General features: G+C 43.0%; 2 protein-coding genes across 4 annotated transcripts; one reads left to right on the top strand and one right to left on the bottom strand.

Annotated features, from left to right (window-relative positions):
* The first annotated feature begins 2,506 nt into the window (after window positions 1-2,506).
* On the top strand, window positions 2,507-11,686 carry ppp4r2b (protein phosphatase 4, regulatory subunit 2b). Its single transcript, XM_030728578.1, has 9 exons — window positions 2,507-2,689; window positions 3,336-3,417; window positions 4,985-5,155; window positions 6,353-6,446; window positions 6,543-6,580; window positions 6,697-6,771; window positions 6,870-7,007; window positions 7,112-7,416; window positions 10,202-11,686. Exons 1-9 carry the CDS (start codon window positions 2,656-2,658, stop codon window positions 10,561-10,563), a joined length of 1,299 nt encoding a protein of 432 aa, XP_030584438.1. The 5' UTR covers window positions 2,507-2,655; the 3' UTR covers window positions 10,564-11,686.
* A 21,936-nt stretch (window positions 11,687-33,622) lies between these two features.
* Window positions 33,623-129,563, bottom strand: pdzrn3b (PDZ domain containing RING finger 3b). Of its 3 annotated transcripts, XM_030730064.1 has the most exons (10): window positions 128,724-129,563; window positions 122,545-122,631; window positions 120,558-120,665; window positions 41,745-41,998; window positions 38,624-38,708; window positions 37,084-37,182; window positions 36,930-36,992; window positions 36,686-36,787; window positions 36,381-36,497; window positions 33,623-35,999 (listed from the first exon to the last, which is right to left on the bottom strand). In XM_030730064.1, the coding sequence occupies exons 1-10, from the start codon at window positions 129,435-129,437 to the stop codon at window positions 34,485-34,487; spliced, it is 3,144 nt and encodes a 1,047-aa protein (XP_030585924.1). In that variant the 5' UTR covers window positions 129,438-129,563; the 3' UTR covers window positions 33,623-34,484. The 3 variants fall into 3 exon arrangements, with proteins under 3 accessions (XP_030585924.1, XP_030585925.1, XP_030585926.1); XM_030730065.1 differs by lacking the exon at window positions 122,545-122,631; XM_030730066.1 differs by lacking the exons at window positions 120,558-120,665; window positions 122,545-122,631; window positions 128,724-129,563 and adding an exon at window positions 54,070-54,363.
* Window positions 129,564-139,680: the final 10,117 nt, after the last annotated feature.

The following is a 139,680-nucleotide window of genomic DNA, read 5'->3' as shown; positions in this document are numbered from 1 at the left end:
GAGCTGAATGTGAATGCGAAGCTGTCGATTTACTGATCAATCTATATCCCAATCTATATCAGGAGGGGCTCAGAGTAGAGCTGCTACTCCTTCATATTGAAAGGAGCCAGTAGAGGTGGTTCAGGCATCTGACTAGGATGCCTCCTGGGTGCCTCTTGGTTGAGGTGTTCTGGGCATGTCCTACCAGGAGAAGGCCCCAGGGTAGACCCAGGACATGCTTCAGAGATTGTATCTCTTGGATGGCCAGGGAACACCTTGGTTACTGGGGTTGGTACAAGTAACAATTGTTTAAATTTTGGTGGCAAGCCGATCAAAGGTCAAAGTCACCAAAAACACTTTAAGAATCACTGACAAAAAGTTTTAAACCACAGTTAATGAAACCACAATTGATATAACCTTGTGGAAATATTCCTTAGGGTGCCGAGAACATATTTTCTTGATGTTATATATATATATATATATATATATATATATATATATATATATATATATATATATATATATATATATATACAGAGGTGGGAAGTAACGAAGTACAAATACTTCGTTACTGTACTTAAGTAGATTTTTTAGGTATCTGTACTTTACTTGAGTATTTATTTTTCTGAGTACTTTTTACTTTTACTCCCTACATTTTTACACAAGTATCAGTACTTTCTACTTCTTACATTTTCAAAACAGACTCGTTACTTTTTAACACGTCAGGGAGAAGTTTGCGTTTCCGGTCAGTGCGCCGTCAGTCATCAAGCGATCTGAGCCTAAACGGAGGAATATTTACATATACTGTAAGAGACAATCGTACTGGCGTATCCTCCATCATCGGGGCTTATCGGGTACAAAGGGATTAAATACACAAACCCATATAATTAATGTCTCATTTATAGCGCTATAATCAGGGGTCACAGCGGGCCGGACCGAATCCGTAAGTTATGCTCGCAGGACATAAACAGCTTAGCTAGCGCTACTGAAGAGGAGCGAGCATGAAGGGAGTAACGTGTGGCAGGTAAATGCAACGTTTTTAAATGCTCAACAAATATCAGCAAACACACAAAGTGTGTGCAGTTTGTCACACAGTGTGTCTGCTAGCTAAAAGAAGAGCTGCTGCATTTCAGGGAGAGCAAAGAGAGAGAAGTTCACTCAGAGATGGAGAAAGAGGACAGGAGAGGAAGAAGAGAGGCTAGAATTAAAGGTAAGGACTGGAAAATAAACTGAAGTATGCTGACTTTGTGTAATTCAAAGATTGGATGAAAATACTGCAGTTTAGTACGTAATAAACAGGTTATCTAGTTGTACTGTATTTACAGTAAAGCTCTGTGTTGGTGCACTTTGTGTTCATGGTCAGAGTTACAGGTTACATCAGTGCAGCAGAGATGAGTTTGAATCAAAGCTGCTGATGCTGAGATTCATTCACTGAATCCAACATTTCTACAGCCTGTATGCTGTCAGTGTAGGGGATGGAGATCAGCTCAGAGAGCTGTGAAATACTGGGTTACATCTTTGTGAGTTCAGTTCATCCACACAGAGCAGTAAACCTCAGAGCAGCAGCAGCAGCAGCAGGTCAGCTGATCACAGCCTGCACACCAACATCATTTACTGCAGCTCACAATAGAAAGCTGTGATTCTTCTCCCCATGCAGAGCCACTACAGCTGATCTTAGGGTTCCTCCACCTTCTGAATCCCACTGTAACCCCTGAGTATCCTCATGTTGGTGTTTAGGTGGAGACACAGTCACCCTCTACTATGGAGGACACAGAGAATAGAGCTGTGTTTAAATTCCCTTTAACAGTTTGTGATTCAAGCTGAGTACATTCATTAGAATTAAAATTTAGATTGGAATAACGTTTGTGTTCTCATGTATTATTTTATATTATTACAATAATATATAATAAGGTTCAGTTAGCTTTACACAAAAATAGCAGGTAGAAACGTCCTCCAAAGAGCTACTTTTACTTTCTTACTTTGAGTAAATTTCAGAGCCTGTACTTTTTTACTTTTACTTAAGTAAAGAAGTTGAACCAGTACTTCGACTTTTACCAAAGTATTTTTTAACACAAGTACTTGTACTTCTACTTAAGTACAGAATGTTAGTACTTTTGCCACCTCTGTATATATATATATATATATATATATATATATATATATATATATATATATATATATATATATATATATATATATATATATATATATATATGGCACACAGACATTTTGGGGTGGGGGGAGGCATGCACGCTATGGAGGGCCCTGCTAGTTCCACATTTGTGTTGCACAGCTGACAACTGTCAACATGAATCTAAAACTTGTTCTGATGAATTAATTTAAAGGATGAATTTGTTTAATTTTGACTTAATTGTGTTTAAAGACAGTATCGTGTTGAAGGACTGCATTCTGTGTGTGTGCGTGCGTGTGTGTGTGTGTGTGTGTGTGTGTGTGTGTGTGTGAGAGAGAGAGAGAGAGAGAGTGAGTGTGAATCTGCACCCATTCAGCAGTGCATCGGCTCTCCCCCTCCGTGGCTCCCCGAGAGCGCACAGGCAGTGACCTCACGGCGCCATATTAAAATGCTTCCTCCTCTTCCCCTGCCTGTGAGGTTGTAGCTTAGCAGCCGCAGCTAGCCGCCAGTCTGCTTTTTACATACTGACAGAGGGCAACGACGTGATGGAAATTGATTCGCTTCAAGAGGCTCTCAGAGGTTATTCCCAGTTTATTTCTGTTGTTCTTCCGTTGGCGTTGACCACATGATATTTGTGTCCGGCCCAAATTACTCTTTTATAACAAATGAACGAATTGTATCTTACACGCTAATGGCGCTACCTGGCTGATGCTCGATGCTAGCGTTAGCTACGGCTAAGATTATAAGCGTTTTTACGGAAATGGTTTAGTCAGGAAAGAACGACGAGAAAATATGATACATTCCTTTGTCTTTACTTCCAAGTCCTTATGTATTTGCCCTGAATATTTGATAATAGTCTCAGGGATATGGATTAAGTATATGCCGACTTTCACCGGCTTTTTGTAGAGTTATTTGCCGGCTGTGCTCTTCTGGCTAACTTAACATGCTAACCAGTGCGCTAAACTTAGGCTAGTTGTGACTAGCCAGCGTATTAGCAACATTGATTATGTAAATAGATAACTTTAACGAGACCTGGTGACTCGTCAGAGATCTGCTACCAGTTCTTTGTTGGTTAGAGTAGATTATCATTGCATGTAAGTAAAACATACAGGTTTATTGACAGTTATTAAAACTGTTGGGAGAGCTGAGTTAAATCAAAGCCTGTTCGCCTTTACTATACGATCACGTTTGTTTGGACACTCAGTGGTTTGTTTCATCTTAACAGATTTCGATAAGAAAGCAAAGAAGGAGCCATCTCCTCTTCTGGAGCAGTTTCTGTGCCATATCGCCAAGACTGGAGATACCATGTAGGTGAAAACTGCAGACCAGTTAATTTCTCTCTCTCTCTCTCTCTCTCTCTCACACTCTCTCTCTCTCTCTCTCACTCACACACACCCACACACACACACACACACACACACACACGCATGTAATCATTTTTAATGGGCTCTGTATTATTACATTTTATGGATGTGTTGGACTTGAGATAGCAGTGTAAAGGTTTGGGTGGCTCAATACTGTCTTGACTATATTGAATACTATTAGTTTGCTTTCATATTAATTAACTTATATTAAAGTGTTTTAAAAATACCTGGCTATGCTACCACTCAGCCTTGTTCACAGAAAACATTTGCATAATGGGAGAATTTAAAATAATTTGACATCTTACTGCACTATGCTGCAATATGTGCAGTTACTCCTCCACAAGGTATAAGATAAAAAAAAAAAGACTACATAGACACGTGGTGCTGGGTGGTGAAAAGAACAAATATTAAGATGACAAGAAAAGTTTAAGGTACTGATGAAGATGATGTATATTGTGCAATCACCAGTATTTTGGGGATAAACAGTGAGGAGTTTGTGGGGGGTCAGCAGCGACATCTCTACCAGAAATACCAGACAACAGCCCGTGAAGAAACAGTGGCAAATGATGAGGTGAATACAGGAAGGACCATTAGCTTTCTTTTTGTAATTGTTGTAAGAGCTTTTTTAAAAGGAGTGATTAGTTGTCTGGAACTTTCTGCAGGGATTTGAAGCAGCTAGTCAGTGTGTGTGTGTTTTTGCCGTTTTGGTGGTTGGAGTATCCAGTTGAGGATGTTTGGGGGAATCTAACTTTAAACATTTAGTTAGTGCAATACTGATTTGACTCAGCAGATAAACACGAGCCACAGCGATTGGGTTAGTGCCGTCTTGTTCGCCCATAGGTCGAGAAGGCCCATCCATCAAGTTTTATTACAAACAAACACGCTTTCATTCAGTGAGGGGGTGACATGTTTTTCAACCATGACAAAGGAGGAGAAAATTACTTGTTCACAGGTAACCAATAAAGAAAATCATAGAATGTATTATGTGAAAAATGTTGTATATGTGATCATATTAACCACTGAAGGGATTTTTATTCCATCACAATGTGTCTAAAATGATTTGTGGTATGATGTCAGTTGGTCTTGTTGATTAATCCCCATAAAGTACAAAAGAGTTGTAAGTTTTAAACAGTAAAAATATAGCGGAAGGGACAATGTAAATTTCCCACATATAGTATAGGTCTGTTAACTTTAACAACATTGCTGGTTTATGTGCAGTTAGTGATGAAACTGCTGTAGGAAAAAAAAAAATCAATTCCTTCATTATGTGTGACATTTAAGTTGCTTATTTACAACCTCTTGTCAAGAATAATGACAAAACAGCATTTAGATAAAGTCTAATTTGTATGAGACTTAACATACGAGCTTTACTATATTGCACTAATGTGTCAGAGTACTATGCGTTTGTCTGACTTCTAATATTTAGTTTCTGTTTTTTTGTTTTGTTTTTTTAATTCTCAAGATGTCTTCTGTCAGGTGTGTTAAGCTCTGTTCTCTGTATTTCTTTTAGGGTTCAGTGGTCTCAATTTAAGAACTACTTTCTGTTTAAATTGGAGAAAGTGATGGATGACTTCAGGGCCTCAGCACCTGAGCAAAGAGGTCCTGCAAATCCCAATGTGGAGTCAGTTCCTTTTGAAGATATGAAGGAGAGAATTCTGAAGATTGTGAAGGGATACAACGGGTGGGTACTAAGCTGAAGTGGTACATATCTTAGTGAGAGTGGCAGTAGTGGTATTAATGGAGAAGCCAGGCAAAGTCACCCTATGTGTTATATCTGCACATACACTATATTGCCAAAAGTATGTGCTCATCTGCTTTCACATGCTTGAGAACTGGAGTGACATCCCTTACACCACTGCATCCAACGCTTTGCATTGTGCTTGGTGATCTAAGGCTTGGATGCAGCTACTTGGCCATGGAAACCCATTCCATGAAGCTCTCTACACACTGTTCTTTAGCTAATCTGAAGGCCTAATGAAATTTGGAGGTCTGTGGCGACTGACTCTCAAAGTTGTCAACCTTGGTGCACTATGCACCTCAGCATCCACTGACTCTGCTCTGTGATTTTTACGTGGCCTACCACTTCGTGGCTGAGTTTCTGTCATTCCCAATTACTCCCACTTTGTTAAATTACCACTAATAGTTGACTGTGGAATATTTAGTATTGAGGAAATTTCACGACTGGACTTGTTGCACAGGTGGCATCCTATCACAGTACCATGCTGGAACTCCCTGAGCTCCTGAGAGCGACCCATTCTTTCACAAATGTTTGCAGAAGCAGTCTGCATGCCTGGGTGCTTGGTGTTATACACCTGTGGCCATGGAAGTGATTGGAACACCTAAATTCAGTGATTTGGATGAGAGTGAATACTTCTGGCAATATAGTATAGATGACCTTTTTTTTTTTTTTTCTTCATACTTTTTGTATTTATATTGATTATTTCAGGTTGTTTTTATTTGTGGAAAAGTAAATGGTAATAAGTAGCAGTCTATGTCTGAAACTTACTTTCAGATTTGGGACATGACCTACCCCCCCGACCTGTCAACACCATTCAGGCCACATTAGATGAGTTCTAGATTAAAAACCATGATACACGGTAAAACTAATTTGAGATTACATTAGCAGAGTATAAAAATGGTTTAAAACTCAATTCAACTGGAGTTACACCAATAAGTCTATTTCTCTTCGTCTCATTACTAAATGGGAGACTACTAGAGCTTAGAACAGTGTTTCTTAATGTTTAATTCTTAAGATCCTTTCCTGTTCATTTTGCAGCTCGGCTTTTACCGTAACTTTCTGCTCATGAACCAGATAAAAAGGCAAAGACCTTCTGAATGTCGCTGTATGTTGAATCTGTTGCTCTGCTTCCACTTGTAGAATCCCATTTACGATCCAGCGCTTGTGTGAGCTACTTACAGAACCCAAGAGGAACTACACAGGAACAGATAAGTTTCTTCGGGGGGTGGAGAAGGCAAGTCTTGAACAGCATAGTTGTTTTTATACTCTTCAGCTTTTTCAGCTGATAATTTCTGTGATTAATTTGGAAATTTTTATTTTTCCCCTCTAGAATGTAATGGTGGTAAGCTGTGTCCATCCAACCTCAGAGTAAGTGATGCATTTGAGCTTAAGAGTTAAATATAAAGCATATCCACATTTCGCTGTACATGTGTAGGTTTTGTGATGCATGAAGATCTTTTTTTTTTTCTTTCATGCTTTTGCAGGAAAAATGGATGCAGTGCTGTCAATAGAATGAATGGAGTGATGCCTCCTGGGAATGCATCTGCTTTTACAGAGAGGTTGTGTTGAGGACAGATGTCATTATAGGCCTAATTAAAAAAAATATATATATAAAATGTATTAAATTCTTTATTGTTTTGGTTGGCTTTTTTGATAGGAAAGTGAATGGTCCAGGAACTCCGCGACCACTGAACAGACCGAAGGTTTCTCTGGCCCACTCACTAACAGCCAATGGTCTGCCAGACAGCACAGACAAAGACATCAACACAGACCCAGAAGAAGACAAAGATTCCAGGTATGTCTGAATTCCTAACACACCAGGAAATCTGTTCTCCCTGTTGAGCACAATCAGAGCTGCTGGACTTAGACGTGCATCTCCTTTTCTTGTTTTGTTGTTAGCGAGGTTTCGGCATCGGGGGGTTCTCCAGGGAGCTCGGTAAAGAACAAACACCCAGACACTGAAGAGGACATGGAAGCTGACCAGCAAGAGGTGAAGAGACTTAAGTTCAGCAGAGATGAGGAGGAAGAAGATGACGACGAGGAGGATGAAGAGGAGGAGCATGAAGTGGACACGTTGAGGCCTTCGCATACCACCTGCCACTCAAAAGAAGCAGAAGCCATGGTCCAAGAAGAGGAAGACGAGAAGGTCACATACAGCAAGGAGGAGGAAACCTCCAACAGTGCTGCTGCTACTGAAGACCAAGGTAGTGTTCTTCAGTGCTGTTTGCTCCTTGGTTGTTGACTTTAAGGCGATACATTTAGAATTGCTGAAGGAAGCAGTTTGAGGCTATAAAGTCATTAAAAAAAAAAAGCTAACTTTACACACATGTAGGTCATGGAAAATACAAATGATTATGCAAATGTGCTGGCTGTAGTGACTGCAAAGGTTTCTGCCACACTAAACCAAATCCAGTCTGCAGAAGATCGTGGAGTTTCATGAGATAACGGTTCAACAGCTCAGATCCTTTCTGATTGTTTTCCTAGTTCAAAAACATGCTTTAAAACTTTCCCACACGGACGAACTGGAGCAGTGTGAGTTTGTTTGCTTTGCTCCCAAAACAACTGCAGGCAGTCATGGTATCGTTCAACCGTGTGGCAGTGACAATTTGTCACCAGTTAGGTTGAAAAGTTGTTTATATGTAAAAAAGTCCCAAATTCACTTTCTTTTGTTGTTGGTGTAAAACAATAGTTCTCAAACTTTTTCCATCATGCCCTACTTGGCCAGATGAAATTTTTTTAACATACCTCTTAAGGTTTCTTTGTTCAACCGTGCGAATTAATCCGATGTTCGTTTGTTCTGCATGACTTTTCTCCTAGGTTGTTCGCGCCCCATCTGTCATGACTCTGCGGTTTGATAAACCCTGGTGTAAAATGACATACATGCTCTGACTTTGGTGTTTCATGTTGTAGCTTAACATCAGAGCTGACCGTAGACTTTCATTTGTTTTTTTTTTTTTTTTTTTTTTTTAGCATATTTAAGTGAATTTTTCTCTAAATAACAGATCTGATAATGACACATTTTCCATTAGCTTATTTCATTCTTTTCTCCCTCCTTTTGGCACACTGCCATGCTTAATACAAAATGACTTGGATGTGTCTTCAGGCAGTGCAGTGGTGGTGGGGTTAACGGTCTAACTGACAAAAACACTGGCAAAAGATGCAAACAACTGGACCCCTTTCTTTGATCTGAGTTAGGGAACAACTTGTTGCTTTGTTTTGGTTCAGATTTTCATGGTTACTTTTCACAAAGACAAAGATTTTGGTGTCTCACTTAGAATTTGGCTCATTTAGTTTATAGGCTGCAATGTGCTTGTTCTAACCAGCTATTTGTGTAAAATATGACTGCATGCCAAAGTTCAGTGTGACTTCCTCTGTCAAAGTAGGCACAAGTTCAGCTGCCACTGTTGTTTTCACTCTGCTGTTGTGGGAAATGGTCATGAAGAAATCGACTAGTCACTGATCTGTTTGTGACAACTTGCCCATCCAAGCTAGTTAACATTTATTAACAGCAAATTACTGCTTGTCTCTGTATTAACTGACGCTCTTTTTAAGTTAAATGAATGTAACACATTCATTGTGGGGGAAAAAATGTCGTATTGCTGTTGCTAAACATGCTCTCAGACAGAATAATCAGAGCAGACAGTTTGCTTCAGAAAGTCTGTTCTGTGGGAACAGAACTGTGGCTGAGTGCAAAAAAATAGCTCTCAGGTTTAAGCTGCAATTACCCCTGATTGCTTTTATAGAGATGGGTGCAGTGGCTTTCCACTATCACATTTATCCATAAGTATACGCAGAATATCTCAATCATTCATTAATTTAAAGAGCTTCTCTTGAGTCAGGGTCAAATAACAGTATAATTAACAAGAAGGGCTCAATTTTAAATGATGACAAAGTTCATACCTAAAATGGTTTAAAAAAATGAAGCATAGCGACGCACCTCTGTGTGGCATTTTCCAGATTGTGCTTCACACTGTAAACCAACACAATCAGTGAAATTGGCAAACAGCTTAAAAATATGTTTACATATACAACCATCACCTCTCAGCAGCTCTCATTTAACCTGCAGCTGCCTTTTGAAAGTCATCTTTACAACTAATCTGACATAAGTTAAAAATTGGATGCTTTCACTTCTTTGTTCTTCTGAATTTTGTTTTCTTGCAAACAAAATAAAAAGAGGAAATTGTAATTTTTACTTAGACAAGTGACTTATGCTTGGAAAAGTGTGAGGGACATTTATTTGTCCAAAGGAGAAAGGTGTCAAGAAGTTAATGTCAAGACCTGCTATTACATTATAAAGGTGTGCAAAGGCTTTTCTGGCCAGTATTCAACATCATGACTGAGAAACAGGAACAGATTGTAACTTCACTATATACAGTATATCACAAGTCTAGAGAGTCCAAAAAAACCCCTGCAACTCTACTAGTTGGCGAAGGCATACAACGGCAACGCAATAATTGTACTTGACCCACATGCCTAATATGATATCCTTTGATGCACAGTCTGTGCTACCAGAGGTCAGTCATGATTTGGGCAGCTGGCAGTTGAGCTGTGAACGATGCTGAGCAGTGGTGGATTTGGTAAGGATATGAGGTTATGTCTGCTGATGCCCGATGAAGCTGTCGGCACCTCGTGGCAAACAATGTGGTGACTGTGGTTCTCGCATTAAGTGGTTATTGATCAGAGTGGCCTACAAATAAATCTGTATGTGTGCTTGTAGTGCAAGACCTGAACAAATACTCATTTACTCTAAAGCACACCAAACAAATGCACATGCATTTCAAGAGTTTTACTGATAGGAAAGGAAACATTACAAATGTAATGAGTTTCTTAAAACAGAATATGCAGAAGCATTACTGGAGGTGGGATTGACTTCTCAAGAAATGCACATTTTCTTTCTATAAATAACTTTTGTATGGTATTTCCCAGTGTAATGTTGGCATTGTGTAGAGCTGTGAAACACAAATCCCTCCCTTTCACTTTTCTCTACAGAACCAACTAGCAGCACAGCGGCCGATGCATGTAGTACAGGCTCGGACCAGGAGGCGGAGCAGGCCGAGAGGGAGGTGCCGTGCGGTTCTGAGGAGGAGGGCAGCGACATGGATCAGACAGAGCAGCAGGCACCCACAGGTGTCCTGGAAAGCCCCGAAACCAGCAGGGACAGTGAGGAGTGCAACAGTGACCCAGTCAGCAGCAGCAGTAGCAGCTGTAGCTTAGAGGAGAGAGCAGAAGCGGCCAGAGAAGATGTAGCTCTCACTCCCTCCAGCAGTACAACTGAACCTCCTACAGAGGGCGATATGGGAAGTGCCATCTTAAACACTGGGACCACCGAGGAGCCTATGGAGCAGGACTAGACTGAGAACCTCCCCCTCCGTTTGCAGCCATGTGTGACCATAAACCAGCTTGTCCTTGACTCCAGCTGACTGTCACTGGGAATGAGGACAACTGCACCTCAAACACAAGAACGCCTCGTTACGCTTTTGGACACTCCTCCAAAATGGCTACCTGGCACTGATGTGGGCATCCAAAAAAAAATTCTTTTTTTTTTTTCTTTTTAACTGGAATATTTTATTGATCTTCCTCTCTTCTGTTTTTACGTTTGTTTTTAGGTTTCCCTTAAAAGGGGTTGGTTTCAGCAGCTGTCTATTTGTTTATGTCTCTCTCACTGGGGTTGTTTGAGCTCTGTGGTGGTCTGGTCGTTAATGCCACTCACTCCAGCCATTTCAACATTATTACAGGATTGGTAGTCTTTAACTGTAGTGTAGCACACTGCCAGGGTCAGAACAGAACAGAGCTGTATCAGACCTTCATTATTTAAGAATTTCAAATGTAAGCTAAAACCAGCATATCTGTTCCTGACCTCAGTTTCGGCACCCAGCTGACCACCGTGTGTTCCACCAGGTTGTTTAAAGTTCACCTCTCCATCCCCATGAGATGGGGGATTGTTTTTCCCTTATCCTATTATAACACCCCCACCCTCCCCCCAACAAAGACAATACACTACCAATCCTACTGAACAGTACTATGATGGTCTACCTTGTAGAGGCGAACTTTGTAAAATTACATATTTCGGATGCATAAAACCAACATAATTTATATGATCATTTAAATTCAATGAGTTATTTTGACGTATGTTTGTTTTCGTTTCGTTTTGTCTGCCAGTTGTAGTTTCCAAAAACCAGCTGTAAGTACAAAGATGAGATGCTTTCTTTGTATTGTGATGTCACCATGTTGTTTCACCAACCAATATCCAGATCAGTTTTCTGGTTCCAGTTCAACACTTGTTTCTGCAGCTGTAATTTTTGATATTTAGAATTTTAAATTTCTGTAAAGTAGATTTTTTTGTAGATTGTAATACGGTATGTGTTCACTGCCTTTGTGAAACCATATATAATTGTATAATTTCTGTGTATACTCTGAATGCTTTTGCTTTCAATGCAGTATTCAGAAACAGCAATAAATGTTAACATTTTTATGCGTGGTGGTTTTGCTCACTTAACACAGCACCGTGTTTAACCATTCATGTGCATTATGTTGTGAAAGATAAGCAGATATTTGATGGCTTTAGTTAATTTAGGTTTGAGTCCTTTCCAGGGTGCGGTTGTGTGTGCATTCTCACTTGTGAATGACATTAGAAACACAAGCAGTAACCAGCCAATCCAGCCCATTGAATGGCCTGTAGAGTGTAAATTCTGGACTTTACACTGTCCATATATTTATTCTATCTGAGGTACCAGTTTGAGTGTCAGTTTTACAGCCCTTTTAGTTATGTTTTATTACCTATGGCCTCCCTTGCCACAAAGTGTTGTGGGGAAGGTGGTTAAGCCAATCCTGGTATATTTCTACTTACTTTTCTGAAGCCATCTTAAGCTGTTCATCTGTTTTAAGTGGGTGGTTCATTATATGTGAACTTTTTCAGAATGTATTTGCATTTCTTTACACCAAACAGAAAAAAAAATAAAGAGTTTCTATTCATAATATGTGGGTACAATTCCCTTGAGATCAGTCTGGGCTGTATGTGGTCCATGAACTAAAATAAAATAACGCCAGGTCAAAAGTTATTTCCAAAATAGAACTCCACAAAATTAGTTCCACATCAGAAACTACTGTAGGCCCAGGCCTCCAGAGGAAGTTACTAAGGTAACTATGGTTCTATGAATTCATGGATGACTGCTAGTGGCAGTAAACAATGTGGATATGTCTCTTCATGCTTCACCCAAGTACAGAGGTTATGTAAACAAAATCACGTGCGTAATGTGTAAGCTACCTGGGCGTGCAGGCTGTAAGAACCACCTGGTAGTCTATATCCAGTCTCTTTGATCCCAGGGGGTCCCCCTTGAGTTCATTGGAGGGCTGGTGGCAGTGGCGGATCTAAGATTTTTCTGAGTAAGCCATCAAGGGGCCCACAGTATTCATAGAGGGGCCAAGTATTTGTGGTAGATGTGGTGATATACGGACCAATAAAAATTAAAGCCATTACATTAAAGTTATGGTAAATCTTATCACCATGAGGTGTAAGAATTCAGTGAACTTGTACCATTTCACTAAATAACCATATCAGACATTTCATACATTACACTGTGTTGAGCTTCCGAAGCGCAGGGGTTTCGAAACCTGGTTCAAAACACCTACATCACGTGACCGTGGCTAAGCGAGGCTTCGGTGCGTTTCACTCATGCTGTTTCCTGGCGCTGGGATTCATTTGTTTTTTCTTCTCTTTTTTTTTTTTTTTTTAAATTTAATGAACCTGTCATTTTTTTGTGAGCTGGTCTTTGTAATTGCTGAATTATTGTTATTATTATTATTTACCAACGCTTCTATTTAATACAAGCAGTACGGCCCTGGACCTCTGAAACCCGTCCATAACGCTTATGTTTGTAGCCCCTCCTGATGAAAAAGAACCAGCTCCTGTCATTCACTTCAAAGAGCCAGCTCTTAGAGACAAAACAGTCGCGCCCGACCATCACTGCCTGCACCCCTGGCCATGCAAGCGCTGCTGTGCTCAGTCCCGTCGCCGGATCTGTCTTAAGGGGGACTTATGAAATCCAACAAGGGGGGCACCACTATTAGTAGCTTGATTAGTGATCTGGCTTGGGTGGGCGGGCCAGGGCGGGCCCAAGCGTATCAGTGGGTGGGCACAGCCCCCTAGGGCCCGCCCATAGCGACGGGTGTGGCTGTGCTTAATTGGGTTAAAAAAAAAAAAAAGTGTTTGCTGAAGCACTGTTCACTGCAGCTCGCCGTCTTTAACATTCTCCTTGTTTCTCCAAAACATGTGTTGATCATAATTATTGATACTCAGGTATAATCAGGAGCTTTGTTTGGACTTGTGCAGGGCGCGTCTGTGTTGTTGTTTCATCGAGCAGCATTACCAAGACGTGGCAGTAACCAAATTGTCCAGCAGGTGTCACTGTGCAGATGGGTTTCAGATTGTTTCGAAGCTTCGATACAATTCCGGCACGAATGCTTCGAACGCTTCACTGTTTCACAAAGCCTCGTTTTGCCCATCACTAGTAAAAAGGGATTTATCAGTTATCATTTCCAGCAAACTCCTCAAAATCTAGACTGGCATCAGTTGTCAGTTAAAAAACTTTCTCCGCGAGAGCCTTCTTTTTCTTCTGTAAGCTTTATTCACGCTGAGCATTCCTATATGGCTCATTAGCGCTACTGGTGTTTCGGCATGGAATTGCATCCACCTATAATTTGATCCTCGCTCTCGGACAAAGGACGGATGAGTGACAGGACAGGGGCACTTCAGGGGGCCAATCAGATTTCAGATGGGACCAATGCCCCTGTGGCCCCACCCCTAGACCCGCCCTTGGCTGGTGGTGGCATACATTCAGGAAGATGCGTGTCTGTGACACGCAGGATCATGCAATGCACTGATGAACCAAACTGTTTTGCGTACTCTTTGATGGGCCCCCAGTTGTGCATGGGCCCCTGGGCATTTGTCCAGTATGCCCATTGGATAATCCGGCCTTGTTGTAGTTGGTGAAACTATTTTACCTCCCCTTCTTTGTCTGGTACTGGCTTGCTCATCAGCTACATTGACTGGTGTGGGTATGAGTTGGCTGGAGATTCCACTTGCATTCTGTAACTGTTACAGTTTTTGTGGGGGTTACACAGATACAATAGCTGTTTAGCCATATAAGCTAGCACTAAGCCAGGTTAGTCTGGCTGGTTAGCTAACTGTGACTGGTTGAAATAGTAGGTTTGCTGATTGCTTTGTGGTTTTCTTACAGCTTCCCTGGACTTTTTCAGGTATTACAATTCAGCTGTGAAACAACTGTGTTCCAGGTATTACACACTGATACAATTCAGTCTGAACACTGGTTGCACATGCAGTAACATGATGTCAGAATCATGAAAAACACAGGTGTCAAATGGAAGGGCTACTCTTTTACTCTACTGCCTTATAGAAGCTCTGGTTCCCACAAGGAGGAGGAGAGGCACAAGGATAAGCCATAGGTGGATTGTGGTAGCCCGAGGTGTAAGAGGGCAAAGAAGTAGGCTCCATCTCACCAGGAGTCGGAACCCATAACCCTCTGGAGTCGATGGACATGCCAGCACGTCCAAATTACATCACCGATTTAAGATGATAGCAGCAGGACTCTGCCTCACTGAGTGTCCTTTTCAATTTTTGTCGAAACTGCTGAGCAACAGGTGAAAGTTGTGGGAGTGACGGGGCAAAACAGTGATATTGACTGCAAATTTGAGAGATTTGTGACTGTGTTTAGAGGGTATAGTTAATGTGTAATGTGTAGTCATGGACAAGGCAGATGCCAGCTAAAAAGCCACCAAAGGCATACTTGAATGTAAATGCTGTCTCCAGGTGTACAACAGGGGGAGGGACACACCTGGAAGTGTCAAGTCTGCGATGTGCTCCTCTGTCTTGTGGTGGGCAGGAACAGTTTTTTAGAGTGGCACAAATAATTTGTGTGGCGTCTTATTGTGACACTTGATTGTTTCTGTAAAAATGCCTGAGGCATTGACTGCATTTAAATGTAAATAATTGTATATAACTAAATATAACTAAATTTGTACCTAGGTTTTTGGAATTTACAATTTATATTTGTATTTTAAGTTATAAAAATTGTTCATTAAACATGTTTGTGGTTTTTCAGAGCAAAAAACTTTTTTGACTGGGATTTTTATTTTTGAGATTTTTAGGTTCATTGTGTTAATACAGTATATCAAAATGAAAAAAGAAATATAAAGGTAAAATCAAAAGTAGTCAAAAACACCCAATTATACCGTAGACCCCAGAGGGTTAAGGGCTGAGATAGCACGGCTGAAAGAACTTTGTGGAGGTTCTGCTTCCCCCACCCAGCCTTCAGGAGTCTGCTTGAGATTTGGGTGATGATGGTGAAGATGCTGTGTCTGTGAGGGTGTCAGACTCTCAGTTTCTGACCAGCGGTGATGAGTTTTGCTGGGTGAAGACCCCATCCCCTATCCTGTCACATCAGGAGGCTGCGCTAGCGAGTGTAGAGGCCAAGGATGGCTCAGAGGCTTCTCTCAGGAGCTCTGGAAGCACTGCGGGCAGTCCTGTGTGCGGCCCTGGCTAAGATTGGTCTGGACAACGCACCAACGGCCAACCCATTCTTTCAGTGGGCCCCTATAAACGCACCTTATGAGGTTACTGCCTTTTTGGAAGATTTGAAACACTGCTGGGCAGATCCTAAGGGCTTCTCCCATCATGTCAGGGATACCAGGACTTTAGCCTCCGTGTGCAGTGTGGAACCGCATGGTCTGGCGCACATGCCACTGCCCGCTGCCCCAGACCACAGTGCAGGGTCATAGATAGCCTTCTCTCATGAACCTACAAGAAATTGTGCTCATATGGTCCATATTGGTAACTCCCTGTCTGTGCTCCTCCTCGCCCAGTCTCAGATGTGGCACCCTGAGTGTGAGCTGACAGAGTTAGGTGAATAATACAGCACTTTATTCCTTTGGGCTGAAGAGGACGGCTTCAGATGGCTCTCTTGTTGCAAAACTACTGCTGCAAACTATCGGTCTGGGCATTCAACCGGTGCTTTGCGTGCCTCCATCTTCTTGCTGTTGGGTTTTAAAAAATGGCACGGTTGATTCTGGTGAAGGAGTCGCTCTCATGACTCCGCTAGTGACGAGACTCCCTGGCCAACCAGTGGCATGCTGTTCTTCCGCGTCACATTTTTGGATCACCTGGGATCGCTTGGAACCCCAGGTACTAATGGAAACACCTTCAAACCGCACAGTCGAGTCAAGCCACGCTGAGTAGATACTAATGGAAACGTGGCTTTAATGTGGCCTCGGGGCCAACTCTACCTTCAGCTGTTCTGCCAGTGTAAGATTTTCCTGGTGACACTGCTGGTACAAGTCATCCACATTGTTCACTGCTACTGGCAGTCAGGAGGGAATGAAACAGAGTGGAAGTAACAAAGCTAACTATGATTCTGTGAATTACTGGATGACTGCCAGTCATGCTGGTCACTGGGAACATTTGAGTGTGAAAAGATTCCTAGAGACTGTATATAGGTGGTGCCTATAGAGTGAACGTACTGGTAGCCTACATGATACGACCGTGGCTTTATTTACATAAGATCTCGACCTGTGCCGAGCACGAGGAGACATATCCACTTTGGTTTCTGCCACTGGCAGTCATCCAGGAAGTCACATAACCATAGTTAGCTTCCTAACATCTGTTTGACACCTCTGGAGGCAGGCCTGGATTTACAGTAGTTTCTGATTTGGAACCAATTTTGTGGAGTTCTGTTTTGGAAATAACTTTTGACCCCAGGTTGTTACCAGCCACACAAACTCCTGCTGTGTCCTAAATCTGTACCACACACAATGGCATATCATATCGTTTTAAGCATTACTGTAAAAATAGTAATGTACAGACTAATTCTGTAAATCCATCAGAACAAAAAAATAACTTCAAAATCGTTATTCACTCTTTATTGTGAGACAACTGTGTTCCAAGTATTGCATACTGTCTGATGCAATTCAGTCTTAACATTGGTTGCACATGCAATAACACGATATGTCAGAGTCGTGAAAAACACAGGTGGAGCTAATAACTTTAATAGTGCTTCTAATCCTTTTATGAGCGGAGGTAAAATGTGCCATGTAGTCTGCATGACAACAGTCTGTAATGAAATGCAGCTGTTCTCCGTTTCTCCAGCAGTTTGTTAGGTTTAATCCTCTGTGATATGTGTAATGTTCGACTTTGATGTCAAGCTTTGATGCTATCATTTACAGATGGTGTACAAAGTGCAGCTTGCAGTTAAATTAGGTTTCCTCATAGGCATTTAAAAGAATCATTTTTCTGTTCACACCTGTCCAGGGTGCACCCTGCCCCTTGCCCTGTGATAGCTGAGAATACCCCACCCGGGGGCCCTGACTTGGTTAAGCAAAAAGTAAAAGGAATTTTTCTGTTCATATTTTTGTTTTGGGAGTATATGAGACTTGTTGCTTCATATAACTGTAAGCTGTGAAACCCTGATGGGCACTGAACTGTTATAATAGTGCTCCCTCCTAGTGTTATATAAAAGAGAGGAGAAAAAAAACATGATGTGTTTGAGATATTTAGGCCATGATTTCTGTAAAAGCTCACCAGCTGTTGTGGCCCTGAGGCTACAATGAAAATACAAAGAGGAGCAAACCTTTGACTTTTAAATAAAGATGACTTTTCGTCTCACTTTGTTCAGCAACCCCATCAGAGATGCTTCTGTCTTTATGTTCGCATTATCATCTCTCACTACTGTCTTTACCCAGGCTCTCTGAGGAAATAAAGAGCAGACGGCATTAATCTGTGAAGCTCTCTTTAAATGGGGGGCTTTGAAGACTCGTCGCCAGGGAGACAAATGCCAGGTCAGGGGGGATATTAAAAGCAGCTTTGACACCAGATGATTTTTAATCTGACCCTAGCTTCATGTGTTCTCCACAGAAGAGGACGGCTGTTTTCACAGGCTTTCAAGAAACCTCGCGGTTGCTTGACTCGTCACACTTTGGTCACTTGTGGTTTTCATAATTACCCTTTACTGTATATGTTATTATCATAGACCGGCTATAATTGATGGATGTGAGTTAAATCATCAATATCAGCATTTTGGAGGCCGCCATGTTGAGTTTTTTTGGACCTAAAAGTGACCAGTTGTGGATGAGAGGTTGGCAATGCTAACTAGCTTGATTAGCAAATTGCATCCATATATCTGATAATTAATGTCAAATAGCAGACTAATAAAATGCTGGAATTTTACTCACCCGAAATTTGAGCACAAACATCGATGGGCTGCACCTGACAGCATGTCTTAATCAGAAAATATGATTGAAAATGCACCAACATCATAAACTCTTTATACCATATGCTATCATTCTTTATAGTACAATAATATCAATACAATACAAACTACTTTATGAAGTCCTGTGAAAAACTAAGTACACTCTTACTGCTTCTATAAGAATTAAGAGTGCAATCAGATTCAGTATTTTCTGACACCCCAAATTAAGAGTAGACAGATGGCCACCAAACAGCCATGCTGGAGATGTGATCAGATGGAACCAAACCATACACATATTTTGTTTTTGGTCATGTAAGAAAATGTTAGGAAAATGTATGAGTTATAATAATCATGCTTATCTGAATTGCATTAGTTATGAACAGAGAGACTCCTACATGAAAAGGAGGAAAACGTTGTATGACCTCTCTAAACCTTATGTGTGAAGACAAACGTTAACCACGTCACTCTCTGACCTTTATCTGACTTTCATATTTGTGTACCTTGTTATTGAGAATTGACAAAAGGTGTTAAGAGTATGTCTGATTTTCATCCTCTTCCTTTGTCTGGTTTCATTATTTGTCTGCATGCACCAAGGCAGAGTGTTTCAGTTGCTTCCTCTTTCTCTTACACTCTTCCTGTACCATGTGCTTTCTGTGTGTATAAATATGGAACTTAGTCATTCGGGAGAGCGCTTACGATTGCCCAGGCAAACTGTAACCGTCTCTCTTCTTGCAAGAATAAACCCTTTTTACCGGACTGATCGTGTGGTCTTGGTTTTTGATAAATTTTAGAATTTATCCAACAGAAAATAATAACCTTCTGGGATGACATTCACTCAGCTGTTGTTGAAATAGTTGGTTATGCAATTCCACAATCATAGAATACTAAGTATTCTAGAGTCAAATGTGAGGCCATCTGTGTGACAGCTAAAGCCTGGCTCAAACTGGGTCATGCACCAGGACAATGTTCTAAAGGACAGCAGCAAATCTACAACAGAATATTTTGGGGGGGGGCATCAAGGTGTTGGTCCGTCCTCAACCAGACTGAAATGCTATGGTGAAACATTAAGAGCTGTGTGTAAATGAATGCCCACAAACCTCAATGAAACAAAGCAACATTGTAAAGAAGAGTGGACAACGATGCGAGAAACTTATAAAGTCGTACAGAAACTATTGTTACATTTCTGCTGCTAAAGGCGTCGGATAATAATAGTAGTAAAAATAGTAGTATTCAACTGCTGTAACAAAGGATTTTTCCCAAATATGGGATAAAGTATTTTGTATCACATTACTTGGTGATTGCTGTCATTACAATTTCTTTTAAATGCACAAGCCTGCTGTGAAATGAGGAGAGTTGAGAAAAAAAAAAAAGCTGCCTCTAGCCTTCCCTGGAAAATCCAATAAAATGAAATCAAAAGAAAACACTTTGCAGATTATAAAAATATATTTTTGAAATCCTTCACATTCTATAAATTGTCTCATTGCTGGCAGACATGTTGTTAGTAAGTAATTATAAGAGTTTATGTAGAGCTTGGAGTGATAGGTGTAGTGAATAAAGTGAAGCCTTTGATTAAATTCCTCAGTAAAATAACTATGAAATTAAAATCCAGCCCACTTCACACCCCACTGGGGATAGGGGGTGTCTTTGAAAGTTTTTGCCAAATAATATTCATTCTCCTGAGTCATCATGCTAAGTGGATGGACTTCAATGTTACAGTCAATGACATTGACAAGATTAAAAGAACTATAATAAAAAAAGTCTTAAGAAAGTCATTATAACATGCTCTATTAAGTGAAGTGCATCAGTTGGGAGATTTGAGCATGTAAGTGGCTCAACAGGATTGAAAGTTCATGGATGGAGCAGCAGCAGCAGCATCACCATCAGCCACGTCCTCTCTGACCAGCGAGGCACCGGCACACGCAATCTCTGAGTCATCCAATAGAGGGTACTGTTTAGTTTCTGAGGCAGACCAAACAGGCGTATCTCCTCCTCTGAAATCAGAATGCAGACAAGGTTGTCCTTCTCTCCCTGTTCCTGCTGCTGCTGCTGCTCATAGTGACATATTCAGTATGCCTCCTTATGCACTGCCTTGAATCATCACGACCCCTTTCAGTTCCACCCGGCGCTGTCCGCACAATGAACCCTCGCTAGTCTAATTTTCTTTCTTTGGGTGCTCAGTCTGGGAGTGCTTGTGAATGAAGACGACATAAATGTCTTTTTCTTCACTGTCTAACTGCCAGACAAAATGTTCGCTGCTACTGCTACTGATACGTTTATCACGCCACAAGCATCCGATCAACTCCCATGTGTCTCATTTCTCACGGGGGGAAAAAATATTCTATTTGAATGATCTAGAATAAGCTTCTTATATCTGGTAGCTTGTTTGATATCTTGTCTTATTTTCTAAAGGAAATAAACAAGGTGAGAAACTGAGTTTGTCTACACAGCCCAATGGGTTTGTTAGTGTCTCCACTGGAGAATTTCTGGTCTGGAGGTTGGTGTCAATGTCAAGTTGCATTATTTGGAGCACAGCAGGGTTTAACATTCTGAACTCCTCTGTCAAAACGGTATACACCAGCAGTGGGTGGGACTCTGTTCAGTGTGCTGGCAGACTAGACAAGTCACTGGGGGGAAAAAACATAAATTTTCTCCGTACTTCAAGAACATGAAGCGTATCTAAAAACGGAGGCCGCAGTTTGGCTCAACCGCAGGAGGCCTCCAGACAGACTTCACAAGAACCGCTTAGCAAAGTGGGGACAGTGAGAAATACTATGTAATGTTCTGAATTGGTGCGCGGAAAAAGGTAGAGATTGATGTCCAGGCTCCAGTGGGTTTTGCGGAGTGGATTTTTTTTAATGCAGCTCGTTGTGGAGGCGGCACACTCTGCGGGCACCGACCTCAGGTGGCTGCTGTTTGAATTTCCACTTTGCTGTCAGAATGGCATCATCACAAAGAGACAGTATACGGGTTAATGCTTTGATCTAGCCAGTCTATTTGTGTCAGTGCCTTTCAGCATCATCTTTCTGATCGGCTTCAAGTCCTGTCAAGTACGCCAAGGCAGGAAATTGTAAGACGTTACACATTATGTGAAGTGGTGACATTTATGGCTGGTAATAAAATGCTGGCTATAAGCCTGGCCGGGGAAAATCAGGTCAGTGTTTAAAAGAAGAAAAAAGGAGATTGTGTATTTGACTCGTACTGAAGCACTTAACCTTATGCTTCTAAGCCGCGCATCTTAGTGCCACAGACACGACAATATTGGAAAATTAGGAAATGAGAAACCAAGGAAAGCAGTCTCACTGGCGTTTTATGTCATGCTTGTAACAGCCAGAAGGCCTGTGCCTGATGACCTGAGCTGTCTTGGATAGTAGTTGGTACACATGCCAATGAGGCACTGCAGAGCCAGGTCATGTGGGGGGTATTATTGGCAAGATTTCAGTCATTTCAGAAACAAAATGGAAACCGATTTGTTGCATAAAACTTAGGCGAGGTGTGTGGCTAAAGGGGGGTCCTGGGGTGGCACAGCCCCATACTGTAACCCCATAAAAACATACAAACAAAAAAATATTGTGTGGATATATGATTTTCCCCATGACTCTGTGCCACCTCATTTAAAATTCCTCATGTCCACCTGCCCACATCCAGTTCTTTACCTTAAAAAAACCACCGTAGGTCATCCAACATAATCGAATACTCGTTTTCTTAAAGTTTTCAGTGTTTCTTGATAGCCTTCCTGCACATTTACGACACTCCAGTGACATACACTAACCGACTCACTGCCTGCTTCCCTGAGCCACTCAGCCTAATGGCACTGAAGGGTCTTGTTTATAACAGTCCCGTGCTTTTAGAGGCCATTTCCAGAGATGCGACCTGCTCTTTGCGCCGGGTTGTAAAAAGTGTGAATGGGAGACTAATAAAGGTGCAATTACAGAGGTTGTGTGTGCATGCGGTGATACTGTCGCTGAGTGGGGCCATGCGTGTGCATCCTTGTGGTCGAGGAGGCAGGCTGCCTGGATGCTTTATGATGAGGACAATGGACTGTTTGGCCACAGTTAAAGAGTATCTGTGTGAGGTACCTGTCCATGCAACAAAAAAAACCAAACATATATTAATTCTTCTAATGCTAAGAACATAAATAAGAAACAAACTGAGTGTGCTCTACATTTCAACTCTGCAAAATAAATACAATCAGCATTTGTCTGTCTGAAACCTTCAAAAACAGCTGAATAACATGAGCTCTTCTGTTATGGCCACTTAAGCTTTATTGATTTGACTTTCAGCTGGAAGAACATAAAGTTGAAATGTAGCTTGTGAGAACACGCCATGGTTGGCTGAAAACTGCTGCTGTGGGAGGCCAGAAAAACAATCCTGTGCCACAAGTACAGTTCTTTCAACACAACAATAGCTCTCTTGTCACATTTAGAGCAGCTTGTATTCTAAATCAATAGGCAGGACAGAGGAGTTACTCACAGAGCCCGCCTGAAAGGTCTAGAGACTGGCATTCAAATGTGCACAGGACTTGAATTACTGGCGGAGAGTCGTGGCACATACGTTATATGATAGACATTATGAACACACAAGGTGGCGGGTGTAAATATAAAAAGACACATTTAAATAAAAAGAAAAAAGCCTTTCTAAATATGTGAACTTCAGGTTTACCTCATGCTCTCAGGGGAGATTAATAAAAGCTAACAGCCGATATAAGTCCCACCAATCTATGCACACACATAACAAGTTTAGTAGCGACGCAGTTTATCTCTCATGCGCGCACACGCGGTGCTTATATTTCTGTCTTTTTAGCTTGTGTCCTGTTTGAGATCATGCTTACAGTTGAAAGCGGCGTCTCGTCTTTCAATGAGGGCTCATGAAACGCTGAAATTCAGCTTAATTACTACCATAATTTCATTTAGTACACTCGCACTGCTAGTTTAGCTCGTGCAGAATCAAAGCTAAATGCTAGCATGGTTCCTCAATGAACAAAAACAACAAAAGCGGGATACTCAAGACTACATTTTCGTTTGGAAAGGCCAGGTTACTGTATCTAAATGATGTGTGTGGAATCCTTCGAAGGGCACTTTGTGACCTAAGTTGATGAAACAATATTTTATTTGACATCGCAGAGCTAAAATTTTAAAGGCTAACAGCTTCCACAGACCGCAACCAACACTGCAGTACTGGGCGTCTTGCATCTCGTTCTTCACTTTTTAGTACAATAGACAGTAAAGCGTTTAGCTTTGATTACACCGACCCCCAGCTGTTGGAGAATGGTTTGTACAGTGATACAGAAACACCACTTAAACCTTCTCCACCTCCAACCTGCCCCAAAGTACTCCAACCAATAGTAATATTGTAGCAATTAGCTTAGTGAGCTTAATGATTCAGATTATATTTGCTAGTTTTCATTTCAGGGACAATGTGAGGTTTTGTGAAGTTTTTTTTTTTTCTTTTAGCTTTTGGATATCATTTTGGGGGTGGGGGTGGGGGGGCAATTTGAGCATGTCTGAATATTACGGCTCTTCAGAACAGCCGTTTAAATTTGGTCCCTTGACAGAAATGTCAAGGGATCATTAAAAGAAGTTTTTTGACACTTTATAAATGCCTTTATTCCCCCTTTTTTGCCTTGGGGTTAGATGAAATGATCAAAATCACTTTCAAGCCTCGGTGTCAAGTATCAAATTGGATGGAGGAGGAATTTAGCTCAGCTTAGCATACAGACTTAAAGGCTCAGCTAGGTCAAGTCTGCCCAAAGTTCAAAAACACCTCGAAATCTCACAAATCCATATGTTGTACCATCTTTTATTAACCCTGTGTGCAGAGGTAAGAATTTTGTGACATTTTCTTGTCATCCAGCGCTAATCGGTTGTTCAGCACCACCTAGCTGTAGCTTGGAATGGCTGGAAACCAAATGGGCATTCCCAAAAATGTAAAGATTTCTTGTGAAAATATAACTGAACTAACTCGGGAAGCTTTATCAGTCACAAAAAGTTGATTGCACATCCAAAATGGAGAAAATATGCTGTGGGGGGAACATGAACACTGAAGTTATACCCACTTGTCCTGCATGCCACATCAACAAGAAGCATTGTTTTGACAGATTTGAGACATTCAAATGCACAGTTCACGGGATCTTTAACAGGTGACCTTTGGGTCCTTGCTTGTAGCAGTAGTTGATAAACTGTCTTTCCTTTATTCTGAACCAATTTTTTTTTTGGTAAATATTATGAACTAATACTTTGAAAAAATCAAAAGAGGGCTGGTTTTGAAGAAAGCTGGACCTGGTGATTAATGAGCCGAGTTGCATTTGTTATGCATCGATAATGATAGTGGGTGAAAAAAAAAAAAGAAAAGGAAAAACCATAAATAGAGATTCTCTAAAAAAAAAATATGATTCCAGCAGTGACCAAAAGCTCTGATTCCTTCCAAAACCAACAGTCCAAAAGTCAAAACCTCACTGGCTGCTCAAGGGTGAGATGAGTCCTTTGGATCCAGTGGGAAATATGGTGGACAGCTCGTCTTTCCCTCTCCTTCTCTCCATCCTTGCTCTGTTGCCGCTATCCTGCTGACCAAAGCCTATAATTTGGAATGTGTATAATGGATAAATTAGCTGTCAACCAATAAAGGAGGTTCCTGCGATCTGACCCAGGAAACTGTGCAGCAATAATAGTTTGGCGGCTGTGGGAGGACGGGCTGCAGTGAGTTACAGCTCTGCCGAGCAATAAACAAAACACAAGAATAGGGCCTTTGAAGCTAACAAGAGAGATCAAAAACATACTCAGAGACATTTAACGTGTCTATAGTATTCGAAGAGTTGGCCCACATTTTGTATTCATCCAGTGGAAAGAAGTTGAAAGCCTGCTAGATGGAAAAAAAAAAAAAGATACATTTCACATTATAAAGCTCTCATGTTGGCCCAAATCTGCAGTAGTGTTTAAATCTAATTTGTTCTTTTTTTTTTTTTTTTTTTTTTTGAATGAAGAAATTATGTCTCTGGGTTCATTTGCAACCCCTGATATTAGATGTCTGCCAGGCATCTGTCTGATTAAAGTGAAGCTTAGGTGGCTCTGGCTTTAGCTCGCAGGAAACTTACTGCCTTATTGCCTGTCCTGACCTTTTAGCAAAAGTGCAAAGACAGAAGCAGGAGCTGAATCAAACCACTCTGAAGGTTTCTTAGAGTTAATTAGGAAACCTTCAGTTTTGTCTTTTTCTGTTTCTCTGTGAGATTCTTGCGATCCATATCTTGCTTTTTAGTGTTTTTGATTCAAATCCAGTGTTTTGCTAAGTGATCAGATTCATGCAGATTATTGCCTTGCATTCTCTTCAGCATCTTTGATTGTGCTTAGTGAGGAGTAAGAGTGTTCTCATGCCAAGGATGTAAAATACTGCTGCTGGTGCCTCCCAATTTATGCGTCGTGTGTACTATTTACATCTCATCTGTGATGGCCTGAGTATAAGCAGCAGCAAGCCGGATCTGTCACTCCTATGGACACTTGTTGAGGCCTTTTTGGTAACGGATTAGGTGAGTGTAGTTTTTCCACATACAGGCTTACTGCTATGAAGAGGCATTTTTTAAAACCCAAACCACAAGGTTTTCCTAAACTTAACAAAGTACATTTGGGTCTATAATTTGTTGAACAAAGGCACTTTTTAAAAAACTTTTGGCTCACAGAGGATCTTAAACTAAACTAACATAATTTATATTCAAAGACTGTTTTTAATACTTTAATAGAGTCAATTAGTGCCTGAAGTCTAGAACCCATGGACATCACCAAATTCAGACGGCTGATTTGGCCTTTGAAGAATATCCCATTTGTTTGCCTTGAGAAACCTTTTGATTGTTTTTGCAGTTTGCTTTGGGTCTTTATCCATTTGCACTGTGAAGCTCTGTCTGATCATTTTGGCAGCATTTGGCTGAATCGGAGCAGAGAGTGTAGCCCTGTACGCGTCCCAATTCATCCTGCTGCTATCATCAGCAAACACTAAAGACCCGGTTCCACTATCAGCCACACATGCCCATACCATAACACTACCTCCACCGTGTCTGGCGGATAATGTGGTGTGTTTCAGGCATTTTGGTGTTGCTGAGTTTGTCAGTTATTTTATTTTTTCAAAGAATGCAGCTTCACTTGCACTGACATTTCTCTGGGCCTCATGTTTAAAAATATAGTGAAAAGCAATACAGTGAACCCTCGTTATAACGCGCTTCACCTCTCGCGGCCTCGCTGTTTCATGGATTTTTTTAGTGCAGTTTTTTATGCTTTTTTTCTTTTTTTTTTTAAACAGGGTATGAACGCCCATCGTGTTCTGCGTCCTGATTGGCTGTCAATCAATCTCCTCCGTCCCTCGTCTCTGTCCAGCACAGAATGTGTTCGGCTTGAAAACAGGTTTTGATCTTTGGTTTCCTTCTATAGTACTGTATAATAATTGTAAAAAATATTTCGCCTATCGCGGGTTATTTTTGGAACGTAACCCCCGCGATAAACGAGGGTTCACTGTAATACAAACTCTGCAATATGACCCAAGTGCAGCTCTATTATCGGCTTAGTTTGTCATGGAATAACAAGGGAATAGGCCTCACTTATCCAATTACTTTTGAGCCTCTGAAAATGGGGAACTGTATAAAAATAGCTGTAATTCATGTTAATGCAGTACGTTTGTAAAACCCCTTGATTTAAAGCTAAAAGCCTGTGATTCAGTCACTGATTGTTTGACTTAAAATCCCCTTTGGTGGTGCACACCGGCAAAACTAGAATAATTGTCTTTGTCCAACAAATTATGGACCTAACTGTAATTTTTGGTGCCTAAACCAACCCAATGATTAAAACTGAAAGTAAAAAGCAAAAGAAACCAACATTTACGATCTGGTGTTGGCTGTAACCATTAGTTGCTGTCCACTGAGAGTGACCCAGATCAGTGACCCAACATGTCTCTTGTTTAAATGAACTGAGCAGTGAAATACATATTGTCATTCTAAATCCATGTTGTTCCCACTTTCCAGCTTAAAGGTAGATGAACTTGGTCAAAAGAAGGACTTTCAAAGTGACACTGCAAATGCTTACGTTAAAAATCCAAACACTTGGAGAAAAAAAGACGCATTTGTGACGCATCCTTTTGAATTACAAGATACTCAAAGAATTTGCTGAACAAAATCAACACTTTATTGCGGTCATTTTAATGCAGAGATATTTGAAAAAATGATAAAACAACAATTGTATTGGGAATATATGATGGACTTTGCAAATTCCTTACAAACTTCATTAATATGAAAAAAAGGCGTGTGTGGGAGTCATGGGGTGAGATGCCACACAGCGAGAAAATACTGGGTTCAAGTGGAGCGTGTGTGTGTTTTCTCTTGGTGCTTCAGTTTATCAGGTTAACTGGTGATTCTAAATTGGCCATCAGTGTGGCTGCGAGCACTCATGGATGTCTGTCTGTGTTTGCCCCGCACAATGGACTGGTGACCTCTCCAGGATGTCTAATTATGAATGAAATACATTAAAAGAACCCAGGAGATTTAAATGGCAGGAGAAAAACTTTAGAAATTTATTGCCTCTGGATAGATGCTAATATTAAACAGTATGTTCCTTTTCCACACTGGGCTCCATTTTCACATCAGCAATATTTTAGGTTTACAGTTTAAAGTTTTATTGTGAAAATCAAAGTCTCCGAGGGCATGACTCGACATCTGAGGGCTCCCTTTTTCACTGATGTTGAGACGCAAACATGTGGTTCAGCGTTTCTTTCTGTTTATCCAGCAGCTTGTTCTCTTTAATCCAGCGTGTGCAAACACAGTCTCAGCACATGCTGAACTCGCCGGAGTGACGTGGTGCCTCCGAGGATTGTCACACTGAGCAAAAATGGAAAAAGTTGGTCGTTTTAATGTAGGTCAAGAAAAAAATTAGTTTTTTTTTTTTTTTTTTTTAAATAAGATTTTTAGGAAATGGTTTCCCAAGAGTTCCACTGTGGGGTCAAAATTAATATAGAGGCAGTACCAGTCTGCTTGTAAGTATTGGCAAGCTGAAGTGGAGTGTCCAGGCTTATCGAGCAGGTAAGAACATTTTCATCTCCATGGAGAAACAGCATCAGGAAGCAGAGGAGGCGCCACCTTATCAGTTAATGGATGAGTGCACCGGAATGTCGGCCTTTTCTCCACGCTGACATTTAAACTGATGAGTCCCCCTCTCCAGCCCAAACACAGGACTGTCAAACCTGTGTGTGTGTGTGTGTAACACTTTCATCTCAAAGATAATAAACACACGGAGGTAGCAAAACAGCTATGTGATCAAATCATCTCTCAGCACACTGTGATGCTGGTGGTGGGACACCCCAGAATTGATTGCTATAGCTTTTAGCTTGCCTTGCATGCCATATTGTTATCGCCTATTAAAAGAGTGTGCACAGAGATTTGTACCCACACATAAATCACAAGGCTTGGGTTTGGTCAGGCTTAAGGAGCAATAATCAATTATACTCTACCGGACATAGAGAAAGAGGCTAAGCTTGCACCCCTAGCTGCTCTCATTATCATAATCATCCCTCATAAGTGATGCAAGGAGATAAGAGACAAATGCATGAACTATCCAGCGTAATAATACAAGCTGAATGCAGTTATGAAGGAATTTAAGTCGTCTAGTATTATTGAAGGAACACTTTTTAATCAGAGTACAGCATCAAGTCAGTTAGACTTTTGGGATATTGATCTGGTCAGTTAAGTAGCAGAGTGGGTGTTAATCAATTTCAGCTGCTTTGGTGTTAATTTAATTACCATCAGGTGCACTAGAGGGGCAACAATGAGACAACCCCCAAAACAGGAGTGGGTTTACAGGTGGAGGCTGCTGACAGTTTTCCCTCCTCATCTTTTCTGATTGTTTTCCACTAGTTTTGCATTTGGCTAGGGTCAGTGTCACTACTGGTAGCATGAGGCAATACCTGGACCCTACAGAGGTTGCACAGATAGTCTTTCAGGATGACATAACACATGCAATTGCCAGAAGCTTTGCTGTGTCTCCCAGCAGAGTCTCAAGAGCATGGAGGAGATTCCAGGAGACTTTAGGAGAGCTGGACAGGGCTGTAGAAGGTCCTTAACCCATCATTGGGACCGGTATCTGCTCCTTTGTGCAAGGAGGCACAGGATGAGCCACTGCCAGAGCTACAAAATGACCTCCAGCAGGCCACCTGTGTGAATGTCTTTGACCAAACAATCAAAATCATTTGCCATAGAATACCAGAACTGGCAGGTCCACCGCTGGTGCCCTGTGCTGTCCTGTGACAGACAGGAAAGGGTCTGGAGAAGCTGTGGAGAACATTATGCTGTCTGTAACATCATTCAGCACGAACGGTTTGGCGGTGGGTCAGTGATGCTTTGGGGAAGCATATCCATGGAGGGACACGCATTAAAAAGTCACATGTAATTTTACATGTCTAAGTAGATTCACTGCTCATACTTGGCTCTGAAGAAAATCTGAGAACAAAAGGACTTAAGATTAATCCTGCCACCTGATTTGGGTGAGTAAGCTGAGGTTTGGCCTGGAGAACATTCAGTCTGACATTCTGATTGTGATGTCCAAGTTTCTGTTAGGCTACTGTGAGCTTGAGAGGGTTTATGAAATTTTGCGTTATTTTGGGTTGTCCCAGATGAAAGATGACAACCGTCAGAAAATTAGAAGGACCATCTCCCATTGTGATTGCTGCTACAGCCCAAGTCTACAAAATAAGTGGCAGAAGCCTTGTTTATACAATGTCCTCCAGCTGCTCTAACTGTGCCAAAGAGGTCATACTTTTGAAAGAAACAGTGGGGAAAATGATTCAGCATGTGTTGTAAATCATGTAGTCTACAGTCACCAAACATCTACAGTCATGGTAAAAAAGGTCTAAGGTCAAAATAAAAATTCATCTGGTCCTCACCAAGTTTAAAATGACTTAAATACAAAGATGAACAACAAATGACATATTACATGTTTCATTAATTATTTAACGAGATTAAGCCCAAATGCAGAAGTAGCATCCGAAAAACTAACCACACCCCATTAGACAATAGCTTGGAGAACCACCTTTACCAGCAATAACTCAAAGTCGGTGTTCTCTGTATAACTTTATCAGTCTCTCACATAGTTGTGGACTAATTTTAGTCCACTCTTCTTTACAACACTGCTTTGGTTGAGGTTTGTGGGCACACACATGGCCTCACACACAGAGGAGTTTATTGTCCACTCCCCTGATGCCCAGGTGCTGTGGCTGCAGAACAGGCCCAAATCATCACTGCTCCAACACCGTGCTTGATAGTTTGTATAACGCGTTTGTGCTGATATCCTGTCTTTGGTATTTGCCAAGTGTAAATTATGGCCAAAAGTCTCCACTTCGGTCTCATCTGTCCAAAGAACGACAAGACTGGTTCGTTCAGAGTCAACTTTGCAAACCTAAGCCATGCTGAAATGTTCTTTTAGAGAGAAGAGGCTTTCCTCTGGCAACAATTCCAAACAAGCCATTCTCAAGTCTTTTTCAAATTGTACTGTCATGAACTTCAGTGTTTAACATGCACACAGGCCTGCAGAGTCTGAGATGTAGATTCTTCTCTGAGCGTTCCACGGTCTGACCTCAGGGGTGGTTTTGCTGGGGCACTCCTGGGAAAATTTGCAACTGTCTACAATGTCATCCAGTTGTGAATAATCTTTCTCGTTGTAGAATGATGGTCTTCAAATTGCTTGGAAATGGCTGTATAAACCTTCCCAGACTGATGGGTACCAACAATTGTACCAACAATTGCTCCTTTAAGATCCATTGTTTTATAGGTATGACTGTGTGTGTGTGTGTGTTTGTGTGTGCACCTGAGTGAGTGAGGTAGTAATTGCAGGTTATAGTTTTTTTATTTCTTATTTATCTTATGTGAAAGTCTGATACTGTGCACTGTGAGCTCCTGTAACCAAAATCAAATTCCTTGTATGCGTAGCATACCTTAGCCAATAAAGTTTGATTCTGATTGCTTAAATCTTTCCTCCTTGGTAATGTATTAATACCCCTGAATGCTCCAGACAAGCAAACTGCCGAAACATCTCCTTTCATAGAGGTGCTGATGAACAATTAAAAAAGTGCATTTGATCAGCATCACCTGGCTGCTGCCTAGCCCCTTAATTCTTATGGAAGTAGTAAAGGTGTACTTTATTTTACACACATTTCTTCTGCATTCGGTCTTAATTTTTATTTAATAAATCAAGTCATGCCTTGTAGTTCATCTGAGGTTGCCTAATTTAAGACCTGCTAAAGACCATTTTTTATTTTCCTGATATATAAAACCTTAAACCTGAAATAGAGTGTACTGTCTTTGTACTAAGACTGTATTAGAACCTCATTGCGCAGAATGGCTTATACTAAATGCACACACGTGATTAAATATCTAAACCTCGCAGTTTTTCTGTACCTTAACAAAGTTAATATAGCGCATGTGGCAGCAACCTTTGTTTACATTCAAGTAGTTACAGCCACTATTTGTGTTCTGGACCAGTGCATGTAAATAGGCTTTAATGTTCACTTTCAACCCGTACATTGTAATTAATGAATTGTTAAAGCAAAACTATGTGCACATTAAACAAATACATATTTAATAGTGACGCATGTCCTAAACTCTGAAGCGATAAATTTTTAAATATACTCGAGTGTGAATAAACACAGTGACTGCATGTTCTTCCTGTCCTTACTGTTGTCGGCTCATTAAAAAATAAAGGTACACCGAACGGCTAAAGTGAGATGACAAAAGTGGATCAGCAGAGAGGGCGAGCTGCCTTTGTCCTCAGTAATGAGGCACTGAGCTGATAATTGAAGGATCATATGGGACTGAGGGTACAAGGTCTCTGTAACAGATGGCAGGAGTCTGGAGTCAGATAAATAAACCATTAGCCCAGCGTGGGGCTATCGCCATATGAGAGAGCCTATTGCCAGTATTACAGACAGCATGAAATAACCTATCAGGTTTTAGCTATGAGCTGATGGAACACTTTTCTTTGGCTGAGGAAAAGATAATGGAGGGAAGCCACTGCGAGATGTGTGGAAAAGGCTGTCAGTATGTAAATCTTTGTTGTCAGCCTTCAGCCCCGTCAGATCTGGGCAGCAGGGATCTCTACTGACTGGACTGTTTTATGTTAATGCCAGCCTGTCATGCTGTTGCCCTACTTGGGTTCTGACATGAAACGCAGACGCAGCCAAAGCACTTTCTGCCTCAGGACTTCTGCTATCATTTACTACTAGCTGGCAGATAAATGGATGTTTCTGTGATACCAGTAAGACTTCATCCTCAATTGAAAAATATATTCAAAAAGAGAGCGCAGGGGCTTTTGATGCCACATGCTAAAATAAAAAAAAAAAAAACCCAGCTGAAATAGTGAAGCTGACTAAACAGCACGCCAAAGAGAACTCTATTTACAGTTGGATTTGAAATGAATCAAATCCCATGATAACAGCTTTCCAGCCTAAGAGACCTGATGGATTATTAAGCGCTCCTGCCTCAATATACTGCTGCTTCTACATTTTGAACAGTCCTACTGTAAACACAATATTTTCAGCACCATCACTCTGTCCCTGTGGCATATTGGGTTACCTAATGCAAGTCTGTCATGTTGAATGGCCACTTTTTAGTTGCTTTCAAACAGCTGCGTGTAGTACTCCCTCAATAGAAGAGCACAAACTGGCTCTAACCAGATAAGACAGATAAGCGGGAGGCCCCGCTGCACAAATAAGCATCATAGTCTCTAGTTTGAGAAAACGATGTCTCTGAAATTTTCTAAATGGTAGTTTTATTAAAAGGCACCTGTAAGAGCCAGATTGGTTCAGTTCATGAAGGGAGTAGTACACACTGTAGAATGTACTACTCCCCCCTCTTTAAAAAAAAAAAGAAAAAAAAAAAAAAAAAAGTTTCTGACATGGACTTTCTTTCATGTGTTTGAACAAAAACATGCTTCAGAGACCCCCCACCCCCACATCACATGACTGGTTTGCATAGTTCAACTTTAACCTGAGGTTTGAGTTCAGGCTGCTTCAAACGTGTCTTGCACGATCTACTTTTATCCAACCTCCTCTGCTTGAGTAAAAGTTCTTTTTATTCAATTAAAAGTTACAAAAGCTGGAGGGGGAAGGCAACATCTCTTATAAATGACAAAATCTCACAATGTTTCAAAGGTCATCATATATAAAACAATAATTTATTATTTCTCTCATTTTACAAGACATCAAATTGGGTGGTTAACTAAAGATTTGTTAAGCTGTTACTCTGGTCGATACATGAAACCCTACGAAAGCAACTACAGTGTGTGCTTGAACAAACAAGACATTTCAATTTCAGCAACGTGAGAAATGCCTTTCTCTAAATATACGTACATACACGGTGATATGATGCTCTCTACATTATGTAACAGATGGTACATCGCTGGTGGTTTTAAACTTTGGGAGATCAGCACCATTCGAGGGAAATCGAAACAAAAAAGTGAATTTGATACAAAAGCTTTTTTTTTTTTAATTTACAAAAGTCCTTTTGAGAATGTTAAGTCTTTTACCTTGCAGGAAAATACCATTGTTTTGGTGAAAGCATTACGTATGCATTACAGTAAAATACTGAAGCGATATATAGTACAAACAAAATAATGTAAAATAGTGTAAATGCTGGCTTTTTATGTATGGCACACTTTCAAAACCTTCCAAAAAAAGTCAAATATTGTGTTTGTGTTTCAAAAATATCCAAAAAAAGCAGGCACAAAGGTAGAAAATGTTATTGAATTATGCTTCCAAAATCTTCCTCATACACAGTATCCTAATCCGACTCATTCAAGGTCCAACCGTCATTTTAGATGCCTTCTCTTTACTGCAGTGGGGGAAATGTTCATACAGAAAAGGCGCTCTTTATTTACTATTTACATGTGTTGCCACATTGAACGAGGCAGGACTCTGTACCCTGGCTGGTAGTGTCTTATGTACAGTCCATTACACTCAAGTCTGTTCTCCTCTAGCAGGCCCAGCACCTGAAGACACAACAGGACCTAGACTGTAGTCACAGACAGGAGGGAGTTGTACACCCTTGTGCCATCTGGTGACTTGGTACCATGGGTGAGAAGTTCCTGAATGGTCATCCAGTTATCAAATATTTTCTTATTCCTCTTTTTCATCATCTTTTTGTGGCTGAGTTCAATGATGTTCGGCTCCTTTTTGTCCTCCAGGGTGGCCTGCTCCTTCAGACAATCGGCTCGGCTCTGCTTCATGAACTCGCGGCGCTGCCTCTGCTCTTTGGCGCGCACTGCATGCTGCTTCCTCTCTTCCTTGCTCCAGTAGCGGCCCATCTTCAGCTCGCTTAGAGCGTCATCATCTGTAGTCATTCCGCTGCGCTCCTCGTGAATGCGAAGGGCGCGCTCCCTCAGCAGCTTGTCGCGAACGGGCCGCTTGGTGATGTAACGTGTGCCATCGCTGCGGATCTTCACCTTCCACTCCATTTTAGGCTCCAGGTCACTGGGGGTAATTGGATCCCGACACATGCTGACCAGACTCATCTGACTCTGAGCGTACTCCACAGCAGATTTCTGCTGGATCAGCTGCATGTAGCTCTGGTAGTGCTGGGCGTGAGCGGGGATATGTGCGTGCTTGTAAGGTGAGTGTTGCTGAGAAAAGCTACGCCCGCTCTTACTGGACTCTCCAGACTTTCTCTCTTTGCTCTCTGCCTGCAGCGCTCCATCTGCATCCTTGGACGAGCTTCGGCTCCGGCTCGGGCTACAAGCTTCCTGCACAGGAGACAGGAGGGGCTTGAGCATCCTGCTGCTGGAGCCGCTGGATGGTCCAGCTGGACCTTGGCCTTCTGGTCCTCTACGGAGCGAATTATCTGGAGACAGTTCCAGAGTCAGAGGGGTACTGCGGCAGCTCTCACCAGTGTTGTAGGCACTGGAGCTGTCCTTGTCAGATTTCTCTGGCAGCTCTGTGATGTCTGACAGCTCGTGGCGGCGAGCATCTATGCTAGTATTATAATTGCGGAAGCCGCTGTTGTGCAACATCCAGGATTCGCGGCACTGCTCCCTCAGCTGCTGCATCTTGTGGGCGCGAACGATGTTCAGGCACTCCAGCTCAATGGTGCGCAGCTCTTCATTGAGCATCTCCAGCTCCTTGTCCACACCCTCCTGGTCCTGACCAACGGCCCCGCCACCCTGCCCGTAGAGGCCCTGGGCTCCGCTGTTCCTCATCTGGCATTTGAGCTCCAGGAGTTCTCTGAAGCGCTCGCACTCATCAGCTGGAATGCCCAGGAAGTCGGCGTCGGCGTAATCCACTGAGATAAATGACTCGCTGCTGAAGGGGAGGTCGGTGCTACCGAGGGTATCTTGGCTGTAGGTCAGCTTTCTGCAGCTGCCCAGTGTGTTGGAGGCCGTGGTCTGGTCGTCCCCGAGGTTCTCCTGCTCCGAGCTCTCATCGTTTCGTGTGCTCTCATCGGTGCGACCGACGCCACTGTCCTTCTCGTGATGGTTAGAGAGCAGCGTGGCTGTGTCTGTGGTGCCCCCGTCCTCCTCGTGCTTCTTCTAAAGAAAACGAGCAAACAGACAACACAAGAGGAACAAATATGTTTTACTTTTTCACATTTATATAAATACGTGCGAAATACAGCTATTAGTGAATTAAAAACAACACAAAAAAAAAACAGATTTCCAGTACAACACATATATTATCATATCTACTTTGTTCATGACTATTCATTAAACTTTTAATCACAAGTGGCTTTGTCAATAAGGTTCTCCATAAGAAAGAAGTTCTGTTAATGGGAAAAACGGTTGGAAACCACAGAGCATCTGTTCACCTCACCAGAACTGGCTTGGCTGAAATAATCTATAGATGAACATATGTGTTAGTGGAGATTGATTGTGTGTGTTCGCACTCGTCACGCTGTGCACATGTGCGCGTACCTGCTGCAGCATGCTGGCAGTGAACTGCATGGCCTGATGGTGCTGCTGCTCCAGCATATCCATGTGAAGGTCATCCAGGAAGTCATTCCTGTCATCATCCATCCAGCCCTCATCCAGCTGAGACGCGGCAGAGAGAAGAGACGCATCATTAGATGCAAAGTTTTGCCAAAAAAAAAAAAGGAGCATTCATGTTGAACTGAAACCACATTTTGGTTCCAAACTTGACTATATGAGGTGTTAACATGAAATTTCCTGTTGTCGTTAACCTTTATTGAGTTGACACCAATAATGGCTTCCCAGATTACCTGGATCTCTGGCCTGGCCACCAACAGAGAGATATTCTGGTTGCTCTCACTGGTCAGCAGTGCCACAGCATCCTCTCGATTTTGGATCTCAACACCATTGATCTTAATCAAGACAGAAAGGACTATTTATAAAAGCAGTTTTTTTTTGTTTTTTTTTTTAACATAACTCTTAAAGAAGTGCTTTTATTAACAGTACTGTGTCATGATATGAGATCAGAATAACAGAAACACATCAAAATCATACCTGTATGATTTTGTCACCTTCTCTAATTCTGCCGTCCTTTGCGGCGATGCTGTTTGGATCAATCTAAAGTGAACACATATTTATATTTGTGAGTTTAAGTGAGCGTCATTACTGCTGACAGGCAAAGAGATTGTCATTCACCTGTGACACGTACCTCACTAATGTAGATCCCAGCTTCATCCTCATCATCAGTCCTGTAACAGATAGTCAGGCCGAGCTTGTCTTGGATATTGTCTCTGTACAAATCCACCTCCTGGTAAGATACATGCACAAATTAATAACCTATATACCTGGAATTATGTTTCCCTACAGAGCAGAAAATGGCTGCGTGTTTGTGTTTCAGGACTATCTAAATAGGATCAAAATGGTACACCAGAGAAAGAACAATCCATCAATCTCTGTAATGAATCTTTCAGCTGGTGGCAGAGAGGCCACTGGCTCTTGACAAAGCCCTCTGACAGAATGAGAGACGATGCAGTCGACTGCAGATGCAGAGAGTGTCATTTTTCACTTGTCAACACATGTAATCTTACAGATACAGATGAAGATATGAGCAACGGTAGTTTTTGAGGGCAGATTCTGAGAGGGTTAGCCTCTTACTAAAAAAACTAGGAAGAATCTCAAGAACGCACATTTTTTTGGCAAGAGTTAAATGAGAAAATATATACTATTCTTATGTCTATTCTGTGAATATGATGCTATAGCTAGAAAATAGTTCGCTCACATGCTCACAAAAGAACTGAAGTTAAGTTTGATGCTTCCAGCTGTTAGTAGGAGTCTTTCCTCTGCAGCTTCATAGGGATACCTATAGGATTCAGATATGCGCCCCCAAAACAACAGAGTTGTGTGGCTTTACAAATGTAACAGCAGCAGCTTCGTTAATTATCAGTGATTCCCAAAACAGACACAGGATCGGCCTGGACCTCACCCTATGATGGACCTCCTTCAGTGGAGCTGTCACACACAAAAAGTCAAAGCTTTACAGTTAAATAAATATAAAATTTGTTACACAGCAGCTGTTGAATCATTCAGATTTATCAGACCTGTCAGATTTTTATATTTAAAGCTCAACATAAGTGTCTGTAGTGGACTTTGGTTCACTACCAGCAGTCAAGCTCTCAGACTTGATATAATTTCTAATTCACTGTTGTGTGAATTTAAACATTATGATGCGCAGAGTCATTCTTCAAGGACACCTCCATGGATATTATTAATATCAGGCAGGCAGGCCCTGAGGTTTAATAGCAGGGGGAGTGAAGGTTGGCAGAGGTCAATGAAGGTGCACAACAGAGGTTTGATCATGGCCTCATCCAACCTCTGTTAGCATCATCAGATTCATCATTGCAGCCCTATTATCTTGTGCCATCTAATTATCCACTGGGCCTCATCTCCACTGCGTAGGAGCAAAGGAAGACGTATTAGGCCCTGTCACTAATAAGTAATGATGTCACCATTGTGCATCTGCTGGAACAAACAAGCAGCTCGATTCCTGTCTGGCATACATCTCAGTGTCTCTATACAGGGAGACTGCTCCATCAATAACTGTGATATATCAGAGCTTGGGGTCGCTAACAAGGCCACTGGACTGGAGACACTGAGGCGACCTCAGGTCTGCTTTATGGAGCAATAATGCACTTCTGTCCAAAAGGAGATAGTCACTGAGTGGGTGAGTTAGAATCGAGGTGGGGTTTTACCTCATATTCCAGCTCCTCCCGCTCTATATCCTGTTGTATACCCTCCAGGAAATCAGGGTCAAAGTACACATGCCCAGGAGGATGCCTGAGAAAAGACAAAGAGTGTAAGATAAATTGGAAAAGAGTGGAACTCAAATTGAATACGCACATTAAAAAGGAAACAAGACGTGCTGACGCATTTGTCAATCTGGATTTAATTTTGCCCCAGAGTTTGAAAATGAAATGAGAAGTAGGAAAGTAATAAGAATTCAATGAAGAAATCACTCTTGAATCAGATTTATTGAAACCGCACCCTGAAGCTAACCGCAAATTACCACGCCGTGTTATTAATTTGTCTCGGAAATCAATTAAAGAAATCGCTATTATTCATTAAAGGGCAACTCCTGCTGCCACAGAGAGTAAAATATAGCCAGGCTCAATGAGCTCCAGGGCCTAAAACACACACACATGTGCACACACATGCACGCACGCGCGCACACACACACTGTCAGAAACAAAAGATGCATTTTGGGACTATGCAAATGAACACGGCCATCATTTTAATGTGGCTGTGTGCCCTGGAGGAGCTGTCATCTCCCGTGAGTGACAGGGACATTTTCCCTTCGAACTTCACACTCATCTTGCGTGATCGCAGTGCTGCATTGTGCAGAACAAGATAAGCTCTTTTAATTAGTGTCTGAGGTAAAATGTTGGACAGTGACCAAAACTAACATGACCTTTCCAACACTGCTGAATCCTAACAGCAAAGATTTTAATAGTCTTCTCCATTTTGGTAACACTTTTCTTTACCTCAATGGTTCTTTATGGGAAAAATGATTTTCTAACAAGCACGTTGTCAAAAAGGTCAGGCCATTTGCAACTGAGGGCCAGCGTACTTCACTGCAGCCAGTCTTCCTTCAAACTGAGGTAACCGGAGGGGCGGTGGGTGCACGCTGCGGGTGCTTCAGAAGCTTTTAAGATGATGAAACATGTTGCGGAAAGGCTGGCAACATTTGAAAGCTTATGAGACACCAGAAAATGCTGCTCAGTGCTTTAAAGAAGACAACCTGGAAATTTAAACAATTTTATCTTTCTTTGTCACAACTCGAAGGTAAACACCGCAAAGAATTCTGCCAGCCTTGCGTGCATGTATGTACATATTTAATTAGCCAGTTTAGTGACCCTGTGGGATGATGTTGCACTACATTGTGAGAAAAGCTTAATCAGGTACAGTTTTTGCCAAGGCCTTCTGCACCAGCAGCACAGCATGGCCCCATTAAAATAAATTAGGGGGTGCAGCGTTCATCCCCAGTTTTTATGAAGGTTTCAGTGTTCAGTTTCTTTGTTTACAGAGGTGCTGATTCGACTTTATGGGCCACTCGTGAGGCTGCAGTTTGTGTTGCAACACCTCTCACCTTCATAAAAGGAGGATCTATGGAAGGAATTGTGGATTAATGGTGTAAATGGGGGAGCTTCGCCATGAAGGCACGTCCACACATAAAGCAGTTTGCTTGTCACTCATCACTTTGTAGCTGACAGATGGATACAAGTGGGCTTTCTGGGCTCTGGCTGCGTGAGTACCTTTTATCCTTTCATATCAAATGTATCCTTTGTTCCCATTGGCTCACTCAATCACCTCACAGTTGAGATTAGTTTAATGTGCAACTTAACCACTTTGTGTTGCTAATAATTATTTCACCTGTCATCAGTTCAGTTTCATTAAAATTGCACAGTTTTTGCTAATCTCTTCATTTGTGTAAGTCCCGTAAACTCGGGAGTAAAAATCAGTTTACTGAGAGCCACACAGGCCAGACTTGATATGCTTTAATTTAATGTGAAAATGAGTGTTCCACATAACCATCTCACATATAATTTACTCCACATAAAGTCCTCAATCAATCAACAAAAAGTCCATGTGTCACTGTGCACATCACAGGTTGAACTCCCTGAGTAAACCTCAGCGATAACTTAAACCACTGGTTCCCAAAGTCAAGAGTGTTGCATCCCATTTAAAAACCAGAAAACCAGAGTAATGAGCAATATCACAAACTAACCACCTCCTATTACCAGTTTTAATTCACTTTTATATGAATAAATACATTTATATAAATATGTAACTATGCATACGTGTAAGTGATTTCAAACTGAATTTCTTTTATTACTGCGGCCCCCTGCAGTACTTCTGCAGCTCACCAGGGGGCCGTGGCTCACACTTTGGGAACCACTGACTTAAACAGATACACTATACTGCCCAAAGTATTCACTCATCTGCCTTCACACACACATATGAACTTGAGTGAAATCCCATTCTTAATCCGTAGGGTTTAATATACTGTGTTTATGGGAATTTTTGACCATTCTCCCAGAACCAAAGGCACATGATTCGTCACTCCAGAGAACACGCCTCCGCTACTCTAGAGTCCCGTGACCACCGCATCTGACACTCTGCATTGTGCTTAGATGGCTTAGATGCAGCTGCTCAGCCATGGAAACCCATTCCATGAAGCTCTCTACACACTGTTCTCGAGCTAATCTGAAGCCCTGATGAAGTTTGGAGGTCTGTAGCCACTGACGCCGCAGAGTCGCTGACCTCTGTGCACTATGTGCCGCAGCATCTGCTGACCCCGCTCTGTCATTTTACGTAGCCTACCAATTTGTAGCTGAGTTGTGGTTGTTCCCAATCCCTTCCACTTTGTTATAATACCACTAACAGCTGACTGTGAAATATTTAGTAGTGAGGAAATTTCATGACTGGAGGATGTCACCTGTGCAACAAGTGAAATCCTATCACGGTACCATGCTGGAATTCACCGAGCTCCTGAGAGTGACCCATTCTTTCACTAATGTTTGTAGAAGCAGTCTGCATGCCTAGGTGTTTGGTTTATACACCTGTGGCCATGGAAGTGATTGGAACACCTTCAATGATTTAGATGGATGAGTGAATACTTTTGGCAACATAGTCTATGTGGGTGAGATTAGAAATTTTGGACTGGATGAAGTCTGTGGGCTTTGAGTTGGATACTGTTGCTTTTGCCATCTACTCCACCAAACCATGAAAGATCAAGGCTGTGACTGGACAAAACCACTACCCATTTTAGCGAGGCTCTCTCTTTAGTTGATCAATAACAGAGTTGGTACTTACTCCTCTGGAAGCAGATACTCCTCCAGCTCCGTCATGGGGGGCGAAGAAGGAGGCAGATTGGTAAGGGCCATGATGTGCTGGAGGGTGATGTCTGTCTGGGTGCTGATGTCTGTGACTTGGGTGTCAGCTGCAGGGCTGACCACTTTGGGGTAAGGGGCCCGACGTAGAACCTGGACCATGATGGGTTCCTTGGCGGTGCGGAAGGCCTCCACTGCCTGGTCGTGAGTGGCCTTAGAGAGGTCCTTGCCATTGACCTGGAAGAAGGAGCGAGGACAAACCCACGTCAACAATGGAAAAGATTTTTTGCAATGCGTTTAGATCTCTCTGTGAGGAGGACAGTCATTATACCAAACTCAAGTAATCTGCCCACACACATTCAGAAGCAATGTTCTGTTTGAGAAATGACTCATTACTGCCTCAGCTTGTTTTACAGGGTCATAGCTGGACCACACAGAATAAGACCTTAATTAGGAAGAGTCTCTCTTTAATTAATCAAGGTTATTAGCTGTGGCTGCATGAAGGAGCCCTCATTTAGCTAAGTAATTTCTTAGCAGAGGATAAATCTGACCTCTCGTCAGTGACAGTGAAGTGGGTGCCGGGCGCTAACCTGAGAAGATTAATTTGAGCAAAAGGCCGCAGCGAGCTGCAAAGAAGAGGCTAATTAAGTGCGGTTGAGCCACTTAAAGCGTCTGCGCTCTGATGGAAGATGAGCACAGACCCTCAAAAAGAATGTGTCACCAGATCCAGTGAGACTTGTAATTAAATAAATAAGGCTCGCTGCGTGCAGATCTGTGCTGTCCAAAAAGGTCACGGCTGGGTGTACAAGTTAAGTCTGAGGTTTTTCGCTATAGGCAAAATCCCACCGTGTTACAGGAAATTTACCAAAGGATCTACTATGGGAACAAACCCAAAACAAGCGGCAGCCTGCTCAACTTTATTAACAGCTGAGGTTTCTTGCATGTAAACTGCATCCTACACATTCTAACTACACGGGCCCCGTGCTTTATCTGGATTTACACAGAGCTGCTGTTCCGCTCTCAATCACCACATCATATGGAATTTGTTGGTCTGTGATTCCCGGATGTGTTGAGAGCTTTGATAGGATCTCAGCCTGGGGCCCTACTCATTTCACAGGTCTCCTCCTCCTGCTTCTCTGCTGCGCGCACACACACTCATTTCTTCTTCGTACGAAGCCACTTTCTCACATGAGCATGCAGTGTTGCAGGTCATTAGGCATGTCATGAATCTTCACCATCCCTTCTCCCTCCTCCTTACATCGGACACACATGCGAGCCCCTGTCTGAGGATTAATTTTCTGATAAACAAGTAGGTGGTTGGTGCGCCTGCCTCCAGCTACAGCTACCTCATTCCAATTCATAGCACAGTTCGCAGACTTAACTGTAGTCCAGCACATCAGAAGTAGCAGCAATATTAAAACACCTCCAGGGGATAATGCTGGTATATATACAAAACCCGACTCTGACCCGGGGAATGTGAAAACTGAAGACATATTTCTATGGAGGAGGACATATACCAATGGCACTAAGCTTGTGAGACAAGATGAGGAAATCTGGAAAAGGAGAAAACTTTGTCAGAAAAGGCCATGTGCCCACTAATAACCAGAGCAGATTAATGCTAATCCTGGGTTTGCAAGATAATTGGATCATCTCAGCGGACTTAAAACTTCTACATTAAAACTTGGCCAAAAAAAAAATTAATAGCTCATCTATTTGCAGTTTGCCTGGACTAATTCAACACCGAGAAAAGTGAGTTATCATATCACAGAATATTAATGTAAGAAATTCTGCTATAAAAAAGAAAAAGAACAACCCAAGGGAATTAAGGCCACTGCTCTCATACTGACTATGAGCTCAAATGCACCCAAAAGACAGAGTCTAAATTTCTGGTCACTGCTTGTATCCTTATACTTGTACAGCATAAGCCTTCCTAAAGTCACACAAGACCCCACGTCTGTAGTCATCTTTGTTTCCCACAGCAGGCCACGGTGTTGCACATCAGCTGAGGAAAACAAGCGCCTTTGTGACTTCCTCCCTCTGCACGCAGGCTCCAGCAGTTAAACCTGGTTGCCAGGAATCCCGAGCCTACTTGAAGGCAGTGAACCAGAGACAAAGCCTTTAGTCCCCTTCTTGTTGAGCTCACAGTATTCTGCCTCAGTGCTCTCAATGAGAGGAGTCTCCTCCCAGCTGCACAGGGGGGGTCCCACAGCCTCCATTCACTTGGCTCACCTCTGACACGGAGCGGCCTTTTGCGGCACACTGGGAAAAAACACACAACACTCTGCCAACACAATACACAATGCCCCGACACCGCTCAGCTCCCCAACTGTGCCGCATTAAACCCAAGCCTTAACTCGGCCACAGTTCGGCAGCCCTTGAAGAGCACACAACTCAATTTACACGGGGAACCACAGAAGCCAGACTTTAACAGGTTCAGCATCTCCTCAGCTGGAACTGAAGGCCGGGTTTGCCTTTGCGCTCGAGGTGCGTTCGTCACGTTGACACAATGATGACTGACATGCAGAAATTACCGTCAACCTCTGGCACATCCTCTGAGAGGCCTCTCTGTTAAATCCATTTTAATGACAAGAGGACAGCAAAGCCCTACTTAAAGGAATACTAATTAGCTCAAAATCTGCTGCGGTGTCTGCTGAGGAATTTACACAGCTGCGGCTTTGTTACTCACTGACTATTTTCTTTTATTAAAACAACACTTCTAAAGCAAAAGCAGAATGGAGGACAGGTATCACAGGACTCACGTGCTGCAGAGCAGTTTTCATGTGATAGCTATGTCAGTCTTCAGCCTGCTGGGTAATAATAAGGGGCTGCAGGTGTGAGCCGTGCCACTAGCTTAGATGCTCTGGAAGGCAAATTAGGCTGGACTGAGATGTTGATGCGGGACTCTATGCGTACGTCTACTCAGTGATTGGTAACCTGCTGCCAAAAATGCTTAACTGCCAGCCAGTGGGCTCCATCTCTTTGATTATTATATTCATATTACACTGCACGGAGCGAGGCAGCCTCTGTTTTCCATTTCTATTTAGTCTTTATTTAATCAGATATTCCCACTGAAATCGAGCTCCTTTAAATATGAGAATGCTTAGAATGGAAAACAAGGGAAGTAATTATAATAAAAATAATAAATATAATGGACATGACTGTTCTCTAAGCTTTGCTGTAACTCAAACTTGCTGCCTGTATACTACTGGGTCAAGGTGTTCCTGGGCAAGACACTGAATCCTGAACTGTCTCGGTGCAGCCACCAGTGTGTGTGTGTGTGTGTGTGTGTGAGCGAGCGAGCGTGTGTGTGTGTGTGAGTGTGTGTGTGTGTGACTCAGAAAAGGCACAGAGTAAAAAGTGCATCATGAATTTGTGCTGTGGTGGAGAAAATCAGGGACACTTAACCACAAATTATAGTCGTAGTTTTGAATTGGACGCTGTTATCATTCATAATTTCAACAAACCAGTCATGTTGATGTGATGTCATAGCTCTGTAATTCAGGGCAAAAGGCTGGAAAAATACAAAATGCTGCTGGCCTTCAGGGCTTTCTGCTTTAAGAAGTCAGGCCGGAGTATAAAGAGCGTCAAAGTCTGCACAGGGAAGAGGACAGGGTGGATGAATGGGTCTAGGTTTAGCGTCCTTTAAGAGAACAATGTGATTGGTCGGTTGCAATGACATTAATTATGACGTTGTTGGAACGACACCAGGATGGCAACGTCTATGCAGCTGATGAGTGTATAGACTATAAAAATACATAAACAGCTTTTTTTAATGTTCAGCCAGTTTGACTGTTTTTTTAAAAAAGCATCTTTCACTGTCATTTACACTTTTACATCCAAGTACACAGGACTGAACAGCTGCTACACAATGATAGCACCTTTTTTGTCTACTACACAAATGGATATGTTATTGTAAACAGGGCTGTCATTGAGTTAAGACTCCACAAATTGATGCAAAGGCATTAATAATATACAACAGTCATGGACATAACTAATGCTTGATACTACTGGAGGTAACATAATTAACCACACATGCTCATGTTAGCAGCTTGTATTTGTGCCTTACACTTACAGCTACAGCTGCCAGTTCAACATGGAGAAATGATTTTGAGGGGAGGGGACAGGATATAAATACAAAAATATTTAGACACTATTAAAACGTGACTTCTGCTCAAGAAAAATATGCGACTAAACGAGCTTGAGACACCACGATGCCAGTAACATAACCAACCAACCAACCCCCCCAAGGTCTAATCATCATCATACAGGAAAGGCTTTGCAGGATATTAAGTGAATGTAACATTAGTCTTTGATATGGCTATTGAATCACCACATAATCCTTTAATAAAGAAGAGGAGAGCCAGTGTTTCTGGTCCTCGGGGAGACGCAGTGAGGTGAACAGAGTGGAAACTCTGCCAGACACACGGTGCCTTTCACAGAGTGGCAGAGGAAACCCTGAGAACTGCACTCTACAGTCAAGCATTTTAAAGGGGTTTGAGAGCCGGGACGCTCGCCTCCTCTTTCTGCTCGGATACACTTCTTAAACAAATTCTTCCAAATCTCTATTTCGGAACAGAGAGGAGCGCTGACACTATAGAGAGCACGAAGGCTTATTTTCAGTGGGGTCTATGCTGTGTTTGAGTGGCAGTCTGAATGTAGGTCATTCTACTCCAAAAGCACAGCTAATCCTCCTTTTATTTCACTTTTAACCATTTCTGTGAGAAAAACTTAAGCAGCAGTTGATGATTTTTGTGCACACTTTTAAGTGTGTCTTTAAAAACCTGCACATATTGTAGTTTTTTTTTTTTTTTTTTTTTTTTTTTTTAAACTGACCAGGCAGGAAACGCTCCACAGTGGGAGGCTTAAAAACACAGCAGTCTTTATTTACAGCAGCCTGCGAGCTTACAGAGGATTACAGAACAAACAGATAAAAAAACTTAATGCTGGCTGAAAGAGATACTGCTGTTTACTTTCACCTAATCTGATTGAAGCACGGGACACTGGGTTCTTAATTGATCAGCTGTGGGTAACAGATTACTTCCGGGACGCTTTCCGCTGCCTCTCCCAAGTCTAATGAGCCCAAACGAAGGTGTGATGTGTGTCTGATGGAGCTGCTGAACTTCACCTGACTTTATTTTTCTTCTGCTTTTAAGCCCTTTCTAATAGCATCTTTTCAAAAAGACTATTAGCCTTGTGATTTTTAAACAGCTTCTGAAGGCCTGTATTTCCCACCTCGTGCTCATGTAGCCTCCTCTGCCTGAGCAGAGTGTGGAGAATCATTCTCTGCCCCTCAGCACATGTATGAAATTACAGGTATAAAGCAAAGCGAAGAGTCAAGTTCATGTCCGCAGTTGGGATGAAACCTAGGTTTGTGTCATGCTCCATTAACGCTGTTATCTCACACCAGTACCTCAGGTGCCGTTTACACGAGACCGTTTTCATTTTGAAACGGTGTCGTTTTGATGCGTTTCGGCCTTGCGTTTACACGACAACGGTGGCGTTTTGATGCGTTTCGCCCTTCTGTTTACACGACAACAGAGTGAAAACGATGTGTTTCAGAAACGGGGTCCAGAGTGGAGCGTTTCAGAAACGCACCGGCTTGCGTTTTCGTGTAAACACTTGAAAGCGGGGTGATTTGAAAACGCTCGACTCGCACATGCGTACTATGGTTGAGACGGCCAGTTTTTCGCGCACGCGCAGACTGATAAACAGTACTCGCGGATTCACGAGTGCTTCTTATGCTTTTCCTGTGTTTTTACCGTTTTGTAATTCAGCGTTGTGTGCAGCAGCGATCCAACCTCATCATCTGTCCACACAAAACCTCTCACATTGGCCGTTTTGTAAGTAATGAACAATTTGCCGCACTACCTACTGTGTCACTCCACGCATGCGCGTCTTGCGTAAACAAACTGCAAAGAGAAAACCAACGCCAACTTGTGGCCTGGCATGGGAACTACATCGTTTTCATCGTTTCACATGTCCTCGTGTAAACGTGGATCGTTTCTGAAACGCCATCGTGTAAACGAAAGGCTGAAACGCATCAAAACGACACCGTTTCCAGTGAAAACGGCTTCGTGTAAACGGCACCTCAGGCTTCCCCTCTCTGTCCAGCCACACTATAAACACACACTTACTCCACGTCCAGGCTAACAGCACATTCACTGAGCTCTTTGCCAGGACCGAGTCTATCTGTCCAAGGCAGCAACGACACGTTTGCTCCTCGGGGAGGAGACGGGGGCAGAAAACTACATATGAAAAGCCACAAGCCGCGTAGAGATGGGACATCCTGGAGCCATCCACAGCTGAGCCGAAGTCACGTTGTAACTACATTATACCAGGACGCTAAATCAGAAATGGAGCTGTTAGTCAGTAGCATGCTGGGCGAGGCCAGATGATGAGGAACAAAAACATCCAGAAATGAAACATCTACTTCCAAGGTCCTGATGCCAGATACCAGGACACCTCCAGAGGACCTGTGTGATCCCGAAGCCTTTTTTGGCTAGCAGGTGGTTTTAATGTAACACATGAATAAAGCCCCATTTACAAGGTTCATGAACACTTATTATATAATCTCCAGTCTTTTAATCATTTACCTACTGTGACAATCAGGGTAAAGCGCTGCTGCGCCTGTAAAACAATATCTGAGTGAAACAAATTAAGAGTCCTTTACAACGAGACACAAACGCCTAACTAATTAGAAGATTTAATGACACCTTTATATCCTATGGATGGGTAATAACTGTCAAATGGATTTATATTCATGACAGATTTTTTTCTTTCTTGATATTCTACAATAAAATGTTCATTTTGTTGTAGAATATCCAAAACATTATGTCACAGTAACGAGGGATTAGCTGTAGGTTTAGTTCAGGTAACACTGAAGCTGGCGGAGTAACCCATCCCTTCAGGTTCATCCCGACCACTGAGAAATCAGCTAACATGTAACAACATCAGGTTAACCCAACATGTCCATTGCTGTGTATTTGTTGTGCTTACTCTGACAATTCCACCTACAAAAAAAAGAAAAAAAGAAGTGTTTTTGTTGGCAGCGACTGGTTCACTTAATCTCTCAAGAATGTGTAACACTATTTTCTGCTTCATCTACTATATGTGTCAATATTCTGCCAAAGTCCATTAGGAGTCTGTTTCAGGGACTCACAGCTGTTACGCTGCTGTGTTTTCAGGATCTTGTTATGTCCCTGTCGTCCCTGTGATCCCTCTCTGCCGTTTGCTTTAGACTGACAGTAAGTACACGGGCTCCTGTGAGTGCTCCCCCGTGGCAGTCAGCCACCTGCTCCAGTGTTTAACAGATGTGACGGCACACCGGGGCTGATCTTAGCCGTTATTAAAAACACACAGTGCCAGGCTCCAGCGGCCGCGCTCGGCGCTGGCGATCCCCTGCTTTGTCTCTGCATGCTGTCTGTGTCAAGCTTCATTACGGGGGCTGGGGCCGAACACGCCGAGCTGCGTCCCCCCCCCCCCCCCCCCCCTTTTTTTTCTTGGCAGCTGCTTTGAAGACAGAGGGGGTCTCTGACAGTTGGACAAAAGGGGGCAGAGGATTGACTGGATGAAAAAGTGTTTTGTACAAATATTTTCATCTCATCTTTCTGTCTGCCTGGTGGAGAAGATGTCGTACTGAGACCATCTGGCGCTATGACAACTTGGCTTCTTGAGCCGGGCGTGACATCTCAGCAGCCTTCAATCAGAAATATGGCTAATTAGGCGGCGGTGCGTGGAAAGCTCCGGATAGGAAATGTTCCAGTGGACTCATTTGTAAACTTCTGCTGCTCAGCAGATCAATCGCTTTTGGTTTAAAATGGAAGGAACAGAAGAGGGGAAAAAAGAAAACAGATACAGAAAGAGAACGCAGAAAGGCAAAGATTTAGCACACAAACAATAGTCCAGATCACTTCAGCGTGAATCAAGGCCTCAATGGCCAGTTTGTGCTGAGGCTCTAATTAAGCTCTGGGTCTCATAAGAACTGCAGCGCGGCGCCACAGCCATTACAGAGCGCTTCTGGAGAGATTAACGGCCCTAGGACTGTCAAACAGAGTTTCCAAGGCCTCTACCTTCAAGTCTCTGACAAAAGCAGCTGAGCTTACATCTCCACATGGTGCTTACCTTTAGCTTTGAAGAAAGGGCCGAGGGGTTCAGTGCTGTCAGAAGGGTCAAGTTTAGAAACGAGCACCGAGCCCGTCGCAGCTCAGGCCTTTAATGATCGTGACGAAAAGGGAAAACACTTGTACAGAGTGCTGCGCTGGCTGCGTTTAACAGACCCTAACCATGTTTGATCTCCAGAATGGCTCTATTGACAGTCAGTGCTGTAAACAAAAATTTGCAATTCCTTTGAGGCAGTAATGTATGCAGATCCTCTTAATGAATTCTACTCAAACAGATCGCTGAAGTTACCAAGTCAGTTGAGTGTTTCTAATCCTGCCAGGACCGCTAAAAACGCCTTGAGGTAAAAGAAAAAGAAAAAAATATTAAAGAATGATGTGCAACTCTGTTGACTTTTATAGAACAGTACAAAACCATATTTTTCATACTTCCAACATGGGATTTAGAGCTAAGGTGTTTAATGAACTGGAAAGATTTCAAGTGTTCACGGATTATTAAGTCCTCGGAGAGATGACGGGCAGAGCCGAGTGGGCGCTGCGCCAGGCCCGCTGATCAAGAGGATCTGCCTGTGTTATCAGCGAGGAGGAAAAAGAAAAAAAAAAAAGAGAAGACTTCCCAGAATCGCCCCCAGAGGTACAAGCTGAGAATTTGCTCACACACATTTCATTCATCGCCGTCTTACTGTACTATGAAAGAGCATGCGGCACAAACACGAGCTACATATTCATTTTACTGAATGGTTTATGCATGAGTGCCAGGGCCAGACACTCCAGCTCTGCGGCTGCCTCCGTGAGAATATGTTCTAATGGCTGGTGGTTAATGAGCCCGCAGCCATGAGTTCAGATCTCTCATCACCATCCGGCAGAAGATACAAAGCATTCAGACTGAGATTCAAGGCGCTTTAGGCACTTTACATAAAATATTCAGTCCCACCCCCCAAAAAAAGAGAAAAAGAACAAAAAAAAAGAAGCAGTTTCCACAACAGATAATTATTTCAGATAAGGACAGAAAACACTTGTAGTCTGATCCCGGTGGAGAAGTTTACCGGAGGTAGCATTACTCTGAGGAGAAGAGCTGAATCACTGAATCAATACTGAAGCAGTCTGAATCATCTGCTCTGACAGTTCGCATTTCTCAGACTGCCTTTTGGAGCTCGTCGTCTGTGACAGACATAATTCTCCGCCGCCTGACAGATTTTTATCCTCGCTTCATTTCTGCAGTAAAGACGTTCAAGAAGCTGTAAACTTGTTTTTATTAGTCATGAATCGATTTCCTCAGTGGCAGCAAAACAAGTCATACTTCAGCTTTCAGAAGAAGAAGAAGAAAAAAAGAGCTGCTGGTTGAAACAGACAAAACACCATTTTAGGGTCTTTGAGACACTTTAGTCAACAGATTGAAAACATTTTACAGCAACACACTGATATCTGATGCTGTAAACATGACATTTTCGAGGCCTTTAAATACAAAATGACCCAAAATAAAACTGATCTCACAGCGCAGGATGGAAATGATTATTTATGGGAATGCTGCAAGTACCATTCCATTAGGAGCCTTTTCTGTTCAGAGGCTATACATCACGCTCGGGAGGTCTCAAGGGACACTGTCACAATAATTGGACTGACACTAAAAAAATAAAAGAAACTATTAACCGTGTGAGGTGTAAAAATGACAAGAAACCTTAACATAACAATGGGTTTTGGAGAAAAACAAAAAGGTACTCGCCAAGACTTGAGAGAACATTTTTCAAAAATTGGACCACTGATGATTATTCATCGGCCTGATGCATCTTTAATCATTTAACCCACAGAATGACCTGCAGTCAGGCATGAATGTGTCTCACCTTGGCTATCATTAACTAATGCTAGGAGGAAAGTTAAAGGCTGTGGATCCACATCCTAGTGGGACACATGTAATGATTAAACATCCTAAATGTGTCTGTACTGTAATACATACTAGACTGATCACTGTGGTACAACTTATCATGCTAAAGTAGCTCGGTTATTCGGAGACTGGTTTCATTACTGCAGGAATTCAGATACAGGAAGCAAGCCAAGTCTCGATGCGCCAAAGAACACCGGCAATCCTCACATTTTAAAACACGATATACACTCAGAGTGCGAGATCTATGCTGTCAGGTGAGGCGGCCGATTGGCTTGTTTGGGGCACAGAAGCGTTAGCGAGCAGAGGCACGACCTGTGCTGTTGAACTCTGCACACCGACTCTCTCGACAGACGGGTGAACTGACAGGAGAGAAAACTGCTGCAAGTCGGAAAGCTGGGATGACAATTCTGCCAATCCGGGGAAACTTAACGAGCGAGCTGACACAAGGACGGAAGACCAAGCAGAACAAAAGGAGTGACGCACATTTCCACACATTCTTTTTGCTGTCATTTGTAGTCAAGCTTGGGTTGGTGGGCTTTCTGACCCCGGTATTAGCACCCGTAATCCATTTATTATACCACTGCATAAAACCCTTCTCTCTCTTCTTTTTTTTTTTTTTTTTTTTGAGCCAGCCAAAACCTTTTAGTCTTTTTTTCCCCCCCAGAACAGACCTGATCAAAGCCAAACTATTTGCAGGCACAATGTCAGACTCCCTCCTGTTATCTTCGCTTTTTTTTTTTTTTTTAAAGGTGGGGATAATGAGTGAGATCCACAGAGAGCTTGATCATTACATTCATTTAAACCAGCTGCTAGCCACCCGGCACCCTGTGCAGTAAATGGAGAAGTAATTTGGTGTGATAGGAGGATAACACTTGGCTGGGATCCATTATAGATGAAAAGACAGCGAGGGGGGGGAAAAAAAACACACACAACAAAAAGCAGATTTGAGTGTGTTACAGAAACCAGCCCTCAAAGATGTTCAGCACAGTCTGTCAGAGTCGTGCACTGTGTGCTGTCAGATGGGTCAGTGTTTTCACTCATTAGACCAGACTGGCACTTGAATCCAAACACTCTCACATGAATACACCAGCGCTCCGAATGTGTTCCCTCTATTGAGTGTGACACTGCAGGAAAGCTCACAGAGAACAGAGAATCTAAACATGCTGTAGGTTCTGTTCGGAACCACGAACCGTTCCTCCGCTCAAACAACACCCGATGCATCCAGCTAAATTTCAAAATAAAACTTCTTTTTAAACGAGACAGCCTGGGGGTGATTGATGATTTTTCAGACCAGAGATGAAGAAGGTGGGTTCATACTGAGTTCATGTGGGTAAGAAAGCTAGAAAAGGCATTTCTTAGATCACGTTCAGCATGAAAAATGTAAAATTCAGGATACTTATTTTTCACATAAATCCAGCAAGAAAACACCAGTGTTTTAAACTATGAAAGTACTGAAAATGATTTAGCCTGAGGCGACTTTGTCCTTTATTGATTCTTGCATTCCCTTTTTCTCAGTTCTCAGTATCATTGCACTGGAAAGTCTAACTTAACTGATTTTTTTTAGGTCAAACAAACAGACAGCCAAGATATGCTTTACAATAATACGAGACATTATTTGGAAGCTAGAACGAGCATGTTTACGCCAATTAAACTGAAGTGATCTGTTCTTTCAGGGATTTTACTGCTTAGGAAGCAACTCCAACTCAGAAAAAGAAAAAGAAACCCAAAAAGGGTCAAACGTGTCCAGGGCTCTCCCTGCATGTTAATGATGCATCTGCTGCGGTTTCTTTGGTGGAAAGAAAATGTGCAAAACAAGCAGCCGAGTGTTAAATATAAACTTTAGTGAAAGTCAAACAGGGGTTAAAGCTCGGAAAGCTCTGAGTCAGCACTCAGTTGACAATGAGGAGGTGGGCAGTGATCGGCACACACGAGCAGACACATTGAGAGAGCTGTCACCTCTTCGTCACCCCCCCCCCCCCCCCCCCCTTTAAAGCACAGCGTGCCACCTCTCACTGACCCCTGTGGCCGGAGTTCAGGCTGCTCAGCTGCGAGAGCTCCAGCCGGCAACAGCTCAGCTCCACTCCACTCCACTCCACTCTATTCTATCTCCCACTCAGCCGGTGACCCCGAGAGCCACAAACTAACTGAGCTGCACTTCAACAAAGTCTGAAATACCAAAATGGACCGTGGCTCTGGCCAATAATTGAAAAAGAAAAAAAGAAAGGAAAAAAACCTTGCAAAAAAAACCAAACCAAACAAAAAACCCTTAAAAACTCCTCCCCGGGCTTGAAGAAACTTGGTCACAGTACCTGGCAGACTTCATAGAGTAGTTTATAGTGCTCCTCAGGCTTCTGCAGGGTACAGAGGCTGCATCCCATGGTGGAGGAGATCACACCATCCAGGCTCTCCCTCCAGCCAAGAAGGGAGAAGCAGCAGCTATCTCGTTTCTTCTTCTTCTCCTCTCTGAACTGACTCCCACAGTCCGCTGTGTCTTTCTGCAACAGCCGCACGACAACTTGGGCTGACAGGACTGACTTCCCCCTAGCGTGCGGCTCTCTCTCGCTGCTCAGCCTCGTCCTTCACACACACATACACACTGCCTCCCCCCCCTTCCTCCTTGCTTCACATGTCTCCCTCCCTCTCTGTTGCTTTCCAGCTTTCTGCTGAGCTTTTGGAGGCCAGCAACAGAGCTCAGCTTTATACAACCCTCTCATGTTTATTAAGCAGCTTCTCATTGATTATTCATGAAGGGGGGCTAGCTCATGAATGCGATCTACCAAAGAGGGTGTCATCAGTCTTGATAAAGTCTTCTTAATTAATAAGCATCATTGGATCCATTGTGCAGAAACAAGCTGAGTGATGGAAAGGATTTGAACATCTTTGTAGCTGGTTGTAGACTTTTAATTTGAAATTCAAAGTGCTTTGAGAAGGCCTTCATCTCTCACAGCAGATTAAGGCCTGCGTGTCTGTAAATTACACATCCAATGCTATGCTTTGCCGCTTTTACCCTTTCTGTGCCCCTTGTTAAATTAGCACTTGGTGACCTCTGGTATACTAATCCAGCATTCTTTCCTCATGTATTTCTTTCCAAATACACAAGGCCCGCAGCCAGTGAAAACAAATAAACCAGATAAATATTTATGCTGGCCCTCTCTGGCGCAGTTGGACAAACTTTACCCAGCGGAGCATCTAAAGCGTAGCGACATACAGTTAGTTCTCGGGGTCCTTCACGGTGTCCGCTGCCCAGCCAGCACGCAGCGGGTACGGCTCCATAAGCCAGACCTGGCATCTGTCCTGCTGTTTGCTCTTGTGCCATGCAGCCAGCCAGAGATAAATGTTCACTGGGGGCAGCAAGAAGGTCAATGAAAGCTTTCAGTGTTATTTGCAGGCGTCACAGTTTGAGGAAAAACATTCGATTTTTACATGTACGTATGTGATAAAATGAAAACGTCGTTGCAGGAGTTCATCATGCGATATCGTCACCTCTTCGTGATTTGATCTCATGCTGGAGGATTGCAGTGCTAAGCCACATACCTGGATAGATTTCATGGCAGGACTTAGGGGTAGGTCTTACAGGAGAAACCCTAACTGCTGCTGGTGGAAGGTATTTCCTCCAGCCAGATGTGTCCTGTGATCTCTATCAGCTTCACTGCTGCTCTAAGACAGCTGCACTACAGGTTGTTACTCAAAAAAAAAAATAACCCAACATATTAAACATTATGATTTACTTTCTGTTTTTTTACTCATTTACTTATTTATTTACCTCCTGGAGAAAGTCATTTGTTACACTACTTACAACAACAACAACAACAACATCACTGTTCCATTTCACCACAACGTTGCCTTTATAATTGCTACTTAACAATACAGTACTACGCATTTAATGTACAGCACAAATCCCTATTATGTCCTAATGAGGACATATAGAAGATGTTTCTTTCAGCAGCCTGTCAGCACAAAGCAGACAGCAAAGTGGGTGAAAAACAGCCCATCACACAAAATGCACAAACCCACGAGCCTGCACATCTCTGCTTTTGTTACCTGCTATAAAAAATCAAGCTTTGCCTGCTTGTTTGAGGTTGGCATGCACTCCACTGGAGCATCACTCTTCCAGGGCTCTCCCGCTGCTAGCGTTGTGTAAGTATCACACAGTGAATCAGGTATAAAAGAGGTTAACGTGTGGAATTGTTGTTTTTGGACATATGAACGGCGGTCAAGAGATTTTTTTTTTTTTTTTTGCAAGCGTGCACACAAAGGCAGGCTGTATGATATATTTTTTTCTATCCAGTCATCACGCAGACATAACAACATAAAGTCTCCAGTCAAATGCCAAGCAAATTCATGTTCATTTTTTAAACATTTTGAAACAATTGTTAACTTAAATGAAGCTGAATGCCATGTTTTTAAGTCAGTTAATAATAAAAATAATAAAAATTCACCCTCCAGCCTCAAGCAATCTATATTTTATTTTTTTATTCAGCTTCCCTAATTTTGTATTTACATGAGAACACTTGGAGGGGAATTTGGCTAATAAGATTTGCCTTATCCATTTAATCTCTGTGTTTGTATTCCTCTCCAGTAACTTCCAAACAAAGCCTGTCGTCACATAAATTCCTCTTTCCCACAATCTTAACTGCACAGGATGCCGGACAACGTTAAAAGAAGTTCCTTAAGGCAAAAGACAAAAAACTTGCCTCGGGCCAACTGTGAACGTGTATATTTGACAATTGTTCATTATTACTGCAGGCTTTGCTTGTCTGGGTGCTGTAGGCTCAAAACTTTGATCCACAGTAGCATGAAAACTCATTCTATGCTCACATTAGCCGTGCTGTCGTGCCCGGGGCTGGGATCAGTGGAGAGTTCGAGCCGGCGCTGCTGCCTGGCTAATCTTTCTTTCACACTGAGATTATCCCATTCACAAAGTCAAAACGGAGACGGCGCTCTGATACGAACAACTGCTCTGAAGGTTACGGCAGTTGAAGCGGGAAAAAAAAAAATGTGCATATTAATAAACAATAAGCAGCAGTGATATACATGTGTGGAGCTTGGAAATCGACTGAGAACCTGTTCAGCCACAGCTGGCAGGAGAAGTGCCTGCGCGCTGTCTGTCCTTGTGTCTGAGATTTCATTTTGTCGTTGCTGATTAAATTTCTTGCCCTCTCTGGCAACAAAAACCTTCCTCCATCCCTGTGTGGTGGTCTGATCAGTGGGCTCAGCAGACACAGAGAGAGAGACACACACACACACACACACACACACACACACACACTCGTCAGCTTTTATTCATTACTGGTCTATATGTGACACGGTATCAGAGGTTCTATCTCAGCGGGATCGAGACCAAACAATAATAATGTCATACGGTTTGTTATAATAAACATCAACATTTTTTCGTGGCAACCAGAGGGCTCGAGGTTACCACATCTCCTTCCAATTACCAGTGTGGTGCTTTCATAGTGTGCGGATGGTGTGCATTTGATCAATGCCCAGTTGAATCATTCATATTCATAGAGGCTGCCTGCTGTTGTGCTGGTGTCCCACTGGGCCCAGTTTAAAAGTCATGACTTTAGCTAGAGCCACAGTGGGATCAGGTGGCAATCGCTGCAGCATGCACCGTCCCCGTGTGCTTTATAACTTTATAATGCATCGTCTTCCCTCCCTCTGGGCCACTTTATTCCCCTCGTATAACTTCAGAAACTGACAATTTTACTTGAAGTAAAAACTAAAGCTTACAGTTACAGCTAGGACATAAACTGGTAACATTTTATAATAACCATCACTAATAAACTGCAAATGAGTGGCAATCAAGCTTTATTAAAATTGATTTTACTGTTACACACGATGAAATATTAGTATTAATGTTCACTAATCACTAGACATTTATTTTTGTCATAACTTATTATGTTGCTTGTAATAAAGGTTTCATTACTGCTCGCTCTGGCTCTTAGGGTATGACACATCTCAGAGTCGCACATGGTGGCCTTTAGCTTTGGTCACATGATGCGCGTGTCACAGCGTTAATTAGTTCAGTGTCATTTCTACCTCATCGTATTGTAACCCAAACCACAGTCCATCCCTGGAACCTGACCAAGCAGCGCTACGATATAAACCAGGTTCAAGCGATTTAACGTCCACCACACCAGCTTCCTATGAACCATTTAACTGTACAATAACCCTTCTGATAATGTCCACAGATTAGTTCAGTGATGGTCATCTTAAAGTGTTACCCTGAAATGAATGATTATTTTCATTATTTGCTTGTTTAACCAAAAAACTGTAATGTTTAGGCACACATTAGACCATTTCCTTAATGACAACGCATCTGCAATGCAAGCAGACTCACTTTGGACTTTCGCTTGAGTACCACACATGATCAGGGGCAACATTAGACAAATTCCCAACCTTTTCCTCTCAACACTGTCTGAAGTTCAAGTGTAAAAACCACCAGTGACTGAAAAGTAACTGCACGCAATGTTTCGGTTCATATGCAGGTCCACTGGCGATCTATTCTAATGGATGTAATCTGATCGCAGTATTTCAGTCTTCCTCACAAGCTAATTTATTCGCCATTTATCTTTCATCAGAGAGGAGAACGGATTAAAAAAAAAAAAGAAAAGGTGGATCTAAGAGGGAGTTGAGACAAAATGTGCAGAAGGTGACGACGTGGCAACATGCGAAGAAACTGGACACTGATGGCTAAGAGTGATAACACAAAGAAAAAGGCACGACGTCCAGGTCCCCTCACACGACTCTAATGCACCGTCCAGACAGCAGGATGAGGGAAAGAGAGAGGGAGGAGGGGTGGAAGATGAGGAACGATAGAGTGATGGGGAGGAAAACAAGACTGGCTGCGTATTGTAAATCCACGAGCAGAACCGTCGAGTGTGGCTTGCCTGTTGTATAAAGCGTCACTGTTCTGTGTCAGACAAAAACTTTCCGCTCTCTTTCACTTCTCGTGTTTTTGTGGTGAGAAGCCACAAATGCTGACCAACATAAACAGGAAGATGCTCAAGTTTTCCAACATGAGCGGATGAATGAGACGCTCTGGTTGCCACTTAAAGCAAAGGACACCACTCTCTAAAGAGGATGAATGCAAATCCTCGCGCACATAAGACAAACAAGCACCCACTCATAAAAATACATGTGGTTAACATCACCACAGTGTACCTTAAATGAGATATTTAAAAAGCCCGTTTTTTATAAGTTGTCAGTAAATGGAGTTTGCTCCGATTACCCAGAGGCTCGATGCAGCCCATCGAGACTGAAAGAACGTTACATCATGTGGTTGAACAGCCAGTGGAGGGTCACTCGCTTTATTCACAAAGATGAACTTAATCAGTGTTTTGCATGCACCAACTTGGCTGCACAGGTATGCTAACAGCTATGCAGGTATATTTGGTGATATGTATTGAATTGCAGCATTTGGAATCTGTTTACTAGTGCACCCTCCTCCCTGCTCTTATTTTAAAAGTTCAGCTAGCTCCTGTGCTTCCTGTCTCGTGTTTTCCTTACCGACTAGCTCGCTGGCCACATTGTTGTGGGGACAATCAATATCATTCAGTTTCCTTCCCAGAGAGAATCTCGTCCCAGCGTCGGACAAACTCCCACTCCACTGTCGGATTGCTGCTGGAGACAATAGTCTCAGGACATTCTGCTGCAAACTGGAGGCCACTCCAATCAGAAAATGCAGCAGGTGGAGAACTGGTTCGTGTGCAGAATTAGCAGCACCAGCTGCAAAATGCAGTCCAAGACTGTGGAGTCTATCCACAGGATGAGAGAGACTGTGGAGTGCAGCTGATTTTATTGTCCAGTTCTTGTGAGTTAGTAACAGATTTTTTTAATGCGCCTATAGATCCTATGGCTGTGTGAAAACACTGCTTACTGATCATAAATAGTGCCGCTCAACAGTTTTATAACATCATGGCGTGGGCATTCTCAAGGCGTTGGAGGTTCCTTATTAGGAAACAATACTAAGACAAGTTCAGGTAAATGTAAATGCACATTATTAAAATTTCTATACTGAACCATGAAATTTCTCTGTCAGCAGGTTTGGTCCAGCATAGATGGCCTCTACAGAGTTGATTTTGGCCACAGTTCTCTACACCCCCCCCCTCCCTGCACTCCATTTGGCCATGGCCTGAGCCCTCATATCAGCCCTGTGATCTTCAGAGGATATGAGAGGAGAAGGGAGCTGTAATACCACTGTGTTAATGGAGATGCCAGATGAGCAAACAGGAGCGCCAAGATGGAGTAAGAGCTAACACAAGGGACGTTAAAAGAAGGTGTGAAAAAGAGGCACAAGACAGACACGCGAGACAGGCAGAATCCACAAAGGCGGGGACGGGGCAGAAGCAGAAACTAAATGTGTGGAGGAGTTTAATGAGTCTCCAGATCCTCTCAACAGTACCGCCGGGGCCTAAGCATACGAGGATCAGTGTGTATGTGGGTGCAAGCGTGTGTGCGTGTGTGTGTGTGTGTGTGTGTGTGTGCTTGCACCTCTGAAACATTGGGCTGTGCATAATTTATCAGACAGCTGTCAGCTTTGTACTCCTATTTACTTTGCGAGCCAGAGCCCGTGCCAACAGGGACCCCAGCCAGCGGGAATGACAGCCACCGAAACGGTTTAATTGGAGACTCAAACAATTAATGATGCCATCACTATCTCTTCAGAGTAATTACTTAAGTATGGAGGGATGTTAACAAGGCTGATATGTTAAAATGCTATGATAATGCCCCTTTCATACACAAACAGTCTCGACACTGGATGTTTTTAGGATGGTTTCTTTTTGTTAACAGAAGACAGAATAATCTGTAAACCTGGTGTCTTCTTCCCAAGCTCCCCAAGACCGTTTCCCATTATCAACAACCTAATAGTGAAATGCATATGATTTTTGCTCTGGGTTGTTTAATGTCACCTTCACTTCTCAGAGCTTGAAAAACAGCCTCACGAATTCATTGCTGCGGTGGGGTCACTGAGGTGGTTTAAACAAACACTGCACCGCAAAAGCAATTATCAGTTTTTGGGTGGCATCGCCAGAGTGCGACAAGTGTGAAAGAATCAGCGCTTTCCCAAAAAGATTTCTGTCAAGCTTCCCACACACACACAAAAAAAAAAACACCAAAAAATCTTTCACAAAAAGGAGCAAAGAGCAGCTTTCTGGTTCTCCGAGCAAGCAAGTGCCAAGTGGATGCAGGCATGGATAGGGTGGATCTGAGTGTAAATTAATTGGTCTCAGTGCAGGCAGATCAGCTCTTGCAGTGAATCTCTTGGCTTGGTCCCCAGCTGACGGGCCTGCAAGCTACCACCACCAATGAGAGACCTGTATCTGGCTCCATAAGAGGGCTAGTTAAAATTACCTCCTAACCTTTGCTACTATAAAAACGTCTCCACCACTGTGTTATGGCGGGGTATAACAAAATTCTATTTGCGTGCTAATTATCCAAATGCCACGACATTCCTGCAGAAGGTAACTCATGGTGCTTGTCAACACAGTCATTAGGTGGGATATTAAAAGGAGTTCATATTTCATCCCCTCTCCTGTAGCGAGAGCAGGGCTTTGCAGCGATGTGACTCCACTGTGAGGCTCCCTGTAGGGCTCTGCCAACTCTGCAGTCCACACAGAGTTCCTGTCACCAGCTAATTCCCCCCCAAGCCTTCATCACTCCTCGCTGTTCCAGCATGTTGGCAGCCAAAAATCACCAACAAAGGCTTCCAGCTACACTCGGTGCAGAGCGAGACAGCATGGGCAGACACAGTGAGAATACAGTAGGCAGAGCTGGGAAGCTATTGGTTCTGAACTGAGGTTCAAGAGAGGCAAGCAGATGACTTGGACAAAAAGTGCCAGTGTAAATTAAACAGCCTTACACATTTGAGAACAGTTTTACAGCTTCAGAGCTGCACTTGTCAGTTGAGTTTCTCCAATGACACATTATAGCTGGGGCTTAAACGGCAGAGGGGATCCTCCATTACTTGCAGGGCTGACAGGTAAATCATGTATCCCCAACTGTTCCTGATGGTTAGGTGAGCGTCTTAAATTGGCAATGAGAGGCAAAGTGCAAAACATTTTGGATAAGAGACAGAGAAATACAGTTAATTTATCTTTCCTTGGGCTACACATAAAGTGTAGTGTGTGCAACATGTTCAGCAGAGCAGCAGCCACGAGGGCTTCATCTGCAGAGGGGTTCATTTATAATGTTGAGCACAGGCCACCAACATTTTGGAGAGAGTCAAAATGAATGCATACACGTGTATACCATATAGGATATGATATGTTAGTGGTTACGCCTACACTGATTAACATGGAAGCTTTGGGGATCGTGTCTATCGTGTCAATAATTTCTGTGCAAACGCAGAGTTGCCAGCAGTGTGACGAGGCACTGAGCATCTTTCCCCACTCGCCAGCAGTTGGGTCACTTTTTAGCCAGCTGCCCAATGGCAGTGGAGGAGGGGCAGAACAAACACCACACCAACCATTTCAACCTACTTATAAGAAGTGAATGCTGCTCTCCAAGTATCCACATCTGTACCAAATTAAATCTGCAGACAACTTCAGTATTGATATGAAAAATGATACTGCAGATCATTGCTTCTGTGGATGTCACCAATACCAGCAACGTTAACTTTTTCTGGGTAATTCTTGTCTGGGTTTTAGCTCTATTGGCATTAAATCACTTTGGTGTTTTATACTATGATCTTGTTTAAATTTTTATCATTTATTTGTAGTAATTTTGTGGTAAACCTTCAATTCTCCCCCACTCTGGATATCTACTGGAGTCTGGGATGATCTTTAGCTCTTCTTTGAGTCCAGTTGCTGCTGAATGATTGCTTATCCTCATGTGCTTACACTGCACGCTCTGTAAAAGGATCCTATAGCCTGCATCCCACGATTGACTTTTAAGCATTCTTGAATTTTACAAGTTCCTCCTTCAGTAAGAAAATGACTAGAAATGGGAATAACAGTACCCACTTTGACAACGTCTACAAATATGCTTCAGTTCCTGTGTAGGAAAGGGAGACTAAATCAGTCTCTTTCAGTGAAAGGTTCCCAACAGTGACTTATGGCCTAAGGCCTTATCTCATTACTTTACAGTGCTCTTCCAAATGAAAAGCTTTGAGTGAGAGCTGAGGTCATTGAGAGGTAAGTGACTGACATGTTGGTTAACATCACTCAAATGTCTCAATACCCAGAAGGACAGCTGAGTTTAACTGCCTGAAGCCTGTTGTGATAAATGAGACCACTGCCCCGGAGGGGAGAATATTGTGTTTTACACACATTGCAGTCTTTAGCAGTTGAAGGAAACTGAATGAAACTACCAGTGATGCTAACTGGATGTCTCGGCCAGTCGGTAAATGTCTTTACGACATGACCTCTGGCCCATTAAGTCAGGCCGAGGCAGCGACCTCAAAGGCCTCACAGGCAGCGAGGAGCGACTCACAGCCTCCCCGATGTTCTTCCTGAACGAGTGAGCAATTTTAAAACGAGATGTTCTCCCCTCTTCAGTGTCAAGCTCCACTGGCTGCCTGATGACACATTTTAAACATCACTTTGACTGATGGTTAGCGCTTCATATGTGGGTGAATAAACCTCTATATAAAAAGGTAATACACAGGAAAGATGTAAGAGCTTGTAGCCGTTTCAGCTGTTCACATTCCCAAAGCACAGGAAATACCTGAGGCCATTTTATTCCAGGGATTCTCAACAACAGAACAGATTCCCATCCCACTGAAAAGACACTGAGATAAATCCATAGGTTCAAAGTGGGAAACATTAATATAATAATGTGTACACTCTGGCTCAGATGAGCACTGTCTCTTTAACCATTCTAGGATTTTTTTTAAGTGGTGTGAAATGACAGTGAATGTTGTACACCAAAGATCATCATTAACAAAGAAATCCCACAGGGCCTCAGAGACCATCTGGCTTGAAGGCTGACCTTTTGGATTAGATGAACTACAAGGTTCATTTTCTCTGTCACGGCTACTTTGAAAGTTAAAATGTCTTTGAGCAACACATTTACTATCGATATGGTGAATTCTGCCCATCTGCAATGCTCTTTATGGTTTATCCCATCCATATAGCCTCCAGGTTGAGATTTAAAAGATAACATATTACATAACTGCAGTGGGAAAAAAAAAAAGATCTTCACTGGTAAAATAATCAGTTTTACAGCAAACATGTAAAACATACCAAATATCTGGTTAACAAGTGTGATAACACAATCTGAAATGTTGCAGGATTTTCCATCTCTAATTATGCAGACCGTCATGAGCAGCCTGTAATGAATTAGATTTTCCTAATAAACTTTCTGCTAATGCTTCCCATGACACATCTGCTCATGACAATACAAACCAGGTTTGCCCATTTAATTTAATTATCAACTTCTGAGACATCCAAGTGTGTGCGATGCCCCGATTCTCCGCTATTTCCTCAGTGATTACCCCAAACGGTGAGGCTTTTAACAAAGGAAATGCTAATGCCATTAGCACTAATGGGGATTTCATTTGTGACATATGTCAATACATAGTACTAAAAGGATTGTGTGGAAGTGTTTCCTGAGTGCAAAAATGAGCATTTAAAGAGTCGGTATACTGCTTAGCAGGAGTCCTAACGCTATGCAAAGCATGCAGAGTTATGAATTAAAAATGGAAACACGAATGGCAACTGCAAAAAGATGCTTGTGAGTTATTTTCTTGTTTATTTTTCAAATAAACAAAGCTATTAGCACCATTATGAAACAATTCAATGGACCAACATGATGCCTTTTAGCGTGTGCTAGTTCAAAAATCAATTGGAAAAATGGCTGCAAAGTGCAGGTTTGTCTTTGATGCTCTAAGCATCATTAACCCAAATATAATTTCTTGAGCAGTGTTTCCACTAAAACATCTTTAGGAGTACATTTGATTGCAAATAACAAAAACTAAAAATTCACCCTCCAGCCCCCAGCCCTTCACCACCATTCGCATTTACACCCATCCCTTTCCAAATGGAAGAGAAGAAAAGAATGCTTTTAAGGACCCGAAGCCTGTAATTTCCATCTAGTTCCAACTTCATTTGCACTGAAGTACCCTGCAAATGCTGCCTGTGCAGAACACAGTGCTATGGTGATGCTGAGAGGACCAAGTCCATTAAGGAAGACAGGCAGACAGAACCGTGTGCTCTTTTAAGAAGAGCAGAGAAATGGAGAGGGACAAAAGAGCAACAGACAGAGGGGAATGGTGGATAGCGAGAGAGCAGGAACTGGGGGTGGAATAGTGGAAAAAAGGAGGGAGTAAAGAGATAAAGACAGGGCTGTAGTTTAATGAGGAGACAGTGATTTTAGGAGTGAGCAGGGGGATGGTTTGATCTTTGACCTCTCAGATCCCTCAGTGTGTGTGACAGGCCTGAGCTCAGACGGAGGATTAAGGTAATCAAGGGTAGTAATGAGAACAGAGCACACATTCATGAGGGTGGACACTCCCTGAAAGCAACAATTCTGCACCTTATTCCCGCTTCTATCCTCACTGTGCCCCTACACCAAGACATCGTTGTTGCCTTTGGTGGCTTCCTACAGCATGACGGGAGGGGGGCCACTATAGACTGATACAGATGCTTGAAAAAGCCCAAGGAACACCCCATCACCACATTAATGGGATACATAGCCTTTGTCCAACTTTGCAAGGGCTTTTCTTTCCTTTATCACAGCACTTCAATAAAGCTCAGATTGAATGAATTACAAAAATTCTGTTGCTAAACATTGTAATAATTTCTCAGTCAGTTTAGTCATTTATCTAGCAATAGAAATAATTTAAAAAAGTAAACAAATACATATACACATAGGCTAAATAACAATATACATAAAATACCCAACAAACATTTCAACATTGAATAACCTGGTGGTCTTTTCTCAACATCTGGTCTTGGTTTCGAAATGAAAGTTGAACCGATGTCGTGGTAATTTTGGTTCGAGATCATTCTTAAACGTCGCCTGGATGTCGTTAGATTTTCTAGTGGAAAAGTTTGTGTTTAAGAGTTGTTCTCTACCATCTCTCTATCAATTAGAATAAAATGAAATAAAAATTTAAATAGTGGGGAAACCATTTTAAGAGTTAAGTTCACCATGCAACAAATAAAATAGGATTTAAATGTAGAAACCATAAATAGCTTAAAAGTGTTGTTTATTTATTTATGTACTTATTTATTTCTTTAGGCTCCGGTAATAAACAGTCTCCACACAATGTGGAGAAGCTGCGTGGAGACAGCCGTGTACTAACCATATTAGTTATTGTTGTTTAAAAGAAAAGCAAAGACATTTAATTCCTTCTTTGCAATAATCTAATCTTATATTTCTCACTTTGTAAACGATGGTCTGACCCGACCTCTAGTCTACGTTGAAATGTCGTCTTCTGTCCGTTTACACTTCAGGCTTTGGTGTCGTACTGCGACCTGTTCTGACCAGGGAGATGTGTCAACCAGAGCTACTGGGTTAACTTAAACTTAGTAGCTGGCAGTGCTGCACTTTAGTGCTGGTTGCAACCACCAAAATAAGGGAAAAAAGAAGGCTAGCTAATAGGTAGTAGCACTGTGCTGCTAGCTAGTATTACAGTATTACTCCTGCCAGGCAAATCAAGTTGAATATACTTCTGTACGGTTATGGTCACAGACTCTGTCTACTTCCTAAAACCCAAATGATTTCCCAACATATTTAAACTAAGTTTAGTTTGATAATAAGTGTAAAATATGTAGTCACTGAAAAAGCATTTCTTGAGGATCTGATAAGCCACACATGTTGCAGCCCCGTTTCAAGCTTAATAACACAGCAAGTTATAATAATATCCTTTATGGATTGGTCTGCTCTTTTGCTTTGTTAACTATGAGATTTTAATTTAAAACATGAGAAAAGTCAGAAATTGTAATAACTTGTGACGGAATAACAACCCAAGACCCAAATATAGTCAGATAAATAAACTGTAAGTTTTTAGACCTACTTGAAAATTAATAACATTCATATGGACACATAAGGTAACCCTTCAATCCATATTTACTTATATTAGAGATTTAAATGTAAGGATAAAATACAGAACAAGATAGTGAGCAGACTTGGTACTTCCTCTTTCGCTCAGCCATTTATTTTTTTGGTGTCCCAGCAGACGCTCTGACAAGGCCAAGAGTGAAGAGGGAACTTAAAAGGCTATGCTCTGTCTGCAGCAGACTGGTGGAACATGACTTCATTTTGAGGTCACCACAATCCCCTTCAACCATTTCAAAACCCCCGGCTCCACTCTTAACACCTACAAAGGGACATTTAAGTCCTCATAATGAGGATGCCACATGCCGATATCATCTTTCACAGGCTCCATCTGACCGGCGCTCCTGTCGGACGGAGTCACGTTCACTGGTGCACATCCCTGCCCTTTTTTTAATCACATGTTTCCAATTACTTTGAGAGTGCACAGAACCAACTTGTGCTGAAATTCAATGAGGACACAAAGAGGCAGGTCAGGCGGGTGGGGTGGCCCGGCATTGTCCTGCGACAGCTGAGTGACAGGGGTGAGTTTAGGACTTAAGAGCACACAGTGGTTACTTTGTACCTGTCAGTCAAGCTGTGACACAGACATCCTGCTGGGGGATGCCTCAAGAGGCGAGAGGTCCTCAACCAAAGAGCAATCCCCCACCAGCAGGTGACTCCCACCCACTGCTTTTGGAAAGAAAAAAACACCTCACAATGACAATACGAAGGGCAGAGCAGATGGCTCCTTTAACAACAGCTCAATGTGTACAGACTTACACATTTTAGCATCAGAAATTAAAATATACCAGAACTCCTAAACTAACTCCAATCTATTATTTTAACTGCTACAGTTCAATATAGTGTTCTTAACACCAGTGCTATTTGCAGCATACAAACGCACAACTCGATGACAGAGTCTGAGCTTTTCTTTCCACTAAAGTTCACACTCTTTCAGCCCCATCTATCTCAGTCAAAGCCTCTCACTACAAAGTACTCCCTCCTCAGTCCTCCGCTGACTACTTCCTTATCTACCAGCCAACACACCATCATTCAGACTGCTTCCGAGCCAGTGGACACTGCAGGGCCAGGAAGAAAAAAAAAAAAAAAAGATTGATTTTTCGCAGCTGAGTGGTAGAGGTGAGGAGGTATTATGTGCCAGTCACAGTTGGCTGTGCTGCCAGCTGGAGTGAATGGCTGTGGACAGCAGATCACACAGACCTATATTTTATATAGGTCTGTGTGAAATGTGTGACACACACACAGAGAGTGTGACTGAATAATTAAAAAAAAAAAGAAAAAATCTCTAATTGGTTTTAGGGCTAAAATTTTTTGCACAGACATCGTTGTGTGTAAACTCTGGGATTAATGCAAATCATTATATGGCAATATTCATGCTAAAAATGCTTCAGGGACACACTGAATTGATTTTGGCAGTGACTCACTTTAGCAAATCAGGCCCTGCAGCACCTGATGAAGATGGTTAAGTATCAGAGCAGTTTATTGTGAAAGCCTTGGCCTCAAGCTACCTTACCTAAATATCAGATAGATTACTCTGTACTGGCAGATTCCTTGAGTTGAGGTAAAGCAGGAAAAACTGTAGTCCTGTCAGAGAGAATAATCCCCTGACACAGAAACCGTTATTTTTTTTAAAGGGGGGACAGTATGACTACAGAGTATCATCCACCCCCTCCCTCCCCTCCCCCCCTAAAAAAGATACCCCACATCTTTTCCCTCTTCCCCCTCCCAGCTCCCAGCAGGCTATCATTAGCTGTCCCTGGGTAATACTCCCCCCTTCCCTCGACAGGGAACCACAGGGTGACATGGTGTCTCGCTAACGCCTCTGCTTTGATGCTGTTCATCTCCCCGCAGAGAGGCTCCTAATGCGAGAACCAGGTGAGCAGGGAAAAAGCATTAGCCAACCTCAGTATCAGCATCTCGAAAGACAGACGGCGGTAAAGAAAGAAAGACTGACTATTTTTAAACTAAGAATCCAACAAAAACATAATGCTGCGTAACCACTGAGGCTGATGCAGGCTGGTAATGATGCTGCACAACACCTTTCTGCCTGTGTGCGACTGTCAGGAAGGCTGCATCTGAGAGGACGATAACAATGAAGCTAACGCGCACGCTGGGCCGGGTGACCCTCAGTCACCAAGGAAACGCAACCTGTTTCCGACTGTCGCCATGGCAACCTTTATCCAAAAAGTGGTGAAGGCTCCCTTTAAGAGATGATGTCCTGTTGGTGAAGATTCAGCACAAAACCCCAAAATATGCTATAATTTCTTTTTTTAAACAGCAGATGGATGAAATGAATGATAATATTCAATGAACAAATATTAACCAAACCAAACTTCTGAGGTCACAATCTGCGTTTACTTTTTACCCAAAGAACAAGGGATCTGTTCAAATGTTGAAATATCACCAAATGTGCCAGTAAATGTTAGATAACCGTTTTCCCTCCCAAACTGATACTGAACTCTATCAGCCAAACACGCACAACCCCGCTTACATTAGCGGCCTGGCCACGAGCTCCGGTTCTGGTGATGGTTCATCCAGCTCTGCTACACACAGTCGTGTTATGCAACCTGAGCCGGGCCGAGAATGTGATTTCTCCATCCAGCGGGCTCTAATGCTGCTCTTGATGTTTAATGAGTACGAGGGTTCAGGTGAATTGGAGGTTTTCGCTCTCGCTCGCTTTGGTAATGAGATTAGCAGTTCAGCTGGGAGTTAGAGGGGCTGACGGATGGCAGAGCTGCAGATATATGGAATGTGTGTGGGTGTATTTCAGAGGTGGGGGGTACATGCCTGAGTTGCCATGCATGCCCCTGTGGGGCTGATCAGCAAGCAGCAGGGCAGAGATTACCTCCTGATTACATCACAAATCTGTCCCAAGCTACTGTCCGCTGCCAATGCATGCAACACCGAGATTTGGACTGTGGAATAAACCCCTCATGGCATACATACCCAACACACACACACACACGCACATTCTCTTACATTTCCCGATCGATGGGGGAAAAACAAACAAACAGCTTGCTCATGCAAAACATTCTTCTAGACAGAGAGGGGAGAGAGGCTGCCGAGCGTTCAGCTGCAGTCCAGACTAAACAACTCTCAAAGAGCTATGATCTAGGCTACTTTCATTTGACAGAGGGGTCATGCAATACGAGAGGGACAGACAGAAAACCACCTCAGGTGACATCCACAAGGTCAGACCTTTCACAAACAGCAAAAAAAAAAAGAGAGAAAATAGATAAAACAGTGACCGATAATGACGGTAACAACAGCACTCTTTCTCCCTCATACTTGACTTAGAAAGCGTATCTTGAAATATGCTAAAAAAAGGCAAAAACCTCGTCCTCCCATCAGTTAACCCGCCGATGTCAATATGCTATATTTGTGGGAAATATGTAAATATAACCGTGTAAGTAAACCAACAGGTGTCCACTAACACCGCTGGCCTCTTCTTTTGTTGCTCCCTGACAGGGAGCAAAACATCATTTATCCTTTATGCATTAATTTGAGGGTTAAGATTCCCAATGCATCGTACGTGCTCCACTATCAGATGCATATTCATGTACCTTGATAAAGGCAGACAGCTCGAAAATGTTAGAAAAAAAAAGCAGTCTGAAACCTCCAGGTTTTCTCACAAAAAAAGAAGAAAGAAATCACACTGCAGTAACGAGAAATATTTTTGCTGAAGGGATGTGGGATCAAATAAGGGCATGTAGGAGAGGTTATTTATTCAGGAGAGTTCTGAGGCAACTTGTAAAGAGTCATATCACCACCTACTGGTGATATTTAAAAGGCCGTGAATATATTGCTGCTGAGGAGCAAAGGAGCTGCATGTGAAAGCTTTCTGTTTGTTTTCATGTCGCACTGAAACACTGCGACGACTTTCTCAGCTGTCCAGTAGGGAAAATTAATAAAAAAAAAAAAAAAAAAAAAAGACAGGATGGTGAGGAAGCAAAAGAAAAACACATAAACAAGCTGAGACTAATGAATGGTAGTGAGAGGGAGAGCGTGGATTTTAGCAAACCGAGAATTTACTGAAATCTTTTCAACAAGTGGCTTAATCCCAAAAAAACCTGCTGTGTGGGGGAAGAAGAGCCACAGTGGTGTTTACCTGCTAGATTCTACAGCAGCTCATCAATCTCAGTGTGGGCCTCTCACACCGGCTGCCCCTACTCCTTCTGGCATTTCATCACTCCTCCCGCCCTCCTTCTGTCCTCCTATCAAGTACCTCTCCCAACATGTGTCAGGTTATGTGTGTGTGTGTGTGTGTGTGTGTGTGTGTGTGTGTGTGTTTGGATGCATCAGGAGCCCAGCTGCTTATGTCGACAGTGGGAGGAGAGGGAAGAGGAAAAAGAGGGAAAGCAGCTTAAGGAGCCGGAGCCATGGCTCCAGTCTAGCATGACTCAGTCCGGGTGTATTCATGCCCTTGGGGGGGGGAAAAAACTCAAAGCATGTACCAAGACACACCGCTCTCCCCTCTCCTCACCCTCTGTAATCAGTACGTTGAGATGCTCACTTTCCCCTTTTAACAAGCACTTCCATGTCTCTTAGCCCAGCTGTTTTGGAGTAATAATCGCCAAGACAGGAGGGCGACTGGAAAAGCATTAGTCTGTTTGGGCTTCCCTGCACAGAAGAATGATCTGTGTGAGGTTGTTCCCCTGCTCTTGAGGCTCTGCTGTGCTGCGCCCTGAACTGGACAACACGAGAGAGGCTGGAGCCTTTATATCCCTGGGGCTGGGGGGGTGGGCTAGCACACCTGTCCAAACAGGCAGAGGTATCTTGAGGAAATGAAGAAATGAAAACTTCCATCTCTGCAGAGCTGTGCAGATCCTGCACACCAAATCCCTTTCACTTCCTCTCCGGCTCCCTCAGTATCTTCTGTTTCCACAGCTGGCTCCAGGAGCGTCTCTCCCCTTCCTATCTGCACATCTAGACCCAGCACAGAACTTAGGAAAAAAATAAAAATAAAAAATACCTCAATGCATTCGGCTGGAATTAAGGTCATAAATGTCACTGATATATGCTGAAAATCACATGCATGTCTACAAGAGTCGAGCTATGAACCAAATTTAAACGTGGCTGTCTGTTCCAGTGCATCTATAATTATTCACCAGCATCTTTCACCTAGAAGGACACTGAAACTTTGAACTGGCTGAACCTCAGCGGTCATAAAGAGTACCACGGGTGAGTGGCAGCGAAGGGGACAGAAACAAATGCGCTCAGGGCTTTGCTCATGCTGGGGTGAGAGACGTCTCTTAGGGTCAAGCTGAGTGTGATCCATCTTACCTTAAAGTTCTGCTCTCTATTTAGACAGCTAAGAATATACTGGGTTGTGATGATTTGTGACTTGACAGTATTACACAATGCTGTTCATGCCATAAATTAGTTCACAAGGCTGTGTTTGCCCTGTTCCTATTTGTCCAATAGAATAAAGTTTCTCTTGCACAACATTACCCTAAAGCAAAAGCAAACGTCTCCCTGCCTGTGTACATTAACCTTGAGTCTCTGTCTCTCCCCAGCCAGTCTTGTTCCTTATCAGCAGATGCAGACTCCTGGCGTCGGATGGGGCAGAATGCTGTACCTGGAAATAAACACCACCTTAACTGCACCCAACGCTAAGGCCCTAAGGGAGGAGGCCAATGAAATGCCTGAGAATGGAGGCAAAACCTGTCAGCTCCTTTTTTACGAGCAACTAATGTACTTTTCATGCCTCTGTCAGGGCTGCCCATTATTACCGCCGTACACCTAGACTCATCTGATGACTCATGCTACGCAGCAGAACGAAGGTGAAGAAGAAGAAGAAGTGTATCCTGCCTCCGTTTGACTTCACCACAGGTTGGAAAACCTGAACTTCTCGGTGCCAGAGGGGGAGAGGGTGCAAAACAGTCACAGCTCCGACTGGTCTCTGCACGATTTGACAGTTGAGAGATATCCAATTTGTTTCTTGTTTTTTTTTTCCTGAGCTGCCCCCTTAAATTACAGCTTTTGGAGGAGTCATAAATCAGAGTTTGTTGGTCGAGTCATGAGCGTGACAGGTGAGTCAGCTCGCAAACAAAGAGAATGAATGCAACTGCGGTGGAGACTACCAGCGACATGCTCCTCTCATTGTGGCTTGACAGCTGGCTTTGAAGAGGGAAATGGTTCTGAAGTTGCAAGTGCACGTGATGGCCACCAGGGGTCGCTCTGTCCCTCCAGTGTTATACAGATTAGGGCAAGGACAGCCAAATGAAAGATCTTTATAGGACTGAGCCTCTGTCCAGATTCAAAACCCAGCCTGCAGCTCAGGCAGTTTGACCTGCGCTCTTTGCACAGACAACAGCTCCAGTTACATATAAAGCGCATATTTTGGGGAGCATATAAAAATACTTTATGGAACTGCCACAGCTGGCACTAAATCTTGTAAATCCCTTCTCATTTGGGAAAATATCTGTCAAAGTATTCCTTTGTCTTGGGATTAGGACTGGAGTGCAACTCTAGGACTCCTTTGGAGAGCAACACACAAATAAAGCAAACAGAATAACACGCTGTCAGGTTAAATTAGTATTTAAGTATGAAATCTGCTTGTTTTGCCTGTAGGCCACACCTGAGAGGAGGGAGCAACACACACACCATATGATGAGAACTGTAAAGCGCTTTCCTTCGGATTTAAGTGTCTCTGCAGATGTTATATTACAAGAGACTGAAAGAACAGCAGACAGAGAGCCTGTGCAGGGGAAGAGTAGAAAAATAGAAAGAAAAAATAAAAAAACTGTTGAATGTTTAAAGCCTTTTTGCTGATCCCACAGGGCACCGCAGGAGCAGCAACAGCACATGGCTGACTTGGCCCATCACAAACTCATTCGTACTTTTCCAGCAGGCAGACAGGAAGCACCTGGGTCTGAGGGCCGGAGAATGGTGGGGGCCGTCGGCCCCACCCAACACAACACATCATCAGTCCGAGGACAGGGGTCCTGTGCAGCCTCCGTAGCTCTAAACAGGACTGTCAGAGTGTAAACAAACATCCTCTCTCTGTACACGCCATGGAGGAGCTCTTTCATTCTACGTCAGCCCTCGGGCACAGAAAACACTGAGGAAAACAGCATGTGGTAGAAGTGTTGGCTCGGAGACCTGCCTCTTTACACTGAACCATTCAGTGAATTAAATGCTTTTCCCTCAGCTGGGCTGGAAATGCAAACTGCAGTGAGCTGCCACTAGAAAAGAGGAGGAAAAGAGCTTATATGGGGAACATGACTGATGGAGCTCTGCGGCTTTACAGGCGGAGCGTAAGTGACTGGGTGGGAGCCTGGGTGCGCTGGGCCTGGTGGGCACCGGTCGCATTTTGGTGACTGCGCGGCTGCTCCTGCTGTGCTCCACTGGGGGATGAGAGGCAGCCACACCAGCCAGAGGCAAGTGGCCAAATGTAAACAGCTCATTCTGGTGGTGAGACCAAGGAGCTGCTGTAATTATTGCTGGTCATGAGAAGATGAATAGAGATTTAGAGAAAGGGAGGAGAAGAAGTAGATGAGGAGGAGGGAAACAGGGCCACGAGGGCTGGAGCAAAGGGCTGGGGTGAGGGGCACAGTTCCAACCCTCACATCGATCTTTATCTATCACATATTCCCAGGGAAAGAGCGCCCGGGGCAGGGAGCGTAGTTCACACCAGCGGAGCACTCTGAAGTCAAACCCTTCTTGTTACAGTCTCCATTCCAGAGGCCCTTGGCAAATCATCTCCAATGCTACTGAGAGCCAGAGTGCTGAAAATGAAGTTAGAGGAAATTCATTTTCCTCTTACAATGGAATTGCATTAAAAAGAAATCTTATCCAAGTTTTATCTCCTGAGCTCTCTGCCTGTGACCTGAAGTGCCTTTAAGGAAGCTCCGTGCCGGCTCGTGGCTGCTACCTCTTCAGTTATTCCCCAAGCTAACTTCAGGAAAATAAAACATCTCTTGAAGGAAATGGAAATATGTTACTGTTAATAGTAAAGCTTTGTCAGCTAGCCTGAAAAAGTACACCGACTTCTGCACTTCTCGTTGTTGTTTTGTTGACGTCCTTCTTCGCATACAACAAAGGCTTTTTAACAAATCCGACAACGCCATCCAATTAGCGCCTATGTTTCTTCCCTCCCCTCTGTAGCATGTAAACCTTGACCTGAAGTGAAAAACAACTGAAAACCACCGGGGGGGCTATTATTTTTGAAGGCGCCTCTGCAGCAGTGGATAGATGTTACTCTTTAACTCTGAGTACAACTTCTGTGTAAATGATACAAGAGGCCCTCTGTCAAACATTTCCTTGAGTGAAGAAGTTAAAAAAGAACACAACACAAATAGCTTTGCTATTGTGCCAATTGTTTAGTCTAGCAAGAAAATTCCCAAAGCCCAAGCTGGTGTTTGGTTTAGGGTAACAGACGAGCCAAAGTCCACGCAGCCACATATACTGATCTAGTAACTAAGCATAACAGCAGGGTTTAGTATATTTTTAGCAAATGTTTGTCTTTTTCAGCAATCCATGACTAAATGTGCGTCTCTCTCCCTGCTGCATATGACCTCGTGCATAGGTCAGAGGTACTAACTCGCCCTATAACCAACATCTACTCTGAATCATCCTCTGATCCCTGCCAGGCCGTCCCTCTAACCCGGCTCCAATTAACAAATTAACGAGCTTGGGAACTTATCCAGGCTTCAAGCAGCGGTGCACGAGTACACGACCCGACTTTTTGAGGATTAAGGCTCCTTTATACCCAGATTACACAACACTTAGCCCCCATGGTGGGCGGGTGCGAGGGGTGGGGGTGGGGGGTTGAGTGGATAGATTGTGGGTTTGAGGGGATTCAGCGAGGGGAGGGGTGTCAGGTGTGCCCCTTCAGATTAGTGCAAAGCTTCTGGTAATGAAAGAAAGGATGACTGCCGCTTCCCGCACTGCCTTTGAAGTCCGATCAGACCTGGGGAATAAAAGCACCCCTCTAACCTCCCGAAAAGGAGCCCCTTAGAAGATCAACATCCATATACACAGAGAGGTCAGCACTGATAAGGAAGACCTGGATTACAAACATCTGACCTTGATTTCTCTCTTCCTTTATGCCACTCAGTCCCATACAGACTTCCTGCCCTTACACCAGCTAATTGAATCTGATTCCTCATATAAAAAGTAAAAGCCTCTCCAAAGGTCAAAAATGGCAAAGGAGGTCTTTTTCTTTACCTTCTTTGCTCTTCATTGAGGTCTCTGGTTACAAAAAGTCAGCGTGGGCCACTGGGGTTTCACAGCAGTGCTGACGGAAATAAAAGTACTCGTAGGTGTGAGATGATCTGATTCAAACTTGGGGTGGATTTGCTTTTTTTGTATTTAAAGCAAGCAGGAAGAGAAGGTCAGGAAAGATGGTCCCACTGCATGTTCATACACATTAAATAAGCATACAAAAAAGGAACAAAAAAAATAAAAAACCCTGTGAAGACTTTGTGACTGCTTCACAGTCATGTTCACCTCGCAAGGCAACGACGAGGGGCCAGGACACAGAGCAAGAGGCGAGAGTATGAAGATGGGGAAACTCGGAAGGTAATTGAAAAGAAACAGCCTAAGGCAAGGAGACAAGGAGATGGGGGTGAGAAGGTAAACATGGGGAGAGAGGTGAAATGTGCGTCAGAGCCGTGGCTCGGGGCTCGCCTACTGAGCAGCGAGAGATGCCACTGATGGACATGTCTGACATCGTACTAACAAGCAGCCCTCAGAGAGCACAGTACACTTGTATATGAAATCACACATGAAAGCATATTGCACAGCACACAAAGGCACTACTGTATTTATATCTCTGTTAGAGAACCTCCCACTGCACGCAGTCAGGAGGGTCCCCGGTCTGTATATGTGTCTATGTTGTAGTTAGTTAGCTAAAGTCAGTATTTTTACACTCTTCCTCACCATATCAGCTAAACCCTTACAATGTTACCCTAGCCTGGGAGCGGCAACTATCAGTCAACCTGTTTTGGTCAGTTGATCAATCATGACCAAAGTGGACCTGTGGAGTTTTAGAGACTTTACCAGGCAGGAAAGGCAGGCTGACAATTAGGCTTTGGTTTTATGTTAAAGAAACAAAACCAAACAAAAAAACTCCAGTCTGATCTGGACCCGTTCGGCTCATTTCTAGCTCCGTGGGTTTAGCATTTGACTCTTCTAGAGTATCATTTTGAAGATCCAGCAGGAGCTCCCAGATTTCCATATCATACAGAGTGAGATGAAAAGAGACTTTCGAGAGGAACCTTACTGTACTAGCTGTGTGATCGCTTCCTGTTTCAACTTCTACTGCTATGCAGAGGGTTTCTTTGAGTGGTAACACCTATGATTCAGGAGAAGGCTGCAGCGAGCGCGGAGGCTGACAGACTCAATGCAGTGACCACAAACAGCGCTTAAGTCCACAGCCCGGCTGGTTGACCACAGAGGCGAGAACTAGGAGAAAATTATGAATATGATTTTTGCTGATGGTACAACACCGAAGATTATTTCAGTAAAATTAGCTTTAATCCTTTTTATTGCCAATGAGGCCTGAACTTTTGGTTGCCTGTTGCAAACAAAATATTTGAACAGCAGATATGAGGGGGCTTCTGTCCTCACAACCAGATGTGTGAAGGACCCCCCCCCCCCCTTTTTTTTTTTAAATGCCATCATATAGAGCCAGGAGCTAAATGAATAAATACAAACGTAGAATCAGCTTTTGCAGCAGTCTGAAGCGTGAGCATTTTGCTCACAGGGATTGCTTGTACATACCCTGACCTCATTATTTGAAACTTTGGCCATGGTTGATAGAAGCATTCACCAGCATAATAACCCACTTTACTGCTTTGATCAGAAAATTACCAACAGCAGGCAGGACAGGAAGGCTTTTCAGTTTTCCTGAATTAGTTCATCTTTCCATCTGGTCCTAATAAAGACGGGCAGTGACAGAAACGTATACAAACAGAGAAGCTTCCACCTGATTCAAAGCTTACTTCAGCTGAAACATCAAGGGTTTCAATAGGGTGAAGGATTTTCTGACCAATCCCTGCCCTGGGTAAGGTAGGAATGCACCCTGGTGTGTGAGCCACTCTGGAGGGGGGGGTTATACAGTGTACTAGTAGAGGATTTATATCCAGTGAACAGGGTTCCCTCCAGCTGTGCAGCAGTCCAACAGGGTTAAATTGAACGAACGCTACACAGCTTGCTGTGTTGGCACTCTTGTTAAACCAGGATCTCTCAGTTGCAACAACCTGGCTCGTTTTCAAGTGATCTTATCCCAGATAAATGTCAGTGACCCCCAAATTCATTTCCATCAGACTTTAACTAGTGATGCTTCACTAGCTCTTGAAGCCGGATCTCGCAGTTTTGAAGGGTAAAGTGACATTTGAGCCAGTAAATGTCAGCATGCTGCCAGCCAGTTACGACTTGCCGTCATTTCACATTGATGCACCCCCCCCCCCCCCCGCCCCCCCCGCCCCCAAGAAATGCAGATGCCAAGTCGCTGCCATCATTTGCCCTGACAAGCCGGAGCTGCTAGCTCATCATGCGCCAGAGCTGCAATTCATGCACTTCTGACCCCTTGTGAAAGTCATCAGCTGATCAGCAAACCCTGTTCACCCCCCCCCTCCATCTGCAGACTGTTTTCTGATTGAGGGGTTTTTGAGAGACAGAGAATAAAGGAAGAAAAAGAACACAATGGGTGCAAAGAGTGTAGTTGATGAAGAACACATGCTTACAGAGATGACCCAGAGGAGAGAGGAAGGGCTGCCAGCCAGTTAGTCAGCGGTGCTGCAGATGAAATGCAATCAGAGGAGCAGATGGCACTGATAGTATGGGGGTGTTGGGGATGAGGGGGATGTGAAATGGTAAGACAAGGCTTATTATCACCTCTCTGCATATCACGCCACATCACCCGCTACCCTTCCACCTCTTGCATCACCATCTAATAACCAACAGTGACTTGCCCCCCCCCCCCCCTCCATCTGCAGACTGTTTTCTGATTGAGGGGTTTTTGAGAGACAGAGAATAAAGGAAGAAAAAGAACACAATGGGTGCAAAGAGTGTAGTTGATGAAGAACACATGCTTACAGAGATGACCCAGAGGAGAGAGGAAGGGCTGCCAGCCAGTTAGTCAGCGGTGCTGCAGATGAAATGCAATCAGAGGAGCAGATGGCACTGATAGTATGGGGGTGTTGGGGATGAGGGGGATGTGAAATGGTAAGACAAGGCTTATTATCACCTCTCTGCATATCACGCCACATCACCCGCTACCCTTCCACCTCTTGCATCACCATCTAATAACCAACAGTGACTTTATCTTCTCATAAGGTAATCCGAGACATTCGCAGTAGGATCTCTGTTACCTTGCGACCTTGATAGCCACTCACACTCTCTGCACAAAAGAGCCCAAAACGGGCCTGGATTTATCAGCCGTAGAAGAGCCCGGTTGTGCTCTTTACCAGCTGCCTGCGTGATGTTTTATCACGGCTGCAGTAGCAGCAGCAGCCCTCCGTAACCTCCTGCTCAACCCATCCGCTCTGCATTTTCACTGGCAAGCGCGGCCAACACCAAACCGCATAAACAGCACGAGTTTAGAATACGCAGTGCAAATTCAGTCTACTTGTTGACCTTTTAGAAAAATACTAATTTCAGATCTTTTCATTGAGCAAATGCGATCATAAGTGTTTATAAATACTGAGGGGTACCTCAAGCTCGGCTCGGCTGTAAACCCTAAATGCAACTGAGGGCAGTTAGCAGCCAAGCGAGGCTGAATGTGATCCCTATCTGAGGTCGTGACTGTGTGGTTGTGTGTAAGGGAGAATATGAGTAACCCAGCAGAACTATCAGTGTTTAAGGATGTGTGGTCTGGCCAAAGTGGATGAAGGTTTGGAAGGGAAATGAGGTTGAATGTGAGACTGCACAACATGCTCCGTTCCTCAGCCCAAGCGTTCGGCTTGGCTGCTTGCGTAGGGAACCCGAGTTCAAATGTTCTATTTAACCAAAGAACCAAAATACACCCTCAACATGGTCTCTGGGTGACGCAGCTGTTTCTTCTCAAGAAAGCAGAGCTAATGGGCAAAACAGTGATGTCGTCAGTTATCAGAGGCAACGCAAGGATAGAGTTTGATCATGGAGGAAGGTCACTGGGTTTGAAATGTGGTGAAAATCAGAGGTTAAAGTGATGGACTTTGAAGGGTTCTTTGCAGCACAAGTGCATTGTTCTTGTTCCTGTACTTGGCACCTTAAAGACGTGTTATAGCAGAGCTGTAATTTCCGCTTCTGCTCTTGAGGTTTAACTTAAACACCGGCTCTGGCGGCGATACACCACGACGTCATCCTTGCATTGAGTCCAGCCACTACTGTGCAAACATTTTTGTAACCGTTTCTTTTGGACTCCTGTCCTCTGGAGACATGTTACTGCACAGCTATGCAATATACGAACCTCTGTTTTTGCTTTCCATTTTCTTTAATGATTTTTGCTTTGCATTTCCTCTGCTTTGTCAGATTCCTGAAGCTGTCGATGAAATAGAAAAAAAAAAAAAATCTTTTGTTGACTGTTCATTCTACATGATAAGGATGTCTACAACTTCCTTACAAAGTTAAAGCAAACACTCTTATCTTTAACAGCCCCCCTGCCATCCGCCCCTCCTCCACTCCCTGCTGCTCCCAGGATGTGGCCCGAGGTCAAGGAAAGGCAGGTGGGTTATGTAAGCGCGAGTTATGAGTTTAAGAAGACGTGTGTACCTGTGAGTGTTTATGTGTTTGTGTGGGAGGTGTGTTGCAGTCTGAGATTCTCAGCGGCCCAGTACCACGAAACTCCCACGCCCTCCCCTTGAGACTTCTTTTCCCACTCCACGTTCCTTTTTTTTTTTTTTTCCCTTGTAGATATTCTTGTAGAGTCTCTTTTGTCTAGTGTAACATAGAAAAGATCGATGCAGCCACCATGACTCCGTGTTGACCGCTGGTTTCTGAACACCACATTTTGAATCCTCAACATGGGCACTTTGGCCACTGCCATTTCTGCTTTTTGGGGAGCAGGAAGAGACCGAATGTCACTCATCTGTTCAAATCACCATTTGCAATAATCTAAAGATCCCGACTGGAACTTACTCTTTTTAGCACCGGGATTATGCAAAGGAGTAAGTCAATACAGGTTAAGCTGCTATTGTCACACAGCCAATACTCTTCCTCCTGCCACTAAACTGCCAACAGTAAGTGGCTCCTTTTGTGGCGTCTGCACGACAGACGAAGGGGGAGCGATAGGATCGGCTTGTGCCTGCAATCAGCGGCCAGGTTTGACTGACGCGCTGCATTATTAGCATGACACAGGCTACAGGAATGAGAGCTCCCAGATCACAATTTACGTATTATCTTCTAACGCTGCTCAAGTCAAGAGCCTGTCACAACAATAGGTACCCTGGGGATATCTCTCTCTCTCTCTCCCACACACACACACACACACACCACACACATTCCAAATAAACACAGACCCAGGAAAAGGATGTTAGGAAGCAGGCAGGAGGGAAGGATAGAGAACCTAAAATTCCTGACATTTTTACTTACTTGGCAGATCACAAAGGTTTCTTTAGCACAGAAAATCTCCCTTACCTGCAGAGAGAGAGAGAGAGGGAAAAAAAGACAGAGACAGACCATGTTTAGTGGATTTCTTTAGCACAGAGGGTTCGTGTCACTTTTTGGCCAGTTGGTTCGGGTTCATTCCTCGCTCCCCTCACAGAGACTGGATGTCCATATTTGGCCACGTGGGTGCTCTCCTAGATGGTCTCTGTTTAATAATGCAGAGCCTGGTCTCAGCTGGTTGCGCTGATGGGCATAATTCCTCTCTCTGCACGCTTATCTTCAACAAAGCCATCCACACAGGCACCACAGGCCAAAAAGCATAATGAACACAAATAAAACTGCTGTCAAACACTGCTGATGCTACTACAGTGACAGTCACTGATATTGCTTTTTGACACCGCTATTGTCATAAAACCGCTGCGCCACAACAATAACACTGGTACTACTAATATTCTTACTTCAATCACTTCTTTTCCTGCTGTTGTTGTTATTCGCAGATAATTACTACTAATAGTTTACTACTCGTAGTAATACTTTATTTGAAAGGACAGACATTGCTTCTGTCCTTTAAACCCTCCATGCTGGCTATATTAAAGGTTACCTTCTCAGCAAACAAGCTCTGCGACGCTCACTGCTAACAAAGCTAGTGGAGAATTTAGCTGCTGGAGTGAGCAGTTCTGTCTCTGAGGACTTGTTGAGAGACCCGAGCAGGACTTTAAAGCAGAGTGGAGATCGAGCATGTGGCCAGTATCAAATTTTATAGGGTGATAAAATGTCAATTTTGTGTTTATGGTTTGTTCCGTTGACTCCCGTTGCCAAAATGTAATGTTGCTAAAACACTATCAGCAGTTTTGGTGTTAATTTGTTTATAAAGGTTATTGTCTTTTTATAAAATGTGGATTTTTCTCCCTTTTTTTTGAACTGTAAAGGCTAATTCTGATACAGTGGTTTTTCTCAGTTAAGCTGTAAATGTTAAAACCATGTCCACTATATTTTCTGCTTTTCATAAACAATAAAAATGCAAACGGCAAAAATTATTTTACCAAAAAAAATAAAAATAAAAAAAAAATCAGCTAAAAACTCTGCAAAGTAACAACAGAGCGAGCAGGTTCCAATACAGTATACAAGTTATGAGAGAAACAGAGCGAGGGGCTGGGCTTCCTCTTAATTCCCTGTCTAATTACTTGTCCCCGGCTCACCCCCGGTCAAAGACCCTGCAGGTCCCACTCTAATCCGTCTCCTCGACCCACTTCAAAGAGCCCTGATTACAGGGAGGAGAAGTATGGAGAGAGAGACAGGACGAGATGGAAAGACAGAGGGATAAAAAGAAGCAAGAAGGGAAGGAAAGTGGACAGAGCCAGAATGGAAAGACGTCTGTTTCTGCACTGTCTGGCTTGTGGGGGTCTGCTCAGCTCCCGGCTGATGCTGCTTCACTGGCTTAGCTCAGCCCTGGAAGGGGCAAGCCATGTGAAAACTGTCCTCAAAAGTGCTGCTGCTGAGGCTGAGAGGCGCATGCAAGCATATAGACTCAAAGCCCTTTCCGCTGTTACACGAGCAGCAGATTGATTCTCAACGTGGCAATAAAACCATGCTGACAAATGTAACATAATAGAAGCACCGTTTCAGCGAACATCTGCGTTTCTGAATGTTTTTCCAGTCTTCCACTAAGACTGTCTGAACTCTCCCATTGATAACATGATTTGAAGAGCCGGTGAGTTCAGAGAGGAGATGAGGAGACACCAGGAAGAGTAAAACAGAACGACAGACGGCTATTGCTGTAACCTTGAACAAGTATGTCCAATTCAATGTGTTTGTGTCTACTTACTCTGTAGAAACAAGTCTGACTGTTGGATTTCTTTAGGTACCAACATAGAGAGTGTTTTAAAAAGACAGAAACAGCCACTGTGATGTTACCTACTGGTTTCTGGATGCCGCATTTCGAAGCATACACTTTAATCTTTTGAGTGCTGCCATGTTGGTTTTTGGGGGCCACTAAGCACTAAGTCATCAGCTAAGGCAAGCAAGCTTGATTAGCAAGCATTCATAAAATGCACGGGTGCACAGGGAGACACACTGCTAATCAGTGCTAAGTAAGAAACAAGCGAGAATTTCACCCACCAAACCTGGCACACAAACTTCTTGGACAGATAATTTGAACAAAGTTGTTGCAAAAGCCAGCGCTTCATCACTGGTATGTAAATTAGCAGGGGTGGAAGCCTAGCAGACACCACCTTTGTACCAGTCTGTTTATTCAGGCGTGGTGCTCCCTCCTCTTATTTTATTTACTACTATTCCAGACAAACCGAGTTTTCTGCAGTTAAAGCTATAAAACACACCACTTCCAGGACATCACATCCACCCTTGCACCCATCGCAGCAAATAAAAGCAGCTTTGGTACAAATTAACTCGCTCTTGTGTCACATCCATGGGTAGCTGAATGAAGCCAGGTGTGACTGTTGGAGGATTTTGTCAAAAATTTATAAAAACTGACAAGTTTTCAAAGCCAAAAGAGATGTCCAGAAGGGATTGAATAGCAGGTGAAGCCTGTGGGTTCCACTATGTTTCACCTCAGCAATACTTTAAGTACTCTAATGTATACAAGTGTTTCACTCACCGGTGGAGGGTCGGTGAGACTGGAGACGTTTTAAAGTATCATATCAAAGCAGGAGTTTAAAGAAGTGAAAAAAAAAAAGGAGGTGAAGGAGACCAGAGGAGGAAGTTCAAGGAGTAGGAAGAAGGACTTAAAAAGGCCTGAGGCCGTCTCTCTCTGTCTGTCTTTGTCTCTCCATGATCAGTGGCTGGAATGAGGCTGGCCGCTGGCTAGACTCGTCTGTCCACAGGTTTAAATTTAGGCCAGATCAGACACGACGCCTCAGCCCTCGCTGCCAGCCAGCCGACGGGGAACTCGCGGAAGCCATCGCTGACCGCATTAAAGTCCCCCCCCCCCCCCCCACCTCTTGCTGAGAAAGATACAACCACCCAACACTGAACTCGACCGGGTGCATGAAAAACAAACCTCAGGAATTGAGAGTTCTATTCATAAATCGGTGCACCGATGAATTCAGCGTTTTTGCTACGACAGTGAGTGCATGCAGCCGATGTTAAAATGCATTTGCGATGTTCAGCTCTTGTGTCTCGCTTTGAATAATTGTGGTTTAAAACTGCAAGCGCACTTCCCACCTACAAATCAAAACCGTAACCTACTGTATACATATACTGTACTCTAAATTTCCACTCCTAAACAGACAGAGGGTGCTTTCACTGCCCATTTTCTTTGTTTTCACTCTGACAACAATAATAATTAAAAACAAAAAAAAAGGAGCCACGTATTGACTTGACAATGAGCGACTCATTCTCTTCGTGTTTCACGAGGACAGAGACAGCGGTTCAACCAGAGGTAACGATCACAGTGAGATGTCTTATCAGCGCTTCTGATGCGGGGAAGGCTGACCGGCATTCGAATCAGCAAATGAGGCATAATTGCGGACGGTCTCATTTGAATCTTTGAGGTACACCATCTTTTCCCATCAAAAGAACATGGGCCAGAGAGTATCTGTTTACAAGCTATTACTCACTTCCCTCTCTCTCCTGCTTGTTGTCCACACTACACTATCGTTTCTGTAATTGCGCCCCATTTTGCTGGTGCGATAAGAGGATGATGAAACAGGGACACCGCCTCTCATGTAAACATTTGGATGTGATTTTTGCCCCGTGCTATTGTAGCTGTTTTCTCTCGCCATCCAGTGTATGCGTGTGTGCGTGTCAGGGGTGTGTAAACTACTGACGGAAGACGAGCCGCCGTGGCCTTCTCGACAACAAATGAGGAGAACAGACAGCTCGGAGTCTCTGCAGCTGTTTCTCCGCGGCCGCAGAGGGGGAGCTTTTAATTGAACGTGAATGCAAGTTGCCAAGGCTTTTAATTTGGCCTTGGCTTGAGAGACGCACACCCGAGGCAGGTGGAGGGGTTGGGGGTGAGGTTGTCAGGGGCTTGGGGGCTGGAGTTGAGGAGAAGACAGGCCCCCTGCTTCATCCCGACCCACCTCACCTCCTTTCCTCTCCTTTTCCACATCTGACGCCTTTAATCGCTAAGCCATGGGAAAGCTGAGAAAAACAACAACTTTTTACAAAGTTTTTACAAAGTGAGCAAACTACAGCGGTGGCTGATCCTAGCAGCAGAGGCAAAGAAAAAAAAAAAAGATGAGGCTCAGCTGCATTCTTGTGTAATGAGTAGAGGGGTGCACACGTGATCACTCCAATGAGGTGGGACTGAGGTCAGAGCATGCCGGCTACATTACAAGGCCTGTGTATGTATTTAAAAAGCTGTAATTGTGTGATAACTCCATCGGGCCGGATGGGAAGAGTGGTGACGTGGAGCAGCAGACTGAAGGCCTCCGCTCCTCTTTCTGTATCCCCCACCCAACCTCATCTCAGTGGAAAGCCTTGCATGAGGAATAGATAGGCCTTTTTTGGGGGGGGGGGGATCGGTAACTCACACTGCCTGTGCGATTGGCATATGGGTTTCATTTGAGCTCTGCTGTAGGTAAGAAGGACAAAAGGAAGCTGGAGAGTTAATAGCCTGACATAACTAAGCTTCCATCACTGATCTTTGATTCTGGATTGAATGTCCTTGTGGGGAAGAGTGCTTTTTGTTTTTTTTCCTGACTTGCGTGCACTTGTAATAAGTGCAAATGTGGAGCAACAACCAGTTCTGTTTGCAGTCTTCCTAAAATATGGGACTGTTTAATGTCACGATGAGCCCAGTTTGTTGTTGGAGCACCCATAACTGCTCAAACACAAGCAGACAGGCAGGAGGGGTTGGGGGCCTTGTGTACCCATCCATGAAAAGCACACATAGTCAGCGCCTCTCCACACCGCTGGTCCCTGAAACAGAGCACCTTTTCAACACACAGCACTAACTCATGGGTTTGCAGTTAAACTGCCCCGGGCCATGGCAGTGGTGTGAGGGCCAAAGGCATGTAAACACCAGACAACAATGAGCAGACTGACCAGAGTGCACACTTCTGTCATTCAGAGCCTCTTTACAACCCTGTTCCCACAAGCCGCAGAGCTGCGCTGGAAAACAATACACTGACTTTGCATCACTCACTTTCTGTCAAGTTAGGCTCACTTGGGCCAAGCTGAGGGGATAGTAAAGCCCAAAAACTGGAGGAAAGGGGAGGGTGGGGGGAGTAAAAAAAAAAAAAAAAAGAAAACCCACCTGAACTCAGTGGAATGCTGCTTGACAAAGACGAGCCTTTGAGGAGTTTTGGGGTTTTTCAATGTCAGAAAAAAAAAGAGAGCAAATTTATTGTAAGGCTTATCTCTAAAACATGATGCATTGGTCTGCTACAGGGAGAAAAATATCATCTTTAAAGCATCATGAGGCATTTGTTTGGACCCATTTCAAATTACATCTGGAGACGTTTAAATGTCATTAAAATATGTGCTGGCTGAACGGAGCTGGGCTCAAATTACAGCCCCAAAATGGCTGGAGAAACAAGCAAGTCAAGCATCTCTCCTCATCGCAAGTTTTTCGATGGTCAGCCATCGCGCGCGGCTTTATCGGCTAACTGTTTTAAGCTCTGGAAGTGTGAAAACCGGTTTAGCGGCGAGGCCGATAAAAGGCCGTGCTTCCTTATGCATCTGCATGAGAACAAAGGTGGAGAGAAGGAGCCGGGGAACGATGGTGGGTGGAAATGGTTGGGAGCTTTGGTTCTGTGCGAGTGGCTGTTTGCAGCTCATGCCAAGAAAAACAAGGCCGGAGCGATGCTGGGATCTGATTTCAGCACGGAGGCATGGCAGGAAACTGGTTCCTCTGGGGGGGGAAGGGAGGAAAAGGAGGGTGTGTGTGTGTGTGTGTGGGGGGGGTTAAACATCATGTCCTCCCAGAGAAGACAGAAATGGATTTAGAAAGAGGAGGACAACCATCCTGCTATTATGGCAGATGGATAGATGGTGCGTTTGTTCTGCAGCACCTTTCCTACGAGTAAAACGTTTGCAGCGCAGAGACGACCACAAGCCCCTGATGCATATCCGTATGCCACGCGGAGGTCAGCTCAGTTCACAGATTTGTATCTGCATCTGCATCACAACTCAACTGCTGGGGAGCCGGAGGGATACTACTCAGAGCACATGTGCAGGGAATTAGCTCTGGATACGCAGCGTTCAGAGGCTTAAAAACCCTTTGTTACTTAGCCGCCATGTAACACGCTACTCTGCACATGTATAACTGTCTTGATCTTATTTGTCACTGGCTCGGTTTTTTACTGCTCCTAGGCAGCTTTGCAGTGACATCGGCTTCCAATGCGCTCTGCGGTAGCAGCGAGCTGCTGCTGGCGCTTCGGTACGAGGGTCGAGTTCAACTGTAAGTGAGGGGGGGGAAAAAAAGAAGAACAAGATGATGGAAAATAAAGCTTTTGTGTCTCAGAGGGTGTGAGCTGTGATGAGGTTTTCTTAGAAATGAGAAACTTGTGTGTGTGTGTGGGTGTGTGTGTGTGTGTGGTGGTGGTGGTGGAGGGGCTGTGTCAGAGGCTTATGTCAAAGGAAAGTCATTTCCTACACAAACAAAGCAAGTAGACTCTTGCTTTAGTTATTCTTGCACCACGTTTCATGTAAATTTTCTCACACCAAAAGCTGCCGCAGCATACAGACGGCTCTCGCTATAAAGAGAAATTAAAATGAAAACACACAACAACAAGAACGCACCATTACGGCTCTATGATGTTTTGCAATACTAAATGGCAATAAGACAGCAGAGTTTCATTCAACGTGTAACAAAGGAGTTTCATGCGAGGAACAGATAATGGCTAAAGATGGATTTCTATAACAAAAGCTTTTTTGTTCAGTTCACACACACACACACACAAAAAAAAATGCTAAATGTCTAAAACAAAATAAGATGAATAAAGAAAATCAGAACTCAAATGACAAAGTGTCCCAATATGATGCATGAGAAGTTACACTCCCCATTCTTTGGTGTGTCTGCCTCAAAATTAAGGGAATACCAGGATCTGATGACAGAGTTTAGGATTTAAATCTGGAACCATTTTATCAAAGAATAAACAGGATTATGTATTTGACCACACAATTAATACAGTTTATATAAGCTTGTTTCCTCGTAAATCATTTTTAATTAAGTAAGAAAACCTTCAAAACCATGTTGCATGTTATCCAAATACAACATGCAACATCAGGTCTATATGGATCAATAAGACGATGGCAAACTTCCCACACTTTCTGCATGAAACAATCATATGCACCCAGCAGAAACTCGTTTAAAATACAGCTTCACCAAGTCTAAACACTGCTGAGATTTGGTTAATAAGTCATCTCTGAGGCAGCAGCGCTTACTACTTCACCACCATTATGCCCTAACACTAAGTTTTAACTGGTCGGCGACACAGCGAAATGCGTGTGCTCCCCAACCGGTTGGTGAGTGTTTCCTGGGGCTGCTGGTAGCCATTGTGATTCTGACTGCTAAAGCCCCAGCACCCTCAGACCAGTCAGTGACTCACTTGCTACCTGTTGTTGCCAAGAAAAGTTGCGCCTTTTGAAACACGTTTGTGGAAGCAGTAAGATGGAGCTTTTACTTTGAAGGTTTCTGGTCTGCGTCACATTTTTTAAGGTTCACTGCTGCTCGGTGAGTAGTTGGCCAGTGTTTGCAGACAAGTCAGAGTCTTTCATAAAGAATACGAGTGCCCCCCCCCCCCCCTCTCTGTGACTGATTATGTCTAGTGACAGCCAGCAGTGATACTATTTGTACTTTTAGATATTGTGTGGACGTCCAAAAAACAAAATATATCAATCTGTCTAATGTTTAACCAAAGAATTTAACATATATCAGCATAAATCTTAGCAAAAAATTTTTTTTTTAAATTTTCAATACTACAGACACATTTTGGCTGATACCACATATGTGCTGATGTTCAATAACCAAGCCCTACCTACCACAGCTGTGGCTATCTACCATGGACTAATGAGACATTTACATTTCACCACTAAACTGGTCATTTCCCCCCAACACACTGTGCATCAGACCCCAGGAAAAGCAAGGAAGCATGTGAGCAAGGAAACTTCTGGCTCCGTGTGCTGGAAAGACCTCGAGGGCACGGAAGGCAAAAAACAAACAAGGGGGGGACCAGCCAGCAAACACAATCAGAGCCATGTTGCTTTTAGCTAAAGCCTTAACATCCAGTGCCATGCCCTCCGTGGGCCTACCCCTATTGCCGCTCCCCTTTCCCTGCTCCCCACCGGACAGCACAAAGGTGGAAGTAATGATGCCAGATGTGACCAATCAAGCTGATAAAGAGCAGGGCCTGCTGTGGACCGACGCACAGCTGTGGGTGCAGCTGTGCATGGCTGTCAGGCCAGCTTGCTTGCTCACAGACAGAGGGGGAGAGAAAGAGGAGGGGAGGGGAAAAAAAAGAGTTAGAGAAGGAGGGAGATGAAAAAAAAAAGAGTTAGAGAAGGAGGGAGATGAAAAAGGCATACTGTCCTAAAACAATCGATTGAGAATCAAATCATCGACATCATCCGACAGATTCATCTTCCACTCCACTCTAATGCTGAACCCAATAAAGACTTTGCCACTGTGTCTGAAAAATTCTCCTCCTCTGTTTTGTTCTCCTCCTTTTTCCCCCCTCTCCCTCTCTCTTCTGTGCCAGGACAGGGCCTGCTCAACACATTAGCAAGCTATCCCGTTCTGACAGCAGCTTTAGCCCAAATCCAGCCATCATGAAGAGTTATGCCATCATAGAGAGCTGCGGATTTGGGAGGTATAATACAACTCAAATCTAGAGGGACCTCGGGGGAAGAAGAATGGGGAGAGAGGAAAAAAAATAAAAGAGCTACTCATAAAAACAGCAACAAAGATGGAAAACTGGAAGAGCTGCAAATGTGGAGGCATCATGTGCGACGTGCCGACCGCATTTGCATGCATTCGTATCATTTGATCTCAATCTGATTAAACACAGAGGCGACATTTTTCTGAATAATGCATAAGTTTGTTGAAAATATGCATGCAGTGTGAACTGCAACAATGTCTTACATAGTTAATATTTTGAGATTCACTCCCTCTAACTTTGTAAATCTTTGCGAGAAGGTCAAATAATTCCCTTACGCACGATACACTGCCACGTATTTCAGGGATTTTCGAGCACCCGGGGAGCTCGAAAGCAGGCAGAAGAAGCCAGATGACTTCACTTGTATTAAGAAAATGTCACTTGACTCGAATAAGTTTGTAGTTGTGGGAGGGGGGGATTTTTTCCCCTCTAAAGGCAGATCTTTTCACTTGTTTTGTTTTACAATTTTCTTGCAGAGTGCTCATATCTTCCTTTGGCCTTCAAAATGGAAAGTAGCACAGCCGGCCTGCTTACTTTCCCTCCCATGTTTATTTTCCTCTCGCCTTTGTCCATCAGTCTTCCCTACCGCTTTCCCTTCCTTGCCACGGAGCTCAGCCATCTTAAGAGAAATCTGACCAAATTAAGATAGAGCTGCAGCAGACTGACGCAGCAGCATGCTGCCAGACATTTTAGATAAAATTATGTGATGTCTCCTCAGGCAAATGAGATGAAGAACAGAAAAGAAATATTAAATCTCGCTCTACTTTATTTAGGTCAGCCAAAACTTATGTTACATCCTGGATGGGATGAATTGAATGTACCTATATGGATGACTCTGCACTCTCTCAACTTGTTTTCCGGCCAAAAAAAAAAAGAAGCCGTTTGCTACAGCGTGATGTGTTCAGCGTGCCGTCTTCCAACGCATTAGAGAGCAGTTATGTACCTCTTCTTCAAGGCAATTACAGTCAGATTGTTGTGTCAGTGCTTTACTCTAAGTAAAGCCAGTGTAAACAGCCTGATTAAAAACACCTCGTTTTCTGCACCATCTTTGGTGTGTAATAATTACATTTATTCAGATTACCTTCATTTTTTCCCCCTGACAACAGAGTAAGTAGAGACAAAAAACACCTCCGCTGAGACAAATCGCTCCCGCTGAAGCAAATGAAAAGGAGCGATCGATGGCACATTCGGGGGGGAGAGCTTTTGAAAATTATTAGCAACAGCTCTTTGTAGCTTCTTTAAAACGCACGAAAAAAAGGCATAAATTAAATGTTGTCTCCTTCTAATCGATGACAGTAATGATAGCACTGAGCGAATGCAAGTTTAATGAGCCATTATCCTCCTCTCCTCTGTGAGGGGGATGAGCGGTAGGAAAGGTTCTTGCTACAATAGGAGGTTTTTTCATGGCTAACAAAAGGCCTTAAAAAACAAGCACTACTAACTTTGCTCAAGGCTGTTGGCCAATCTGCGCAAACATCACTCAGATTGCTCGCGACTGACTCGGTATCAGACTCGGCACTGAGGGTGGACTAAATGTTGCAGAGAGAAATTGGAGTCTTGACCGAGGCATTTTTTAACATTTCTCCCAAAGGAGCTGACGCAGCTTCGGACCAGTCGCACAACAGGCGCTCTTGTTGTGCACTTGGCGAGCTCCTGGTCACCACTGACTGGGTGAATGTGGACCTTTAAGAATAAACCACACAAACACACACATGCATTCAAACAGGCAGGAATGAATGAAGGCAGAGAGGCACACACTCTGTTGGCAAGGGGGGGGAAAAAAAAAAAAAAGACAGCTACGACTTCTCATAATTAAACCCCCGTTTCACATGGAGGATGGTTGAATGTGTGAGCAGCACGCCACTCATGAGCAACACATAAACAAGCAACACAAGGACAACCTGAGCTGTGATGGGAGAGAGCAGCCACACGCCGCGTCTCCAACTGTAAGGCAACGTGGAGGAGAAAATACTTCAAACGTTTAGACAGAGGCCTCTCTCACTTTCAGCCATGCCACTAAAAGCAGGCCTCCGAGGTGTAAGGATACAAATGACCTAATCCAGGATAAACACATAGCTGGGCGGTAGAGAAGAAAGTTTATATGTCTCCTCTACGGAGGGAACAGCATGCCAGTGTTTCAGGAGGCAAAGCCATCCAGAATACGTCCTGGTTGCTTCCAGTGCAAATACACCACAAATACCTGAAAGTGCCAGCTATTAATAAAGACTGTTTAGGAGCCGTTGCACAGTCTCTTGGATATATGTGTTTTTTATGCACTCAGCACCAGTTTATGCAGGTAGTTATCAGCGTAAATCCGTATGAAGGCATGTGCTGGCTGGAGATGAAGTTACACGGCCGCATGCTCATCAATGCTATTAGTTTCCATCAGCGCTGATTGCTTTGACACTTGGTGCCGTCCAAGCGTGGCGATAAAACAGCTCGGCTTCTCTCGTGCCAAAGTAAAGGCTGATATACAGCTCTTCTTTCAAAGTGAGGTATCAATGCTCAGCTGAGAGCGTGCAAACCAGCCGCAGACATGTAACTTCAGGATCCGAGGGAGATAAAAACCCGAGGTCTGCAACCGCACCCTGGCACTGATAGGGTGCTCTGCAGTAACACGCGAGGCCGGTCACGATGGAGCGAGAGCGTACTGAGAATAGCAGCCGCACCTGTTAGTGGGTGGGCACAAATTCTGTGTCGTCCCTCGACCGAGGCCTCACCCAGAAACAGAACAGCTTCCAGACCTCGTGATAATGTGACAGTTTAATTAGTTTAAGCCAAAGCTTTCGAAGGTCACAGATGCTTTAAATGAGAGATCTTTGCAAAAAAACAGGAAAAAAAGATGATGGCTGTTTATAGCTTATTGTGGCTAATGTTTAGATAGATACTGTTCAATGTCCAGGGACTATACATATGCTGGTGGTACATTATTCTCTAAATTGCTGCTTTGTGCCCTCAGGCGTGGTTGTTGCTGTTTTTTTTTTTGTTTGTTTAAAGCATACAAGACTATGTGTACTTGGCTGAAAGAGATCAGCCTGAATAAAATACATTCAGGCCGACAGCTTACGTGAGCGCCAAACACTCAGTTGCACTAATCAATACTTTTACATCAACAGTGGCTCAAATAGCTGTGTGTAATGTGAAAGGTGAGAAGTCCACAGAGAATTATCACTAAACTTTGCAACTGTGTGGGGGCTCTTCAGTCTTCCAGCAGCAGGCAACTGTTAACAAAAAAGATCCCGACAAACCCACCGTCCACCGCATCCTCAGCACCAAACAACAGGCTAATTTAGCAACTAACTGGTGCATCTAGCAGCTACAGAGCTTGATACTTCCCTCGGGGAGTAGGTGAAATGAACACTGGACACAAAAATGATCATAACTCTCAAACGGGAAGGTTTTAACTTCGGAAGAAAATTGTATTTTTAAGTAGGAGCTCATCAATTTTTAGATGGATACTGACTAAAAAAAAGAAAAATAGGCTTCTAACAGTCTGTAAGCATCCTTCGCTGACACGTGGAGAGTCGAGATTTGTATCCACAAGCAGCAACAGCACTAAGTGTGCTGGCTTTATGTTAGTAGTAATGAGCATAATTTGAAGGGACAGTTTGAGAAACACTAAAAGAGATTTAGGTCATTGCTAGAGCCACTAACAATCGCTCTCCCTAATCTGACTGATGATGCCTAACTCCAACAATGTGACCACATAGAGCAGGGAAATATTAATGATGTCTGTAAATACACCTCTGCCTAGTCCAACACCCCCCACCCCCAACACACACACACACACACACACACGCACACACACACACACACACACACACACACACACACACGCACACACACAATCTGCTTCTTTACTCAGACCTGAGTCAGACCGGCGGGATGAGCTCAGCTGCAGCTGGATGCTGAGGCAAGCTTTAACTCAGTCAGCCATTCCCAGAGTCCAGCACAGCTCAGCACAGGCCTTTCCTGCCAAGTCTAACATGGCTGCCTGCTACAGTACGTAAAGCAGAACAACTCTAAATCAGCTCCCGAGAAGATGCAATAATTCACTTGCATGTTGATTCCAGCCGGGTAGGCAAACGGGGAGAAACTGAGGCTTTATATGCAGTCTGCTAATGAAATTAGAAAGGCTCATCTGTGTGGACGTGAACACAGCTACAGTACACGGATCTCGGCGAGCTGCCCACGCTATGACTGGGCCGGTTTTAAGCAGATTTATGGTCTCCAGTGGGGTAACGGGGGGATTTTTGGTCCGGACCAAAATCATGACTGAAACTACGAGGAGCTAATTAGGAGAGCAGTGGAGCAGCAGCCTGGGGACTGTGTGGTTTTCAGTAGGTCCACCACCACTCAGCATTGTGCCGCATACAGCAAACCTCTCTCTGCCATGATTGGTAGCTAGCAGCAGCGCAGAGCGTGCTGAAATCCGTGCTGAGCTTGGTTTGGAACTCGAGCGCTGACTCAACTCCAAGTCAGATTTTTCTGGTGATAGTGAAGTAGCCATCTGGGCAAATTTCACTAGGCACAGCACTACCCAGAGAGCTCCGAGCTACTATTTGTTCATGGTTTTGACAAATGTGTGATGTGCGCTGGGACTCATATGTGCATAATGTTAAATGGCAGTGGGCCTCTCTTTAGTTCTGCTCTGCTACTGAGAGGAACAGCAAAGTGTTTTCATCTGCACTGCGGCAGATTGAAGGGGACACTGATTTTCAGAGGAAAGAAATCTATCAGCTAATTACCTTTCAGTCTAGTTTACTGAGGCAAGGCACCTTTATTTGTTTAGCAACTTTCATCTACAAAGATTTAGAAGGCACGACAAAGAAGTGATCCTCAAAGAAAACCAAAAGAAAAACAGCAAGAATACAAGGAAATCAAAGATGGATGCATATTTATTAAAATTTAATAAAAAAAAATATAAAACTACTGCAAAATATGGATACATGCTTCAAAATTATTGAAGGCAGAAAGAAACAGAAATGACTGAAGCCCTGCTTTAAAACCCACCAGCTCTGGAGCACAGCACGTATTTGGTGCAATAAAACTGAATGCTGCTTCTCCAGCATGTTTAGTCTTGACACTGGGGATCGTGAGCGTTCCGGGTGGCTCATAACAGAGCAGCAGATCAGAAATGATGTTTAACCTGAGTGATGAAAATAAAACAAAAATAAGAGATAACGACGTACACTCCCGCCCTGCAGAGCACACATTAGTCAGTCGGTCTACATCTCTGGCACCAAACTCAGTCCCACACCCTACATTAACTAGGCAGCATGTGTGGGTAATTTGCAAGCAGTTGATGTTGATTAGTTAGGTTATGACACCCTGCAACCTTGGCTGTGGCCAAGTACACAAACACACAGTTTCCAATTAGCCCCGTGGTGTTTGGCTATCAGGCATTACGGGGGCCATAAGAAGGTGTGATGTGAAAAGTCTACAGGGCTTTACTCAGGCCCTTACACACACACACACGAACACACACACACACACACACAAGCAGGAATAGTTGCACATGCAAAATTAATGTGCGGAATATAATGCTGTGATCTGTTCTGTCATTTGCATTGCTGAGGAGTACATGTAAGCAGCTACTCTACTTAAACTCAGAATTTCACTGAACCCTCCATTCACACAGCTAATGATGTGTACAGCATAATGAGTGTACAGTGTTCCTCTTTTATTACACAGCTCCCCACTGAACTGGTGTTATCCCCAACATAAATGAAATATGAACTCATAACGGCAAACTTGTTCCGAGGGAACTTTGTTTTTCCAGGCATACTGTTGCTGGGAGGGTGAAGTAATTCAATCCGCCAGTCAGAGTAGTGGTGTCAAACAATAAGAACACAAAGCTACGCACTACCTGATACCACTGCTTCACAGCTTAACTAACTTTTCATTGCGCGGTGGCGACTACACTCCAATTTACTGAATGTTCAAACACGTTTGGAGAAAATTTCTGCAGTTTATTTACACAAATGAGTCACAACTTTAAAAAAAAAACCATGTCTAGTAAGTGTGTAGGTCAACACGTCTCTGGGAATGAGCTGTGGTGTGTGAGACTGTGATGCTGATGAGCCTTTGGGTCCTGCGGGTAGCACGGTTTGCGCCTCTGTGGTTCTTGCTCATTATCCCACAGGTGCTCAGTGAGGCTGGAGTGTTTGGAGGCTGGGTCGACGCATCGCGCTCTTCGTCATCTTCGGTGCCATCGTGGAGTTGCCATGGCCGCAAATGTTGTCCATGTAATCAGGTTTTGCATATACGTTTCATATGCCATTATTTCAGCATTAAGTTCAACATCACATTACTCCTTACAGCCATGCTTATGATTCTATGAGGTTGTATTTAGCTCCAACAGTAATTGCATTTGCTTATTAGAAAGAAGAGGCGCGGGAATTTTATTAGATTTGTTAGGAATTTTATTCGATTTAAAAGAGTTTGGATGCACTTAAACAGCAACCTAATGGTGTAGCTAAATGAAAACTACAGCTCATCAAAGGTAGCATAAATTCTCTTCAGGTAAAATGAGTTAAATTTGATTTGGAGGCCTATAGCATGTGTCAGCTTGTACTCGATTGTAGGAAAATCTTTGGGGCGACCAAAGTCAGTAGAACACAGTCTGTGAATAAATCCTGGATGTCTATACACATTCACTTTGTAAAGCTTGTGGTATTTCTCCAGGTAAATGACAACTCTGACCTGCCAGCGGCACTAAATGAAAAGACCCCCCATCAATAAAGGTATTAAAATTCATCCTTGTGGGAGTCAATCCACTCATTAAGATTCTCTCAGACCAAAGGGTGGGCTGACTGTGTGGGGAACAAAGTGGAACTGGAGCGAGTGAGCTTGTAGCTTAAAATGTTGGCCACAAGTTTGCCAGAATGTTTTGTTCTGACTGAGCAGGGATGATCCAGCTGGAGTGTATCTGGTTAAGCAAAAAAAAAAAAAATACAAGCAGATAATATGCACTAGCTAAGAGAAAAGTAGCTACCAGATCAGATTAGCAAATCAAAACTTACAGAGTCGAGGCCACCAGCAGCTGACTCCCTACCTTGATTAACATCCTCGAAATGACTCCATTACCTTGAAGGGAGGTAATATTCTAGCAAAGGAAGCTCAGTGCTTTCTTGGCATGCGTTGCAGACAAGTGACAGATTTAGTGCTGTTCTTGGATCCTATGCAGCTGAAATGGCTTAATAAAGTGAAGCTGACATTTTGAGTACAGAAGTGGAAGCCTGAAGTTGAGAGGTTGGAGCAGAGACGCCTGGGCTGTTTCCTATTCAGTCAGATGTGTTTGTGAGCACTCAGAGCTGCTGAAACCACCGGGTTCTGATCAACAACTAAACAAGCAGCGACTGTCAGGACCCCTCTTCTAATGGACGGGGATGGAGCTGTTACTATAGAGACAATCTTGGCAGCCGCCACCGGGTTCTCCAGTGAACTTCCAGTGCGGGAAGCCAGAGGCAACCAAAGAGACCAAATTAAAGACGGGACAGCTGTCCACAGGAGCCACCTCAACCCATTTGGAACCTCAAGTTTTCATCATGATGTGACAGCTTGCTTGTTGGGGTTGACATTAACTTTGAAAACTGTGAAATGCATGCTTGAAAGCAATACTTATCAAATTCATTTCCATTTCTGCGGTAAACCTGCATGTAAATGAAGTCCTGAACCGTTGTTGGAGGGGGAACAGGACAAAATGACTTCACCTCACAAAACTCCCCCACTCCAAGAGGGCCCAGAGCTTAAACTGGCTCTCAAAGATATGGAAATACAAGAACACACACAGGGATAAACCACACACAAAGGAGACTTAAAGCCTAACATTAACAAGGCACACAAATGGTCCAGTGAAACAATACTGAGCCAGTCCTGTGAGTTTTCTGAGCTCGCCAACAGGCTAGACCAGTTCTTTGTGTGTGTATAGATATGTGTGTGTGCATTTCTGCATGAGATCCCCCCCCCCCCTTATCCCACTACTCTCTCCCTCCTCGACATGCTCTGATGGAGAGATAAGTTGAAGGTCATCCCGAGAGAACAGAGGCTCCGCAGAGGAATGTGTGGAATGACACTCGCTCTGTGGACAAAAAGCACATCAGAGGCTCCTATGGTAGCATACGGGCCTGTGTCATCACTGCGGCCTGTATGAATCTGAAAAATGATGTCTCGATTGCACAGAGCATGAAGGGTGACACACTTATTCAGCACCTCCTAACAGCCCAGAATTTTCTTTGATTATCCCATTTTACATTATTGCACTATGTGGACAGTTTCAAGAAATAAGTGAGATAAGACCGAGTCCGAGGTTAAATTACTAGACTGGCAACACTTCAGTCTGAAACTTAAATAACTCCTTTTAATGCAATCAAAGGAGTTGCTGTGGTGTTAAAATGCTCTGAAAAGCAGCGAGATGCAGGCTAGTAAATGAAACTAGAGTGAAAAAGTTCTGAAAACAGATCTCTTTAAAGAATCTTGTAAAAATGAAGTCCCTTGTACTCCCCGCCAAGCTGCTTCTTTTCCAAAAATGCAAATTCCAGATCCTGATAGCGCATGAACTTATCAAGAACCACTGACATCAAACTGATGAAATATGAACACACTGCAGCATATCTAGTATGAAATCTGATGTTTGGATAGGCAACAGATTTTTTTTTTCCCCCACAACATCCATTAGTCTCAGGGCCATTACTCAAAACTATAAAGAGATCCAGCTGATACATCAAGGATATGGACACAGTGATAACTGAGATCTCCATTGGCAATGTGAGTTTTGCTCTGCTTGTACACATTAATAATGTGTTTGGGACATGTGAGCCTCCCAGCTGTTCCCATCCGGAGCTGTGGAGGCTGGATGAGTCAGCATGTGCGCTGGAAGAAAATGAAGATGGCTGTAGATCTGTAATAGAGCATGAGAGCGTGAGAGTAACCTTGCCAAGTACACTGCTGACATATTAAGATCCAATAACCACCAAAACGTACAAGCATGGACATTATTATGGAAATCGCGTATGGATGGCTTGAGGCATAGGAATTAAACATGATATGTCACAGATTATCTACAATGTTTCCATTAGCAGGGATGAACTACTTTCCTGCAGATTTAAGTTTGATTTACAATGAGATGAGTTTACTTTAATGACTTTTTAATATTCTCCAGTGTGGCTTCAAGGAACCAAGTCAAATTTTCAACCACTAGGAGTGCAATATGAAAATGAATGAATATGCAGATGACATGATTTGTAGTCCTGACCAGTGTGGTGCATTCATCCCATAAAAATATAGGAAACAAACAATAAGCCTTACATCCAGTGCTCTGCAAAAGTCATCATTCACCCCTCATTTCTTTATATTTGGCTTCCAAGGAGCCAGACTTTCTTGTAATTTTTTTAAGTAGTCTCGGGTGATAGTTCTCCAAGCCTTTCAAAGTTTTTCTTTAGACACTGGCTGCTTGCTCATTCCTGAGACCAGTCCTTGTACCTGAACCATGTTTAAAACACGGTGGAGACTGTTATGGTTTGAGGCTGCACTTCAGCCAGTGGTGTTGGGGATCTTGGCTAAACTGATGAAATTTTAAAAGCAAAAAAGTACACCCAGATTTTGATAAAATACCATCTGGAAAACATCTGACTGGCAGCTTCTTCAGTAAAAGGATACCTGGATAGGAAAACACACAGTGGAACACTATCAGTCATGGATTAGCCCCCCCCCAGAGCCTGGACCTCAACATTATTGAAGCAGTGTGGGATCATCTCGACAGAACAGAACAAAAGGCAGCCAACATCCAAAGAAGAGCTTTGAACGTCCCTCAAGAAGCCTGGAGAACTATTCCTGAAGACCTTAAATAAATGACAAGAAACCTGCTCAAGAGATTTCACGCTGTTTATATCAAATATTAATTTTCAAGTTTGTTAGAATTGTACAAACTCTGCTTTTGCCTTATGTACTGCACTTCCACGTATATTTGCATGTTTCACGTATGTTGCACCCATTTCCCGTTTTCTACCAAAATATGAAGAAATGAGGAGCAGCTCAAGACTTTTGCTCAGTACTATATGTTAACTCATATATAATCATTGTATCAGCCTGATAATTGCCCAACCAATGCATTGTGTGGCATGCATTACTATGTCCACGGAAGACTAGCTGAACTATTTTTTAGCTGTAAATGCACTGAAATATTAGCTGCACTAATTGCGGATTGGCACCATCAGATATACAGTAACACGGACTTTGTCCCTGGGGGGGGGGGGGGGGGGGGGGGGGGGGGGGGGGGGGCTGGTAGGTTAAAGACAAGCTAATATCGGATCGCCTTACATCAGAGATTTGTGTTCTCGCCTCTGCCGGGTGATGTTTTGGAAAAGTTGTGAGCTGCAGTGGTCATTAGTCCGTCTCCAGCAAGTCAAGGCAAGAAATGAGGCCCTGTGTTTACCCATGTGACTTTTAGCAGTCCTCTCAAAATCCAAAACTACAGCCTGGTATGAGCTACATTTGAATTTCCAGGATAGCAACATTTGTTTCTACTGTTTCTCGGTCACATTCACACACATGACATCTGATATCTGACCAGGCCAAACTAAGCCTAAATAAGATAAATATATTTTTCCAAGACATGCTGACTGAAAGAAGAGGACAACTGTATGGTCCATCTTTCAGTATATCCAGTACTAGTGGAAAATAATTTTTCAAGGCAAACAGGGAGACCGAGGATGATGTTCAATACTGTCACATTCGGTTTTAGGTGCAGGCCTGCTGATAGAAGCCATAAGGCCTTTCCATGACTTTGGTGGTCTGAATGCTGCCAGTTCTTTAACCACATTCACAATGGACCACACATCCAGCTCAAAGGAGGAAACATCAGGGCTGAAAGTGAGCAGTGGGTCAAAAACTGGACCAGACTGGATGTGCTTAGATAAGCGGAACTGGAGGGATCTGCCTCTCAGAGCAATACAGCAGCCCGGGTGCCAGCAGTCAGCCTCGGAGAAATGCAGCTTTTGTATTAACCAGCAGGAATTGGGAGCGTTTTAATTCCACTCCCCTCTTTGTCTCCTTCATATTTTCTTTCGCCAATATGGTTCCGCAGTCTTTTTCCAGATGGGAACCTGTGCAGGAATGTTTTCTCAAGCCTTCTCTACGGTGACCAGACATACACTATCCCCTCCTTTGTGCCTTCTTGTTTTACAGTGTACAAAGCTCCTTTCACTGCCTCAACACAATCTTTGTGCACACTTGACAAGCGGGTGATGTCACACTTGCTAATCAGTGTACAACTTAGCGCAATCTTTCACAGCAGAAATGTTGCACCTTTAAAAGAAAAAAAAAAAAAGCTTTTGTTCTTCCTGATAGTCAACATACTGAGCCAGCACCCCCCCGATTCACAGGAGTGAGAAGATCTCACTTTCTTCCATTTCCACTTCTGCAGCATCTGCATTTATGAGGGGCGGGGGGTGTTAACAAGGTGGATCTCAACTTGTTAACATTGAGAGCCGACGTCTTCACTCCTATTTTTCATCTGCCAAACCAAAGTCCATTTATATTCCACCAGCATGAAAGATGCTCCATTGCAGAACCTTTTAATCAGATCATTAACATCATCTGTGGAAACATGACTCCAGTGGGATCTCCACTGGCATCATTTTGGTAGCAAGCTGTGGATGTTTTACATTAAATCCTACAAATCTGAACTAAATCTGTCTAAATGATGTATTTCTCCTAAAGATGCAGACAAATCAGTTATTGAGGTTAAACGTGTGTATATCTTTACCAAAGTTTTATACATGCATACATATTTATATGGATACACACACACACACACACACACACACACACACACACACACACACACACACACACACACACACACACACACACACACACACACACACACACAAACAATCACTAATTCTAACTTAAACCCTAACACCGAGTCTCAAACCTCAAACAGGCCTTTGAAGGGGTGTGAAAAAAGTGAGAGTTGGCTAAAAAGTTTCAACTTTTTCATCACTAATTTTATTTATGTTTTTTTAATCTAGTTTTATTTTGTCTTTGGTTTCCTGTGACTAGTAATGTCAGTTACTCGCTCGCTCGTGTCGTCTAACTGAGTGGTTCTTGAGAAAGCCGCAACCCACAATCACCCCGTTATGCACACCCATATTTTAAACAGGCACAATCACGCACACACACACACACACGCGCTCGCACACATTCAGTGAGTGTATCCTTCTAGGGTCCTCTTTTCAAAACAGTAACTTCATGATTGCCTGCATGTGACTATATACTGTAAACTGCAGCTATAAAAAAAATATTATCCTGGGTTATGCTTTCCCAGAATGGCCTCTGCACCAGTGGATTACATGCAGGGAACACTGTGAATGTCCTGTGACAAAGAAAACATAAAAGGAAACAGGTTTGTGTTCTTACTCATTTGCTTGAATATTAATTTTATAACTATAATTATTCTCAGGTGCTGCTAGATCTTTGCTTAAACCCCTCGAGCTGCTTGATCGCTTCCTCCCGACATGCCTCATTCCTTTGCAAGGTTATTGCTCTTCTCCTTTAAGACACTCTTGTTTACGATTTACAGAATTAACCTCGGGAACGAAGTGCACAAAGGCAGGATATTTTCTAGGAGGTATAAAAAGCTTTGTCGAACGAACAGGCTAATTGACTAAAGCGAATCATGTGTTTGCGGGCGAGCGTTCCTCCTCTGGTTCCAGCTGGATGACTCCTGTTCTTGTGATGAGGGGAGTGCAGTTTTTCTATGCGTGTTGACTTTTCCTCTCTTGTGTAGGAGCTGGACAAACAGCTCAGTCAGCTGTGAAAAGCTCATGTAGCGGGACACATGACGACAGCTGAGGCAGGGTGACACTATGGCCAGGTGATGCGGGTTGAAGATTACTATAATCCCTGTTTAAGTGATGCAAATTACATGCAGCACATGAGTGGAGTGTCTCTCTCGTGTGGGTTGGGGGGGGGGGGGGGGGGGGGGCACACTGCACTTTATTACTAGGGTCTATTCTTTTAACTTGGATGTCACATGTCTGTCAAAACACAACCCTGTTGTCCTTTGGTTTTATCGTGTATTTCTGAGCGATTTGCAGGAAGCAATTTGAATGTAAGACTACAATAACACCATTCACGGTTAATACTCCAAAGGGATGACACTCACACCCCCCCCCACCCTGAAGTCCAGACTTAATATTTAGCTGTAAACATTCCATATTTGGACACTGACACAAACTAAGGCATCAAAACCACCAAGTCGCATATTTTCCTCAACGAGTCATATGTGATTAATTGGAGGTTTGGGGGGTGGGGGGTGGATAAATGTGTGCTCAAGATGAGGAGAGAACCATCTGAGAAAACAGTTAAAGAGACACTGAAGGCTGGAGGGGAGAGACAGAGAGAGTGCGAGTGAGTGTGAGGCTCTCAGAGTCAAAAGCGGGTACTTGTCATTTCAGCAAGATGGCAGACAGTCCTGTTGGAAAAGGCAGACCAGGAGAGTTATTTCGCCGCCCCAGTCACTGCTGAGTGAGTGGAGTCTCCAGTCTGGCCCCCTAGAGTTTCTGCATCGTGTAATTTAATTCATGGGCTGCAAAACACAAGCCAGAGTGAGGCTCGAACAGGATGGAGAGACACATAACCGCAATGGCTGTTCACGAACGGCGTTGATTTTGCGTTTTTACTGCCAGACAAATGGGTGCAAACACACCGGAGGAAACATTTCCAGGGATTCTAATAGTGAAGTTAATCCCTTTCCTAGTCTATAAACAAAGGCTCCTAGAATATGAGCTGCAACTACGACTTGCGGTGAGAGCTTATATTTAGGCTGTACCATACCTGTACCAGCGGTGGCCGTTTTATAGCCCTCGACTTCATCAAGTTGGCATGTTTATTCTCAACACAAATAGGTGACGATTTGTTTTCCTAATGCAACAGAGCCACAGCCTACCTATTCTTAGAGGCGTTACGATTACAGCAAAATAGCTAAAGCTCCCATGACAAACTACTTACAGCTATAGCATGTGATAATCTGGCTGATTTATTTATTTAGAAGCATTTGATGGCAACGTGGACACAAACAGCTTGAAATGTGAGCAGAACTAAATGTCCTTAATGGATTTGAATGATTCATCCCTGCCAACAGTCTTTGTCCTTGTTAGGTGCTGAACACCGAAAGGAATTTAACTTCTGTCACTGCGATGTGTCACGGTGAAGTGAAAAGTCGAAGACGGTCAAGCTGGAAAATGTTGGGAGGATCGGGTTGGGACATTGTCTGTAGTTGTCCTTTTGTACATGTAGGAGACAGTCTGTGGCACTCACTTCTGAAAATACATCAGTTCAGTTTGAGGCCCTGGCACCTTTGTGCGCTGGTAGTCTGTAGGTGTTACGCAGAGCTTCGCAGAAATATGTCTACACCTGGGGGCAGTGAAAATGTGCTGAACTGGTAATGTGGCCTGCTCTTGTTCCTGTCTCTGCTGGTGTTGGCTCTTTAAGCTTAGCTCTGGCCCTGAAGAAGACCTAAGCCATAATAGAGAAAGAATATCTTTGTAGTGAAGTGAAACTGCAAGTGTGTTTCTGCAGCTTCTGAACTGGTTACATTCCCACATAACAGTGACCAACATGAGACCAGGAATCCCACATTAGGTAAGGGTGCTGGCAGCAGGACACACGACACCCACTGAGTTCTGCGAAATCTCTGAACAATCTCGTACATACGCAATCAGACATCGCATGAATTTTGTGCTGAGAAGCTGGTAAGTTGAAGACACTTTAATGTCCAATTGCCACTGCATCACCTGCACCACTGCTTGCTCATGTCTAGAACGGTTAAGGGCTGCAATGCATGTGGTTCTGTTAGGCAAAGCAAGAATGGTAATGGTGGTGGAGGTATACAGGCAAAAAACAAAACAAAAAATTCACCCCCATGAATGAAACTCAGTTTCCTAGTGAACACCCTAAAGACTTCTGATTACCCCCAGCCTGGTTCGAGGCTTCTGTGAGTCTAGTCAAAGGAAGGTCACAGATGAAAGAGATGTCAGAGATCCGTCGGGCTCCCTTAAACGTACGCTCTTACATAAATATTGACTAGGTTTTTTGAGGGCCGTGTAAAATTGTCCGGCGGTAAGAAAGTGCTGAGATAGCTGAAGCACATTTGGTGAAGTCCTCTAGGCTTTGAACATGTTTGAAAAGTGTTGCCTTTCACCACTTGATGAATTACTCGCTCTCCAAAGAAATCCCTCTCATAATGAACTCTATTTGTCCACCTGAATGGATGCCTAACACGCATACTGATGTCCGGCGGTTCGACGCAGCCGCAGGCGACACGGAAAGCTAAATCCACTTACTCAACACTCGCAAATGCGTCGTGATCGATGACAAAGGTATTTGTCTAGACACATTTTGAAGGAGCCTTCAAATGTTGGCTCAAGTAAGGATTTGTATATTTGTCTAAAAACCAGCCTGAAGACTCGCTGACAAATGACGCTGTGTACATAAACGTGAGTGCGGATAAAGCCGGGCTTGTGTGCAGAACTGTTCTCAATGTTGGAATTTTTTTTTTTTTTGACAGAGAAAAGCTTAGATCGAGAGCAACTGTGGAAGGAAAAAAAAAAAAAGAAGTCTATTGTTGCTCATGTTCAGCTACTCTGCACGCTAAGTCTTTCAACAAAGGTCACAAAGAGCAGCACATTTGGTTCAGATCAGTAAGGTCGTGACCCACATGGGGTTTATTTGGACCTTTGCACTAAAGTAATCACAGTGCTCTGACTTCTGCTGTGACAGACATTAACAGTCTGGAACCACTTCTCTTTCTAACCAAACCCTAAATGGGAACTTGGGAGGGGGGGCAGGGGGCGGGGCTAGTCAGTGACATGAAGATTTTTTTAATTATTGCTTCAATTATGTGGATTCTGGACATAAAAATGTTTCTTACAGGAGGTGAAATTCTTTTCTGGGGACGAATGAGAGTATATCAGTGTTAAGTGCTGCAGTTGTGGTCCCTTACCTCAAAGAAGCTGACTCGTGGGAGTGAGATGGGGGGGGGGCATGAGACAGAGGAGCTTTCATTATACCTTTATGTACAGGATTCAGACAGACATGCGGTTCTTATTTTCACAGCACTGGGCGATAATATTTGAAAAATATTACTACAACCATCCAATCTGGCAGGGAAAAAAAAAAAAGTTGCTGCATGTCAAAAAACCAAAAGTGAGGACAGCAAAATGTTGACAGAGAAACTACAGATGTTAGGGGAGTTTTGTCTTGGGAGGCCGTCCCCGCGGCATTCGCTCCATGTTGTGCAAGCCTGTTGTCTCTGAACAGACTGAATGTTCAAACAGCACCAACTCTCCAAAAAAAAAAAATCAGATAAAGGCCTTGTCTAGATGTGCCAAGGGACAGCTGGAGGAGGGCTTACATTTCTCTGGCTCCAATTCAAGGAATTTGAGTTGTGGAGCACAACGCATACCCTTTACCTGAGACACCGCGTTTGGATCTCAAACTCCGGGCTAAGACAGCAGCTATGCAGCACAGCAAACCCTGTCACGTCCAACGTGAGCAAATGTTTTTATTTCGTCTACTGACTCCAGAATCGAGCTGGGACTGCGCGTGTGTGTTTTTTCTATCTCATAAGCCCAAAAATAAAGGGCCTTGTGTAAGATCCGGTGTGTATTGAAGCCAAGCTCCAGCAGTCAGCATGCCTTTGCTGAGAGACAGCAGCTGTTGGCCTGATATAGCACGGCTAGAGAGGAAAGGGGCCACAGTGTTAAAAAACCAGCCTTGTTCATTCACAGGCTCGCCCTTTTTTTTTTTTTTCTCTCTGAGAGTCTTCTTTAATGACAGAAGAAAAAAAAAAACACTGGGAAATTCATATTTACATGCTTGCACATTTGGCATATTAAAAAAAAACCTAATTAAAGAATGATTTGCTACTTCCACGCAGGATTTTCAAAGCCAAGCAGAGTGAGGCAGTTTCCCCCATTAATGTGGTCCAATTCTGCTTTATCTACATCAGTCCTGCTTCAGATGCCTGGATTCCTGAGCTCTCATATTTTCCATGTTTTTTTGTTTTTTTGTTATCGCCCAAAGTGCATGCCCTGGCAGAATAAGGCTTGATGATGCTGTACGATATGAAAACAAAAGAGGAATAGATATCTAGTCTAAATCTAGGCTGCGCCTGAGAGATGGGTGGGTGGGTGGGGGGGGGGGGGGGGGTTTGTGCTGTTGACAAAATGTTAAAAGACCTGAATTTAATTCACAGCAGCACAATTCAATGACAGTTTCCAACACGGTTGTCCAAAACATACTTGGATACTAAACTCTACATTTGGCTGCTCCCTTATTCACAAAGGATCACCGCAGCAGGTATCTGCACACGTTTGATTTGGCCACTACTACACTATGAAACCAACTGTGCCATGTTTGCCTGCTCTATACAACTTCACTCAGCAGGGCTGCAGACAGCACATCACACAGGCCCTCCCCTCACTAGCAGCTGAACAGTGGCCGCCGCTCACAACACTGAACATAATATGAGGATTTTTGAGAGGTCAGTGAAGCTCCGGTTTCAGCAACACTGATGTATTTAAATAGTTACCATAAATGTTAACATGTTAACATTAGCCATTTAACTATTAGCAGTTACCCCACAGCCAGATTAGACGCCTGTTATCATTTAGGCAGCAGCTAGCGGCTATGGCTAATAATAAAAAAATAATATGGGAGACAACATAAAAATTTATTTTTTACACTACCTAAAATATATTTGTCATGTATACACCTTCCAGTTACTTTAGTATGTTTTTACACTACTTGAGACAACTCAAAAATAGTGTCACTGATTGTTTGTGTTGTTCTAATTTTTATAAAACTGAATAATGCCTTTTAATTCTTTAATAATTCTTTCCCCCCATTGGGATCGGTTATCCAGTTTGAAATTCCAGTATCCTGACAACCCTAGTTTCCAAAGAAAGACAACTATCACAGGATCAGTGAGGATCTAACAGCACATTATACTATAATCTTCATTATAAAGAGGTGAGCTCTCAAAAAGCTACAGTTCCTAAACTGTCTATGGATGCATTCCCATACCTACATACAGGATGCAGACTAATTGTCTCAATGATGCAGTGTTGTGTGTTCCATTAGTTTTGTGGAAATGTCTGAATGATGTAGTGCTAAAGGGCTTAAACGGCGTTAGGTAAATTGAACTTAACCTTCACATACATTAAAAGTTTGAAGACTTTCTGGAGCAAAACTCATCCCAACAGTCTGAATAACAGACATCGGTGATTCAGTCTTCTTTTGAAGTTTATCCAGAGGTTCTGCAGCCACTTTGTGAAAAATAATACAAGAAAAGAATGAAAAAAAATTATTACTATCTAAAGTAATAGATGATTCCATCCCTGCTCTATGTCCCGGACTCACTGATATACACATAAACCTAAATACTTCAGGACACTGCAGACAAAAGCAATGTCTGTCTTACCCTGAAAAGTTTTCCATCTTCCTATTTGGCACATGCAGCCTCCTTCCATTTATTTTCAGGGTAAACCATCACAGATGGAGGGAATGTGGAAACTCGTGACAAAAGGCCTAATATCCCTGTATTTAAAAGTAAGCCCCAGGTAGCTGGGCTTATAGTGTAATGAGCATTAAAAGAGCCTACAATGGACGTACAGAGGCCTATTGTCCAAGCAGGACTGGCATGACGTTAGAGACATTAGACATTAAATTACACTTCTTTTTCTTTCTTGGTCCACCCTGACTTTCTGTTGTGAGACTACTGTTTTCATAAGACGGTTAAAGAGGGAAAATATTCTCTTTCAAGTTAGCTGGGGACTGTTACTCAGGGGAATACGCTTTACCACCTGCACATATCAATCACACAGCCAGAATATGGAGGGAAGAAGAGGGAGAAGAAAAAAAAAGAAGCCCTGCTTGGATCGCTCTCCAACATGCAGACAAAATGGCTGCCACTGCATGTCTTCTCTCTGGCTCTGTGATGAAATGCAACATATCCCTGCTGAGGTTCTAATCAAAGCAGCCTTCTTTTAACAGAGAGCAAAGGTATCTTTATTGACACCTTTGCGTTGACCTTGGCGCAGGGCTCCGCGCTCTCAGTCGGTGGTCCCGGCCTTCTCCCGAGCCTGCCGCTGATTTTCTCTGCCTGAGAGCTATCGTATGTCATAATCTACAGGAATTTGTGGATACAACCCACTCAACCCCAGATACAAGGTGCACCATTTTCAGGAGAGGACAGAATCCGCAGTGGATCAGCGTTAACAGAAGAGACAAGTTATTAAACATATGCTTTTAATAAAGCGCAATAATAGAAGTGCCAACTCAAGCCAACCCAACCCCCTCAAAACTACATTACTAAACACATTTTCACAGATGTGCTTTGAAAGCTAACACTAGAAATACTCTACTCAGTGATGAAGTGATTTTATATATATATATATATATATATATATATATATATATATATATATATATATATATATTTTATTTTTTTTTCTCCTTCAGCATAAACACAGGTGGAATTAGATCACAGAGAAGTGTGCACTTGGAAGGAGAGCACCTGTACTTTCTCAGAAAAAAAAGGGAGTATCAAGAGAGAGCACACTGTACTTCTCACTATAGAATAACTCATCCTCTTCAGAGGAGGAAAAAAAAAAAGTAAGACATAAGCAGGGATGTCTGAGGGAGGCGCCTGCAGAACATCTCTCTCTCTCCATTTCTCCCTGTCCCTGAAAAGCTTGCTCAATGAGCCGGTTCCGACCATTCCTCCGGGCCGTTTGTCAAAAGGAAAGAGGAAGTCTTGAATGAGACAGAGAGGTAACACTTGAAAGGGAACATCTCTCTCAGGGGAACAAGAGAAAGGCCAGAGCAAAGCGGCATAACCGAGATGGAGAGCCACGCTAATGAACAATGTTTTCTATTTGCACACATTTGCATAAGAAAAGGCTGCACGGCAGCCACCAGTTCCACTAGTCCGCTGGTGAAAGAGTGGGGGCTCTAGATCTTCTAAAGAGAAGAGAGCGGTGAATGGGAGAATGGGAGCGGTGGGTAGTGTTGTCGGGATTAGTCGGTAGAGTGAAGAAAACATTTTGATAAGGAACTCCAGGCTTCCACTTCTTAACTATGGTTGCTAGTCCAACTACAGGAATGTTGTGACACAACAAACTGTTAAACGCTCCGTACAGAAGTGAGGTGCTCAACATGTTAAAGTGTAAACAGGAGTAGGTGTGCTGCTAATGTTGCACTTCACTACTGTGGGTTAAGTTAGGCACTTGATATAGTCCTTTGTTATGCTACTTCTCAGTTTCATGTTTATATTCTTGGACTACGGTAGCTTTGCATGAGCTGCAGTTCAGAATAATCTTTATTTATTTAATACTGGGCCTAGGTGCAGCCCCTCAGTTCATCCTGTCTGAAACAAGCCATTTTAGCTTCCTTCTCCCTCCCTCCCCAGCTATCTTGTAATTGACTTCCCCTCGTAATGAGGTTTTGAACAGCAGGTGGGCGGGGCTTCTGTGCTCCAGAGCCGAGTTCCTGACCTGACCATATCAGGGATATGATTCCCTGACTCACAGGGATTACTTGTACATTCGCTGACCTCGTTACTTGAAACGCTGGTCATGTTTAACATGAGCATCCACCTGTGTAACGGTATGTATTTGACAAAGAATAATTAAAAAAGAAAAAAAAAACACAATAGGTCTCCCTTTAAGCCAGCATGTGTTGATATAGCCCAATTAGCCCAGATATTACTGAACATCTGTCTGTACAGGAGGGACAATTATGTACAGTGATGTCAACCTTGTGTGTTTTGCATCTGTTAAATCCTAATGGAGCCTCAAAAACAACAACCAAAAAAAAGAAACCTAACATCTGCTGGCAGTGGTATCAGCGGCACCTAGTGTGTAGTGCCTGATTAGGCTCACTTCAAAACAGCTTCAGACAAAATTGTTGTTTCCCATTATGCGGGGAAATGTTATGTACTGAGGCTAATGTTAAAGTGCTGATTACATTTGGTGGGTTTAATTAAAATGTAAGCGAATGGTCGACGCAGTTTGGAACACTAGAATTAAAGCAGTTAATGCAACACATATGAAAACTGTAAAAGCTCTTAATCACGAGCCTCGCGTCTAAAACAGGAAGCAAGATTGGAAGTATCGCACCGCAAGCTTCCTCGGATATGCTTCTGAAAACACGTACTTTAATTAATGGCAAATGCAATGGTTTAATCCAGTCATATCTGATCTGGAAAACTGACAGTTTGGATAGAGCTCCAGATTGCTGCACGGACTACAGCTCGCCACGCTACATTCATGTTGGCTGCCATGGGTCGCTCAGCGTGGGCAGCAACCTAAGGCGCGTTCCCTCACCTCACCAAGAATATGAAGCCCCTGAAGGCTAGGAAGCAAAGGAGACTTAATGCTAAAATCACCACCTCTGACCCTGGATTCCTCCTTTGCTGTCCAGCTGCCCTTGTTGATGGTCAGTCTTGGACTTTTTACGTTCTCGGGACCATTAAGTTGAATGATTTCAGAAGTTAAGAAGAGATGAAGTTCTTTAGAATGCAGTGAGATCTTAAGGGCAGGCAGAGTTAGAGAAGCATGAAAAACATTTCCGTCACCCTGCAAAGGAAAGTGAATCCTACTGAGCATGATTAACAGCAAGCTGAGATTAGAGTCCTACAGAGCGGTGGGAACAGAAATGAAGCCCACTTCATCATCTCGCTGAAGCGACGACTATAATCGTTCCATATGAGAGAAAGACAAGCATACTCTGGCACTTTGATTGATGAGCAAAATCTATAGCCTATAATCTGCCGTAGGACCAATGCTGGATCACACGGTGCCACACAAACCATGTTTAAATCACTGTCAGTAGCAATTTCCATAGAAACAAATATACAGAGTGTCTGCCGCCAGCAAACAAGAGATGGAATCCTTGTAATAAAACAGGAAAGTCCCGCCGTGGATCAACGCGCTGGTTTTAAAAAAAAACAAACAAACAGACTGACGAGGATGCAGTTGTGTCAGAAGCAAAAGCTGCATGCACAGGAGCATCCTGAGATGCATGCTTAAGTTTACCGCTAAAGCTCAGCAGCATGTTTCTCCACTTAATTGATTTCCCTGCAAGGAGAACTCCCTCCCTCACCAATCCCCATTTAGTTTTTTTAATTTTATTTTATTTGCCATTACACTCCCATCGATATTTACTACAGAGGCCTGCTTTACAGTCTGCAGTCATTTCTGCTAACTGGTCCTAAAACTCTGACAGAAATGGGAATTAAAAAAAAAAAAAAAAAAAAAAGCAGATTTCTGGATTTCTGGCTCCTTTGCAGCAGAAACCAAGCCGAAAGATTTACAACTTCGTAACAGTAGTAACAGTAAGTTTTTAAACTGCGGTCTACACAATGAAGAATAAATCTGGTGACAACTGTCATCGCTTTCATTAAGCTGATGGTTTTAGGACTGCGTCGCTGTTTTGGATCTGTTCTCTCGTGAGATCCCTGCTGTGATCATGTCAAATATTGAGAAAACTACGCTGACACGCGGTGCTATTTTTGGTGCAGACGAACAGAAGATGAGAGGACTGAAGTCTGAAGTGGCGATGTGCATATTAAATTGTGGTCTCGGCATCCCTGGGGAAGGAGTTACGTGTTTTTTGAACAGACTATTTACAGCTGGGTGAGTGGGATATTGGTGTTTGATATGCAATATAAATGACTAAAAATTGTTGTGTTCCAAAAGGGAGAAAAAGGCAATTCAAAAAACAACATAAAAAAGTGTGCTGCTTTGGTATAATTACTGTGACTTGTGTGCCTATTTGTTGCTATTTAACAAGGCAATTTCACTGATAGTCTCTGCTTTTGTAGAGAGGGAGAGAGGGAGAGAGAGACACTGGTAGGAACAGAGAGAGAGTGGGCGGTGATTAACATGCTAGAGTCAGGATGCATTTCAGAGGGGCACTGGGAGGAAACGATGGGCCATTACAGCACAACTAAGGGTCTGTTAATCAGCCTATTAGGGTTTAATTGAGGGTAGTTAATTAGGAGTCGGTGGGCAGTCTGTGCTAGGGGGTCAGGGGCTGACATGAGAAGCAGCTGGCAGAGCAACCTGAGCTGATTGTTGTTGATGCATTTGCACGAGGCCAGTGATTGATTGACAGGAAAATTGCCCTAAATTACACCTATATGTTTCTACCTGTTTGAAACCTTTTAGGAACCATAAATTAACCCGCTATAGCTCCGGCGAACAACGAGCCAGTCGGGACTGTGCTGGCGCAGAGCGAACACATTTACAGCAAGCCCAGACTGTACGTCTCCACCAAAAATCATCACGCGTCTGCTCGCCTTTAAGGGCGCGAGCTGTTTAAAGTAAGTGGAAAATACAATTAATAAGAAAAAAAAAAAAAGAAGAAGAAAATACAAAAAGAGCAGCTTTCTGGCTACAGCGAGGCACAAACACCCCTCACACCAACGCTACACTGAGATGACTCCACATCTTAAAAATCAAAAATTTTTTTTTTCTCCCCCAATATGGAGTAGTGGAAACAAAGATGTGCTTGTCCTTATTTCTTAAAGCCAGCTCTGCATAGGGCAGCGGCTACCACCAGAAGCTGATTATGGACCTCTTTAAAGTTAGATTTGATTTAATGTCCTGCTCTGGCCTCAGCTGGACCAGGGGGGCACAGGAATGCGGCTCGCTGCTAGGATTGGCCCGCTCAGCCTAGGGTGGATTCGTCCCGTCTAGGGACAGTCAGGCGCAACAGAGCGGGGCTACATTCAGCTTGCCCATCTGGGGAATAAACACGCTGTTCCGGCACAGGGGCCAAAATCCAATAAAGGTCCGGACAAAGGCCTGTTTCTTGCCTCAGAATGCCAAATAACATGTGATCCCCTTAAGGGAAATAACTATGTTCCTCATGGGCCTCCAGGTCAGAAATAGCGCCTGGGGAACTTTTAACACATGTCCAGTTAAGGACGCCATGTGCAGTTTCACCTTATAAGAGACAACAAGGTCAGGCCAATCATACCCTTCTGTCATAAGCTGGCTTTTCTTTTTTTTCTTAATCCAAAAATGCTACAAACACCTTAAGGTACAAAAACAACAGCCAGAGAGCAACAAGTCATCAAATCCACAATTTTATTCACCGTACATGCTTAGAGTGCAAGTAAAATTATACTTTATGGCAGAACTGTCTGAGAGACACCAAGAATGAAACTAAGCATTGCCATCAAACAGTATCTGAAAGCAAACAAATGACAAAAGGCAGCATTCTGCTTCTAATTTCTCAGAATGGTTGAAATCTGTCGCTCTTGCTTGTGCTGAATGGTGGCCCTCACACCAAGAGGGAATAAAGGGCCATTGACATATGTGCTTCAAACTCGCCTCCAACACAGCTCACTTCACATTTCATGTCAGTCACTGCTACATGCTATCTGGCTGGGTTTTATGCCCTCTCTGACCTGGTGACTTGATACTTAAGGAACTGCAGAGAGGTTTTAGGTGGTTAATACTGGACTGTGGGTGAGCACACAACTCACAGTATCAGGACCTAAAGCAGGGAGAATTTCTGTGGCTGAAATGTATTTGTGGTGATGGTGGTCAGTGTATACAACAAAGGCTTCTTCATTTCATTCAAACTGGAATATCTGAGTTTACATTGTGTGCACATTGTGGAATTCCCTCTCTTGAAAGAGGATTAAAGATTTAATTGTCTTAACTGTGTTAAAATTGTAAGCATCAGTTTGTACCTTTTACAATTTATGGTAGAAGTGTCTATTATTGTAGAGGACATCCCAAAATGAAATATAATGCAGGTGTTGCTTTCAAATATTTATTGTCTTGTAGATTTAATTTGGTTGCCTGGTGATTGCATTGAATTTTTTTTGCATTCGGTGTCAGACTGCAAGTAGTTGTGGCAAGTAGCTTGTTGCCTGGGAGGCAACTCGTCCCCAAACATTCGCAGTCTGAGTGGGACTGACTGTAATCACTCTCAGACAGAATGTTGAAGGTTTGCAAACCAATTTATCAATGCAGACACGTTGCTAACACGTTCCAATCAATCTGAGTCAGTCTGCACAGACGAGTGCAACTCGTCTGCGACGCATCTCTTTGCAATAAGAGTCTCGATGCACCAAAATCCCTTTGAAGATGACAGCTGACTGCAAATGGTCTCAGACTCGGCCCTCATCTACTGTCATATATAACCCAGCCCAATGCCAGAATTCTGGCACAGTGTTGGAGACCTTTAAGCCCTGTGGCCAGTAACAAGTAAGCAACTGCAGATGTGCTGCCTTAATAAATACTGCAGTTCTATATTCTAAATACTGACATGAAATTAAATCCTGAAGTTTTAGCATCTACGATGCAGTTAAATTCAGCTACAAGGGCAAAGCCCATTGATTAGTGAAACCTGCAGTAACATAAGGTTGTGTTGAACATAATGAATCTGATATGGGTGTTTTAGGGGTAGTGCTCAGTTTTATATCCCCATAGCCAATAAAGTATTTATTTCACACTGTGACACAAGGAGTTTTCCCACCACGCTCCTCCTCCTGGTCTTCCTTAAACTAATTGTGCAAGAACTGCATTAATGAACAGAGGTAACCGTCAGCTCTAACTGCCACAAACATGCCTCCAATTCTTTGTCTGAATTTCAAGCTAAATTGTTGTATTGGGAGTTTTTAACACTGAATGAAAAGTTTGTTCCATATCTATATAAATACTGTCTTAGCTGGGACACATTATTGCTGGCTAGCCAATGTTATGACCAAAAAAAAAAAAAAAACCCCAACATATAGACATGTATGTCCCAACATCAGTTTATTTTAAAGTAGCTGTTCCTGTTCACCCTCTGCGACCTAAGACTGTTTGCTGAGGATTTACAAGGTGACATTTACATGAGCAGCCCGGGCGTCTCCACTCTCTTCCTAGTTTCACACTCAGGAGCCTACACGGAAAACATCCCCTTCACCCTGAGAGCTCTGGCGCAGCCATTCTGGGATCGTGACACTGGCTTAGTCACGTTGAAAAGCAAAGAGGCTTGAAAAGAGTGGAAGGTCATTTGTGTAGGAAAACAGACGGCAGCAGGAGAATCTTATCTGTGAGAAGTGAGGCTAAAGACAAAATGCCGGGATTACACTGACGTGGTAAAAACATTCTTAATAAGATCTAAATAGCCAGCTCGTCGCCTGAAGACATGATTAGAGAAGTCAGGTATCAGTGCGAAGTTGAATCAGAACCCATTTATCAAATCCTGGCAGATCCTGACCAGCGTGCTAAAGATTTTTCAGCTTGCGGAGAGGCAAACGCAGCTCAAGGTTTGTTTTTTTTTTAATGTGGAAAAAAAAAAAAAGCCTGCCTGAACAAGGAGGTATTCATGTGCTGATTCATACCAGCCTGTAGCTTGGGTAGAGGACAGCCATCTGCTATCACACTCCCCCGCTAAGAGCCTGTTATAGAAGGACAAGCCACGAATCATCAGGTACATGTTACATCCATATAGATTTACTGGAACTAACACCTCTACTACAGGAAGAGAAAACAGCGTGGCTGTTGACAGCACTGTGGTTTTCGGCCTCCTCAGGTGAACGAGCGTTTCACCGCTCCATGTAATATGATTGTCCTTTTACAGAGCAGTTGATCCCCCATGGCGGGGTTTTGCTATGCCTCGTGAATGGCTGTCAAAATTATGGCATCCGCAGGCTTTGCAAACCAAATCTCATGAGTTTAGGAAAAGAGCAAATATTTTTCCTTTCCGCTGTAATGGAAAATGAAGGAGGCGATGCTAAAAATAAAACATTCCACATTTCTGAATGATTTCGGAATTAAAGCCGCATTAATCAATTTTTTTTCCCCCCAACTTTGAGGGCAGACCAAATAAGCTGCTGCAATTTGAAAGATCATTTATAGTTATAGTTACAACCCACTGAGAATGATCAAACTTTTTGTCCATTCTACAATCAGTGGAAGCTTTTTAAAGCCTGTATTAGCCCAGCGTTTTGATATTCAAACTCCAGCAGTTTGTTCGCTTCAGAAGTAGCTTGTCAGAGCTTACAAACAACACACAGAGTGTAACTTGCTGATGAACACAGCAGAGCATCGAGCAGTTTAAAAGCCAGATGGTAGAATTAAAAGGAAAGCAAATATTAGACTTGTATTCTTATGGCTCAGCCAACTAGGGTAAAAATAGGGTGGCAGCCTCCTTGCAACTAGGAAATAAATTGGTGGTTGCCTGCAAGGAGCTGCAGCAACCAGCAGAACCACCTTCCATTGCAAAACGATTGCACAGGACACCTGGTGAGAGACAACCTGTCTCCAATCAATTGGTCCAAATGATTGGTCCAATTGGACTGCCTGCAATCGCTCTCAGACAGATTGGTGAAGGTCTACAAATAATTTAAAAACACGGACCGATCTGAGTCAGTCTGCACCGATGAGTCCAACACATCTCTGCAACAGGGGACTCGACTCAACCAGCTGTATTGTGGTTACATTCCTCTATAAAAAAGTAAGGTTGTCAAACGCCTGTGTCATTTTGCAGTTATACTGCCATCTTGCAGCAATGCCATCATTATTTGTGGAGGAGTTTCTGATTTTTTTTTGTTTCAAATCTGCGATGTTCTAGCTGAACTCTGAATGTAAGTAATAATCTCTATGTGGCAACAAATTTGCAACAGATGGCAACAGACTTATGATTTTCACCAGTTTATCACAGTTAGTCTGTGTTATCAAAAACAGATTTCATCTAACTGCCAACTTGACACTGCTCAATTACAAATAGACTGACTCTGTCTTATTGCCATTTTATCACCTTAATCACATTAAATGGGTGGCTAGAAACATGTCTCTCAAAGATAACTGTTGTTGCTCATGTAAATGGAAACAAGCAACTATATACGGTGATATTACACCAATACTGTACTTTCAGTTTGCTCTGCTGGTCCCAAGTGTTAAAGCACGATTTCATGCAGCTTTAAATTTGGATAAACTGTAAAAGTGATTCAGAAGAAGTGTCTCGTAGTGGCTTTCACTGAAATCAACTGAGCTGCCATAATTGCTGGCTGACCTCAATGAGCTGAGCACTCTGGCAAATCCCACTTTACTTTCAGGATATCGGTTTTCACTTTTTTGGCTGAAAAAAAAAAGAGCTAATTTGAAAAGTAAGACCATGCATTCAAAAACATTCTGAAGATATCACCTTGGTCTCAGGGAACATTGGGGCAGGCAGGAAGATTAAAAAGATAAACTGGAAAAACCTTCATGAAACTGAGCAGCGGTGGTTAGCTGCAGCCCTAATCAGAAATCACATCCTAATCACATCCTGATAGTGGCCATTCTGAAAAGCAACATGGACATAATCGCTGTCTTAAGCACGTATGGTTTCTACTACTTTAAAAACACATTTCCTGCAAAGGTTGTCAACTATTACCAAGCATCCAAACAACATCGCAGTCACTGATGTCACGTTTTATGTGCATGAAAAACAATACTTGCTAAAACATGAGATAAACCAGATTTGAGTGCTCCTCCGTTTCCACTGCACTGCACAGGATGCTAAATAGGACACAGTTACAGGCTGTTTGGTTTCAACCCGCAAGTTCAAAACATGAACATGAAACTGCCTTTAGGCGCCGGGGTTTCATTTTCTTTGATTCTCCACTGCGAACAAACAAAGTTCACAGATCCAGCCACCTGAGGTTAACAATGCAAGCCGCACAGCAGCAAATTGTGTTACGATGTTGCATTTCTTATTGTGGTCTGGGAATCTGTGACATTGTACTTTCTTGCTTCAGCCAGTCAACAAAAAAGAAAGGAGTCTTAGAAATATGAGCCACCTTCACTATCAGGTTTCCCCTCTGATGAAAAGCATCAATATGAAGTATCAGCTCTTAACTGCCCATAAATCTGATGATTTATTTTGCTGGGTATTGTCGGGTAATCCCTCGCTTCTCGTCAATGAAAGGTTACTTTATAGGAAGCTGTGCTACATCCTTAGGCTTTTCTCCATTGGAGAGATTTTGTGACTTCACTAACAACAGCTCAAAAACAATAGAAAAACAAGTGCAGCATTATCCCACAGCAAAATCTGTCTGCTCTTTTTCTGAAAGATGATGAAGGGTGAATGGCTATCTCAGCATTAAATCGCATAGATATACCTTCTCAAGTAACCGAATACAGCAACATCTGGCCCATTAACATGATTCCCCAACCTTCCTGAGCATACATGCGCTCAGGCGAACATGCACGCATACTCATAAAACCAGACAGTGCAGATGCTTGCAAAGACACACACTTGCACATGTTCTTGTGACATATGAGCTAATCTCTCTATACATCAGCTAGTGGCCCACTTTGAGTGCCTTTGGGTCACAAGTCACTGAGATCTGAGTGGCTTTTTTGATTCAAACTGCCTTCTGTTAGAGGATCTCATGACAAATCTTAAGTTGCAGCGAGCACGGAGACACTTGACGGTGTTAGCTCAGGAGGTTTATCCTGAAGGCAAACACATCATAACATCTTAGCTAAGACGTTGCCATATTTACAACCATATTATTTGGAACAGCGTGAGGCTTGCTCCAGAGCAAGTAGTTAGCATTCGACTGCATAAATGACAGGATAGAGCGATCAGCAGAGTCCAGATGTTGGCGTCTTCTTTTCTTATAAACACTTTCCACAAGCATCTCTGTGAGCAATGAGCTGGTCAAAATGCTCCGGGGGCAATTTCACTGAGGTTTGACAATAAAGCCTGCGACAAGCCATATTTGTCATCTTGCGGCCGGTGGGTAATACACACTTGCAATTGACATAAACCTCTCATTTCAAAGCAGCCATTGTGTGTGTGATTCTGGTTGACAACCATTCTATAAAAGCAACCTTTGTGATGTCGAGTTTTTCAACGGATCCCTCGAGTTGACCTCAGGGTGAGCTGGCCTTTCCACATCAGATTCTGTTTAAAGGCGAGAGGAGGATGCTTCATGGCTGCTCTGTCAAAAGGGATTTGTTTGCTAGGACGAGAAAGTGAGAGAGAGAGAGAGCGCGCTGTCTCAATCAGCGAACGCAGAGACAACCTCGCCTCAGGTTTATCTCGGCCCATCTGCAGTGAGGCCCCACTTAACGTCGCCTTTGCCCAACTGTTGATTGGTAGGACTATATCTGAGAAGTTAACCGTCTGCAAGACTGACTTTCTGGAGCTCCAATAAAAGGCCAAAATGCTAATTTGCATTCCACGTGTCACATATTGCTTTCAGTTGGAGCTCAGAGCTCAAAAAATACATAAAGCCGGAGTGGTCCTTTTGTGTTTGTTCACTCTTTATAGTGCAGACAGTCATTACATCAGTACATCATTTTCTGATTTAATTCCCATGAAGCATTACAGAGGAGGTCACATACCTCTATTATTCTGTCGTGGATCTGAAGCCCTCCCTCTTGGTCTGCTGGACCTTTCTCGATGATCTTGGACACAAAGATCCCTTCATTCGAAGTGCTGTCATTGTCGTCCTGTGGAATAAATTGCCGTTAATTTCAGCGGATTAATGAAGGCACAGTGCTTGTTAAGGAAAGGAAAGCATACAGACGTTTCAGTAAATCTCCCAATAAAACACTGGAAACACTGGGTTTGGTTGTTGTGGGCAAAACCATGCGAGTTTCTGTACAAAGTTTTGCAAGTCTCCCAAGTTAAAGGTTTAGTTCACCCAAATAAAAGGAAAAAAAATTCCCAATGAAACTATTGCTGCCACCCCTATTAAACAACATGAACTAAATTTAGTTTGGCCTGCTCAAAACACTTAAAATTTAAGGGAGATTTCCAATGAATCCACAAATTTTTACTACCAGCAGTTTTTTTACTGGCAGCAGCAATTTCAAGGCAGATATCTTCAAATCCGGGCACGTAGAAAACAAAAATATCTGGAAGGTTCAAAACCAACGAGGCTAAGTGAAAAAATATGTCTTTTTGCAATTTGTGTGAACTGCCCTTTTAACCCTACCCCTGAGTGTGGACTTAAGGATTAGCTTAAACTTCAGATGCTTCCCAGGCCTAGAGGGTTGACCCTGGCCTACAAAAGGGCCTAAATGTTGACATGTGAACATGCTAAAGGGGCACGAAGCAGTCTACATCCAACACTGTGGCCATGACCCCAGAGTCAGAGCTAAGTCTGGGTTAACAACTATGTTAGCACTCTCTTTAAAACCACATGAAAATGTGTGCCGCGCTCCTGCTGGGCTCTGTGACACAACTACATTTTACTAGGTACTTAAAGAAACCTCAGAAGTTACAGAACAGATGCTAATTAATAATTTCTGGTCTGCTTCCTCTTTCAGGGGCATCATGCACAGTCTTAACTCTGCAGTGCTCTGCTGCAAGTTCTCTAAGCCTACTACTTTGCTCCACCACTACCCCTATCTCAAGAGTTGCAGACAAACAAGCTCATCTAGAGACCACAAAACCTGGCAGTTGATTGCGCTTACCACGCCATACCACTATAGCGGCCACATGAAACACACGTGCCAAAGGCTGCTAGGATATTGGCCATTTCCATTCTAATGAATAGCTTCTTACACAGCCTGATGATTTGAGGCTCACTGGGAAAGCAAAAGCCAAGTATTATCTGTGCTGTCCTATAAGGTTGATGCATGGCTCTGTCACAGCAGCGGGGCAGGTTGCAAATCCATGAGTAAATCTATGGTTAAAGACAAGAAAAAAAAAAAAAAAGCAGCTTTTTTTATGTGCAGATCTTTTTATAGTTTCCCGCTATAAAAAGTTTTACTGTGATAATCTATGTCACTACTGAAAAGTGCGTCACTGTGGCTGTGGAAAAACAAGTCTGTAACAGCGGAGGTGAAACAGATACAGGGAGCGCAGTTGCAATAAGACCTTCGCTGCAGAAAGAAGCTCCATGTATGGAAGATACCCAGTGTTGTGATATTTTCCAAACCTTGACTCAGCAGAGCGTGTGGCATCATTAATAACTTGAACTTCGGAGCCTCGAGGCAGAAAGTGGCTGAGAAAAGTTCAGTCTGGGTTTAAAAGACCCTTTCCTCTCCTCTGTGTTTATCTCACCACCGAAATCCCCTCAATTAGAGACAAAACAACTGTGGTGGAAGCCATAATCCCAGATTTAACTCTCATAAAAGTAATTATAGTTTTTTAATCTGTAATGCCAAATGCGCCAAACCAGACCAATATATAAACACAATAAAACTTGATAGATGCGGTCCATCTATCCGCAGACAAGAAAACATATGCATGACTCTCTAAGCTGTGGCAGTCAGCACAGAGAAGGCTTGTGGTACTTCCACTATTTGCCATTTGACACTTTGCTGATCACCGGGGGGAGGAGGGGGATGAAGCCTCCAAGTCGCTCGGTTTTCAACCTACCGCGCATGGCCTTCCTCCTATGATGTTAAAACCCAGAGATCCGCCCTCACGAAGAAGGACAACGGTCACGCTTTTAGTCTCGCCTTCCTACAAACAGACAGGAGAGAGACACGTGAGCAGACAAATGGCAGGAGGTTATTCAAAACAATGCAGTATTAACTCCAGGTAAGCTACAAAATGATGGAGCTACGCAGTGAAAGTGGAAAAACAAGAGGGAACAAAAAATAGGAGGAGAAAATGCACTCTACACATTAAGGGGCAGGATTCCAATAGAACTATGAAACTTTATGACATTTTTTTAAAATTGCAAATTGAAAGAGTGAAACTTTCAAAGCACAAGAGCTAAACTGTACCCATATTTTTAACATGTCTAACATTCAGGTTTTATTTAGAGCTCATTCATCAGCTACAACTGCTGCTAGCAAATGGATGCTACTCGCTGATGTTAGTTCTCTGCGGTAGCCGAACAAGAAAATAAGAAGCCACTGACTGCTCTGTTGCTAATAAACTCTCTTCATGCTATATCTGTGTTATTACCATCCAGCCAAATGTGGTTTCTTCAAATGAAAATGTCACGTGCTGCCCAAAAGGGCCAAATTATCTACAGATAAAACTCAGATAGCAGACACACTGTTAGCTTAGTGGCCACCAAGAGATATGTTTAGCACAGCTGCTTGAATCTTTTGGTTAGATATATTTGGATATTATGGTGCTGCTGCTGTTGTGTAATTGCAGAATTTCTTTTATGTCTAATAGGTACACTATATGGCCAAAAGTACCAAGCTGCCCACACATTACACCTACAGGAGTCCAGTTCAACGTCTGTTAGCTAAACTGCTCCATAATTCTGCAATCTGACCTCTCTCCAACAGTGAGGTTTGTTAAAACATTTTTGACTGGAACTTAACAAGAATTTATTATCTACTTAATTTCATTTACAAAACAGTGGCATGGCTCAGGATCTAAAGTGGGTTATCTACTAACTGGAAGGTCGGCGGTTTGATGCCTGGCTCCTCCAATCTGCATTTTAAAGTATCCTCGAGCAAGATACTGAACCCCAAGCTGCCCCCCATATGTGTGTGTGTGTGCAAATGAGACTTGTAACAGAAAACGCTTTAAATGATCTGACTACAAGTAACAGTAGTACACAAATATAGGTCTGAGCTTTATTAGCAGATGCACCTTAAGTCTCTGGCCCACAACGGAATGTTCCCGATCTGACCGTTGAGCACGTGAAGGTCAGTTAGCGAGATGGCAGAGAGGTTGGCTGCTACACTGTGGAAGTATTTGCATTGTTTTGTCCTGGGGCGATAATAAGTATCTGTCAGCTGCTAAGAAGGTCAGTTTCACATGTTGAAGAAGCACCTGCAAACTAAGCACAGCTCCACAACGCTGCTGGTGAGGAGGACTAAGACGCTGGTGCTCGTGCTAGTTATGTGGTGGACAAACTGCTCCCTATATCAACCTGTTATGTTATAAAGTCAAACTTAGAGGTAAATTTGCAGTAGGCTAAAACACCTTCTGGAGAATATGAGATAATTGTAAATTGTTGCTCTAACAAAACAGCCAACATTTCCTTTTTCATGGCAGTAATCTCGTAATGCAACAAGTTACGTTAGCCAGTGCTTCTCCTCAGCCAGCACATGAGCCAGAAATGATAACCAGGTCAAAGAGGAGAACCGCTCTCTCGTTGTCCTATGTAAATTAATACACCACCAGGCCTCTTACTTAGAAGCAACATGACATGAAAACCGCTGGGAAAGTCGCAGAGTCAGCCCTTAATCTGTTTTTTTAAGCAGGGCTTAGAGGGGAGTTATGAGGTAACATAATTTCAGCTGCCGCTCCAGTGTTCTGCGACATACACAGGCTAAATATAAAGCAGATCTCATTGGCATGTACGGTGTCCTGATTGCCATATAGGCTAAAAACACCATCATGCGCGAGTCAGGCCCTGCTGGAATGTGCGCTTCTGTCACGACAGCATTAGTGGCACATACTTCCAAATTATAGTCACCACAGCCGTCACTGTCAACAAGAAGACAGTTGGCCATTATACTTAGAGTGAAATTAATTTGACAAATAAAAATGGTACAAAGGAGCAGGCTATTCCGTCCTCTTCAGTTACAGTGAATGTGTCACAGGCCTCAAAACAAACCGGTCTTCACATTTCATCCACGAGAGCCATTAAAATCAACAATCAGGGAGCTTTTCCCTGTTTTTTTTCCCCCCGCTTACACATCTGCAAACACTCTAGCAATGATCTAATTCCCCAAAAATGAAGTAAGTCTCCTCAGGATGAGGTTGCAAATTTACTAAAACATCAGGTGTGCCTGGGTTACAAAAAAAAAAAAATATTAAAAGGTGCTCAACAGCACAAAAACAAAACAATACCATGCAGACACAATGACACGGGCACTACGTAAAGTAAATAAATGTTTCATGGAAAAGAAAAGAGTGCTTTATTAGTGACGTAAGAAAAGGCAAACTGGCAGTGAAACTTTAGTCTGCTGCTCACTTGTGACTTGGCACACTCACGGTGAGCCTTCACCTCAGCACTCGTCACACTTTCCGAGTCTGTCCTCCATCAAGCTGCCTTCCCTCTGTCTAACTCTTAATATAGTCCACCTAATTATAGTGTAGGTACTGTAATGCAGAACAAAAAGGGAACATATTGATTTATAAACTACTGGCATGCGGTCAAGAGGCAGAAACTCACTGACCTTGTAAATCTAGGGCATTTTAGCCCATTGATGATGCACTGCAGTCAATTTCAAATCAATGACAGGATTATCACTCAATGCTAATGTATGTACACAAAGGAACCGGCAGCCTAATACATTTTTATGAGATGAAATAGGCATCTTCATTGAATACACGATAGCTTTTATTAATGCGATCTGTCACGTTCAATTGATATCCATGCTTGTGAAATAACTAATAGGCTCCATTATTCAGTTAAGCTATCTCACAGATCCCTGCTTTAAAAATTAGTCCACAATTAGCCTAATCAGATTGAGGTCACGATTACACCGATCAAATTCAATGAAGGCTCGATCGGTTTGATGTCTTGTGATTTTAAAAGACGCTCTTTATCGAATCAAGAAGCTCAAATGCTCAAACTCAGCCACGGCCAAAAAGGAGCTTCAAATCTGAGGCTTTATGGTGAGTGTGACAGCACTTGTAGCAGCCACAGAGATCTGAGCTTACTGTTTTTGATTTTCCTTTAGTTTAATTTATCTTCCTTGCGTTAAGTATTAAATACTCTTTTTGAAATTCCAGTCAGTTATTCGTCATACTAAGGACATCCTCATCTCCCTCCTAGTTTCTAAGATTAAAAGACATTAAGTTGTGGAATCTCTAAACTAAAGTAAGTTGTCAGTCAAACTTCCCATGAAATGACAGATCGGTATTTCACCCTTTCTGCAGTGATTCAAAGAATTAAAAAAAAAATAAATAAAAATACAGCACTGTGAAAGTCTATATTGATACGACCACCTTTATTCTTCAACATAGTCTGAACTCTCTTAGGCAGCTTTCTGTAATTTCTTTTAAGGAGTCTTCCGGAATAGTTCTCCAGACTTCCTGATGGACATTCAAAGCTCTTCTTCGGATGTTGGCTGCCTTCTGTTCTGTTCTCTGTCAAGATGATCCCACACTGCTTCAATAATATTGAGGTCAGTGCTCTGGGGAGGTTAATGCTAATGTTCCTTTGTATGTTTTTCTATCCAGGTGTTTTTCCTGCATTTGCAGTGTGTTTGGGATCATTGACATGCTGGCTCTGCAGATGGAATTGCAGGGTGGATCAAAATCTGGTGGCACTTTACTTCCCTCTGTTTTGACAAGATCCCCAACACCACTGACTGAACTGAAGGGCCTGTTGGTCCTCTCGGGTCCTGTATCGGGTTTTTGCTGGATCCCCCCCCCCCCTTTTAAGGACATGACTTTCAGATACTGTTCATCTGCTGCAGACGGTTTTAGAAGCTTGACACGTCTCCTTTTGGCCTCCATTTGTCCACTTTAAAAAAAAAATAAAATAAAAAATGTAAAAAATCTCTGAAAATGGTCAGGGCCAATGCTCAAAAAATGTCCTCCAGAAATTCTGGAAAAGTACTGCTCAAGAACACTTTAAAAAATTAGAAGAAAGCCTGGCCCCTTGAATTTAATATAAGAGAATTAAAGAACTGAGAAATAAAAAGGAATGAGAGGTAGCCTGAGACTTTTTCATAGTACTACATGCAATAAAGCTGCATCTTCTTGCCAATATTTTGAATTGCGAAATGGAGCTAGTAGTGGATGCACTCCATTTAGCACGTTCCAGGTCCATGCTATTGTGAATGCTGGCTCAGTAGCATGGCTTCAAAGGAGTGGGGCCATCACACAAGTCATTACCTGAGCTTTTCCTGTTATGACGTGTTAATAAAAAATAAAAATAAAAAATCACTTTTTGGAAATTACTAATAACACACAGATGTAATTAAGTTTTTGATTATTGAAATCACAAAATGGAAGCAAGATTTTTGGAGAGACTGCAAGTCACCTGCTTCTACCAGCTAATCCCACTTCATATTCACATTTGCCCATTGAGGTTCTCTCACCAAACAATCCTGTTCACTGCTTGGCTGGATCCAATGAAAGGCCTTTCCAGACTGAAAGAAAGAAAGCTTTCTAACAAGTTGCAATATCATCCACAGACATCATTTCTCCTTGGAAGAGTTCTCAAACAATTCCAGTATCTTTTACATTTGTTCAAAGCATGCCCCAAGTGCAGACTTTCTTCCTTCTGTTTGGGTTAGCAGAGCCACACTGGCAATAATACACTTAATGCAGAGCTCAATGGTGGGACTGAGACGCCGCTGTCAAATGAACTATGATAACTAGCTGCGCTACAGGCCCAGGAAGCTTCTTTATACCAGCATGAGCGATTTCCCGATTTGCCTGCATCGGTGCGTTTGATGCGCAATTTACCAGTCTACTGGAACACATTTTGCTGGGAACTGAGCCCATAATGAACAAATGAAACCACCCAGCAAAAACAGGGGAAAGAAAAGAGAGAGTAAAGTCTCTGATAGGTGATTTATTAAAGAACTTCTGGGACAAAAAAAAAAGAGAAGTTGTAAAATTAAAGCACATCAAAAAAAAAAAAAAAAAAAAAATCCCATTCATCCATATTTCTACTAATAATAACTTCTCCTCTAAAACTAACCCTGACCACTCCCCATTTGCTGATCCCAGCAGCAGCAGTGCAAGCACCATACACTAATTCAATTCATTACCAGATTTATGAACTCCTGCATCCTTTATGATGTTGATAATGGGCCACTGGGTTTATAAATTTGAACCATAAAACATCCTTACATCATATCTTCCTGCGCTTTTCCCTCACGCGGGGCCTTGCATCCGACTCTGTTAACCAAAGATCTGGCTGTAATTCTTCTAACACTAAATATATGCACACTACATGTCACACTCCTCCCATTATCACAGCATCCCCAACGCGCTGGGGTTTTTAAGGCCCTTCAGGACCTCATAAGCTCTTACTAGCTCATTCAACTTTGATGCCAGGAACTCTGCTGCAGCCCTGATTCTAATTTGTAATGATTGTCTCGGGGAAAGGGCGAACATCCGATGACAAAAAGCCTCAAACAGGCATGCTGTGAGGAGGCATTATAACTGGAACCTGGTTCCTGTTGTGTACAGAACTGCAGTAAATATTTGCCCCACCACCACCACCCCCCACATTTACTGCCAGCTGGCTAAGAGGCACAGCTGACATCCAGGTCTCAAAGCAGGCAGCCAAGGCACGAACTTCTCCTGGAAACTTCCAAAAAAAAAAGAAAAGAAAAAAAAGAAAAGAAACTAAGGATCGTCAACAAAGTTGACTTCCTTTTCCAGCTGGGGTGAAGTTAAACAAAAAGGCAGCCACCCAAACAACAAGAAGGCCCTGTAAAAGTGACACACGAATCACAGAGGGCAAGAAAACATGCTGAGGAAGATATTTTACAGCCTCTAAAAGTTGGCCTTGATGCAACTGCACAGGAGGTCACTTATGACTGAGGCGCGGGGGATGTCAGGATCAACTAAGTTGTATTGGAATTATTTTCATACTAATAAAATTCAGATTTGATGGCTGTTTCAGGGAAGCGAGAGAAGCTACTCAAAGCAGAAACTTTACTGCTTACCTTGCAGGAGAAAGCCACGGTCTTGGTGAGGGAGTCGATCCTCTCGCTGTACTCTGTGAATTTCTTCTGATATTTCAGCGCTGTCATCTGCAGCTCGCTGTGCACGGCGGAAAGTTGTGCCAGGAGAGCCTTCTCCCTCTTGTTGGCTTTAATAGTCTGCTTCTTGAACTCTCTATCCAGGATGATCATTCTGCATTGCAGCGCGCTGTTGTGCGCCTTGAGGGCTCTCAGGCAACAGTGGGTGTTTGTTTTCTGCTCTTTCTGGGTGAGCATCAGCCCGCAGCCGCTCTCGCAAATCCCCACCGGTCTGTAGTCGCACGTCTCCCGCATGTGAGCATCCACGTCCCTCAGGTTGAGCACCTCGCTGCATCCTTTATTCCTGCACTTCGCCGGGGAATAGTCGCACATCTCGGCGTGCTCGGCCAGATGCTGCAGCTTCACCACGGCATCGCAGCCCCTCGCGTGGTTATCACATTTGATCTCCAGCTTTAGGATGAGGTTTTTGAGAGGCAAGACGTGGTTAAGCTCTTTGGTGGAGATCCGCTGACATTTGACGGGGCAGCTGCTCTGCTGGACGACCCAGGGCAGCACGCAGCCGGAGCAGAAGACGTGACCGCACGGAGTAGTCAGCGGGTCCTCCAGGACTTTATTGCACAAGTTGCATTTAAAATCCGGGTCCACAGTCCCCTTGAAGCGGTCCAACTCGAATCCCATGGTTTTCCTAAATCCAAAGTCAAACTTGTGGACTCCCCACCCCCGCAGATCTGAGTCGGAGGAGCAGTGAGGCGTTTTTTTTTAGCTGGTCATTGGTGGAGCGCTCACTGAGACCTACTTGCTCCAAGCTCTCCTCACTGTCTAAACTCCACTAATTGACCGAGACTTTTTGGTGCCTTCAGGTGCGCCTCGTACACTTATTATTTAAAGTTAGAAAAAGTTTATGAGGCTCAAAATTATATAAACATTTCGCTTTCATGTCACGCAAAAACAACTTTGTCACGTTACTGTAAATAAAAGGATAGAATGGATAAAATCTGGATAAAGTAGACTGTTAATAAAGGCAATTTATGATACGTAACAGTAACAACGTCATAACGGAAACTGATACATTTTTTATTACATGACAAATCAATAGTCATTTTTAAATTTAGAATAATTGGTAGGCGATGTGTGTCTGAAAAACATCAAATTCAAACTCACCTCCACTTTATTCTCGTGACCTCATCTTTTAAAATCTACACTTCTGACAATCAGTGAAGGCGACATTCCCAGGGGCGAAAGTTTTCTACCGTAACTACTCTACTAACGGCGCACAAGGCATTTAGTCATTGGGATTAAAGATTGTTTCCACTTTCTTTCCAAATAGAATAATGTTAGAAAATCAGAGATTTTTCTATCTAACTACTTGTAACTGATGAAAACATCGCGGGTGTCATATATTTTTCAAAATATGGGAGCTGACTAAAAGTTATGAATTCACCTACCAATGCCTTTCCTACTTCATACAAAGTTTGAATATATATATATATATATATATATATATATATATATATATATATATATATATATAGTTATGTTATATGAAAACAATGCTACAATGTTTTATAAAGTCACTCAAGAACCTATAAATTCCACACCTGCATGTTTACAAGATAAACTGCCATTTCAGTTCATAAATGTTAGATACTCACGACACAGCGGGTGAGCGTTCAGGCACGCACAACACTTGTGAAAACAAGCAACTTCGGAAGGACATTACCAGTGCAACCACAATAGAGGCTTTCAAGTTACAACACACTATAAGAGGGGATGAGATCAGGTAAAAGTTGGGGAACTCAACACAGACCACAATGTGAGGTATGACAATGAATATTTGAGGCACCGCCGAGGGATTCATGTTTGAACACACCTCTCACTACACTCCTTATGTAAAGAAAGCGTGATATTACACTGTTTTACCACTTTCACACTCTGATCTGAGTGCATTTCCAATCCCAGCAGGAGGGCCTATAGTTCTGAATGCATTTGAATTGTAAATTAAACTCCAGTGGACACACTGGATTTGCTTGAAGAAGGAAAAGAATCGCCTCTGTTGCTAAGGCAGAAACACAGTCTGTGTTGGTCCTGACCCTGCCGTGATTAGATACCCATTCCTACTGGTTGCCTCTTCTTTCGGAAATCCAGTATTATGCAATGCCATGCTCAATAAAACCTTTTCCATATGTGTGTTATCCAGAACTAAAAACATGGGCTTATCAAAGACTTCATGGACAAAGTGTGATAGAGAGAGTCTGAGCTCGCGGGTAATCCTACACTGATGTTATGGGATGGCTTAGATGGGGTGGAAGAAAAGCTCCCTATGCAGAACACCTCAAAGATTCTTGTACTGTGTACATACAGTATAACTCACGATGCGTTTATATATATTTCTTAGCCAGTATTCTTTAGGTCATGACTTCATTTTTTTTTTTTTTTTAAAAGATCATCTTTAATATGCTTCATGCATTTTGTGTTAAGAAATGTTTAGACAGATGTGAAAGAATGAAATGAAAAATAGAGAGCTGGTGTTTTACTTTGGCACCTGTTTCTTAGTAAGTTTTCACAGAATAATTGGATTTTTTTTCCACGCTGTTGCACATCAGCTGTATAAAGCCATATATTATTTCACAGTTCAAAGCTCAAGGTTGCTATCAAATCTTGTGCTCAGAGCTCTGCAGAATCTAACCAGCAACCTGCCATCCACGTGCAGACTTTCAGCCTCTGGACCACACTACAGTCTGTGATGTATTATTTCAGTCCAGGAACAAACAACCTGCCCGTCTGTTTCTGTGAGAGTAAGTTGTTTGGTCTGCCTCGCTAGCAGGAATGTTTGCTCTCAAAATGGAGTGAAAATAAATAGGCAGTTGTTTGTATGGAGTTTGCCGGAGTCAGAGCAAGCACGAAGCTGATGTTTTGGAATTTTCATGGTACAGTATGCTGAAGAAACTGATATGCTATCTAGAGGACTCGTCCACTAAGGAATGTTTTGTGAATGGGAAGCGCCAACAGGGACGGTTTAAACAAGTCCATGTTAGGCTCAGGCAAAAGACAGACATCATCCCTGTGGAGATAAGAGTTAATCCCACTCCTCTGACCTAAACTGTGAGCGAAGCATCAGGACAGACTGGACCGAAAAGCTTGTCTGCAGGTCAAAATAACACTGGGAGATCGGTTTTCACGCTAAAACCCAAGCTTAGGCTTGCTTGCCTGTATAGTGAACCTAACTGCTATATAAAGGCATGGTTTATGAAATATTCTTATGGGAATAAGAGAATCAATAAGCTACATCTTTCTTCATATATATAATAATGGGTTAAATTACAGCTGAAAGACAAGCTTAGTTCATTAACATTATAAGGAAGCATTCACTCACATTTGAAGTTACATTTTTACAGTGTGTAGATACACTATACATTAGACTGCAGTTACTGCAGATTCTTATTGTTTTTAAATTAGTGAGCTATTGCATAAATCTTTTATAGTTTTTTTTTTTTTTTTAGCTAGCAAGTTAGCAGGCTAGCTGTTCTCATAGTCTTTAAGCTAAGGTACATGACTGATAGCTGTAGCTTTGACTTTAGCTACTGTTAACCATTAACTCTTGGCAGCCAAATGAATGAGACTATTTCTGAAATGTCCAACCAGCACAAAGCTGTAGGTGATGGTAGTTTTTAATAAATATTTCTTAGTGTTTATGCTAGCCATGATAAATGTGGGTGCAACGCAGCTTCGTATTCAGCGTTCGGACAGTATCAATATCGCCAACTCTCAAGAAAACAACAAGCCCCAAATGCAAACTAGTAACTTAAAATAATATTGCCATAATTTTTGGCACATAAAAGAAGGCATAAATGGTCTGAGCAAAAAAAGTGTACAGAGCATTGCCCGCTGTGAGCGGTGTGGAAGGAGTTGTCCCGGTTTCATTGTTAATCCTCCCTACTTGAAGCCTTTGTTGTAAAGCAACAGAGGGATGTAAGTTTCAGCGTGTGTGATGAGGGTGTTTTGTATAGGCTCGGTCTTTGGAGCTGGGCCATTTAGTAATCATCACCACTCTCCCCTAGATATGTCAGAGACATGAGGGCCATGTGGGAGACTGCAAAGATGAGTTATTGCACTTTGGGATGCCTTTTCATGTTGCGCTGAAACAAGATGTTCCTACAAAAGGAATACACTATCCATCTCGCTGTGGTTTCATATATGCCTGCAGCTCCCCTGGGAGTCAGTAATATTGTCAAAACTGAGTGTAACCCCAGATGATTTATACATTAATAGTATGGTTTGTTTTTCTGACAAACATCAGTGACTTATTGAGCTTTTCACAAAGGGTGTTGGAGTTTTGTGGCCCCTGCACACTGAGTGAATAAGTAACTTTGAAAGCTGTTGGAAAAGGTCTCACGGTGACCTCACGAGCAGGCTGGGCTTGTGGCTGGGAACCAACAAGGCTACAGTTGCCTCCACTACTTACAGATGGCGTGAACCAAACAACAACTCTGGCCCTGTCGAACTGTTATGACAGAATACAGCAGCTCAACCGTCACAACATCCTCACAGGCATAAACATGTAAATGTGCGAATGATTGCGCAACGCAGGTGTCAGCAGCGGGGTGGTTGAAGTGAACTCTTAGCAGTACGCAGACGTGGCACTCCCAATTGATTGTTTACATGTCGTGCTACATGGCCAACTTTTGGCTAAGCTAAACTGATCATGAAATGGGGTTGGGGTGGAGTTGGGGTTGGGGTGGGGTGGTGGGGTGGAGGGGAGACAAAACTGATCTACAGTAAAGATAACAATGTGCAAAATATTTGCTGTTGCTAAGAAGATCTTTATCACAGATGGTTATGTGTAAATGAAGAAAAGCCAATAAATGCTTTGCTTTGCTTCTCACAGTTGCCTGTTTTGAATTCTCTCAAGGAGGTTAGAAACAGGATGTGGGTCAGTGGAACCCAGATTTACCCAAAAGCAAAACCGCACAAAGAAGAGAAAAAAAAAAAATCCCCATTTTATATGACCTCAGTCAAACTGCTGAACTAAATCTGCAGTCACATACAGTAGCTAATTAAATCTTCATGGCAAAGACGTGCAGATAAAGTATAAAGACTATGTGGCTTTGCCCTTTGTGCCTCGACTTATCTTTTGGACCAAATAAAAATAATAATTTTCTTTATCACACGACGTATTGGCTGCCAATACGGCAGATGCTGCTATTATTATAATAATCATTGTGAGAAAGTCTCCCCCTCTACACCTTGGTTTATGCATGAATGAACATGTAGGTTCTTTATTACTGTGTAGGTGGTGCTGGTTGGTACTTTGGTTTCCCAAAGACTCATTTGACTGTATGAAAATTAACATTGCTAAAAGCACAGATTTTTTTTTTTTACTGCAGGTTCTTACTCACTGTGTTTGTCTCTGAGCCCAGAAATACAACTACTCATCATTCAAATAGTATTTTTAAAGGTTTACTAGGTACATCTAAAAAATAACAACCCATACGACCTTGTGACTTGTAATGCTAATGCCACACAATGAGAGGCACTCAAACCAAGGCTTGTGTACTCTTTACTATAGTTTGAGGATGGTGCTGATGGACAAAAACCATCCTTAAAATTCCAACCTTTGCTGCTGTAAGTCTGTTAACCTGAATTTACTAAGAAAAACGGCGTGTCCCCAAGGGGGAAGCTTTAGCTTATTCTTAAAAGAACCATACTTTCTAAGCTCATGTAAAATGTGTAGCCATCAATGAATCATGTGTATCGAATAGCTATCCCTTATGCACAGCATCAGAGTGCATACACCCAAGGACTGATAATGTGTACTCACGAGTTCTCTACCTGACACTATCTGCAGAGAGTGTTTTGCTATAGATCCTGTAAAAAAAAAAAAAGAAAAAAAAGGCCTCCTGCATTTTTTCAAACGGACTAGCATAATGCATTAGTTACAGAGGTTTCCAAGGCACAAGTGTGCAATATTAGGAACAGATGAGTCACTCTGCAGGGGGAGAGGAGGGGAGGAAGGCACTTGAGAATCTCCAATCAAATCTTCCTTTCTGAAGCCTGTGAAGCACTGCTGATTTTTTTTTTTGGAAGCTCTGTTCCCACTGAGTCCATAAATAACATTTAAAATATACTTGGCATACCTTATCCCCGTGGCTTATTAAAAAAAAAATACCCAAAGAAAGAACTTTAAAGATAAACCAACACAAAGTTTGAAGGTTTTGATTTCACATCCATAATAGGCACATTTAATAGTTAATATCTTTCATTTATTTTGCGCTCCGGAGGGGCCAACAATTGAAAGCTTTGCCCTTTACTTGTTCGATCCATCCGTTACTTTGATCAACAGAAATATATCCTGACAACTTTGCCATGAGCACGTTTGCAGTTTCAAGGAACTTTACAGTCATGTGGAAAAGAAAGTTTTCACAGGACTCTTCTAAACCCTGTGAAAAACTGAGTACACCCTTACTGCTTTCATAGGAATTAAGAAGGTAAGTAGCAGCCAGGAGCTGATAATCCTCTTGATTAACTGATCAAGAAAAGGTGTGAGCACCTCTATGAAAGCAGAAGTTTTGCTGGCCTGTAGCATTCAGGTATGTGTTATCACAATGCCGCAATCTTCCCAGGAGTGGACGTCCCAGCAAATTCACTGTGCAATGCTCAGAGACAGCGCAAAAAGCTCAACTCTCAGACGGGCCTCAGTTTGCATGTTAAATGTTAAAGTTCATGACAGTGCAACTAAAAAAAGACCGAACAAGTGTGGCTTGCTTAGAAAGGTTGCCAGGAGAAAGCCTCTCTAAAAAGAACGTGGCAGCACAGCTTAGCTTTGCAAAGTTGCATCTGAACAAACCACAAGACTTCTGGAACAATGTCCTCTGGACAGATCAGACCACAGTGGAGATGTCTGGGTACCATGCACAGCACCACATTTGGTAAAAAAACAAACTCAGCAGATCAGCACCAACACCTCATTCCAGCTTTTAAACAGGGTGGTGGAGAGGTGATGCTTTGGGCTTGTTTTGCAGCTACAGGATCCAGGTACCTTGTAGTCTTTTAGCCGACCACGAACTCCTCTGTACAAAACGCTATTTTTAGCTGCTCCTTCATTCTCAAGGGGACACGGCGAGCAGCACCACATGTTTGACTTGGTATATTTTTTACACTGGATACCCTTCCTGATGCAACCCCGAAGGGATTTGTGTATTTGTCTGGGATTAAACCAGGGATCCTTTGTGTGTTAGGTGTATAAACTGCAACACTATAGAGCTTGGCCCAGATTGGGTCAGGCCAACAGGACAATGATCCCATGTACTTCAGCAAATCTACAAGTAAATGTCTGGGAAAAATAAGAGAGAATCAAGGTGTTGCAACAGCCCAGTCAAAGCCCAGACCTCAACCTGATGAAGCACTGTGGAGGGACCTTAAGAAAGCTGTGAATAAATGAATGCCTGCAAACCTCAATAAACTGGTGCAATGTTGTAAGAGGAGTGGGCCAGAATTCCTCTATGATGATGTGAAAGACTGATAGTCATGGAGAAAATGAGTACTTCAAGTTATTGCTGCAAAAGGTGGTCTTAAAAGCTGTGAATCACGGGGTGCACTTCAGTTTTCACAGGGCTACCAAGAGCGTGGTGAAAACGTAGTTTTTTTAATATGACTGAAAGGATTTCGGTCCTTGTAGTCACTTTAGTGCTGCATTCCCTCTTTCAGCATCTCACAGCCTTATCACTGGATCTATTTTGAGCATTTTAATGGTCCCTACATTTTAAGGGCTGCCTGATTGTTATTTTGGTAACAGTATCAGGCAAAGGTTTTCAACTAAAAATACAAGAAATATTCCTTTTTCTGGGTACAGCTAGTTTTCTTAGAGGAGGACAGCTTTCCACTTTGCAAAGTCAGTGAGCGTTAATGAACATCAGAGCCTCTAGAGGGCACTAGCAGTTACTCAGTTTTTGTATGAAAAGTCATCTAATTAAATAGGTCTCAACACCAAACATCAGACCTAAGCTATCAGGTGAATATAAAGGAGCTTTTAGCAGCTAAAGAGACACATATTTCCCTCAGGTGTTGGCAGAAACCATAAATAGAGTTAAAGGAGTGCGGATGTAGCAAAGGCATGAATTAATGGTAATGTCGGATGTGCAAATTATCAACTGTTTGCTAACACGGTTGCCAGAAAAGGTGATGATAATATGGCAATTTGGTCTTTGCACCCTTTGCCCCGCAGTGGCCAAAAAAAAAAAAAAAAAACCAGAAAAAAGAAAAACTGCAATGAACTTAAAGACATGCTCATATTTTTTTTTTTTTAGCATTGTGTCACGAGTGCCGCTTGATTTCACAGGACTTCTCTGTTGAGCGAACAATGTGTGGTGTTGGAGAAGCTGTTCTTTGCTCTTGCCTAACACCTGAAGCAGGGTGACAGCAGGGCTGGAGCTGCAGATAAAAGCTGCTATGCTGAAAGCTTGTTGATAATGAGAGCAGCGACCATGAACCAGCAAGCTGTGACTATAGTGTTGACAGGTCGTCCAACAGGCATGGTTCACACTTGCACACTCCCACTAACCGCTCATTCGTGGAGCATGAACAGGATGTGAGTGTTTTACTTTGCAAGTCAGCTGCTGTTTTATTTCTTTCTTTATTTTTTATTTTAACACCACAAGTTTAAATATAAGTAATTAAACTTGATCTTTTCTACTGCAGCAGATCACATCAAAAAGCTGAGAAAAGCGTTAAAACTGAGAGTGGGTTTGCTGAGTTCCAGCAGAAAGTGAAGCCAGATTTCAACTCAACCGAAACAGCCGTTCTGACGGCATGAGAGGAAGTCACATTTCTCTGGCACTTGTTCCCCGCAAACACTCTCGGCTCTCAGTTCAGTGGCCACTCTGCCTCCATTTGCGTCACATCATATGTGGGCCAGTGCCGATGAAAGTGACAGTGGATCCTCTCTGCAAAGCAGCCGCCGGTAGACGGGATCGCACACATGCAGATGCGGTTCAGTTTTAGCTCCAGCATGCAATTTTAATGCATCTTCAGCAAACACAGACAATTCTGAATATAGTAGCTGAGCACTGTCAACATTCCCAGTCTTTTATTATACAAATCTACAAGCAGCTCATTAGATTATTTATATTTGAATATGGTAATACATATGAATGTAATAAAACCAATGCTGTGTATAAAAACTGACTGCAAGTTTGTTATTTATATCTCAAATATTGAATCAACCTCAGTCACAAAAGGGGTGGTGGGGGGGTGGGGGTATTCACATTTATTTCTGACTGTGCGTTAAAGGCCTCTTTTGGCTCGAGTCTGCCTCACATTTGTCTTGTCTCCCAGGCGTACAATGCAATGGTGTTCCAAATGGGTCAGCTAAAGATTAATATTTGGATACCATTAAATTTAGTGCACAGATCAGCTTTTCACTGAGTTCAAATGGGAAATAAGGATACACTCATCCTGCTGGGACCTTTAGCTCTGCGTGTTTCGTGGAAATGCAAAGCAGTTTCCCACAACAGTAACAAGGTGTCTTTTACATTAATGATCTGCACAGTGTTTCTAATGGAGACTCATCAGGAAAAGAAAAGCATTACTCGTTTGTTTGCTTAGCTGGCTAAAGTTTACTTTTTTTTGTTGTTTCTCATAAACAAATGTGCATGATGCATGGGGTTGGAACAACTGAATATAAAGGCAGTCCAAAGATGCTCCAGAAGTTGCAACTTCAGCCCAATGCAGGATTTATGGGCCCCTCCAAGAGCGTAGGACTGTGGGAACGAGCACAACCATGAGCAAGAATAATGGATGTACATGTTTTTGACACTGCCCCCTGGTGACAGTACATGGTTAGGCAAGAATTTGCAAAACTGGAGGTGTAGCATCTCCAACACACGTGTCTTTACAGGTTGAAAATACTGCAATTTGAGTGGAATATTTCACCCTAAATACAACCAACATTTTTGGCTGTAAAGTTGTAGCTACAGTACCGGTCATTCCATACAATGAGATATATGTACAGGTTGGCAGACTAGCCTCTAGCTGTCATCAGCCGTGGAGCTGTGAAGACAGCCTTCACCAATGGGGCAATAGGTAGATTAAACCATGATTCTTTGGATTCTGTAGCTCCTTACTTCCCCAAACTGTCTCTTTTAGTATTGATTAATAGTGCAAATATGAATGTTATATTTCAGTGGAGTTTAATGACACGTGAAGAAGTGGCTGCTGAGCAAGGGGTGGATGTGATTGAGAAACTGAGGGACACTACACGCTCACAGAGCAGGTACTCGTCGGCCCTGCTTTAATTTCTTTTTTTAACCCTCACGGGAAAGATAAGTTTCTAAGTGAACATGTTCTATTAAGATTTAATATATTCATTTCTGACTCTAAACCCACACAAAAAGTATTTTCTAAAGCCTAGGTCAAGGGTGCTGACTGTTTTGAAGTAGACTTCCCAACCAGTCAAACTCTGCTGGGCAAAGAATACATACCTCCATCTTTTATTTACAGTGTTTGGAAGTAGACTCATTATAACTGTTAAAAACTGGCAAGTAATACGTACAATGCATCACCAGCAGAATGTGTTAAATCACCACTGTTTACTCAGCAAAGACAAAATTTAGCATTGTTAGAGGAAACCTTAATCTGGGTCCAGATTGCACTAGCTGTATTAAAACATAGAAACCACAGCCCGAGGCTGTACAGTCGTGTGAATAACATCCAATAGTCAAATGTATACAACTGTTAATTAGCTTCCAACAACTTTAGGGGGAACTTGGTGTAAATGTTTAGTAGAAACTGATGTTTGCAGCAGTCCTGCTGCCTTTGAATCATGATAATTGTTCTCTAAGTGGTTTCAGTTGCCTAAACACAACCAAACTCCAGTCATAAAGGTGGCGGGTCTGGTTTTTGTGACAGTCACGTTTGGGTAGGCACT

The sequence above is a fragment of the Archocentrus centrarchus genome, chromosome 5 (assembly GCF_007364275.1).
Source record: "Archocentrus centrarchus isolate MPI-CPG fArcCen1 chromosome 5, fArcCen1, whole genome shotgun sequence".
Lineage (NCBI taxonomy): Eukaryota > Metazoa > Chordata > Actinopteri > Cichliformes > Cichlidae > Archocentrus > Archocentrus centrarchus.
Note: the sequence above shows the minus strand (reverse complement) of the source record. Positions and strands in the feature narration are given on the sequence as shown.

Coding starts and splice junctions, on each gene's coding strand:
- ppp4r2b (XM_030728578.1), top strand. CDS start 2,656: ATGGAAATTGATTCGCTTCAAGAGGCTCTCAGAG. Junction 3,418..4,984: donor GCCAAGACTGGAGATACCAT/GTAGGTGAAAAC, acceptor TATTTCTTTTAG/GGTTCAGTGGTCTCAATTTA. Junction 6,772..6,869: donor GCATCTGCTTTTACAGAGAG/GTTGTGTTGAGG, acceptor CTTTTTTGATAG/GAAAGTGAATGGTCCAGGAA.
- pdzrn3b (XM_030730064.1), bottom strand. CDS start 129,437: ATGGGATTCGAGTTGGACCGCTTCAAGGGGACTGTGGACCCGGATTTT. Junction 120,666..122,544: donor TAGGAGGAAGGCCATGCGCG/GTAGGTTGAAAA, acceptor TTTATTCCACAG/GACGACAATGACAGCACTTC. Junction 41,999..120,557: donor TCCACGACAGAATAATAGAG/GTATGTGACCTC, acceptor TCCTTCTTCCAG/GTCAATGGCAAGGACCTCTC.